This window comes from Dendrobates tinctorius, unplaced genomic scaffold (assembly GCF_039654945.1).
Source record: "Dendrobates tinctorius isolate UK_male_01 unplaced genomic scaffold, ASM3965494v1 ptg000028l, whole genome shotgun sequence".
NCBI lineage: Eukaryota > Metazoa > Chordata > Amphibia > Anura > Dendrobatidae > Dendrobates > Dendrobates tinctorius.
Genome location: NW_027361696.1, coordinates 40,778,635 through 40,922,813, shown reverse-complemented (window position 1 = coordinate 40,922,813; position 144,179 = coordinate 40,778,635). Strand labels below are relative to the sequence as shown.

The window sequence follows — 144,179 nt, the reverse complement described above, 5'->3', positions numbered from 1 at the left end:
CCCACTGAGACACGGGAGCAAGTATCTCTTTCCGTGTGGACGGCACTTCCGAACTACAACTGGCTGAGTTGAAGCCCAGGAAATAGGAGGGTGTAGGCAGAGGCCTACTGTCTTTGTAATGCGGAGACAGCAGGAGAGACTGCCATCTCCACAGCAGGGGATCAGCTGGCAATGATGAACCCCACTAACACTTGAACGAATGTGTTTGGCTCTGTGGAGACGACACTTCTGAACACCAACTGACGCTGTTGGATCCCAGGATTAGGCGAGGAGCAGGCTGGGGCCTACTGGATTTTGGCAGGTGAAGGCAGCAGGAGACTTGCCATCTCCACAGCAGGGGAACAGCTGGCAGTGCTGAACCCCACTAACACTTGAACGAATGTGTTTGGCTCTGTGGAGACGACACTTCTGAACACCAACTGACGCTGTTGGAGCCCAGGATTAGGCGAGGAGCAGGCTGGGGCCTACTGGATTTTGGCAGGTGAAGGCAGCAGGAGACTTGCCATCTCCAAAGCAGGGGAACAGCTGGCAGTGCTGAACCCCACTAACACTTGAACGAATGTGTTTGGCTCTGTGGAGACGACACTTCTGAACACCAACTGACGCTGTTGGAGCCCAGGATTAGGCGAGGAGCAGGCTGGGGCCTACTGGATTTTGGCAGGTGAAGGCAGCAGGAGACTTGCCATCTCCACAGCAGGGGAACAGCTGGCAGTGCTGAACCCCACTAACACTTGAACGAATGTGTTTGGCTCTGTGGAGACGACACTTCTGAACACCAACTGACGCTGTTGGAGCCCAGGATTAGGCGAGGAGCAGGCTGGGGCCTACTGGATTTTGGCAGGTGAAGGCAGCAGGAGACTTGCCATCTCCACAGCAGGGGAACAGCTGGCAGTGCTGAAACCCACTAACACTTGAACGAATGTGTTTGGCTCTGTGGAGATGACACTTCTGAACACCAACTGACGCTGTTGGAGCCCAGGATTAGGCGAGGAGCAGGCTGGGGCCTACTGGATTTTGGCAGGTGAAGGCAGCAGGAGACTTGCCATCTCCACAGCAGGGGAACAGCTGGCAGTGCTGAACCCCACTAACACTTGAACGAATGTGTTTGGCTCTGTGGAGACGACACTTCTGAACACCAACTGACGCTGTTGGAGCCCAGGATTAGGCGAGGAGCAGGCTGGGGCCTACTGGATTTTGGCAGGTGAAGGCAGCAGGAGACTTGCCATCTCCACAGCAGGGGAACAGCTGGCAGTGCTGAAACCCACTAACACTTGAACGAATGTGTTTGGCTCTGTGGAGACGACACTTCTGAACACCAACTGACGCTGTTGGAGCCCAGGATTAGGCGAGGAGCAGGCTGGGGCCTACTGGATTTTGGCAGGTGAAGGCAGCAGGAGACTTGCCATCTCCACAGCAGGGGAACAGCTGGCAGTGCTGAACCCCACTAACACTTGAACGAATGTGTTTGGCTCTGTGGAGACGACACTTCTGAACACCAACTGACGCTGTTGGAGCCCAGGATTAGGCGAGGAGCAGGCTGGGGCCTACTGGATTTTGGCAGGTGAAGGCAGCAGGAGACTTGCCATCTCCACAGCAGGGGAACAGCTGGCAGTGCTGAAACCCACTAACACTTGAACGAATGTGTTTGGCTCTGTGGAGACGACACTTCTGAACACCAACTGACGCTGTTGGAGCCCAGGATTACGCATGCCGCATGCAGAGGCCAATGGGCAGCGGTTTTTATGGAGGTTGTGGACTACTACTGATTCTAACCATGCTCCACTTAGGCCTCTGGCTCCACTGTCTCTACTATTTACCCTGGCCTCCAGCCCCGCCAGCTACATCTCTGAAGTGGCGTCAGCACAATCTACACTTGTTCCTGTGTTACTGGTGCTCAGTCCCGTCAGTTGATCCCCTGATGTTTGTCCGGCAAGTTCGCCAGCTCTGTCCTCATTCCCACTACTGGTTATGGGAATGTGGACAGAGCAGGAGACCTTGCCGGACACACATCAGGGGATAAACTGATGGGACTGAGCCACAGGAACACAGGAACAAGTTTAGATTGTGCTGACGCCACTTCAGAGATGTAGATGGCGGGGTTGGAGGTCAGGGGAAATAGTAGAGACAGTGGAGCCAGAGACCTAAGTTGGGCACGGTTAAAAATCAGTAGTGGTTTGAATGTTGATGGAGCTGGTGACTCTGCCGTCCACACAGCAGGGGATCAGCTGGCATTACTGAACCCCACTAACACAGGAGCTAGTGTGTTTCTCTGTGCAGACGACACATCTGAGCGACAACTGGCTGTGTTGAAGCACAGGGATTATAGTTCAGGTGGTAGAAAAATGAACACACCAGCAGACCTGGATACAGTTGCCAACCACTAATTTAGTCTGTAAGAGGAATGGCAAAGTCTTTGGAGATCCAGGCCTTGTTCATTTTCAGAAAAGTCAGCCGGTCAACATTATCGGAAGATAGTCGCGTGCGACGGTCTGTTAGTACACCACCTGCGGCACTAAAGACACGTTCCGATAATACACTGGCAGCAGGGCAAGCCAGCACCTCCAATGCATACTGGCTAAGCTCTGGCCATGTATCCAGCTTAGAGACCCAAAACTTGAAGGGGGAAGAGCCATCTGGGAGTACAGCGACAGGGCAAGACATGTAGTCTGACACCATCTGACGGAAGCGTTGCCTCCTGCTGACTCGAGGCGTCGCTGATGGTGTAGACAATTGTGGTGGACACACAAAACTTTGCCACATTTGGGCCATAGTGGTCTTGCCTTGTGCTGCGGCACTGCCTCTGCTCCCTCTTTGTGCAGAGTTTCCTCCACTGCCTCGACGCACAGAGCTGCTTTGTAAAGCACTAGCAACAATGCTGTCGGGTGGAATGGAAAACATTATGGACTGCACCAGTGACTCTTCGTACTCCCGCATTTTACGCTCCCGGTTCAACGTTGGTATGAGCCTTTGTACGCTGTCCCGGTAGTGAGGATCTAGGAGGGTGTACACCCAATAATCAGCCGAGACGAGAATGTGGGCGATGCGGCGGTCGTTTCTCAGGCACTGCAGCATGAAATCAACCATGTGCTGCAGACTCCCAACTGCCAAAGAACCGCTGTCCCCTGTTTGAGGCGTGACCTCGGCCTGCTCTGCATCACCCCACCCTCGCTGTACATACTGAGTAGAGGTTTGTGTACCTCCCTCCTCTGGAGAGATGTCTTCCTCCTCCATCGACTCCTCCTCATCCTCCTCACAAAGTGTCCCCTGCCTAGGCCTTTGTGAGGAAACACGTAGCGCAGACTGTCCAGAAGCAGATGGCATTTGGGACTCCTCATCCTCCACCTCTTCTGAAACCTCATCCCTTAGTGCTTGCAGTGTTTGTTGAAGCAGGCAGATAAGGGGGACAGTCATGCTGACTAGTGCATCATCTGCACTCGCCATCCGCGTGGATTCATCGAAGGCACGCAAAACGAGGCAGATGTCCTTCATAGAGGCCCACTCAATGGTGCTGAAGTGTGAACAGCGCACAGTGCGACTTGTTTGCGCCTGATGCAGCTGGTACTCCATGACTGCTGCCTGCTGCTCACACAACCGCTCCAACATATGTAACGTTGAATTCCACCGGGTGGGTAGGTCACATATGATGCGATGTTCCGGAAGGCCAAATCGTCGCTGCAGAGCAGCGAGGCGCGATCTTGCCGTGCTGGAGCGTCGCAAGTGAGCGCACTCTATGCGGACCTTGTGCAACAGTGCAGCAAGATCCGGATAGTCCCTCAGAAAGCTCTGCACGACCAAGTTAAGAACATGTGCCAGACATGGGATGTGTGTGAGGTTGCCTAGGCCAAGAGCTGCCACCAGATTTCGGCCATTGTCACACACTACCAAGCCCGGCTGGAGATTCGCTGGCCCAAACCACACATCGCTCTCCAGCTTGATAGCATTCCAGAGCTCCTGCGCTGTGTGGCTTCGATTCCCCAAAGAAATTAATTTGAGTACAGCCTGTTGACGTTTGGCCACGGCTGTGCTCATATCGGTCGTAACAGGCTCCTGCTCTGCTGTTTCTGAGGAACTTGAGTAGGAGGAGGAGTCTATGTGTACAGACTGGAGTCCTGCAATCCGTGGCGTTGGAAGAACACGTACAGCGCCACTCTCCAGATCCGTACCCGGCTCCACAACATTGACCCAGTGGGCAGTGAGGGAAAGGTATCGTCCCTGTCCATGGTTACTGGTCCACGCATCGGTGGTCAGGTGGACCTTGCTACTAACGGCGTTTAGTAGCGCATGTTTTATTTTGCCCTCAACATGTTTCTGCAGGGCAGGGACGGCTCGCCTGCTGAAATAAAAGCGGCTGGGCACGTTGTATTGGGGGACTGCCAATGCCATTAAGTCCCGGAAGGTGTCAGTGTCCACCAGCCTGAATGACAGCATTTCAACTGCCAGAAGTTTGGCAATGCCAGCATTCAGAGACTGTGCTCGGGGATGGTTTGCCGAGTAAGGGCGCCTTTTATCCCATGCCTGTGCTACCGATGGCTGTGATGGATGGGAACGTGCTGCTATGGGTGTAATCTGACAGGGTCTCCGGACAACAGTGGCAGAGGTTCTTCCTTGGCGATCCTGTGAGGAAGCCGAACCAGCAGTGTGTGAGCTGGAGGAAGAGGGCCCAACACGAACTGAAGAGGTGGTAGGTGGTGCTGTACGTTGGCCTACGTCTTCAGGGTGTCTCTGCAACTCCAACTCGTGCTTGGTGCGCACATGTTTCCACATATTTGTGGTATTGAGGTTGCTGACATTTCTCCCTCTTTTGACTCTCTGATGACACAGCTTGCATTTGACAAAGCAAATGTCATCTGCAACTGTGTCAAAAAAGGACCACGCACTGCAACTCTTGTGAGCGCCCGGTTTGCCTTTGGAAGGAGGAATGCTCCTAACGGGTGCCGAAGTGGAGGGTACAGGCAACCAAGTCTTCCCCCTCCCTCTGCCTCCTGTTTTGGCCGGTAGGGGAATCTCTTCCTCCGAGCTGCTCCCACCACCTTCCTGTTGCTCACGCCATGATGGGTCAAGGACCTCATCATCTTCCCTCCCCTCTTCAAACAGCTGCTTCTCCGGGGTTGTCTCGCCAGCACCGTACGCACCAGAAAGTGGCAACTGAGTCTCGTCATCATCTGATGCGTACTGAGGTGTGCTGACCATAGGCACTGGCCCACTCGCCTCTTCAGATTCAGAGGGACAAAGAAGTTGCGCATCACTGCATACTCCCTCTTCTTCACATTCAGGAATGCTGCTTGGCTGGCCCCCTCTTTCCAAGCCAACAGATTCCGAGAACAGAAGTAGAGACTGTGATGGCTCCTGTCCATGTCTCTCTGACTGCCTGGGCACTTTGGCAGGTGGTGAAGAGACAGATGGTTGCTCTTCGGTGCTCTGACCCTGAGAGGATGCGGAAGTAATTGAAGTCGATGCGTTAGCTGCCATCCATCCGACAACGGCTTCAATTTGTTCCTCCCGCAGCAGTGGGGTACGTTGAGGTCCTACAAAGCTGCGCATAAAGGACTGTTGCCTGCTAAAACTGGGGGATGCTGATCCACTGGTGCCCGCAGCAGGCCCAGAATCCCCACGTCCTCTACCTGTAGAATCCCCACGTCCTCTCCCTGCAGAATCCCCACGTCCTCTCCCTGCTGAAACTCCACGCCCACGTCCCCGCGCCTTACTCCCTGCCTTCTTCATCTTGCAAGACTGCTTAAGATAGGCAAAAAAGTACAAAGGGGGGCCTTAGTGTGCTTATTCCTGAACAGCTGGTTACAGGTACAAGAAACACTAATTTTATGAAGTGTGTGTGTGTGGACTACACTTTAATAGGAGCTGATGTGGCCTACACAAGTTCCAAATGTAGTGTTTGGTGAACTTTTTTTGTGGTTTCTTTGTTGGAAACAAACTCAAAGTATGTGAACAAAGAATTGAAACTGATAGTATCACCAACTTTTTGGAGCTATTACAATGCAGGCAGGTAACCTACAATGCAAAAGATGAGGCTCCAAAAAAATTGGGTAATACTAATCTGGCTGCGCCGGCAGGGCACAAGCCAGAAAAAAAGGCTCCTCTATCTACTCCTATATAGTGTTTGCAACCAACCAATGTTGATGGATACGGATGGATGCACACTAATAGAAGAAAAAATGAGCTGCACTCAAAGACAAATATGTGTGAGGCAGTGACGCACGTTGAGCGTCCTACAACCAGACGTAGCTGCAGGACACTCTACTCAGCGTGAGCTGCACTCACACACAGTCAGAGACCTCTCAGACAGCCGTCAACAGTGCAGCTAAGTGGGCACTGGCACTGACAGGCTGCAGAAAGGCTCCGCTGTGTACTCCTATATAGTGTTTGCAACCACCGTAGATGGAGACGGATGGATGCACACTAATAGAAGAAAAAATGAGCTGCACTCAAATAAAAATATGTGTGAGGCACTGACGCACGCTGAGCGTCCTACAGCCAGACGTAGCTGCAGGACACACTACTCAGCGTGAGCTGCACTCACACACAGTCAGAGACCTCTCAGACAGCCGTGAACAGTGCAGCAAAGTGGACACTAGCACTGAAAGGCTGCAGAAAGGCTCCGCTGTCTACTACTAGTGTTTGCAACCAACGTATATGGATACGGATGGAAGCACACTAGATTGAAATTATGTAAAAAATGCAGCTCAAAAAATAAAAGATGTATGAGGCAGCAGTGATCACACTGGGTGGCCTACAGCCTGACGTGGCTGCAGGACCCACTCCACAGCGTGAGCTGCACTCACACAGCCCTTGCAGACAGCTGTGAACACTGCTGCTAGGGCAAAGAAGGCTACAGTGGTGGTTTATGTAGCCTGGGTAAAGCACTAGATGTTTGGTGGAATCGCTATTTCTAACTGTCCCTCACAGTCTTCTACAGCAGCCTGTCCCTAACTGAATTCACAGCAGAGTGACCAGAAATGGCGGCTGCGGTGGCTTTTATAGTGCATCATGACATCATTTCGGCAGCCAATCACAGCCATGCCAATAGTTAACATGCCTACATGCCTAACAGGATGTGCCCACACTTCGGAGGATTCCCATTGGCTTAATCAAAGCAAGCAGGCTCATAGCATGATGGGAACTTCCGATTCCGATTCCGATTCCGGAATCCGATATGACAAAAGTATCGGAACTAAGTATCGGAATTCCGATACCGCTAATATCGGCCGATACCCGATACTTGCGGTATCGGAATGCTCAACACTAATAACCTTTCATTAATTTATTCCGGTTAATCGAGTATATGCTTTTTAAATCCTGTTTTCTTGTGAATAATTCCACTAATTACACTTTTATTTGCATATTATTCTTTATAATAATACTTTTATCTATTCATGTATACACATTGACGCAATTATTATTATTTTTTTATATATATTGTGCTTTTCCTTTATATATAACGCAATGTGTCATTATTATGGAAACTAAGGTGTTAATTTTCTCTATACATTCCCTTGGTTTTATGATCATTATTTTTTATTTTTTCGTTTCGTACAATTTTTTTCTGTTGGTCTGATTCATCCTTTTTGAGTCTCGGATCCCAAATAGACTTTTGAAATAAAATAAGCATTGCGTTTTTCTGCCCTTAATTGTTGCTTGCATACGGATTTCCTTTTTCTATCTTAACCAATTCATGTTAAAGTGGACCTCGTTATATAGCTTTCCCCTTTTTTTAATATATATATCTAACGAATGTATTTAATCCTTTAAAGTATTGTTGCTTTTTTTTGTTTTTCTTTTTCTCCTTCTGCCTTGGGCGGTGAGCGATCTTGGTTTCTTCTGCACGTGGTTTTTTGCCCATTGACCCACGCCACTGATCTCTCATGGAATTTGAAATAAAATAATGGTGACACATTTTGTAATTTTATTTTTTATTTTTCATTTATTTATTATTTATATACTAAATTCCTTTTAACGTATTTTTAATCATACATATGTATGTATCATTTAATTATCATTCTTACACATATTTATTTTGGAGATTTATTCCGATTGTTGGATTATAATTCCTTTTTTAAATTCAAGCACTCTCCTTGGTGTAGTGGTGTGTTTGCTGGACTTTGATCCTTTTTCTTGCCCTCACGTCGTGGGTTCATTTTCTTCCCCTTTTCTTCATTTTTTTTATTATTTTTTCTTTTTTTCCCCTTCTTTTTCTTCTTTTATCTGCAAAATATAATAAAGATTTATTTGTTTTTTAATTATGGAATGTTTAACCTTTATGAACTCTTCAAGACGCTTGAATTACTTTGATCTTTGACCTTTGCGGCGCACCTCGTGTCTTTGAAGGCGCCAAATTTGAATCTTGTATGTATAAATGCAATGACAGCTCTCTGTATTCATGTGTCAACCCCTGAAGAAGAAGCATTATGCTTCGAAACGCGTAGGGATTAAAGGGTTAACTTTTTTAACCTTGTGTGGTTATGGAATTTGTCTGGCAGCGCACTTAAAGTCCAAGAATTTATTCCTTATTATCTTTGCTAATAAGACACACCTTGGTATTGTCAAAATTTGAGGGCAGAATGGTATAAGGTTCAGCTTCCCATTGATCATCCAGCTTATGCAGTCTTCTTTTCCTCTTGAGGACTTGTTCTCCTGGTGACAAGGGAACTGCAGGTGCATACTGATTGTAGTGCCTTTCTTGCTTTTGTCTTGCCTGATCTAGACTCTTTTCCACACACTCTTATACTCTTCTGTACTGCTGTTGTCTTTCTGTATCCCAGTCAGCATCTGGGGATGTCACCTCAGGCGTAAGGACTCCCATGTCCAAATCAATAGGCAGTTTACCAGGCCTTGCTCTCATTAGGTAGGCTGGGGTACAGTTGGTGGAATTCACAGGAATGTGGTTGTAGAGGTCCACCAGATCTGGCAACTTTTCTGGCCACAGATTCCTCTCCTCCAAAGGCAATGTCTTCAGTAGGTCAATCACTACCTGGTTCATCTTCTCACACATGCCATTGGTCTGTGGGTGATACGGTGTTGTCCGGATCTTCTTACAACCACACAAGTTACAGAATTCCTGGAACACTTCTGCCTCAAAGGCGGGACCTTGATCTGTAAGCACTTGCTCATGATATCCATGTGGTCTACAGAAGTGCTGTTGGAATGCTCTGGCTGCTGTCCTGGCTGTTTGATCTTCGACAGGCACAACTACCAGGAATCTTGAGTAGTGGTCCACAATGGTAAGAGCATAGATGTAGCCTGACCGGCTTGGAACCAGCTTCACATGGTCCAGGGCTACCAACTCAAGTGGCTGTTTGGTGATGATTGGCTGTAGAGGAGCTCTCCGGCTGTTTCGATCCTTTCTGTGCAGGTTACATTGTCCACACTCCCGGCACCACCTCTCAATGGCTTTCCTCATACCAGCCGAGTAGGACCTCTCCCGGAGCAATGCTTCCAACTTCTTCCATTCGAAGTGTCCAGCTCCATTATGGTATGCTTCCAGGACCATTGATGCCTCTCTCTTTGGGACTATCACCTGCCAAACCAGCTCATGAGTGCGGGCATTGATACTCCTCCGACACAGCTTTCCTTCATAAATGAACAGCAGACCTCTTTCCTTCCACAACTGCTGGGTTTCTTCAGGAGCATTCGACTCTGGGCGTGAGTCAGCTTGTGACAGTAGCTCCTTCACCAGGCGGACTGCGGGGTCACTATCCTGAGTTTCTGCCCAGTCATGATGGGGCAATGGATTTCGGGTGACTTCTTTCAAGCCAGACCGTCTGTTTCTCACTCCTTGGGCACGCTGGGCCGCAAGTGGCCGGTGGAAGGGAGGTAACTCTATTTCTTCAAGAGCCTCAGGGTCTTCTCCTGCATCTGGCAGATTAGGCATTCTGGACAGCGCATCAGCATTGGCATTCTTGTGCCCTGCTCGGTACTTGATGGTAAACTCATAGTTAGACAGCCGAGCCATCCACTGCTGCTCCAGTGCACCTAGTTTTGCAGTGTCCAAGTGAGTCAATGGATTGTTGTCCGTGAAGATGGTAAACTTGGCTGAGGCTAGGTAATGCTTGAATCTTTCAGTCACAGCCCAGACTATGGCAAGGAACTCTAGCTTGAAGGAACTGTAGTTGTCTGGGTTCCTTTCAGTGGGAAGCAGCTTCCTGCTGGCGTAGGAGATCACTCTGTCTTCTCCATTCTGTACCTGCAACAGTACTGCTCCAAGTCCCACATTGCTGGCATCAGTATGCAACACAAAGGGTTTGTCATAATCTGGGTAGGCCAGAACTTCATCTCCTGTGAGAGCCATCTTCAGTCTGGTGAAGGACCTCTCCAACTCCTCAGTCCATTCAAATGTGGAACTTCTCTGTTTGCCTTTTTTGGACTGCCCCACCAGGAGATTTTGCATAGGAGTGGCTATTTCAGTGAAGCCTTTGATGAACCTTTGGTAGTAGCCTACCAACCCGAGGAATTGGCGTACTTCATGGAGGTTGCTGGGCTTTGGCCAGTCCTGGATGACTGTAACTTTGTCAGGATCTGGTGCCACACCTTCTGCACTCACTACATGACCGAGGTACTGTACCTTGGGCTTCAGGAGGTGGCATTTGGAAGGCTTCACCTTTAGGCCAAAATTGGACAAGGCTTCAAACACCTCAGCCAGGTGCTCCAGATGGTCTTCATAAGTCTTGGAGAAAACAATGACATCATCAAGGTACAACAGGACTGTCTCAAAGTTCATGTGTCCCAGGCAGCACTCCATCAGCCGTTGAAATGTTCCTGGGGCAGTGAAGAGCCCAAATGGTATATAATTGAACTCACAGAGACCCATTGGAGTGGTAAATGCTGTTTTCTCCTTGTCTGCCTCTGCCACGGGAACCTGCCAATACCCACTGGTGAGATCTAAGGTGGAAAAGTCGTTAGCAGTTTTAAGTGCAGCTAATGACTCTTCAATTCTGGGTAAAGGGTAGGCATCTTTATGTGTAATGCTGTTAATTTTCCTGTAATCAACACACATTCTCATGGTACCATCCTTTTTCTTTACAAAAACTATTGGAGCTGCCCAGGGGCTACAACTGTCTCTGAAACCCCTGCTTCCTTCATCTCTCTCAACATACCTTTAGCACATTGGTATTGTGTTGGGGGTATAGGCCTGTATCTCTCCTTTATGGGTGGATGATCTCCAGTGGGGATATGATGTTGAACCCCTTTTTGCCTGCCCAAAATCTAGTTGGTGTTTACTGAATACCCGCTCATATTCTTGTGTCACTCTGTAAACCCCATTTTTCTGGTATGAAGGTGTAGAGTCAGTCCCCACCTGCAGTTGCTGGCACCACTCCTCCATCTGTTTCACAGAGCCATTGTCCTCCACCTGATCGGATGAGACCAAGGGCTCTGCTGCCTGCAAAGAGTTGTTGTTAACAGTGAGCAGCTTAGCAACTGTGGCGTACCGAGGTATTGTGGCCTCCTCCTCCCCACAATTCAAAAGGCATACAGGTACTCTCCCTTTACGTACATCAACTACCCCTCTGGCTGTCAGGACAGTGGGCCTGCTATCAGAATATACTGGTTCTACCAATGCCTGGTAATCCTTCCCTCTGAGGCCTATGGCTGCCCGACACCAAATCAACATTTCACATCTGGGGGGTAATGCAATGGGGAAGGGATCACTCACTCTGACACTGCCAATTTCTCCACCAGAGAGTTCTACCTGTAGTCTTTGCATCAGGGCCTTGATCTCCTTCTGCAGGACTCGTTGTTCACTGGAACAAGCAGTCTCAGCTACCTGTTGCAACAAAACAATAACCTCGGAAAGACAATTTTCAATTACATTTGTACCAAGAGTCATCATGGGATTACATTCACGTCGATCAATATCCACAACTATCAGACCTTGAGATTTTAACTCCACCCTCCCCACTTTAACAGTAATTTCTTTACATCCTATCTGCGGCAAAGACAGACCATTACTGGCAACTACTGTTAGTTCATCAGTTGGGCCATGGGTGAGTTCAGAATCAGCCCAATACCGCTTGTAGAGGATATAGGGCATAGTGGTCACCTGGGAGCCAGTGTCCAGCAAAACGTTCATGGGGATGCCGTCAATCACCACTGGAAGGATCGGTCTCCCTCCCACGTACTTGGCTCGCCAGTTCCTTGGGCCTTGTGGTCCTACTCCTGGGGGTTGGCCCCCTGCCCCAGGGGTTGCTCGCTTAAAGGACAAAATCTGGCAAGATGACCTGCCTTGTAGCAGTGACGACAGGTGGGACGTCCGTCCTGGTCATAGCGATCATTGTTCCTTCCTCAAACTGGCGGGGTCCTCCTCCTCCGGAGCCACGGGACATCCTCTGGACTGGAAGCAAGCTAGATTTTGTCTTTGGAGGACACCTGCAGGAACTGCACGGATTTAGTAAGCGCAGCCATCCCTTTGGTCAACTCCTGGACCTGAAGACGCAGCTCTTCTGTAGGATCTTTATCCAGAGTCTTTGCATCAGCCTCCACAGGGATGGAAGGGAAAGATGTCGCTTCCTGGTGGTAGGTGATCGCTGGGCACCTAGGGGGCGCTGGACGGCTGTCAGTTGATTCCTGCAGGACCCAAATAGCCCTGTCCTTAAAATCAGCAAAGTCCAGGTCATGGTTTTGCAGGGTTATGATGCGCAACTGTTCTCTGTGGGTACTGGATAGGAGTCATTCAATGAACTGCTCCTTTAACAGTTTATCTTCCTCCTTCACACTGTCAGGATCAACTTGCTTAACTGCTCGCAGTGCCTCCTGCAGGTTAAGAGCACAATCCCTGATACTGTCCTGCGCTCTCTGCTTACATCCAAAGAATCGCATCTTAATTTCAGCTGCAGTGCGGGTGTCAAAGGTGCTTATCAACTTGGCTAGAATCTTTTTAACAGTCTCTTTGTCAGTGTCCTGCCAGGCTTTCACCTCTCTCTGTGCTGCAACCGTTAGCTGTCCAATGAGGATGTTCACTTTCTGGCTTTCAGACAGAGGGTATACTTTAAACAAACTGCACAGTCTCTCTTTAAATTCACGCAGGGTATGTGACTCACCCGAGTATTGCGGTAGCCAAGCCGCTCACGGTATATAGGGCATAGACAGTGGCATTATGGGGACCTCTGCGGCGGGCGCTACTCCTTGCAGCGCTGCAGGGTTGGCGACGGCGTCTGCCGCTGCATTGTTTCTCGGCACAGACATTCTCTTCCCTCCCTAGTTAACGTTAGCCAGGGCCGGGGGTTGTGTGAGCTCACCGGCGGCCGCTTCGCAGGCCTGACGCTCCGGGCTGTAGGCCTCAGCTCCTCATCTTCTCGTGCACTGTCCTCTCTTCCCGCGCGGCACTTCACTTCTTCGTGCTCTGTGGCAGGCTCCGCCCATGAAGGCCCACCCCTCTTTCTTCCTACGCGCGCCAAGCAACGCGGCAATGGTGGCAATTGGCGCCAATTTCACACACAGTCAATTTCACAAACACAGTCTATGGCACACAGGACCCGGGGGGTACCGGGCTCCATAATCCTGTTTGTGACGCCAAGTTGGGTCGCCCTCCCAGGGCTGTGGGGTATTCGGTACCGGGCCGGTGTCAGCGGGATGTGTCACAGCAGCAGTGACCCGGTCTGTGGCCCTGGGCGCCCAAGTAATGGGGGAATTGAAATGGTGGAATGTAATTAATGGAATAGTTCGTGACGCCACCTGCGGTGTTCAGCGAGTGTCACGCCGTTCTGTTTGTATTTAGTTGTCGGCGTGACAATGCATGTTTTCTGCTTTAACCCCTTACTCCTTTCCCCCTAATAGAGCTGGGATACTGCTGGCTTTTACCTGTATAGAGCCTGCTCAATTCCCTGCTCTGCTGCATAGCTGCACATGTGGTGTTAGGTCTTTGCTCTGCTGCTGACCATTCACATGTGCGGTCCCTGGTCGCCGCTGTGGAAGCTGTCCGTGGGTTGTGAGGTCATTTGCAGCTCGTGCATGACTTTCCACATGTGTCTTGGCTGCCAGCCATGGCCAGGTGCTCTAAGCTGCAGTTCCTGCACTGATTGTGCTGCAGTGGTTTCTGTGTGTGCTTAGGGCGTGCGCAGCCACACCTTCCCTGCTTTTATCAGGGTTAGGGTGTGTACTTGAAATGCTGTCCCCAGCCAATTGCTGAGGGGCAGCTCCTTTATAAGCTCACCCTGCCCTATGGGTGGGGCCAGAGCTACTCACATTCACAAAGCTCCTGGACTTTGCCATGTGTGTCTCATGTCTGTGGACCTTGTCTGTCTCGGTTATGGTACCAAATCCCCTGCCTTGATTCCTGCTTTGTCCTGTTCCTTCGCCCTACCCCGGAGGCAGTATATCCGGGCCTGAATCTCTGATCCTGTACCTGTCCTGTACCTGACCCTGTCTAAATTCACCCTGGCCTAGAGGCGGTGTATCCAGGCTTGAATCCTTGATCCTGTACCTATCCTGTACCTGACCATGTCTGAACTGTCTGCTATGTTGTGTTCCTGGAATCCCTCTGTGTTTGGAACCCTGCACCCAGTGACTCTGAGACTCTTGTAACCGGTGTTCCTGCTGAGCATCTACTATGCTGTGCTCTGACTACCATGCGGTGCTAGCTCCATGCAGGCCCAGCAATCCTGCGGTGTTAGCACCATCACGCTTGAGTTCCTTCCTAGGTCCGATGCCCGGAGCCTGACAACCGCAGTCTGGAACCTGATGACCGCTGCCTGGAGCTGGATGACTGCAGTGGTGCCTGAAGGTCGTGTTGGATGTCCGGAACCAAACGACTCCCGTCTGATGTCTGCCGGTGACTCTGATGTCCTGTGGGTGACCCTGATGTCCTGCCTGCATCTGGATCACCTTGTGCATCCTGATGACCTTGTGTCCTGATGTCCTGATGACCTCGTGTGTCCTGATGACCTCGTGTGTCCTGATGACCTCGTGTGTCCTGATGACCTCGTGTGTCCTGATGTCCTGATGACCTCGTGTGTCCTGATGTCCTGATGACCTCGTGTGTCCTGATGTCCTGATGACCTCGTGTGTCCTGATGTCCTGATGACCTCGTGTGTCCTGGTTTTGTCTATGTACTGTGACTTTACATTAAGTAAACTTTACTTTATTTATACCTGAAGTTGTGCGGTGTCATCAAGTCCTACGTCCTCTTTGTCCACATGCTCAGCTGCCACAGTATCCCGGTCGCTACCCTTCCCTATTTCGGGTAGGCCCGGGTCCCCCTCTGTGGTATAGAGGGTCCATATTGCGTCCCCGGGGATGCCCGCCCCTCGCCATCGGCGTGGAGGCACCTGCTGGGCCGCGTCTGCGGCTGCAGTCGTGACAGTGAGATGTTAAGCTGACGCTGCATGCAGATCCACTGGGACTGATGGTATGGTGCAGCACAGATGTAAAAGCTCCCCACAGGTGAAGCTGTAGTCCCAGGGCAGTGTAGATGTGGTAGGCACGGGGATGTAGCAGTGCTGGAAGGGTAGGAAGCAGACAAAGACACAGCGGGGTGCAATTTCTGTACCTTTACTTGATAAACGCAGTCCAGGGTCCTGATTACAGATGGTACTGGAGCAAGCTAGCCTGGAAGCAACTCAGGGATTCTCTCTCAGCAGATGGGCTGTGCAGTCTCCTTCTTAGGCTAGTTTCACACTTGCTTTTTTTTGCAGCGCGTTTTTCCCGCAAAAAAAGCATAGAAAAAACGCATACAAATGCATACAAACGCTGCATTTTTTTCAAGCATTTTTATTCGCATGCAGGAAAAAAACGCAGCGTTTTTGCGCGTTTGTATGCGTTTTTTGTGCGTTTGCGTTTTTTTACAGATTTTGGAAAAACCCCACAAAAAAGAAAAAACAACCATTCAACAACACACAAGACCAATAGGACTTCATTGTGGGTGTGGTATGTTAATATATATAGACCCTGTCTACAGTATTCTTCACATTTGCTTGATTCTTCTCGTGACCATGGATCTGCGCTGGAAGAGTTTTCACTTCAACTTGGATTTGGACATCGCGATGGCTCAGGCGTATGCAGTTGCTTGCCATGAACAAAGGAAGAGAGAGAGGCAGCGAAGACGGCGGCGTATGTGGATACATCCGATTGTTGAACTCCGGGAGAGCCGTGGGGCATACCACACCCTCTACAGCGAGCTCCAGTCAAACCCGGAGAAATTTACAGATTATATCCAGATGTCCCACGAAAGTTTCATGGATTTGCTTGCTCGTGTCCAACAATCCATCCGGAGACAGGACACACAGCTCCGTCATGCGATTCCTCTTGAGGAACGGCTACTGGTGACATTACGGTATGTTTTAAAAACCAAGGGGTGCGGTCTGATGTTTTTTTTTTAAATTTAGCATTCAAAACCTTGGGTAATTAGTTTTCGTGAATGTACTAATATTTTATTTTATAGTTTTTTAAAATAATATACATAAATATTAATTTTACTTCTTTGTCTGTTCACAGATTCCTGGCGACTGGAGAAACCCTATCTTCACTACACTTCCAGTACCGTATTGGAATCTCTACCTTGTCTGGTATTGTTGCTGACACCTGCCGGGCTCTCTGGAATGTTCTTTGTCCAGAATTTATGCCCCTGCCCACCGCTGAAAAGTGGATGGAAATTGCTGACAAATTCTGGACAGTATGCAATTTTCCCAACTGTTTGGGAGCTGTTGATGGTAAACACATACGGATCATCAAACCCCAAAGAACGGGATCTGAGTACTATAATTACAAAAAGTACTTTTCAATAGTACTCATTGCGATTGCGGATGCCGGATGTATGTTTGTAGCAGTGGACATTGGAGCATTTGGCCGTGGTAATGACTCACAGGCTTTTAAAAACTCAGACATGGGCCGGAGGTTGTATGGCAACCAATTTAATTTCCCTATGCCACGGCCTCTTCCTCACACCGAAGCTCCGCCACTGCCCTTTGTAATGGTTGGCGATGAGGCTTTTCAAATGTGCGGAAACTTACTGAAACCCTACTCCAGCCGGGACTTGGACCACACCAAAAAAATATTTAATTACAGGCTGACCAGGGCCAGAAGAACTGTCGAGTGTGCTTTTGGGATTCTTGTCTCCAGATGGCGAATTCTGGGCACGGCCATTAATCTTAAACTTGAAACAGTCGATGAGGTGGTGAAGGCCTGTGTGGTTCTACATAACTTTGTGATGGCTAAAGAGCACCCGACCTTTGAACTGGACGATGATGCTCCTAACCCATTGCCTGAATTCACTCAGCACACTCTCAGGTCATCCGTTGAAGTTGGCCAAATGAGGGACCAATTTGCGGCCTACTTTATTTCTGATGTAGGACGGGTGCACTGGCAAGATGAAATGGTGTAATGTTTTTGTTTGTTTATGGTAATAAAAAACCTTATTTGATACCATTACTGAGTGCACTATATTTTTTAAACTCCAATTAAATAAAAAACTTCCCATGTATAACTGAATTTTTTGATGTTCACACACCTGGGCAGGTAAATACACATATGAGTTAAAATGCAGCATTGCTAGTCTGCGTGAAATATATTGGAACGAGCAAAGCTGCAGGCCATGAATCAGGAAACCATTTTTTTTCAAGAGAAAATTGTGCAACTAGTTGAAAAAAAAGTATGTGATTTTCTCAAAACACAACCCTCAAAACCCAACCCCAATGAAAGTCCATGGGGAATACAAGTCAGCATTGAGTGGATGAATGTAATCTGCTCCATTCCAACTTACAAGTTATTACACTAGGCCTTGGAATGACTATACTAGGCCGTGGTATTTCAAATATGAGTATAGTAGGCCTTGGGCCTACTAGTATAGTCATATGTGAAATACCACGGCCTAGTATAGTCATACCAAGGCCTACTCGATTTTTGACAACTAGGATCTTGTTTCACGAAAAACAAACGGGTGAAACTTGACAAGTTTCAACAGTTTGTTTTTCATGAAACCAGATTCTAGTTGGTAAAACTAGAGTTATTACACTAGGCCTTGTAATGACTACACTAGGCCGTGGTATTTCAAATATGAGTATAGTAGGCCTTGGGGCTAGTAGTATAGTAATATGTGAAATACCACGGCCTAGTATAGTCATACCAAGGCCTACTCGAATTTTACCAACTAGGATCTTGTTTCACGAAAAACAAACTGGTGAAACTAGAAAGAAACTTATTTTTAAGACAAGTTTCAACAGTTTGTTTTTCATGAAACCAGATCCAAGTTGGTAAAACTCGAGTTATTACACTAGGCCTTGGTATGACTATACTAGTCCGTGTTATTTCACATATGACTATACTAGGCCTTGGGTTGGTTTTTAACATGTATTTACCCATCAGTGTGTGTGAGCGGCGCAAACAACATTAATGAAACTTTGTAATGGTGAACCACAAATGTAAATTTATTTTTAATCACAAAAATAAACCAAAAAATTATTTTTTCCGGCGTTTGGGGGCAGATGGTTTCAATTTGGGGGTGTGCAGGGAATATGCAACACTTGCAGTTGAAGACGGTGTTTGAGGGGAAGGGGCAACAAAACTTGTGGGGGAAGGTAGTCCAGTTAAGGGAATTAAACTAGGAACACTTGGAGGAGAGGAAATCTGTTCAGGTACATTAGTTGTAATGGCATGTCGCCGTAGGCTTGTGTGCCTGGACCGACTTTGGCCAAATGCCCGCCTTGATAGATTTCGCCTTGAACTAGGGGCAAATATTGAATGTAGGTCCCCCGTCTGCAGGTGTGGCTGCTGCTGCTGCTGAGGTGGCTGCTGCTGCTGCTGAGGTGGCGGCTGCTGCTGCTGAGGTGGCGGCTGCTGCTGCTGAGGTGGCGGCTGCTGCTGCTGAGGTGGTTGCTGCTGCTGCTGAGGTGGTTGCTGCTGCTGCTGAGGTGGCTGCTGCTGCTGCTGAGGTGGCTGCTGCTGCTGCTGAGGTGGCTGCTGCTGCTGCTGAGGTGGCTGCTGCTGCTGCTGAGGTGGCTGCTGCTGCTGAGGTGGCTGCTGCTGCTGCTCTTCGTTGGCAGTGCTCGTCCTTGCAGGAGGACTGGTGGCGGCAGTGATGGTCCAGGTTTGCAGAGTGGTGGTGGCAGGGCTACTACATGTTGTTGTAGCGGCAGGGCTGTTCCATGTTTGCCTAGTGGTGGCTGAGCTCCACGCATGCATGGGAGTGGCGGTGGTGCTCCAGACAGGAGCAGCGCTTGCCATGGTGGTGTCGGTGAAGTGACCAGCTGCACTCAGACTTGTGGTGGTGTAACGGTGGGTGTCCTGGCTTTGAATAGAGGTGTCCGTGCAGTGGTATGCAGCACAAGTCGGTAGTGAGGTGAAGCGAGTCAATGGTGGCACAGGTGGAAATGACACCACTGACTGCTGACCGTACCGATTATGCTGCATAGCCTGCAAGAAAGCATTGTTGCAGGCCTGCAGCACATTCAGCTGTTGCTCAGGACTAAGGTGTTCCGCCATGCCCTTTTCAATCTTACTAAAAAAATGGTGTGCTGGTCTGTTGAGGTCGGCCTCCAGACGGTCAAGGCGCTGTTCTACAGAATTGAAGCGGTGTTCAAAGTGGTTAAAACCACGTTCCATGAGTGCAAAACCGCTTTCAACTCTGTCGGACAGTGACTTGAGGCTGGAATTAAAGGCCTCGCTTAAATGCATAAACTCGGGCAAGACATTCCTGTCCAAGGCCCTCTGCCGCTGGCGGGTAGTGCCCGCATAACCAGTGGCAGAGACCTGGGACAGGGGAACACCTGATGGCCCAGCTTCCTGGTCACCAGCTGTGTGTGTGGTTGACCTGCAAGGTGCTTCCTGGCTGTCGGATGGCTGGGACGGGTCAGAGGACGTCCGAGGAAGGACCGCTCCAGGGCCAGGTTGCAGGGTGCTGCTCCAGGTGCTGTGGAAGAAAGGAAAATCATTACTACCATGCCTTTACAAGAAGCATCAGCTGTGGATTAGAAAAACACAGATTAATAAAAATAAAAACCCAAAATTTATAATACTTACGATCTCGTGGCAAGGACCGGTCTTAGGAACTGCAACGCGTGATAGTGACGGTATCTAGTTCTGGTCCTTGATGAAGATCCACTGCGAACCTGGCCCTCAGCACGAACATCACTGTTGAAGCGGTCCTTGATCGAACGCCAACGTGTTCGGACTTTGTCCACTGTTGGTAAAAAAAAAACAGTGCCGTCAAGGACAACAGTCACTGCGGCACAATATAGCAATACAATACTCAAAGCAGTCACTGTAGAGCCCGATGACACTGTTGGGTTTCCTGCTAGAATATACCTAGCACGAAACCCAACAGTGCCGTCAAGGACAACAGTCACTGCGGCACAATGTAGCAATACAATACTCAAAGCAGTCACTGTAGACCCCGATGACACTGTTGGGTTTCCTGCTAGAATATACCTAGCACGAAACCCAACAGTGCCGTCAAGGACAACAGTCACTGCGGCACAATGTAGCAATACAATACTCAAAGCAGTCACTGTAGACCCCGATGACACTGTTGGGTTTCCTGATAGAATATACCTAGCACGAAACCCAACAGTGCCGTCAAGGACAACAGTCACTGCGGCACAATGTAGCAATACAATACTCAAAGCAGTCACTGTAGACCCCGATGACACTGTTGGGTTTCCTGCTAGAATACGCCTAGCACGAAACCCAACAGTGCCGTCAAGGACAACAGTCACTGCGGCACAATGTAGCAATACAATACTCAAAGCAGTCACTGTAGACCCCGATGACACTGTTGGGTTTCCTGCTAGAATACGCCTAGCACAAAACCCAACAGTGCCGTCAAGGACAACAGTCACTGCGGCACAATGTAGCAATACAATACTCAAAGCAGTCACTGTAGACCCCGATGACACTGTTGGGTTTCCTGCTAGAATACGCCTAGCACGAAACCCAACAGTGCCGTCAAGGACAACAGTCACTGCGGCACAATGTAGCAATACAATACTCAAAGCAGTCACTGTAGACCCCGATGACACTGTTGGGTTTCCTGCTAGAATATGCCTAGCACGAAACCCAACAGTGCCGTCAAGGACAACAGTCACTGCGGCACAATACAGAGCAGGGAAATACTCACTAAACGCCTTTTTGGAGGATGCTGTGGCGCTGTCCCAGCCATCCATCAACGCTGCGGCCACCTCATTCCATAGCCGCCGGGTCACCACAATGTCCTTGTGCAGCCGGTCATGGCTGTCCCACAACGGCGAACGCTCCTGGACCAGGCTGATGAGCTGCTCATTATCCAGGTAGACGTCTTCATCCCGTTGTGGAACCTAGACAAAACACATTCATTAGAATAATCAAATTTAAATTGAATAAAAAGTTACAAAAAAAGAAACATAAAAAAGAGTAAAAATAGAAGATAAAAAATAAAGAACATTACAAATCATTTGATACATACATTCCGTATCACCACCGGGACTTGGCTTCGCTGCTCCTGCTCTTCGCCCTCACTAGTCCCGTCCGCAGAAGATGATGATGACGATGTCTTAAAAAAGTTGAAAAAAACGTAAGAGATTTGGAGAAGCAGCAGATATACTTACCAGATGCACGAAAATAATCACCTCACGGTCTGCTTGCGCCAATTCCTGCCGCGATGGGGAATACTCGGATTCTGAAGACATACTGCATGTAAAAATAATAAAAATCATTAGTACATACATAATTTAAAAGGACAGGCATATAATGTAATATACTCACATTCTTCGCTGATAGTAGATGGGTTCCTTGTTGACTGTCTGCTCTCCAATCTGTCAGTGTAGTAGTGGCAGAGTTTTGGCAGGCACCTCCTTTATATAGACTTTTTTTTTTTGACTTTAGAAGATTATAACTAGGACAACAAGTGGACACCACCAAAAAAACGCAGCGCTAAAAAAACGCATACATGCGCATGCCAGTGCGCACATATGCGCATCCATAGGCTATAATGGCCATTTTTAGCGCAAAACGTGCGCATGCGCTTTTTTGCAGGGCCAAAAAAATGCAACATGCTGCGTCTGGAAAATACCAACGCACACCCCAAAAAAATGCAGCGCATGAAAATCGCATACGTGCGCATGCCAGCGCGCAGGTATGCGCACCCATGTTAAATATAGGGGAAAAAACGCATGCGCACGTATGCGTTTTTTTCCAGCGCAAAAAAACGCAAATGTGAAACCAGCCTTAACGCTTATTTGAGTGAAGTACTCCTAGTACTGAGTTACACTGAAGTTCCTCTTAATTCTCTTCTACTAGCACTCCTCGTATGGCAGACAGCTGTAGCCGCTATTCCTCTCTTGGCTCACTCCGTGCTGTTGTGCCTCCGAGTCTTAGATGGGGGTAGGGCATTTACAGCCTCCTAATCCTCTGGTGTCTGTTGCAGGACCATTAGTATCCATACAACCGTGGAGACCAGGCTCATGCGGTCGCGCTGTGAGGGAGCTCTCTTTCCTCAGCTCAACCTTCAGCTTCGCACCACACGTCTGCACACGTGGACCTCCTCACACTAACTGACCACTCTTTCCTCTTGGCCCTCAGAGAGCACTCCTCCCTTCCATTCCGGTTCAGAATCCCCCCTGCAGGCCTGGAGTGGAACTGTGTTGCATGTATAGCTTAACTGCGAGAGAGACCCTTCACTGCTTCCAAGCCTGGCATCACCCTCCCTGGAGGAAGGCAAAGTCACTGTGGCAGCCATACTCCTGGGGGCGCAACATTCGCCGCTTGGGGTCCACCCTGCAGTAGGTGATATAACCGCTGCTAAGTGGTGGCAGGAGCAATATGGCGGTAATGCGGACAGGGTTAAACGTCACCCAGGTGCGCAGAGCAATCTTTGTTAAGTCACAGAGATGCCAAATAAACAAAAATACAAAGACTGAGCCTGTTGAGGTCACAGTACTCAGTATAAATACACACACGGTATCCTGTCACAGGAGTAGCTCAAGACGGCGGCACTACGTCCGTCTAGACCTACCATGTGTGTGGTGTCGCAGCTGCGGACGCTAAGGAGAGCTGCTACTGCAGTGCGGCGTGGACACTGCCGCTAAACGACAAAGCTATGACGCAAGCGTAATGTCGGACGCGAGCAGCTGTGGATGTTGTAGCAGAGGAGTGCTGGCGCTGATTCTAACTCAGTCCCTAACCACATATGTAATATCAGAGGGAAGGGGTTTTATAATGAGTCATTCGCCAGAATCATACATCCGTCCTCATACACACAGCAGCAAATAAGTTTATACTAGCGCATGGCGGAACAGCCATGCGCGCCTTTTATAGCAGCCGGGACCTTCTGCAAGCCTCCAGATCTCTGAGATGGACCAATGAGAGCTGGAGCAGGACCTGAGCACATGACTCCCGATCTCCAATGGGAGACCGTCCCATGAGCATGCTCAGTAGGAGGCCAGAAGGACTTAGCCTCAAGAGAGATTTGCTGCAAGGCAATCTCCTCTGCAATCTCCTCTGCAGTAGATAAATAGCAGGAGACTGCAGAATGTGAGGGTCTGGATCCCTGCAGAGTAAACGCAGAAATCCAACGCCTAACAAGGGGAAACCCAGTTTGGTCCAGTGTTCCCCCTGCCTTCCACCTTAACCCCAGAGACCCCAGTTACCCTCTAGCAGAGACTACAGCGTTTACAGAGACTGCAGAGACTACAAGTGTCGCTGCTGTCGGCACCTACGTTGGAGAAGATGACCCTTCAAGCAAGATTTCTTCAGACTGATAAGTTGCACGAATACCCATTAATTACCGTTGTCCTGCTTGACTGTTTGATAACTTTGCCTAGTTTACATAAACTGTTAATTCACCATTATCTTGCCAGTTTAACCCCCACTGTTTTCTCCCTGTGAGGAGGTTTTGACCCTTGTAAATAAACCCTTTAACTTTTGGTCTGTCTCTGTTCCGTGGTGACATCCTCGACACCTGCACATTAATACACTGACACCCCCCTATATGCCATTAAACCCCCCCACAGCCCTTTATATACAGCAGGAGCCTCACACAGCCTACTATATGTGCGGCATGAGCCCCACACAGCCTCCCCCATATGCGGCAAGAGCCTCACACAGCCTACTACATATACGACATGAGCCTCACACTGCCTCCCTATATATGACATGAGCCCCACACAGCCTCCCTATATACAGCATGAGCCCCACACAGCCTCCTTATATACGGCATGTGTGGTGCCCCTGAGGGTTCAGTCACCACAGAGGTACTGCACCTCCTCCTGGGGTGTAGTATCCCACTCCCCAGGTAAGGCCGGTTTCACATTAGCGCATTTTCAGCGCGCGCACGGCCGGGGGTAGCTCCGCCCCCGAGCCGGCTCTCTGCCCGGCGTGCCCGCCCCTTCCTTGTAGCGCCGCCTCCTAGCGGACAGCGGCGCCTGCGATCGGCGCACCCTATCTTTAGCATAGGGTGCGCCGATCGTGCGCAGGCCGTGCGCTAGTTGCGCTTTGACCTGCGCTGCGCACTTTTGACGGTGCGCCGTGCGCGCCAAAATCAAACTTTTTGGTAACACCTGGCCAGACTGCAGCACTTACATCCAGCATAGACACCTTTGAACAGCAGAGCACCCTTTACGGCAGCTGCTTTGGTTCATGAAGGGTGCTGGGTGGTGGGTGGAGCTTAGAAACACTAGAGGGGAAAGCTGACAGGAAGTTAGGTCAGTTCCCCTTCAGGGAATGGAGAGAGAGAGGACGTGTTTGCAGCAGCCTCCTGTGAGCTGGAGCTGTTGGCAAGGAAAGAGGAAAATAGATAAGAACGGAACGTGAGTGTTAGGGTTCTGTAGCAGACGCAAGAGTGGACCCTCTGGGTCGTGGCTCCAGAGCCCCCGAGGGCGAGCTGACCAGGTGGTGCCACCCCCTATACAGGGAGTGTTAGGGGCAGATGAAACCACAAAAGCCGGAGCCAAAGGGGCGACTCAGGGCAGAGCAGGGATGGTATGAAGGAGAATGGGGTGGCTGAACAGTAGGAGATGCACTGGAGGGGAAGGTGCAGGGACAGCGGCGGAACCAGAGAGACCAGGGTTCCTGGGGCTTGAGCTGCAGGAAGAAAGGGAGACGAAGTAAGTGGAGAGGCTAAGGGGCAAGGCCGGAAGTAACTACCCACTACGGAAGACACAGGTACAAAGCGGCACGGGCGAGACACAGGGAAGACAGACAGACAGGCGGCACAGACAGGCAAGACAGAGGCACTGACAGGCAAGGCAGAGTCTGGGCATAGAGCAGACAGGCTAAGCTGAATAGGTAAGGGGCCTGAGGAGAAGGTGGGCGCTAGACACAAGAACGCCAACGCTAACCGACAGGATAATCAGGCGTCTTACCTGTGCAGACGCCGTGTAGAAATACCAGGTGGGCACCGCCATGTTGAAGGCGGAGCCCACCGAGTCAGCGTTCCCAGGGACCCTCGCAGTGGGAGGAATGCCACTGCGCAGGCTCGAAGTACGGACACGCTGAGACCTCAGGAGAGGGGCGGTGGAGGCGCGCTGGCAAGTGGGGACGCGCAGGAGAGCGGGGACGCGGTGGGGAGCGGGTCCGCGCAGGCATGTGGAAACAGTAGATGTAACAGTACCCCTCCCTTACTCCCCCTCTCTTTAAGACTGGTGAGGAATCTCCTCATGAAATGAGGGGCATTGATGGTCTCCCGGGGCTCCCATGATCTCTCCTCGGGACCGAACCCTTTCCAGTCAATCAGGAAAATGGACCTCCCTCTGACAGTTTTCATAGACAGTATATCCTTTATCTCAAAGGTGTCATCGGAACTGCTCAGTTGTGGGAAACGAGGAGGTGATGAATGGAAGCGATTGAACACTGCTGGCTTGAGGAGCGACACATGGAAAGCATTGGGGACCCGCAGCAAGGAAGGCAATTTTAGTTTGTAGGCCACGTCATTGATACGACTCAAAATTTCAAAAGGGCCAATGTAGTGTGGACCTAGCTTGTGGGAGGGAATCTTAAGCCTGATATAGCACGAGGATAGCCAGACCTTATCACCAGGGCGATACGGAGGGGCGTCCAAGCGTTTTTTGTCGACATACCTCTTCATTCTGTCTCTAGCTTTTTCAAAAGCCTCCTTAGTCTCCCCCCAAATTCTAGAAAATTTCAAGAACAGAGAGTCCGTTGCCGGTACACCCAAGGCGGGGGATACGGGAAGAGGAATGCCGGGATGCTGCCCAAAGACCACAAAAAACGGAGATTTGGAAGAAGAATCACTGGGGTGGTTGTTATAGGCGAACTCAACCCAAAGGAGAAGAGAGACCCAATCGTTTTGATGAGCATTGGAGAAATGACGAAGGTAGGACGTGAGGGCTTGTGTTGTGAGTTCATTCTCTGGTCCACCAGTAGTGAGTTCTCCTTCCAGACTCCCTCTGGTGGTAACAGGAGGTAGTGATGCTGATTTAATACCACCTGATAATGAGGATGACGATTGCACCTCAGGAATCTTAGACTGGATTTAAGACAGCCGACGCCCTAAGTCAGTGCTGGTGATTGCTTCTGTCTTCTGAGGTCTTGGTTTTCAGCTCTGTTCCAGCCTTCTCAAAGCTAAGTCTTTTTGCTAATGTTCACTCTTGATTTTGTTGGTTTATTCAGTTTTTTGTGTGTTCAGCCAGTCGCGGCTGGGGCTGTGCTGAAATTCCACTCTTATTTATCTGTACTTGCCAATTTGCTTTTTAGTCCCTTATTAGATTGGCCTCTTTTTGCTCTGTCTCAGAATATTTCAGAGTGCGGATATAGTGGGAGAAGTCTAGTGACTTCAGGGTTAATTTTGTTATCAGACTTGTTGGACATTATTTTTGTAGGGTTTTTGGCAGATTGCAGACAGTGTCTTTCCTTTCCTATCCTTTATAGTTAGTTTGGGCCCCATCGTTTGCTCAGCCTATTTTCCTGCCTGTGTTTGTGTTTTCATCTTGTTTCACCGTCAATACATGTGTGCGGGCTGTCTATTCCTTTGGGGTCTGCTCTGCGGCAGTTAGTTTTCCCCTTTTCTTGCTTTAGGCTTATGTAGCCCTCCGGCAGTGACGAGGCGTCTAGGTCATCGTAGGAACGCTCTACTGCTACTGCTAGTTGTGTGGATAGGATCAGGGATCTGCAATCTGCATAGTTACCAACCTCTCTGGTTTTCTGGGACTTGGCTTTTTGTTGTCCTTCTTGGTGACTCATTCATAACAGAATCACCAGCCATACCGCAGATTCTAGGGTACTCAAAAGCAGGAGAAAATTGTTTAAGAAAGAAAAAAAAAAAAGGGAAAAGTGTCAGATTTTTTTTTATATAATATATATATATATATATATATATATATATATATATATATATATATATATATATATATATATATATATATATATATTTTCCTCTTTTTTTTTCTGGGGCCGTAGGAGGATTTTTTTTTTCCAATGGAGATTAAGCAATTGTCTGAACGTGTGGAGCAGGGAATTACCACTTACCTCATTCAGTCACATGCTGCTGAACCTAAGATCCCCACTCCTGATGTGTTTTCTGGGGATTGGTCTAAATTTTTGAATTTTAAGAATAATTGTAAATTATTTCTTGCCTTGAAGCCTAACTCATCGGGGAGTAGGTTAAAATTGTCATCTCCTTGCTGCGCGGCGATCCCCAGGATGGGGCTTTTTCTCTGACACCTGAAAATCCTATTTTGACTAATGTGGATGCATTTCTTCAAGCCTTAGGGTTGTTGTATGATGAACCTAATGCTGTTGATCAAGCTGAGAGAACCCTGTTGGCATTAAACCAGGGTCAGGATTCTGTCAAAAATTCTGAAAGTGGGCGGTCCTTATTACATGGAATGGTAGTGCATTGGCAGCTCTCTTTCGGAAGGGTTTATCAGAGACCGTAAAAGATGTTATGGTGGGATTTCCTGTTCCCTCTGGTCTGGATAATTCTATGTCATTAGCCATTCAAGTTGATCGGCGTTAACGTGAACATAAAACTACACGGGAGGCGCTGCCACCTTTTGAACAAATGTCTGAACCTATGCAATGTGATGGGGTTTTGTCTAGGGTGCAACGTCAGGAGATTAGAGGGCGTAATAAGCTGTGTTTTTTGTGTGGAGACGCCTCTCATACTATTTCTGTCTGCCCTAAACGAGAGAAACGTTTTGCACACACATTTGCTGTGGGTGGTGTACAATCTAAGTTTCTTTTGGCAATTACGCTGATCTGCTCCTTATTCACGTTTTCCACTAAGGCTTTTGTGGATTCTGGAGCAGCGTTGAATGATGGATTTGGACTTTGCTAAACGTTGTGGTTTTTCCATGACGCCTCTGCGGATGCCTATTCCTTTGAGGGGTATTGATGCTACTCCTTTGGCGGAGAATAAACCTCAGTTTTTGACCCAGGTGATAAAGCGAGTTGCCCCAGACCACCAAGAAAATTGTAAATTTCTGGTGCTGCATAATTTGCATGATACTATTGTTCTGGGTTTTCCCTGGTTGCAAACTCATAATCCTGTTTTGGATTGGAAATTTGGGTCTGTGGTGAGTTGGGGCTGTCAGTGTGTTCTTAGGGACGCTCCTGTTTTCTCCACCTCTCCTCAGTCTCATGATATTCCTGATTATCTAGCCGATTTTTCGGATGTATTTAGTGAGAGCAAGTCTGCGTCTTTGCCTCCGCATAGGAGTTATGACTGTGCAATTGAGTTGATGCCTGGGTGTAAATTTCCCAAGGGTCGGCTTTTCAACTTATCAGTACACGAACATGATGCTATGCGATCCTATATTAAGGAGTCGTTGGAGAAGGGTCATATTAGACCATCCTTGTCACCTTTAGGTGCTGGGTTTTTTTCGTGGCCAAGAAAGATTGTTCATTAAGACCATGTATTGATTATCGTTCCCTTAACAAGATGACGGTTAAATATCAGTACCCGTTACCTCTGATGCCTGATTTATTCTCAAGAGTTAAGAGTGCCTGCTGGTATACTAAGCTTGACCTCAGGGGGGCGTATAATCTTATTCGCATCAAGCACAGGGATGAATGGAAGACGGCGTTTTATACTCCGAAGGGACATTTTGAGTACCTGGTGATGCCTTTTGGGCTCACTAATGCCCCTTCTGTCTTCCAGTCCTTTATGACTGATATTTTCCGTGACTTTGTGGATAAGATTTTGATCATCTATCTGGATGATATTTTGATCTTTTCTAGTGATTTGGATTCTCATGTGGAACACGTCCGGACTGTGTTCCAGATTTTGAGGGAGAATTCCCTGTTTGTTAAGGGATCGAAATGCCTCTTTGGTGTACAGAGGATTTCATTTTTGGGATTTATCTTGTCTCCATCGACTATTAAAATGGACCCGGCCGAGGTACAGGCCATTTTTGATTGGGTTCAGCCTACTTATTTGAAGGCTCTCCAGAAGTTTTTGGTTTTTGCTAATTTCTATCGTAAATTTATAGGTAATTTTTCTGGTATTGTCAAACCACTGACTGATCTGACCAAGAAGGGTGCTGATGTGCTGAATTGGTCTCCTGAAGCTGTCTCAGCATTTCAGGAGCTTAAGCGGAGATTTACTTCAGCTCCAGTTTTACGGCAACCTGATGTCTCACTTCCATTTCAGGTGGAGGTAGATGCTTCTGAGATCGGTGCAGGAGCTGTTTTGTCCCAAAGAGACCCTGTGACTTCTAAGATGAATCCTTGTGCCTTCTTTTCTCGTAAGTTCTCCCCATCTGAACGCAACTATGACGTGGGGAATCGGGAATTGTTGGCCATGAAGTGGGCATTTGAGGAGTGGAGACATTGGTTGGAGGGAGCCAGACATCAGGTTGTGGTCCTCACCGATCACAAGAATTTGATTTATCTGGAGTCGGCAAAATGCTTGAATCCCAGACAGGCTAGATGGACCTTGTTTTTCACGCGTTTTAATTTTGTGGTCTCTTTTCTTCCGGGCACTAAGAATGTTAAGGCAGACGCTCTTTCTAGGAGTTTCTTTGCTGATTCTCTTAATGTGACCGAGACTATTACCATCCTAGGTGAGGGGGTAGTTCTTTCTGCCATTTCGCCCGTTTTGAGACGCACCCTGGAGGAATTTCAGGAGGATAAACCTGAGCGTTGCCCTATGGGAAAATTGGATGTTCCTGACCAGTGGAGAAAGAAAGTGATGTCTGAAGTTCATTGCTCCGCATTGGCTGGTCATCCAGGTATTTTTGGTACCAGAGATTTGGTGAGTCGGTCTTTTTGGTAGCCCACCTTATCTCGTGATGTCAGGAATTTTGTGCAGTCCTGTGGGACTTGTTCTCGGTCTAAACCCTGTTCTCGTTCTAGTGGGTTGCTGATGCCCCTGCCGTTGCTCAAGAGGCCATGGACTCATATCTCAATGGATTTTATTTCTGATCTTCCTGTTTCTCAGAGAATGACTGTTATCTGGGTGATTTGTGATAGATTTTCGAAGATGGTCCATCTTGCAGCACTCCCAAAGTTGCCATCTTCTGCTGAGTTGGTGCCCTTGTTGTAACAACAGGTGGTTCGGTTACATGGGATTCCTGAGAACATTGTGTCAGACAGAGGAGTCCAGTTTGTTTCCAGATTCTGGAAAGCCTTTTGTTCCAATCTGGGAATTCAGTTATCCTTCTCCTCCGCGTTTCATCCCCAGACTAATGGGCAGACTGAGAGAACAAACCAGACCTTGGAGTCTTATTTAATATGTTTTATATCTGCTGATCAGGATGATTGGGTTTCATTTTTGCCCTTGGCCGAATTCGCGCTGAACAATAGAGCTAGTTCTGCCACTTTGATGTCACCCTTTTTCTGTAATTTTGGGTTTCATCCTCGATTCTCTTCAGGGCAAGTAGAATCTTCGTCCTGGCCAGGTGTGGACACTGTGGTTGAGAGAATGCAGCAGATATGGGACCAAGAAGTGGATAAGTTGTCACTCTCTCAGGAAAAGGCCCAGCGATTTTCCAACCAACGTAGGACCATTGGTCCCCTGTTTAAAGTGGGTGATATGGTCTGGTTGTCGTCTAAGAATATTCCTATGAAGGTTGCATCTCCAAAATTTAAGCCAAGATTTATTGGACCTTATAAAATTTTGGAGATTATTAATCCTGTTTCTCTTTGATTGGCTCTTCCAGTTACGTTCAAGATCCATAACGTATTTCATAAATCACTGTTGAAGAGGTTTGTTGAGCCAGTGGTTCCTATGGCAGCACCTCCTGACCCTGTATTGGTTAAAGGCAATATGGAATATGAGGTAGAAAAAATATTGGATTCTCGTTTGGTTAGACGGAGACTCCAGTATTTGGTCAAATGGAAGGGTTATGGCCAGGAGGATAATTCTTGGGTCTCTGCCTCTGATATTCATGCCAATAGTTTGGTTCGTGCTTTTCACTGGGCCCATCCTGATCGGCCTGGTGGCGTGGATGAGGGTTCGGTGACCCCTCCTCAAGGGGGGGGTACTGTTGTGAGTTCATTCTCTGGTCCACCAATAGTGAGTTCTCCTTCCAGACTCCCTCTGGTGGTAACAGGAGGTAGTGAGGCTGATTTAATACCACCTGATGAGGATGACGATTGGACCTCAGGAATCTTAGACTGGATTTAAGACAGCCGACGCCCTAAGTCAGTGCTGGTGATTGCTTCTGGCTTCTGAGGTCTTGGTTTTCAGCTCTGTTCCAGCCTTCTCAAAGCTAAGTGTTTTTGCTAATGTTCACACTTGATTTTGTTGGTCTATTCAGTTTTTTGTGTGTTCAGCCAGTCCCGGCTGGGGCTGTGCTGAAATTCCACTCTTATTTATCTGTATTTGCCAATTTGCTTTTTAGTCCCTTATTAGATTGGCCTCTTTTTGCTCTGTCTCAGAATATTTCAGAGTTCTGATATAGTGGGAGAAGTCTAGTGACTTCAGGGTTAATTTTGTTATCAGACGTGTTGGACATTATTTTTGTAGGGTTTTTGGCAGATTGCAGACAGTGTCTTTCCTTTCCTATCCTTTATAGTTAGTTTGGGCCCCATCATTTGCTCAGCCTATTTTCCTGCCTGTGTTTGTGTTTTCATCTTGTTTCACTGTCAATACATGTGTGGGGGCTGTCTATTCCTTTGGGGTCTGCTCTGGGGCAGTTAGTTTTCCCCTTTTCTTGCTTTAGGCTTATGTAGTCCTCTGGCGGTGACGAGGCATCTAGGTCATCATAGGAATGCTCCACTGCTACTGCTAGTTGTGTGGATAGGATCAGGGATCTGAAATCTGCATAGTTACCAACCTCTCTGGTTTTCTGGGACTTGGCTTTTTGTTGTCCTCCTTGGTGACCCATTCATAACAGGCTTGGTTGACTCGCTCCACTTGACCACTGGACTGCGAATGATAGGCGAAGGAGAAGTCCAGGGTTACCTTCAATAATCTGCAGAGAGGCCTCCCAAAGTGGGATGTAAATTGAACCCCTCAGTCCGAAACGATATGTTGAGGGAATCCGTGCAGTCGGCATATATGGTGCAAGAAAATTTTCGCCAACTTGGGAGCAGAGGGCAGTCCAAGCATAAGAAAGAAGTGGGCCATCTTGGAAAACCGATCTACGACTACCAGAACAGTTCGAGGAACAGGGCAGATCAGTGACGAAGTCCATGGCAATATGGCTCCAGGGGGCAGAAGGCACGGGCAGCGGATGCAAGAGTCTTGAAGGCAACTGCCGGGGAACCTTGTTCCTGGCACAGGATGGGCAGGAGGCAGTGAATTCCAAGACGTCTTGGCAGAGTGATGGCCACCAGTAATAGCGAGAAATGAGAGAGTCTTCTTGGTTCCTGCATGTCTGGCAAATTTGGAAGAATGTCCATAATTCAGGACTCTCACCCTGTCACTGTCCAACACGATGGTTTTGCCAGGTGGTGGGGTGATTATATTTAGGGGTGCCTTGGTGACAATCCTAGCCGGATCGATAATATGGGCATGTCTCTCCTCTATGTCCACAGACAGAAATGACCTTGATAGGGAATCAGCCTTGACGTTCTTACTACCCGGTCGTAAGTGAAGCTCGAAGTCGAAACGCCCAAAGAAAAAGGACCACCTGGCTTGCCGAGGGTTGAGCCTTTGGGCTGACTGAACGTAGGCCAAATTCTTGTGGTCGGTATAGGTGATGAAAGGATGAACGTCCCCTTCAAGGAGATACCGCCACTCCACCAAAGCCAACTTTACGGCTAATAACTCTCTGTCCCCAATAGAGTAATTGCATTCCGGGAGGGGAGAAGGCTTTAGAGAAAGAATCCGCCGGTGACTAACCGCCCAGAGGCGGCTCTCTGCAAAAGCACTGCTCCTGTTCCAACAGATGATGCGTCAACCTCGAGTATAAACGGCTTGTTGGCGTCCGGACGATGAAGCACAGGAGCCGTAGCAAACTTTTGTTTCCGGGTTAGGAAGGCATCTTCAGCCTCAGAAGGCCAAAGATTGGGGTTGACTTCTTTGCGAATGAGGGAAGAGATTGGCCTTGTCAAGGAGGAGAAATGTGGGATGAACTGTCTATAATAGTTGACAAAACCAAGAAAGCGTTGGATTGCCTTTACTCCAAGGGGACGAAGCCAGATAAGGACAGCGGAAACCTTCTCAGGATCCATCTTCAGGCCAGAATCAGAAACGACATACCCGAAGAAAGGCAAAGAGGGCTGTTCAAAGACGCATTTCTCCAACTTGGCGAACAGATGGTTTTCTCTTAGGCGTTGCAGAACCCGACGACCATCTCGTCTATGGGACGATAGATCCGGGGAAAAGACGAGGATGTCGTCCAAGTAAACCACGACACAACTGTAGAGCAGGTCCCGGAAAATGTCATTCATGAGTTCTTGGAACACCGCAGAAGCATTGCAGAGGCTGACCGGCATAATCAAATACTCGTAGTGCCCATCGCGCGTGTTGAACGCGGTCTTCCACTCATCCCCTGCGCGAATTCGGACCAGATTATAAGCACTCCGAAGGTCAAGTTTGGTGAACACGCACGCTCCTCTCAGGCGATCAAAGAGCTCTGGGATAAGAGGCAACAGGTATTTGTTCTTGACCATAATGTTGTTCAAGCCTCTGTAGTCAATACAAGGACGAAGGGAGCCATCCTTCTTTTTTACGAAGAATAAGCCTGCGCCAGCTGGAGAACAAGATTTCCGAATGAAGCCTTTTGCCAGGTTTTCTTGAACGTACTCGGACATGGCTTGAGTCTCCGCAGGCAAAAGAGGATTGATTCTCCCTCTAGGTGGAAAGGCACCAGGGATAAGGTCAATGGGGCAGTCATAGGGTCAGTGTGGAGGAAGGTTCTCGGCCTCCTTCTTGTCAAAAAAACATCCGCGAAGGAGCCATAAATGGAGGGTAAACCGGCAGGAACGGAAAGCGAGCAGGAACCACCTACGGGAAGTACCGGTAGCAGACACCAACCTCGGCAGGAATCCCCCAGCGCAGAATATTACCATTATGCCAATCCAAGGTGGGCGCGTGAAACCGCAACCAAGGAAGGCCAAGAAGAACCGGATGGGAGATGCCTGCTAAAGCATAAAATGTAATCTTCACTCTGTGTAAAGCCCCTACCTGAAACTCCACCTCCTGCGTTACCTGAGTAATGGTCTCCTGTAAGGGTTTACCATCCACAGACGCAAGAATACGAGGACTTTCTAAAGTCTTCACACAGGGACCGAAAATTTAATAACCTCCTCAAGCCTAATAAAGTTCCCCGCTGCACCAGAATCTACATAGGCTGTGACAGAAAAATGTTTACCACCGACATGCAGAAGGGCGGACAGAGTGAGGGAAGGAGAGTTATCACATATGTCTAGGAAGGCCTCTCTTACCTGGCCTAGGCGAAGGAGTTTACTGGGCGATCAGGACAGGCTCGGACCAAATGAGAACCACTGCCACAATAGAAGCACAGCCTCTGGGTGCGTCTCTCCTTGCGGCATTGCTCAGATAGCTTGAGTTCATCCGCTTGCATTGGTTCGGGCGCAAAAGGCAGAAGTGGACATCCCGGACCGAGGACTGGGGGGTCGGTGAGAGGACAAGGAAGGATGCAGAAGTCTTCTCTCACAGGCACGTTCCTGGAAGCGGAGGTCAATACGGGTAGCCAAAGAAATCAGGTCCTCCAAGGCGGTCGGAGTGTCACGACCCGCCAACTTGTCTATTATTCGCCCCAAAAGACCTCGCCAAAAAGCTCCAACCAGTGCCTCGTTGTTCCAGCCCAGGTCCGAAGACAGGGTACGAAACCGAATGGCATACTGGCCAACCGTCAAGTACCCCTGGTGGAGGTTAAAGAGCGACTCCGTCGTGGAAGCAAGGTGACCCGGCTCATCGAATACTCGACAGAAGGTCTCCAGGAAGGTTGACAGCTGGGAGACCCCTGGATCTTCGCACTCCCAGAGATGATTAACCCATGTTAGAGCGTCTCCCTCCAGGTGGGAAACGATTAAGGCCACCTTGGCCCGATCCGTGGGATATTGCTGCGGCAGGAGCTCGAAATGAAGGCGGCACTGGTTTAAGAAACCCCGTCTGTTGTGAGTTCATTCTCCCCTCCGTCACTGAGGCCTGGTGAACTCCCTATTCTAGTGAAGGAAGGTAGTGAGCCTGATTATCAGGCACCTGGGACTAATGAAGACGATTGGCTGAGTGGAGTCACTGACTGGATTTAAGGCAGCCTACGCCCTTTCTGCCCTGCGGGTGATTTCTCTGTGGACTCTTGGTCACCGGTCTGATTCCTGCTCTCCTAAAGCTAAGTTTTCTGTTTTGCCTTTTTGCATTTAAGATTTGTTTTTGTTTTTCTTGCTTTTTGGATTCTGCCACTCCCTGCTGGAGTGTGCAGTGTTCTGTTAGCTCTGTCTTCTGAAAGTACCTGAGTGCTGATTTAGTTTTTGAAGCTTAGTTGCTTCAGGGCCATTTTTATATCAGCTTGTTGGCTTTTGTCTCTGATAGGGTTTTGGCAGATTGCAGACAGCAGCCTTCCTATCCGTTCCTATCTAGGTAGTTTTTGGCCCCGTCTTTGCTCAGCCTGTCTTTCTGTCTGTGTAAGTGTTTTCATCTTGCTTCACCGTCATTATATGTGGGGGGCTGCCTATTGCTTTGGGGTCTGCTCTGGGGCAGTTAGATTTCCCCTTTCCTTCTTTAGGCCTATGTATCTCTCCGGCTGTGATCGAGGGGTCTAGGTCATCGTAGGAACCCCCCACGGCTACTGCTAGTTGTGTTGATTGGTTCAGGGGTCTGCAATCTGATAGTTGCCAACTTCTCTGGTTTTCTGGACTTAGTTTGCATTTCTGTTTTTGCCTTCTACGGTGACTCAATCATAACAGAATCACCCGCCCAACCGCAGATCCTGGGGTACTCAATAGCAGGAAAGAATTGTGTTTAAAAAAAAAAAAAAAAAGAGTTTGTATATTCTTTCCTCTATATCTCTGAGGCCGTAGGGGGAATTTTTTTTTTCTCTCAATGGAGATAAAGCAAGTGTCTGATCGTGTGGAGCAGCTCGCTGCTGAAGTGCGAGGAATTTCCGCCTATCTTGCTCGTTCACATGCTGTTGAACCAAAGATCCCCACACCTGATATATTTTTTGGGGATCGATCTAAATTTTTGAGTTTCAAAAATAATTGTAAATTATTTTTTGCTTTGAAGCCTAACTCGTCAGGGAGTCCAAGGTTAAAATTGTCATCTCTTTGCTGCGCGGCGATCCCCAGGATTGGGCGTTTTCTTTGAAACCAGATGACCCTATTCTGACTAATGTGAACGCATTTTTTCAAGCCTTGGGGTTGCTGTACGATGAACCTAATGCTATTGATCAGGCTTAAAAGACCCTGTTAGCATTGAACCAGGGTCGAGAATCTGCAGAGTTGTACTGTCAAAAGTTCCGAAAGTGGGCGGTCCTTACTACCTGGAATGATAGTGCCTTGGCTGCTCTCTTTTGGAAGGGTTTGTCAGAAGCCGTAAAAGATACTATGGTGGGATTTCCTGTTCCCTCTGGTCTGGACGATTCTATGTCTTCAGCCATTCAGGTTGATCGGCGTTTACGTGAACGCAGGATTACACGAGAGGTGTTGCCACCGGTTGAACAGACATCTGAACCTATGCAATGTGATAGAGTTTTGTCTAATGTAATAAAACTAAAGGAACAAAAAAGCGCAATAGGGTCTTATCCGGGTTATTGCTGGAAAAATAGATTAGAATTTACTCACCCTTTTTAGGAGAGATTAAAGCATGTGGGATCAGTAATCTGCTTGCTGCACATCCAAAGGTCAACTCTGCGACCGCTTCAAACATCAGATTTCGGAATAAATTCTTGGACTTTTGTGCGCTACCAGATAAAATCACTAATCCAGTGTTTAGGAGAAAGATTAATCCATTTATTTCCCAACGCGTTTCGAAATGTATACCATTTCTTCTTCAGGGGATGACATATATGATCAAACAGAACTGTCACAGATTATATAGAACAAAGGTTCAAAAAAAAGATTCAAAAAACGGCGCCAAAAGGTCACATGTCATCTGATACAAATGTCAGAGTTCAAAGTGTCATAGTTAAATTGATGTGTTAGTTAGTCTAAAATCATTAAAAACATATTACTTTTATTATTTCATAGATAAAAGAAAGAGGAAAAGAATAAAGGGATGGGAAGACAAAGAACAAAAAAGGGAGACACGTGGAAAACGAACTCCTGACCTCCGAAAATAAAATTGGCACAGTGGGTGTCTCAAACCACTATACCAGGATCGGGTCATACCTAACAAGAGAGAAGAAGAAAAAGGCTCGAAGAACGAAAAAAAAAATGTCTTTTTGTATATATAAACGAGTTTTTGATTAAAATGATTTATATGACAATAAAAGAAAAAACTCTCTCTTTTTATTAAAAATGTATATAAAGAATGTATATGAAAAATGTAAAAATAGAAAAATGAAAATAAAAATAAAAATAAATATGGATATGTAGCGAGAGCTCTCCATGATCAGTGTCTCTGTTCATTTCCTATCAAACACGCCGAGGACTTATGAATAAAATCAGTTCCTCCCTCCTAGGTGATGTGGGACCTTTTTTAGAATCAATCGTACTGATTGATGATTTTTTCGGCTACATATCCATATTTATTTTTATTTTTATTTTCATTTTTCTACTTTTACCTTTTTCATATACATTCTTTCTATACATTTTTAATAAAAAGAGAGAGTTTTTTCTTTTATTGTCATATAAATCATTTTAATCAAAAACTCGTTTATATATACAAAAAGACATTTTTTTTTTTCGTTCTTCGAGCCTTTCTTCTTCTCTCTTGTTAGGTATGACCCGATCCTGGTATAGTGGTTTGAGACACCCACTGTGCCAATTTTATTTTCGGAGGTCAGGAGTTCGTTTTCCACGTGTCTCCCTTTTTTGTTCTTTTTTTGTTCTTTGTCTTCCCATCCCTTTATTCTTTTCCTCTTTCTTTTATCTATGAAATAATAAAAGTAATATGTTTTTAATGATTTTAGACTAACTAACACATCAATTTAACTATGACACTTTGAACTCTGACATTTGTATCAGATGACATGTGACCTTTTGGCGCCGTTTTTTGAACCTTTGTTCTATATAATCTGTGACAGTTCTGTCTGATCATATATGTCATCCCCTGAAGAAGAAATGGTATACATTTCGAAACGCGTTGGGAAATAAATGGATTAATCTGTCTCCTAAACACTGGATTAGTGATTTTATCTGGTAGCGCACAAAAGTCCAAGAATTTATTCCGAAATCTAGAGTTTTGTCTAAGGCGCAACGTCAGGAAATTCAGAAGGCGCAATAAGCTGTGTTTTTTCTGTGGAGATGCCTCACATATTATTTCTGTTTGTCCTAAACGTGAGAAACGCTTTGCACACACGTTTTCTGTTGGTGGGGTTCAGCCTAAGTTTCTTTTGGCGATTACTCTGATCTGTTCCCTGTCCACATTTTCCGCCAAGGCTTTTGTGGATTCGGGAGCAGCGCTAAACCTAATGGACTTGGATTTTGCTAAACGTTGTGGATTTCCGTTGACACCTCTGCAGACGCCTATCCCTTTGAGGGGGATTGATGCTACACCTCTGGCTAAAAATAAACCTCAGTTTTGGACCCAGTTGGTCGTGCGGGTCGCCCCAGACCATCAAGAAAATTGCAGATTTTTGGTGTTGCATGGTCTGCATGATGCCGTTGTTCTGGGGTTTCCCTGGTTGCAGATTCATAATCCAGTTTTGGATTGGAAGTCTGTGTCTGTGGTGAGTTGGGGTTGCCGGTGTACCTTTAGTGAGGCTCCGGTTTTTTCCACCTCTCCTCAGTCGCATGAGGTTCCTGACTATTTGGCGGACTTCTATGATGTATTTAGTGAGAATGAGTCTGCTTCCTTGCCTCCTCATAGGAGTTATGACTGTGCTATTGAACTAAGCCCGGGGTGTAAATTTCCTAAGGGTCGGCTCTTCAATTTATCTGTACCCGAGCACGAGGCTATGCGGTCCTATATTAAGGAGGCGTTGGAGAAGGGTCATATTAGACCATCCTCTTCACCCTTAGGTGCCGGGTTTTTTTTTGTGGCCAAGAAGGATGGTTCTTTAAGGCCTTGTATTGATTATCATGCCCTCAATAAAATTACTATTAAATATCAGTATCCGTTACCCCTGGTTTCGGATCTATTCTCTAGAGTCAGAGGTGCTTGCTGGTTTACCAAGCTTGACCTCAGGGGGGCGTATAATCTTATCCGCATTAAGCAGGGGGATGAATGGAAGATGGCGTTTAATACTCCGGAGGGACATTTTGAGTACCTGGTGATGCCTTTTGGGCTCACTAATGCCCCTTCTGTCTTCCAGTGCTTCATGAGCGATATTTTCCGAGACTTTGTCGATAAATTTTTGATTATCTATCTGGACGATATTTTGATCTTCTCCAAGGATTGGGATGCTCATGTGGAACATATTCGGACTGCGTTCCGGATCTTGAGAGAGAATTCTCTGTATGTCAAAGGATCAAAATGCCTTTTTGGAGTACAGAGGATTTCTTTTTTGGGATTTATTTTGTCTCCGTCAACTATTGAAATGGACCCGGCCAAGGTACAGGCCATTTATGATTGGGTTCAGCCCACTTCTTTGAAGGCCCTCCAGAAGTTTTTGGGTTTTGCTAATTTTTATCGGAAATTTATAGCAAAATTTTCTAGTATTGCCAAACCATTGACTGACCTGACCAGGAAGGGTGCGGATGTGTTGAATTGGTCTCCGGAGGCGGTTGCTTCCTTTCAGGAGCTGAAGCGTAGATTTACCTCCGCTCCGGTTCTGCGGCAACCTGATGTCTCACTCCCGTTTCAGGTAGAGGTGGATGCTTCTGAGATTGGTGCAGGAGCAGTGTTGTCCCAAAAGGATCCGGTAACATCTAAAATGAATCCCTGTGCTTTCTTTTCCCGAAAGTTCTCTTCATCTGAACGTAACTATGATGTGGGGAATCGGGAACTGTTGGCCATGAAATGGGCATTTGAGGAGTGGAGACATTGGTTGGAGGGAGCCAAACATCAAGTTGTGGTCCTCATTGACCACAAAAATTTGATTTACCTAGAGTCGGCTAAACGCTTGAACCCTAGACAGGCTAGGTGGGCCTTGTTTTTTACACGTTTTGATTTTGTGGTCTCTTTCCTTCCTGGAACTAAGAATGTCAAGGCAGACGCCCTCTCTAGGAGTTTCTTTGCTGATTCTCCTGTGGTGACCAAGCCTGCTACCATCTTAGGCGAAGGGGTAGTTCTTTCTGCTATCTCGCCCGATTTGAGACTTGCTCTGCAAGAGTTCCAGGAGGACAAACCTGAGCGTTGCCCCAGTGGAAAGTTGTATGTTCCTGACCAGTGGAAGAAGAGAGTGATGTCTGAAGTTCATTGCTCTGCTTTGGCTGGTCATCCGGGTATTTTTGGTAGTAGAGATCTAGTGAGTCGCTCTTTTTGGTGGCCCACCTTGTCTCATGATGTCAGGAATTTTGTGCAGTCCTGTGGGACTTGCTACCGGTCTAAATCTTGTTCTCGCTCTAGTGGGTTGTTGATGCCTTTGCCGGTCCCCAGGAGGCCATGGACCCATATTTCAATGGATTTCATCTCTGATATGCCGGTCTCTCAAAGAATGACTGTTATTTGGGTGATTTGTGATAGGTTCTCTAAGATGGTTCATCTTGTACCACTCCCTAAGTTGCCATCTTCCTCTGAGTTGGTGCCCCTGTTTTTGCAACAGGTGGTTCGCTTGCACGGGATTCCTGAGAACATTGTATCTGACAGAGGAGTTCAATTTGTGTCTAAATTTTGGAGGACGTTCTGTTCCAAGTTGGGAATTCAGTTGTCCTTCTCTGCTTTTCACCCTCAGACCAATGGGCAGACAGAGAGAACAAACCAGACCTTGGAGTCGTATTTGAGATGTTTTGTTTCCGCTGATCAGAATGATTGGGTTTCATTTTTGCCCTTGGCCGAATTTGCTTTAAATAATAGAGCTAGTTCTGCCACTTTGATGTCACCTTTTTTTGTAACTTTGGGTTTCATCCTCGATTTTCTTCAGGGCAGATGGAGCCCTCTGCCTGCCCAGGTGTTGACACTGTGGTGGAGAGAATGCACCAGATCTGGGACCAAGTGGTGGATAAGTTATCTCTCTCCCAGGAAAAGGCCCAGCGGTTTTCCAATCGACATAGGACCATTGGTCCCCAGTTTAAGATTGGTGATATGGTGTGGTTATCATCAAAAAATATTGCTATGAAGGTGGCTTCTCCTAAGTTTAAGCCTAGATTTATTGGACCTTACAAGATTTTGGAGATTATTAATCCGGTCTCTTTTCGTTTGGCTCTTCCTGTCACATTTAAAATCCATAATGTGTTCCATAAGTCCTTGTTGAAGAGGTTTGTTGAGCCAGTTGTGCCTGAGGTGGTACCTCCGGACCCTGTATTGGTTGAAGGTAACTTGGAATATGAGGTAGAGAAAATTCTGGATTCCCGTCTGGCTAGACGGAGACTCCAGTATTTGGTTAAGTGGAAGGGTTATGGTCAGGAGGATAATTCCTGGGTCTCTGCCTCTGATATTCATGCCAAAAGATTGGTGCGTGCCTTTCATCGGGCTCACCCTGATCGCCCTGGTAGCATTGTTGAGGGTTCGGTGACCCCTCCTCAAGGGGGGGGGTACTGTTGTGAGTTCATTCTCCCCTCCGTCACTGAGGCCTGGTGAACTCCCTATTCTAGTGAAGGAAGGTAGTGAGCCTGATTATCAGGCACCTGGGACTAATGAAGACGATTGGCTGAGTGGAGTCACTGACTGGATTTAAGGCAGCCTACGCCCTTTCTGCCCTGCGGGTGATTTCTCTGTGGACTCTTGGTCACCAGTCTGATTCCTGCTCTCCTAAAGCTAAGTTTTCTGTTTTGCCTTTTTGCATTTAAGATTTGTTTTTGTTTTTCTTGCTTTTTGGATTCTGCCACTCCCTGCTGGAGTGTGCAGTGTTCTGTTAGCTCTGTCTTCTGAAAGTACCTGAGTGCTGATTTAGTTTTTGAAGCTTAGTTGCTTCAGGGCCATTTTTATATCAGCTTGTTGGCTTTTGTCTCTGATAGGGTTTTGGCAGATTGCAGACAGCAGCCTTCCTATCCATTCCTATCTAGGTAGTTTTTGGCCCCGTCTTTGCTCAGCCTGTCTTTCTGTCTGTGTAAGTGTTTTCATCTTGCTTCACCATCATTATATGTGGGGGGCTGCCTATTGCTTTGGGGTCTGCTCTGGGGCAGTTAGATTTCCCCTTTCTTCTTTAGGCCTATGTATCTCTCCGGCTGTGATCGAGGGGACTAGGTAATCGTAGGAACCCCCCACGGCTACTGCTAGTTGTGTTGATAGGTTCAGGGGTCTGCAATCTGATAGTTGCCAACTTCTCTGGTTTTCTGGACTTAGCTAGCATTTCTGTTTTTGCCTCCTACGGTGACTCAATCATAACACCTGTCATAGCTTAGGGTCACCATTGTACCAGGGAGGTTTTGCCAACCGCGGAGGAGGGTGAGGGGTCATGGCTTGGGCTGAAGTGGAGGCGGCCAACTGCAAGTTGAGCAGACGGTCGTCCACCGAGGCCATATAACTAAGAATATTGGCCTGAGTGTCTCACTGCTGGACCAGCTCCTGTTGCAGGCCGGCAAGCTGAGAGGCGTTCCCCGGATCAGAGGTTTGGAGCACTGAGAGTCGAGTGTCCATGGACTTCATAAAGGCCATGATATGAGCCTGAATCTCCCGCAGAAAAACAAGCTGTTTCTAGGCGGCTGCGGCTCCAGCAGGGTCCATGGCCTGATTATTCTGTTAGGGTTCTGGAGCAGAGACCCAAGAGTGGACCCTCTGAATCGTGGCTACAGAGCCCCTTAGGGCGAGCTGACCAGGTGGTGCCACCCCCTATACAGGGCGTGTTAGGGGCAGGCCCATGGGAGATGAAACCACAACAGCCGGAGCCAAAGGGGCAACTCAGGACAGAGCAGGGATGGTATGAAGGAGAACGGGATGGCTGAACAGTAGGAGATGCACTGGAGGGGAAGGTGCAGGGACAGCGGCGGAACCAGAGAGACCAGGGTTCCTGGGGCTTGAGCTGCAGGAAGAAAGGGAGACGAAGTAAGTGGAGAGGCTAAGGGGCAAGGCCGGAGGTAACTACCCACTACGGAAGACACAGGTACAAAGCGGCACGGGCGAGACACAGGGAAGACAGGCAGACAGACAGGGGGCACAGACAGGCAAGACAGAGGCACTGACAGGCAAGGCAGAGTCACTGTCAGACAAGGCAGAGTCAGGGCACAGAGCAGACAGGGTAGGCTTAATAGGTAAGGGGCCTGAGGAGAGGGTGGGCGCTAGACGTGAGAACACCAGCGCTAACCGTCAGGATAATAAGGCGTCCTACCTGTGCAGACGCCGTGTAGAAATACCCGGTGGGTGCCGACATGTTGGAGGCGGAGCCACTGGGTCAGAGTTCCCAGGGACTCTCGCGGTGGGAGTAATGCCACTGCGCAGGCGCGAAGTATGGATGCGCCGAGACCTCATAAGAGGGGCGGTGGAGGCGTGCTGGCAAGCGGGGATGCGCAGGAGAGCGGGGACTCGCTGGGGAGTGGGGCCACACCGGTATGTGGAAACGGTAGATGTAACAGTGAGGAGGAGAGAGACTGGGGACTAGGGCTAGTGCAGAGCCCTTTCCTAAGTTTAATGCGCCAAGGTCAGGCGCCGGTATCCAAGGCTGTGTGTGATACTAATAATCCTGCAGCAGAAGCCAGAGGAATAGAAGTTGTGACCACTTTATTCCCACCTAAGACTCGAAGACAAAGCAGCACCATGTGTGAGCCGGGACATAATAATAATAAATTTTATTTTTATAGCGCCGACATATTCCGCAGCACTTTACATTTCAGAGGGGATTTGTACAGACAATAGACATTACAGCATAAAAATAATCACATACAGTAGATTATAACAAATACCAAGAGGAAAGAGGGCCCTGCTCGCAACCTTACAGTCTATGAGGAAAAAGGTAGACATGAAAGGTGGGTGGTAACAGTTGCCCTGATTGTATGGACCAGCCATAATGTTAAGTGTGTAACAGTACAAACACAGAGGGCTAATGGATGCATAAAGCATGTGGGAACATGATGCGGGAAATCTGGTTATGGTAAAACTTTTGGCTGTGCCACATAGGGATAGATTAGGTTAATGTGTTGAGGTGATAGGCCAGTCTGAATAAATGCGTTTTCAGGGCACGCTTAAAATTGTGGGGATTGGTGGCTAATCGTATTGACCTGGGAAGTGCATTCCAAAGAATTGGCGCGGCACGTGTAAAGTCTTGGAGACGGGAGTGGGAGGTTCTGACTATTGAAGATACTAACCTCAGGTCATCAGCAGAACGGAGGGCGAGGGTAGGGTGGTATACTGAAACAAGGGAGGAGATGTAGGGTGGTGCTGAGCCATGGAGGGCTTTGTGGGTGAGGGTAATAAGTTTATACTGAATTCTGGAGTGGATGGGTAGCCAGTGTAATGACTGGCACAAGGTAGAGGCATCGGTGTAATGATTGGTGAGGAATATGATCCTGGCTGCAGCATTCAAGACAGATTGGAGAGGGGAGAGTTTGGTAAGAGGGAGACCGATTAGAAGAGAGTTACAATAGTCGAGACGAGAATGAATAAGAGAAACAGTAAGAGTTTTTGCAGAGTCAAAAGTAAGAAAAGGTCGAATTCTAGAAATGTTTTTGAGGTGCAGATGACAAGAGCGAGCCAGTGATCGAATGTGAGGGGCAAAGGAAAGCTCGGAATCAAGTATGACCCCAAGACAGCGGGCCTGTTGCTGGGGAGTAATAGTGGAACCACACACAGAAATAGCAATGTCGGGTATAGGTACATTAGTAGAGGGAGGAAACACCAGGAGTTCAGTCTTTGACAGGTTCAGTTTTAGATATAGTGAGGACATGATATTAGACACAGCGTTTAGACAATCGCCGGTGTTTTCTAGAAAGGCTGGCGTGATGTCAGGAGAAGAAGCGTATAATTGGGTGTCATCAGCATAGAGATGGTACTGGAAACCAAATCTACTGATTGTTTGACCAATAGGGGCAGTGTACAAGGAGAAGAGGAGGGGGCCTAGAACCGATCCTTGGGGGACCCCAACAGTAAGGGGAAGGTGAGAGGAGGAGGAACCGGCAAAAGATACAGTAAAGGAGCGGTCGGAGAGATAGGAGGAGAACCAGGAGAGAACGGTGTCCTTGAGGCCAATGGAATGGAGCATAGTGAGGAGGAGCTGATGATCCACAGTGTCGAATGCTGCAGAGAGATCCAAGAGAATTAGCATGGAGTAATGACCATTTGATTTAGCTGTTAGCAGATCATTAGAGACTTTAGTGAGGGCAGTTTCAGTGGAGTGTAAAGAGCGGAAACCGGATTGGAGAGGGTCGAGAACAGAGTTTTCTGAGAGATAGCGGATAAGACGGGAGTGGACCAGGCATTCCAGGAGTTTAGAGATGAAGGGAAGATTAGAGACAGGTCTATAGTTAGCGGCACAGTTTTGGTTGAGGGATGGTTTTTTAAGTAGTGGATGTATGATGGCATGCTTAAATGAGGAGGGAAAAATACCAGAAGAGAGAGAGGTTAAATATTTTAGTTAGGTGAGGGGTGACAGCAGGGGAAAGGGACTGGAGGAGATGTGATGGAAATGGGTCACTGGTGCAAGTAGTTGGGCGAGAAGATGCAAGGAGCCTGCTTACTTCTTCTTCTGTGACTGGTTCAAAATCAGAGAGTGAGCTAGATGCAGTGGGGAGGGAGGACAGTGCATGGTATGAGGTGATTGGGAGATAATTTCCTGTCGAATCTGGTCAATTTTTTCTTTGAAGTAATTGGCCAGATCGTCAGCTCGGAGCTCCGTGGTTGGGGCCTGTACTCTTGGATTGAGTAGAGAATGAAAAGTGTCAAAGAGACGTTTCGGGTTATTGGACAGTGAGGTGATGAGGGTGTTGAAATAGGTTTGTTTGGAGAGGTGAAGGGCAGTGTTGTATGTTCTAAGCATAAACTTAAAATGGATGAAATCTTCGTGTAGATTGGATTTTCTCCACAGACGTTCGGCACACCTGGAGCACCGCTGCAGGAAACGTGTTTGCACCGTTTGCCAGGGTTGTCGCCGTCTGCGTTGTGGTGTTCTATTTATAGGGGGTGCAAATTCATCCAGGGCACTTTGGAGTGTTTCACTGTAATGCTTCAATACAGAATCAGGACATGAGAGGGAGGAGATAGGGGCCAATGAAGACTGCAAGTTCTTCATAAGTTTCTGGGTGTTAATGGCCTGTATGTTTCTATAAGTCTGGACAGTGGGGGTCACCTGAGCAGCCTGGCAGTTCTTTATAGAGAATGAAAGAAGATTGTGGTCAGAGAGCGGGAGAGGGGAGTTTGCAAAATCATCCACTGCACAAAGCCGAGAGAAGACCAAGTCGAGGGAGTTTCCGTCTTCATGCGTTGGAGAATCAGTAAGCTGCGAAAGGCCAAACGAGGAGGTTAGAGATAAAAGGTGAGTAGCAGATGGTGAGAGGGGAAGAGCAATGGGGATGTTGAAATCTCCCATGATGAGGGTAGGGATGTCACAGGAGAGAAAATGTGGAAGCCAAGTGGCAAAATGATCCAGGAACTGATGGGAGGGGCCGGGAGGACGATACACCACCGCCACTCGCATGGAGAAGGGGGTGTAGAGTCTGACGGCATGGACCTCAAAAGAAGGGAAGACAAGTGAGGGTACTTGAGGGATAACCTGAAAGGTACATTTTGGTGATAGGAGCAGACCAACGCCTCCACCAGCTCTACTGTCTGATCTTGGGGTATGAGAGAAGTGTAGCCCCCCGTATGAAAGAGCAGCAGCAGCGGTACATGATTGTATGGAGTCCCAGAAGCAAGCTACAGCTGCCTGTCATACGAGTGGAGTTATAAGTAACATCAAGAAGGAGGAACTTGAGTGTAATTCAGAACTACAAGTACTTCTGATTAGCGCTAGAAAGGAGACGTTCAAAAAAGGCACATGAGAGGGAGTGCTGGAATGGTTAATTCCATCTGCCTGGGAGTTGGCTGAGCTCCTGATCTGGAGACTGTGGCACTGAAGCGAGCACCTGTCCGTGCCAGAAACGTGAGTAAAAGCATTGGAACAGCACTCAGCTGTGTCATTGCCTTCTTCCTGCGCCAACCTACTCAGCACAGCTACTACTACTTCCCTGGGACTACAGCTCTACCTGTGGAGAGCTATTCCATCTCTGCTGCATTATACGATCTGTCCCAGAGGATCTGCACTGCAGCGCTGGTCATCTTTTGACCAGAAACCACAGGTGGCGTTATGAACTATCTACCTATAAACTTTATTCAGCTTCATTCCACTTATTTTACATGGACACCCAGGGCCACGGACCCGGTCACCGCCACCACGACACTTCCCCTTTAAGACACCAGCCCGATACCGAGCGAGTGATCCCCACGCCTGCCTGGGGTCGCTCCACTTTGGCGTCACGAACAGGATTACGAAGCCCAGTGCCACCGGGTCCTGTGTGCCGAATATTTGATTGATTTGAGAAATGCTAAACCTAAAATGTGCAAAGGAATCGATTTAGTGAACTGTGATTTTGGTGTTCCTTCGCGTCCGCACCCAAGAAAGAGCGCGAAACAACATGAACCTCCCCTGCCTGTACTTCTATGCTACTGCATCATGGCCGACCCAGAGAGGGGTCCGGATCTTAGCTTGGTATGGCGGCAAGGGAAAAAGGCGCTGCCCCTCGGGGGTGGAGAGAAGCCCCACAGCGGGAAACAGAGCGGAAGAGAAGACACAGTACCACAGTACCAGGAGGCCATGATGGAGAGAAGCAGGAGGCCTGTGGAGCACAGCGGAGAAATGTCAGCCTCTCCTGACTCCCAGGAATCAGGCTCTAGTCTCTCAACACATCTCGACCTGTCGCAGCTGGAGGAAGGAGTAGCGGAGCTGTACAGAAAATTGCAGGAAAAGCAGGCTCTGCTGGAACAACAATGCCAGGCTGCCCAGGAGGAGTCTGCCATCTTGGTACCCTCACCATCGGTACCAACAGTCATCCATCAGGCTCCCTCACCATTGATACCCACCTGCACCTCACCAGTACCACCATCACCGGTACCTGTTGCCCCGCCAGTCTCCCCATCACCGGAGGCTGATGAAGATCACCGCGGCCCTGGAGGAGCAGGTATGTCCGCCGCCCCTGGGACATGGGAGGCCCCACTAGGCCCCATCGAAACGCCACCAACCCTGAAATCTGGCCAGGCCATACTCGATGTGGCCTGGGACTGGAGGATGGCACCCAAAGGGGGTGTAGTGGAACCCGCTCCCATCTTGCAGCCCCATACCAACATGTGTAGCAAGCCAGCTGCCCTCAGAAAGGCAGTGCAGGGAGCTGAAGCCCGAGCATTCCCCTTGTCCACGGAGGAGTTCCGCCGTCAGCAGATACTTACGTTTGAGCAGGAAGAGAGGGAGCGTCAGCAGCAGAAGCAGGCCCTGGTGGAGCGGGACTACTTCCACAAAAAGCAAGTCAGGAAGGAGCAGCTTGAACACCGCAACCCAATGGGATGGGGACTGGTCATCCGGTTTGATAATGACTGGGGGTTTGGATTTATTCAGGACTCCAGGAGGGGTCCTGATTTGTTTGTGAACCGGCAGGACCTGGAAGCCCATCTAGTCCACGGACACCCGGAGCGCGATCTGTTTGAGGGGGACTATGTCTCATTTACCCACGATCTTGGTGACAGGGGATGGTATGCCCTCAATGTTTGCAGGATTCCTGCCAAATTAATTGCCCAGCAGGGGGCGCAAGAATCAGCATTGGAACCAACACCGGAATTGACAAAATCACCGATCTTGTCTGCCCACCAGGGGGCCCCAAAACAAAGATTAAGCCTGGAACCATGCAACGTCTCATCTAAGCAGAAGGGGGCAACAGCAGCAACCCCAATACAGGCTGCAACCTCACCACAAATTGTTATTGTGGAACCAAGGTCGGCAACCTTCACTGCGGCCCAATTGACATAGGCACTACAGCAAATATTACCGGATAATGCCAGTCTCCTTTGTTCTGTAAAGAAGCCCACTCAAGTTTTGCCCTGGAAGTGGCCAAAGCCAGATGCCTCTGATCAGTAGGAGCCATGCTAATCAAGAGAACTGAACTGACTTGCACTAATGTACATAAGTTTACACAGGAGGGTTTTTGCTCGTTTTGCACGTTTCCCTATTAAAGTGAACAGTACACTTTTTAAAAATTTTTGTAAATAGTTAACCCCAGGTGGGATTTGGCAAAAATTGTTCATTTTATAATTAGGATAACTAGAACTGTGGAGATCATGGAGGCTGAGTGATCCGGACACTCTATTTGTAAATAAGTTTAAAGCCTCTTAAGGTGCTTCGTCTTGGTTTTACTTATGCCTTTTAGGAACATTAAGTCACTTTCAATTTTCATCAACTCATCATTACAGTAGACCTGAAGAAAAACCTGTTGGGTGTGGCCAAAGACAGGGTCTAAGCGGCAAGACCAGCATGTCCTGCAGCCCAACCAGGACCACCGTTGGAGGTTTTGAGCGGGTCCTCCACAAAAAACATGGACATTTGAAGATACCTTGGCTGGGAGGATATCTGTAATTTCTCTTTGATTGTTGCAGTTTTTGTACAAATAAAAGTGTTATTATGATTGTAATATATGCTAAGTATAGGATGTTTTATAAGTATAGGATTTTGATAACTATTTGATAACAGATACCTTTTTCTGTGTAAGTTAACATGATAGAGAATCTTAAAGCATTTTTGATAGATATAGATAAAAATGGTTAATTAGGGACTAAGTATGTTTATAGTAGTGGCGAACCTCAGTTTGGCAGTTGTCACTAAAGAATTTTTGATACCGTGCACAGGGACAGAGTGTGTCCAGATCTGGTGGCAAACCTGATAGGCAAAAGCCGTTGCCCCAGTAGCACTTTAAGAATAATGACAAGAGTTAGGTAGCGCTTAGGACTGTATAGTCATTAGATAGAATATTAGCATATGTAAGGTAGCACTGTCATTCGGGTAGGGGATTCTCGCTAGGCAGCCAAATAACCAGATCCGGCACGGGTTTTCCATAAAATAATAACAGTCCATGCGGTTTATTCATGCATCAAAACCCTCAAAGCAATAGAAAACAGCATAGCGTCCATGACAGCTTCCCCCTGTTATCCCTGTGGTCACACAAGTTATGCAATGTTCCAGACCTTGCCACGATGCGAGGTGATCTTTGAGCTTGAAGACTTCTTTCTCTAGCTCATCTAGTCTGTGCTCCCTCTCTCTCTCAGAGCCAGAGTCACCCCTAGAGTCAGAGTCACGCCGACCACCCAAGAGAAACCTCCAGTTACCCTCTGACCGTGTGTCCACTCCAGTCGTCTCATCTCCCAGCCCACCATCCGTCATGTCATGAGACCTCAGGTCCATAAGTTGGGCAGATGTACCCCTTCTTCTGGTCACTTCTACCACTGACCTGTCCAGCTTAGCAGGCGTCACCATGTCTGCTAACCCAATAGTAGGAACGTCTCCATCAAACAAGACAAAGTCCTGACCCCTCTCAAAGGTATGCACTAAGTTGGGTGGCATACTACCACCTTGGCACTCATCCTTTGTCATCTCAATCAGGACTCTGTCCACCATATAATTCACAATGACCCCATGGTCGCAGCGAACCCTGACGTTTTTCTCGGTCAGAGATAAAACGAGCGGAGTTCCTGTCAGTCACCTGACTCTTTGAGTCCAGCCTACCAGAGACTCCTTCCCAGTGCAGCATCACGGTACACACCTGTGGCCCGTCGTTATCTGGAAAATACATGCCGCACTCCTCAAAAGACATAAACACACACTGCGGTTCCCCAGACATGTCCACTGAGGTACCCAGTGCTGCCCCTTTTGCAAACTTGGCCCCTTTCGGGACCACCATCCCAATTTGGGCCACCGCCCCCTCTGGAACTCCACCCCCCTTTGGATTACCACCCCGATTTGGGACACTGCCCCCTTCTTGGACTCCACCCCCTTTTGGGCTACCACCCCAATTTGGGCCACCGCCCCCTTTCGGGATCTCCCCATGTCCATTCTACAGGTCTTCTCAGACCACAGTTAGAATCATAGAATCGTAGAGTTGGAAGGGACCTCCTGGGCCATCTGGTCCAACCCCCTGCTCAAAGCAGGATTCGCTAAATCATCCCAGTCAGATGTCTGTCCAGCCTCTGTTTGAAGACTTCCATTGAAGGAGAACTCACCACTTCTCGTGGCAGCCTGTTCCACTCATTGATCACTTTAACTGTCAAAAAGTTTTTTCTAATATCTAATTTGTGTCTCCTCCCATTCAGTTTCATCCCATTGCTTCTAGTCTTTCCTTGTGCAAATGAGAATAAAGTTGATCCTTCTACAATGTGACAGCCCTTTAGATATTTGTAGACAGCTATTAAGTCTCCTCTCAGTCTTCTCTTTTGCAAACTAAACATTCCCAAATCCTGCAACCTTTCCTCATAAGACAGGGTTTGCAGACCGGTCACCATTCTGGTCGCTCTTTTCTGAACTTGCTCCAGTTTGTTGATGTCTTTTTTAAAATGTGGTGCCCAAAACTGGACACAATATTCCAGATGAGGTCTGACCAAAGAGGAGTAGAGGGAAATAATGACTTCACGTGATCTAGACTGTATGCTTCTGTTAATACATCCTAGAATTGCATTTGCCTTTTTTGCTGCTGCATTACACTGTTGACTCATATTCAGTCTGTGATCTATTAGTATACCCAAGTCTTTTTCACATGTGCTGTCACTTAGCCCTATTCCTCCCATTCTATATATGCTTTTTTCATTTTTATTGCCCAGATGTAGTACTTTGCATTTCTCCCTGTTAAAAACCATTCTGTTAGTTGCTGCCCACTTCTCCAGTTTTTTTAAATCTTTTTGAATCCTCTCTCTCTCTTCTCTAGTATTAGCTATCCCTCCTAGCTTTGTGTCATCAGCAAATTTAATCAGTTTACCCTCAATTCCTTCATCTAAATCGTTGATAAAGATGTTGAACAATACAGGGCCCAGGACAGAACCCTGTGGTACCCCACTTGAGACATTGTCAAGGTATGCCTAGGTTACTTTAGGCAAAAACCCCGGGACCCCTGCGATGTCCCTCAGACTAGGGGAACCCTGTCTGTCCCTCTACCCAGAGTTTACACTGAAGGTGTGCCTGCCTGAGCCTCCACCCTGTCCCTGTCTCCTGTCCAGCCCTAAGCTGAACCCACCACCCTCCACCCAGTGAGGGGACCAGACACCAGACCCCACAAATACGTATGGACAGGGGTAAAAGAAACACCACACAGTTAATACACAAGGGAATACAATAATGTGCAAGGGCAACCAAATATATATATAACAGATTGGAGAAAGAACCACTGAGGGATATACTGCACCAGATATCAGACGCTCCAACACCACCACTGCTGACCGGTATTGCTAGCACTAGGCTAAAGCTATAGTCGGCGACGCCCATAGTCAGGACGAACTATTTAAAGACCAAGGGCGTGGCCCAGCCCTCAGCCAGCATGACAACCTGGTTAACCCTATCCCGACTGGAACAGAATACCCAACAGGGTATTACCGCTGTCTGCCGGACACCCTGGTGTGAACAGTGTCCGACATGACAGACATTCTTCCAACTGGATGTGCAGCCATTTACGACCACTCTTTGGGTCCGATCACTAAGCCAGTTATGAATCCACCTAACAGTTGCCTTGTCCATTCCATACTTAGTCATTTTTTCAATAAGGATTGTATGAGAGACTTTGTCAAATGCTTTGCTGAAGTCAAGATATACTATATCTACAGCATTTCCTTGATCCACCCAATCAGTGATACCGTCATAGAAGGAAATTAAGTTAGTCTGACATGACTTATTAGTTACAAACCCATGCTGACTCTGTTTAATCACTTCATTCTTATCCAGGTATGACATACATGTTGTTTAATAATTTGTTCAAAGATCTTTCCTGGTATAGAAGTCAGATTCACCGGCCTATAGTTGCCTGGGTCCACCTTCTTCCCCTTTTATAAGATAGGAACAACATTTGCTCTTCTCCAGTCTTCTGGCACTTCTCCTGTTCTCCAAGAATTTTCAAAGATTATGGAGAGGGGTTCAAAAATTTCTTCTGCTATCTCCTTCAGTACTCTGGGGTGTAATTCATCTGGACCTGGAGACTTGAATTCATTTAGGTTAGCTAAGTGTTTCCTCACTATCTTTCTGTTTACAGATATCCTGGATTCTTCTATTCCCTTAATAGGACAGTGAATAACAGTTGATGTTACATTTCCTTTCTGAGAGAAAACAGATGCAAAATAGGAATTTAAAAGTTCAGCCTTCTCAACATCCTGTCTTACCATTTCATCATTTTCATCCTGTAAAAATCCTATAGCATCTTTGACTTTTCTTTTACTTTTGACATATCCCCAAAATCCTTTATTATTGCTTTTGACATCTCTTGCAAGCCTCAATTCATTTTCAGCTTTAAATAATCTGATTTGTGCCCTGCAGGTTCTGCAGACAGCATTATATTCTTCTTTAGATATGCCTCCCTCTTTCCATTTTATAAACATTTTTTTCTTCCTTTTTAGCATGTGCTTAAGTTCTGTGTTCATCCATCCTGGTTTCCTTAAATGCTTTCTATTCTTCCCTCTTTTCGGAATTGTTAACAACTGTGCTTTGAAAATTTCATTTTTCAAGATTTCCCATCCTTCCTGGACATTTTTGTCTTTAAGGATATCCAGCCATTGGATCCCTCCAATTCTCTTTCTGAATCCCTTAAAATCTGCCTTTCTGAAATCTAACCTTGACGTGTGAGTCTTCACAGGTCTTCCGCCTCTAGTTATCCAAAATTCTAAAATAGCATGGTCGCTACCTCCTAGGGTCCCAGCCACTTTTACCTCCTCAACCATTTCCTCCCTGTTTATAAGGATTAGATCCAAGGTAGCAGGTCCCCTTGTTTTCTCCCTTACCTTTTGGAAGATAAAGTTGTCAGCAAGAGAGGATAAGAATTTCCTTGACCTGTTAGTTTTGCCTGAGAGAGATTCCCAACAAATGTCTGGATAGTTGAAATCTCCCATGACAACTATGTCATATTTTTTGGAGAACTTGGCCATTTGATGCATAAAGAGTTCATCCATATCTTCAGCTTGCACAGGCGGCCTGTAGTAAATGCCTACAATGGTGTCCTTTCCATTGTTCTGTCCTTGTATTCTTACACTAATCAGAAAAAATCCATAAAAAATCATTTGGAAGGTAACTCACCAAACCCTGACTGATGCACTGGCAGGACGCAGCAGAACCCCATTGATAAAGGTTTAGGCAGCACAGGTGCATTCCACTGATAAGGACAGCCAGTAACCATTTGTGGTCCGGCTGCCCTGTGGAAATGCACACAGATGAGGCTTGCATAAGGCATAAGTCACACTGATAAATGTGATGCAAAAGTGTCTGAGCAGCCTATTGATCACGCCCATAGTATTAGCAGGCGGGCTGCTCTGCACTATAGATACATGCATCACACAAAGAACCAAGCCAAATATAAAGGGTTCTAGCTGCATCCTGCTGAAAAGTGCAAAAAATAGATATGGGGTATTGGTTACTATGCACTGGCAGGACGCAGCAGAACCCCATTGATAAAGGTTTAGGCAGCACAGGTGCATTCCACTGATCAGGACAGCCAGTGACCATCTATGGTCCGGCTGCCCAGTGGAAATGCACACAGATGAGGCTTGCACAAGGCATAAGTCACACTGATAAATGTGATGCAAAAGTGTCTGAACAGCCTATTAATCACGCCCATAGTATTAGCAGGCGGACTGCTCTGCAGTATAGATACATGCAACACACAAAGTACCAAGCCAAATATAAAGGGTTCTAGCTGCATCCTGCTGAAAAGTGCAGAAAAGATAAATAGATATGGGGTATTGGTTACTATTTTGGCCAAAGCAGATAAGCTCACAGCCCAACGTCAAGGGTCCCCAGATATTGTGAGTCCCTAACACTAAATATAAGCAAACACTAATCAGAAAAAATCCATAAAAAATCATTTGGAAGGTAACTCACCAAACCCTGACTGATGCACTGGCAGGACGCAGCAGAACCCCATTGATAAAGGTTTAGGCAGCACAGGTGCATTCCACTGATAAGGACAGCCAGTAACCATTTGTGGTCCGGCTGCCCTGTGGAAATGCACACAGATGAGGCTTGCATAAGGCATAAGTCACACTGATAAATGTGATGCAAAAGTGTCTGAGCAGCCTATTGATCACGCCCATAGTATTAGCAGGCAGGCTGCTCTGCACTATAGATACATGCATCACACAAAGAACCAAGCCAAATATAAAGGGTTCTAGCTGCATCCTGCTGAAAAGTGCAAAAAATAGATATTGGGTATTGGTTACTATGCACTGGCAGGACGCAGCAGAACCCCATTGATAAAGGTTTAGGCAGCACAGGTGCATTCCACTGATCAGGACAGCCAGTGACCATCTATGGTCCGGCTGCCCAGTGGAAATGCACACAGATGAGGCTTGCACAAGGCGTAAGTCACACTGATAAATGTGATGCAAAAGTGTCTGAACAGCCTATTAATCACGCCCATAGTATTAGCAGGCGGACTGCTCTGCACTATAGATACATGCAACACACAAAGTACCAAGCCAAATATAAAGGGTTCTAGCTGCATCCTGCTGAAAAGTGCAGAAAAGATAAATAGATATGGGGTATTGGTTACTATTTTGGCCAAAGCAGATAAGCTCACAACCCAACGTCAAGGGTCCCCAGATATTGTGAGTCCCTAACACTAAATATAAGCAAACACTAATCATTCCACTGGGCAGCCGGACCATAGATGGTCACTGGCTGTCCTGATCAGTGGAATGCACCTGTGCTGCCTAAACCTTTATCAATGGGGTTCTGCTGCGTCCTGCCAGTGCATAGTAACCAATACCCCATATCTATTTTTTGCACTTTTCAGCAGGATGCAGCTAGAACCCTTTATATTTGGCTTGGTTCTTTGTGTGATGCATGTATCTATAGTGCAGAGCAGCCCGCCTGCTAATACTATGGGCGTGATCAATAGGCTGCTCAGACACTTTTGCATCACATTTATCAGTGTGACTTATGCCTTATGCAAGCCTCATCTGTGTGCATTTCCACAGGGCAGCCGGACCACAAATGGTTACTGGCTGTCCTTATCAGTGGAATGCACCTGTGCTGCCTAAACCTTTATCAATGGGGTTCTGCTGCGTCCTGCCAGTGCATCAGTCAGGGTTTGGTGAGTTACCTTCCAAATGATTTCCTTGTATTCTTACCCAAACAGTTTCCACAGAACTCCCAGTCTCTGAAGCTTCAATCTCTGTGCAGATATATGCGTTTCTAACATACAATGCAACACCCCCTCCTCGTTTATCAAGTCTGTTTCTTGCAAATAAGTTGTATCCTTCTAGTCTTGTATTCCAATCATGTGTATTTTCCCACCAAGTTTCAGTGATTCCAATGACATCATATTTCTTTTCCTGTGTTAGTAGTTCCAATTCTCCTTGTTTGTTGCCCATGCTTTGTGCATTACTATAGAAACATTTTAGTTTGTGATTGGTTTCTCTTTCTCCAATATTTTTATTATTTAGATTCTTTCGTCTTTGTTCTTCCTTTCCACTTCTAATAGCAGTTTATGTCTCTTTTACGATACCACACAAGTCCTTGCTGGCACCACCACAGCTCCTGCTGTCACCGATCTCTGACACCTCCGGCTGCAGTTCACACACAGCTGCTGGTGTCACCTTTGTAACCCCGCTGAGTTACAGGAAGCCGCTTGTCCCCTTCGTAACCCCGCCTAGTTACAGCAAGCCGCTTGTCACTTTCGTAACTGCGCCGAGTTACAGCAAGCCGCTTATCACCTTCCTGACCCCCACTGAGCCACCGCAGGCTGACTTGAAAGGGAAAAGAAAAAAAAAGGCTCGAAGACAAAGCAGCACCATGTGTGAGCCGGGAAATGATTGTATGGAGTCCCCGAAGCAGGCTACAGCTGCCTGTCATACCGGTAGAGTTATAAGTAACATCAAGAAGGAGGAACTTGAGTGTAATTCAGAACTACAAGTACTTCAGATTAGCGCTAAGAAGGAGACATTCAGAAAAGACACACGAGAGGGAGTGCAGGAAGGGTTATTTCCATCTGCCTGGGAGTTGGCTGAGCCCCTGATCTGGAGACTGTGGCAGTGAAGTAGGACCTGTCCGTGCCAGCAAGGTGAGTAAAAGCATTGGAACTGCACTCAGCTATGTCATTGCCTTCTTCCTGTGCCAACCTACTCAGCACTGCTACATCTCTGTGCCTAACACTACACCATCTACCTCAACACCTACTACTACTTCCCTGGGACTACAGCTCTACCTGTGGAGAACTATTCCATCTCTGCTGCATTATACCATCTGTCCCAGAGGAACTGCATTGCAGCGCTGGTCATCTTTGACCAGATACCACAGGTGGCGTCACAAACTACCTACCTATAAACTTTATTCAGCTTCATTCCACTTATTTTACATGGACACCCAGAGCCACGGACCGGGTCACTGCCACCGCGATGCTTCCCCTTTAAGACACCGGCCCGGGACCGAGCGAGTGATCGCCATGCCTGCCCTGGGGGTGCTCCAAATGAGCCCCACACAGCCTCCCTATATATGGCATGAGTCCCACACAGCCTCCCCATGTACAGCATAAGCCTCACAGAGCTTCATTATATATGGCATGAGCCCCACACAGCCTCCCCATGTACAGCATGAGCCTCACAGAGCTTCATTATATATGGCATGAGCCCCACACAGCCTCCCCATGTACAGCATGAGCCCCACACAGCCTCCCCATGTACAGCATGAGCCCCACACAGCCTCCCCATGTACAGCATGAGCCCCACACAGCCTCCCTATATACATCATGAGGCCCACACAGCCTCCCCATGTACTGCATGAGCCCAACACATTGCATGAGCCCCACACAGCCTTCTTATATACAGTATGAGCCCTACAGTCTCTCCACATACTGAATAAGGCTTCATACAACCTCCCATACACTGCATGAGGCCCCCACAGCCTCCCCATATACTGATTGAGCCCCACACAGCTTCCCCATATATTGCATGAGCCACACACGGCTTCCATATTTACTACATGAGCCCCACACAGCCTTCCCATATACTGCATGACAGTATACAACCTTCCCATAGCCTCCCCATGTGCAGCATGTCACCCCCGTAGCCTTCCCATGTGCAGCAAGTCACCCCCATAGCCTCCCAATGTGATGCATGTCACCCCCATAGAATCCCCATGTGCTGCACGTCACCCCCATAGAATCCCCATGTGTTGTCACACCCATAGAATCCCCATGTGCTGCACATCACCCCCATAGAAGAATCCCCATGTGCTGTACGTCTCCCCCATAGAATCCCCATGTGTTGTCACCCCCATAGATTCCCCATGTGCTGCATGTCACCCCATAGAAGAATCCCCATGTGCTCTACGTCACCCCCATAGAATCCACATGTGCTGTACGTCACCCCCATAGAATCCCCATGTGCTGTCACCCCCATAGAATCCCCATGTGCTGTCACCCCCATAGAATCCCCATGTGCTGTCACCCCCATAGAATCCCCATGTTCACCCCCATTGAATCCCCATGTGTTGTCCCCCCCATAGAATCCCCATGTTCACTTCCATGAAAAGAAAAAATACCACATACTCATCTCGGTTCCATTCCCAGGCGCCCTGCTTCTGCCTCTGCCTCAGGAGTGCTGACTCTCCGGCAGTACACAGCTGACGCGATGACATGACGACATCGCGTCAGCTGTTTCACATGCTGATTGGTGGAGGACATGGCCAGAGGCCCCTCCTCCACCAATGCTGACTGCGGGAGACATGGGGTGGGTGGCAGACAGGGGACGGGCACGGTGCAGTCTGCGGACCTCAGGTTTTCATCCCCACGGCTGTCTCGGTCTTTGCCCAGGTCTGGTTTAGACAAATCTTTCATGCATCTTCTGGTGTGCATCTATAGAGCAGGTTGATACTGGTAGTCTATAGAAAGTGGTAGATCTATTAGCCACTTGATCTATGAGATCAACTATATTGGCTTCCAAAAGTTTCCAGCCTAGATTCCTAGATAAAGGTGTTGTCCCATAAGCAACATATGTTAAATATATCCACAGGATAAATAATAAATGTTTGACTTCTGCAAACCAATAGGACTCCTGCAGCCATGACAAAGGGGATCTCAAGGATTCCTATGCAAATTTTGAAAAGATCTGAGTGTGAGCAGGCTGGCAGATGCAATGACAGACAGGAGGCAGATCAAGGGTTGAAAGGTTTTAATAAAGCAGAGAGATACTCCACGCAGGGAGGTAGGTATAGTGAGGTAAATAATGGGCAGTACATGGAATACAGGGGTTTGGTTGAGGGGAAATCAACGAAGGGATAACAAGTGAAACTGTTCTCAAAGTAGTCACTTATCAATCAGACGTTTTCCTGTCAGAAGAGATCCCGGAGCAGATGATGGCACCAACTGCAGTCGGCACAGCGTAGATCCGGTGGGGTCCTGAAGAAGGCGATGATACGATCCCAGTTGGCAATGTTGAATCTTTGAAACGTCCTGTGGAGTCCTCAGTAAGGAGACTCCGGTGGCTGGCAATGTATAGGCAACAGTCGTGCCAAAATTAAGCAAGGCTAGACGAATATTCCCCCTGGGGATTCAGGAAGCAGTACCCAGCTAACTTCTCAGTCACTGTCAGGCGGCACACGCGCAGCACTGACTGTTACAGAGCGATTGGCACATCGATTTCTGGGAGCCAAACTGTACGGCGGGCTTCTCGTCAGAGTCTCTGCGGTCTGTCTCTCACGGCCGGGCATGCGCCTCTGCTGTTATCGGCCCTGGAGCAGGAGCTCTCACTCTCCTCAGCCGCGCGCTGCACCTTCTCGCCAACTCTGTCTGTTCCTGAGCCCAGCGCTGCCCCTAGTAATGCTTAGCCACCCCCCTTGGACAGGAGGAAGGTCTTGCCAGCTCAAGCTTCCCCCCAGGAACAAGGGACGCAGCCTCAACAGTTCCGGCCCCGGCTCGCAGGTACCTGCGGTGCGGTCGTCCCCCTTACATGAGCATGTGTGATCCCTGCTCCGTTAAATAGGAATGGTGGTTGCAAATTCTAGTAGGGTGATAAACTTTGCTACAGATCTTTTTGCTAAGGTCTTCTTAACAATAACATTGGATGCTTGAACTTTATTAACCAGTACTAAAAGAATTAGTGTCGATTTTGCTCAGTGTCTTCCTGCGAGATTTAACGTTGCAGAAAAATGCAAAAATTAAACTTTGCTTTCCATAACAAACGTCATTTTGCCCATTAATCTTATTTTCAATGTTGACTTTATAACACCAAAAGCATTCTTCCAATGTAAAAAATAACTAAAGTAACTAACCTAAATTCCTTCCATTTCTGTGCTGTGTTAGAGAACTCATTTGTGTGAATATTAAATCATATTTGCATAAAAAAAGTTAAGCTGTATATATTAAAACGCAATGATATGTGTTGGTGTAGTCTGAGTTCCCAGTGCTCAGGGAAAGGCAGCTATTTTCCACATCCTAACCCATAAACCACTCGCTCCATGACTCCCTCTCTCTCCACAAGTTCATTATTGTAACCCTTATCCTCCAAGCACATACATAGTTATATAGTTCAAAGTTATATAGTTTACATCTAGCCATGTTTTACCATATCACCATCATGGAGTTGGTATTTTTAGTAATTTTTTTCAATAAAAGATCTGAATTTTAAACCAGAGCTGGAATCTACTACTGTCACGGGGTTACTGCGACAGAGCAGAGCCAGAAGACCGCAGAGAAGAAGCACTTCTCCAGTGTATTAAATGTGTTTGTTTTCTTTCAGCCATACAGGGGTTAATCGGCCATGTGGAAATTTCTGCATTCAGCTGTGCTCGGTTAGCTACTCCTCTCTCCTATAAAATCTAGGCCTGCTGGCCAGGTCCTTGTCTGAGTTAGCACTTGCTACAAGGATCCAGAGAGGGAGAAGCATGAAACAACTGAAAATATGTCACATTCTAGGTTCTTCAAAGTAGCCAACTTTTGCTTTGATTACTGCTTTGCACACTCTTGGCATTCTCTTGATGAGTTTTTTCCAGCAGGACAATGTGTCATGCCACATAGGTAGGTCAATCAATGTGTGGATGAAGGACCACCACATCAAATCCCTGTCATGGCCAGCCCAATCTCCAGACCTGAACCCCATTGAAAACCTCTGGAATCTAATCAAGAGGAAGAGGATAGTCACATGCCATCAAACAAAGAACTGTTTAAATTTTTGTACCAGGAGTGGCATAAAGTCACCCAAAAGCAGTGTGAAAGACTGATGGAAAGCATGCCAAGACACATGAAAGCTGTGAATAAAAATCATGGTTATTCCACAAAATATTGATTTCTGAACTCTTCCTGAGTTAAAACATTAGTATTATTGTTTCTAAATGATTAATTAATTGTTTTCTTAGCATTATTTGAGGTCTGCAAGCACTGCATTTTTTTGTTATTTTGACCATTTCTCATTTTCTGAAAATAAATGCAAAATTTAGTGCTTGGAAATTCAAAGATATGTTGTCAGTAGTTTATAGATTAAAGAGCAATTTACATGTTACTCAAAAATATAACTCCAAAAAGAAAAATCAGACAAACTGAATTTTTTTTCCCATATTTTATCATTGTCTGAATATTAGGAATTGGCTGCACACACTATTTATGATGCATTAATGGCCATTCATTATTATAAGTGTAATAGTACCAGTATATTACATCTGGATATATTTTGCTCTCTATAATATTTATAATTCCATAATTGTGAGAGGAGACCTTTGTCCATCCTCTAGTATATTATATTATAGCACATTATTTTTTTCAAATAATTATTTTCCTGTTATGTGCATCATGTTTCCTTCAATTGCAAAAAGTCATCCTGTCCCTGCAGCTAAATCACCCCCATAGCATGATGCTGCCACCACCATGTTTCACTGTTGGGATTGTATTGGGCAGGTGATGAGCAGTGCCTGGTTTTCTCTACACATACCACTTAGAATTATCACCCAAAATTCTATCTTCATCTCATTAGACCAGAGAATCTTATTTCTCATAGTCTGGGAGTCCTTCATGTGTTTTTTAGCAAACTCTATGCGGGATTTCATATGTCGTGCAGTGAGGAGAGATTTCCGTTGGGCCACTCTGACTTTGTGGAACTTTCTCCCATCTCTCTTCTGCATCTGTGGAGCTCATCCACAGTGATCTTGGGGTTCTTCTTTATGTCTCTCACCAAGGCTCTTCTCCCACGATTGCTCAGTTTGGCTGGATGGCCAGGTCTAGGAAGACTTCTGGTGGTCCCAAACTTCTTCCATTTAAGGATTATGGAGGCCACTGTGCTCTTAGGAACCTTGAGTACTGCAGAAATTAATTTGTAACCTTGGCCAGATCTGTACCTTGCCAGAATTCTGTCTCTTAGCTCCTTGACCAGTTCCTTTGACCTCATGATTCTCATTTGGTCTGACATGCACCGTGAGCAGTGAGGTCGTATATAGACAGGTGTGTGCCTTTACAAATCAAGTCCTATCAGTTTAACTAAACACAGCTGGACTTCAATGAAAGAGTAGAACCATCTCAAGGAGGATCACAAGAAAATGGACAGCATGTAACTTAAATATGAGTGTCTGAGCAAAGCATTTAAATACTTATGAATATATGATATTTCAGTTTTCCTTTTTAAATAAATTTGCAAACATTTCTGCATTTCTGTTTTTTCAGTAAAGATGGGGTGCAGAGTGTACATTAATGAAAAAAAATGAACTTTTTTTGAATTTACCAAATGGCTGCAATGAAACAAAGAGTGAAAAATTTAAAGGGGCCTGAATACTTGCCGAACCCACTGTATATATAGATATATAGATAAATAGATCTAAATGATGTAGCTCATATCTTAAATAAAGTGCCAGTGCAAAAATAATTTGTGAGCCTACTCATCAGTGAGCTCCTTCCAATACTCTGAAGAGAGAGTTTCTGATTCTTTTTTTCTGTCTTTTTCTAGGTTTCTCTCATCTGATTTACAACCACATCAAAGTTAAATATGTAGAAAAACAAAGAGCCGGTAAGAGCAAAATGGTGAAAAATTTGTAATGAAATCACATAACAAAAAAATGTATATTTATGTAAAGCAAATGCCTCCAAAGATCATCAAACCCAATAAGAGCATGGTTTTCTATTCAGTGGATGTACAGTATATAAAAACTGTATATATTGGCCTGAAAAAAAATTTATTTATGGGGTTGTGGAAGTACGTGTGACTAAAAATCATTTTGGCAATTTTTGCTTTTAAGTAAAAACGTTGCCGCGTTTATAGGCTCTTTTTTTTCCCTGCAAATTCCACTTTGATGCGATCTTTGGTCACTAGAGTTGAGCAACTTTGGTCGGATCGGGTTTCGTGAAACCCGAATGAAACAAAATAAGTTTCAGATGAAACTCGTCCGACTAGAGCAAAACAAAGTCGGAGTTTCGTCCGAAACCCCACCCCAATGCAAGTCAATGGGAAATAAAAGTCGGACGAAACTCCGACTTTTTTTGCTCTAGTCGGACGAGTTTCATCTGAAACTTATTTTGTTTCATTCGGGTTTCACGAAACCCGATCCGACCAAAGTCGCTCAACTCTATTGGTCACTATAAATACAGAGAGAGATATCGTAGATTAATTTTCTAACTAAGTTATAAATGACTACGAGAATATTCCCTCTATAGTGTTCGCGTGTTACATCACCTGATCACATGCTACACGACCTAATCACAAGTTACATGACCTGATCACATGTTACATGATCTGATCACATGGTAACATCCGCCATAAAAAAAATAACTAATACTGTTACAATAAGATTGAATAGAATAGAATGTAAGTCCGCAAGGACAGGGTCACCTCCCCTCTGTACCAGTCTGTCATTGTAAATTTGTTTACTGTTAACTATATCTATAACTTTGTATGTAACCCCCTTCTCATGTACAGCACCATGGAATTTATGGCGCTATATCAACTAATAATAAGATAATGTTGTATTCTACATTAACCAAATAAGAGGACACTTTAGTAAAAAAAAAAAGAGGAAGTGGAAGAAGAGGAAATTACAAAACAGAAACATTAAGCAATGAGTGACAGAAAGTAAGAGGAAGACTTAGGAGAGTGAAGACAGAAGACAGAACAGAAGTAGAGGGATGGAGGTGACTGCACGTTATACTTCTAATATTCTGTACTTTACACGGTGAGTGCAGTTTATTCTTCACCTTTATATCTAAAATGTTCTATTTGTTATAGTTAATGTAAAAGAAAAGCAAAAAACAGCGCAGGATATTACACAACTTACATCAGTAACTTTTATAGATAGCAGCACAGTACGTGAGTGCTGCGAGGAAGAGAGCTATGATATGTCATGGACTTCCACAGCCCCCAGCCTGGAGGTGCCTCATCCATAACTCCTACAGTCCCTATCCCTACCGTACACTTGCATTGGCAAAGCTAATGTGCTTTTAGTCCTACCAATAAAACTTGTTTGAATTTGATAGATAGATAGATAATAGGTAGATAGATAGATAGATAGATAGATAGATATGTGGATGGATAATAGACAGATAGATAATATGATAGTTAGTAGATATATAATAGATAGCTCATATATAGATAAGATGATAAAGATGATAGATAGATAGAGAGATAGATAATTGATATATAATAAATAGGTAATAGATAGATAAATGGATAATAGATAGATGATAGATAGATAAAAATAGATTATAGATAGATAGATAATAGATAGATAATAATATATATAGATAGATCATATATAGATAAGATGAGAGATGATAAATAGAGTTGAGCGACTTTGGTCGGATCGGGTTTCATGAAACAAAATTTGAGTCAGATGAAACTGGTCCGACTAGGGCAAAAAAAGTCTGAGTTTCGTCCAAAACCCGACCCCAATGCAAGTCAATGGGGAATAAAAGTCGGCATTGAGTGGATGAATGTTATCTGCTCAATGCCGACTTTTATTCCCCATTGACTTGCATTGGGGTCGGGATTTGGACGAAACTCAGACTTTTTTTGCCCTAGTCGGACCAGTTTCATCTGACTCAAATTTTGTTTCATGAAACCCGATCCGACCAAAGTCGCTCAACTCTAATAATAAATAGATAGATAATAGATATATCGTAAATAGTTAACAGGTAAAAAATCTAATATATAAAGCTCAAGTGTGTGTATGTATGTATGTGTTTGTGTATGTCTGGGATTGGCATCCGCACCATCGCAGCTACAGCCTCAAAATTTGGCACAGTCACACGTCTGGACCCCGAGAGTGTCCTAGGCTATGTTGTGAGGCGAAATTTTAACCCCGCGCGTTCCAATTCACCAAACAATTTTGCCCCTATCTACATAATGGGGAAAAAGTGTGTGTGTATCAAGCCCCGCCCCTCATTATGATGTCATAATGGTTGCCATGGCGACGCTGATGTCATCATAGGTTGCAAGCCCCGCCGCTCACTATAATGTCATAATGGTTGACTATGGGATGGAGGATGTGTGATGGGTATATGGGCACTGGACTATGGGATGGAGGATATGTATGATGGGTATATGGGCACGGGCCTATGGGATGGAGGATGTGTGATGGGTATATGGGCACTGGACTATGGGATCGTGGATATGTATGACGGGTATATGGGCACGGGACTATGGGATGGTGGATATGTATGATGGGTATATGGGCACGGGACTATGGGATGGAGGATATGTATGATGGGTATATGGGCATGGGACTATGAGATGAAGGATGTGTGATGGGTATATGGGCACTCGACTATGGGATGGAGAATATGTATGATGGGTATATGGGCATTGGACTATGGGATGGAGGATGTGTGATGGTATATGGGCACTCGACTATGGGATGGAGGATATGTATGATGGGTATATGGGCACGGGCTTATGGGATCGTGGATATGTTTGATGGGTATATGGGCATGGGACTATGGGATGGAGGATAATTATAATTTGCTATAACTAACCACAGTTAGTTACTATGCCCGGGCAGCGCTGGGCTCTTCAGCTAGCAGATAGATAAAAGATGGATCAATAGATAAAAAATAGATTATAGATAGATAATAAATAGATGATAGATAGATAGATAGATAGATAGATCATAGGTAGATAAAAATAGTTTATAGCTAGATAAATAAATAGAAAATAGATAGATAATATGATTGATAGATAGATAGATCGTAGATAGATAAGATGATATAGATAATAGATAAATAATAAATAGATGGATAGATATATAATAAATAGATAATAGATAGATAATAAATAGATAATAGATAGATAGTTAATAGATAGACAGATAATCTCTCTCTCTCTCTCTCTCTATATATATATATAAAGCTGAGTGTATGTGTGGGCGTATGTGTATATCGACGATGATGTCATAATGGTTGCCATGACGACGACGATGTCATAATAGGTTGCAATTGTGACGGTTATGTCATAATGGTTGCCATGGTGACGATGATGTCATAATAGGTTGCCATGGCAATGATGATGTCAGAATGGTTGCAATGGCGAAGATGTCATAATGGGTATATGGGCACTGAACTATGGGATAGAGGATGTGTGATGGGTATATAGGCACGGAACTATGGGATGGAAGATGTGTATGATGGGAATATGAAGAGGAAAAAAGACGCGCACTCTTGCTATAAAGAGAGGTGCTGACTGAGCATGGATAGACCACAGACAGTAGTAAATGGATGGCCAGTCGCACTCAGAAAATAAATAATCTTTGCAAAAAAGTCTTTGAAGAAAATTTTTTGATGATTTTTAATTCATGTGAGATTTTTCCAATAGATCAAATAATAAAACACCACAAACAAAAAATGAAATATTCCAAAGGTGAGTATTATATGGTTACATTTCAACCTAATCCTAGGTCTTTCTCAAACCATACTGCAAGAGAAAATGTAGAAAATAATTACAACACTGAACTAGGTGAACAAAGTATCAGAAACAACTGGAGATATAATTATATACAAAATATTAATATACAAAAAATAGTAGAAAAAAGGGTTAAAAGAAGGGGGGGAGGGGAAGGGGGGATGGGGTTTGTTGAAGAGACCCAATATATACAGCACATGTTCGGGTATACAGAAAAAATGACAACATAGGGATCTATAAAATACCCAAGAAAATGCCCAGTTGATCAGGGGGACCGAAACTGGAGGGTGTCACAGGCTGTTGGCAAAAGTTAATATATATATAAGACATTATGCTTCATGAATAATATGACAGGGGGGTGGTGGAGGCAGGCGGCAAACACAGAAAAGTATGGCAGGTATAGTCTGTACTGACCTCAACAGAAGATACAAGGTAAACAGCAGGAAGATTAATTGCAAAGGCCCAGTTAGGGGCTGTGGAGGAAAATAAAGGTGATGAGGTAAAGGGAATGGAGGGAGATAAGGCCGCCAAGAAGTGCTGTTGTACTGACCTGGAAGCGTGTGGGAGGCAGGAGTCTGCCATGATGTGAGTGAAGGGCTCAAAGAGCCCGGTTTATAAATGTTCACAGTCAGTGAGAGGCTGGGGGTGAGGCTTGGAAAGCATAGGGGAGGAGTGGCCAAGTGGAACAAGAGCTATGCAGGGTCAGAGCAGGAGAGGGCCTGGGCGCCTGTATGGCTTGCAAATATAAACAAAGAGCACGTTGGCTCTGGGCGGCGCCTGCTCAATGGGGACATGAGTTGTGACTAGTAAGAGCAGAGGAGAAACAGGGCGCATGTGTGGCTGTAGCTAGTGAGCGCGATGGCTACAGGGAGCACTTATGTAATGAAGGAGAGACTTAGTAAATGGGAAGAAAGTAGAGGGAGAATGGAGAGGGAATATGAAGAGAGTGATGGGGGAAAGGAAAGAACTCAGGGAAGGAGGAGGAATGAAGGAAGAAAAAAGACAGAAAAGAAGGAAAGAGAAAATAAAGAGAAAAAAGATAGGGGGTAGGAAAGTGAGGATGAATGAACTCATGGAGATCAACATCCAACACTGCGGAGACACCATCACATGTTTCTCAACGCAGTGATTCTAGAGCACTGCCCCCATCCCTTATGGGAAATATGCAAAACATGCAAAACAGAAGCCGCGGAGACACCATCACATGTTTCTCAACGCAAGCAATGACTAGCCAGGTCTTTCACCGGGAAGGAACAACCACAGGAAGGGCAGTCTCCAATGAAGGAAACCACCTATGCCAAAACATGGTATCCATCCACAGACAGCTGTTTCTTTTTTTTTTTTTTTTTAAACCATTCAGGTTAGTTATAAACAACTAAATATAAGCTCATCAACTTAAACGTCGTTGTTTCAACTCTCATCATCATGGTTCATATTTATTTTAGTATAACAAACCAAGAGTATACACAAAAGACATCCTGAACATCAATAAACATCACTAAAGTTCACTGATATTTGATCAGTTGCTGCCATTTTTTAAATTTCCAGACACCCTCTGCATCAGAACCACCACCGCCTTCGCTGTCTAATTTATAAATCAAGTATAATCTAGAAAGGATCAGCCCGACACACTTATTCACAGATACATGCTTCTCTTTGAAAATTCCTAAATTCCTCACATCCCACAAACTCTGCATCACACAAGTCATAATTAACCATAGGATTCTATTTTTCACACGACCACATGCACCAATTCCAAACATCGCAACACGCCAGTCAATAAAACTCACACCTGCTAACTCCTTACACAACCCACCTACACACTTCCCCACACTGCACGCGTAATCACAGTCCCACATAGCATGCCACACAGTCTCACACCACCACATCCTTCCCTCGGGCACACATCAGTTCTGGTCAGACCTCGTCTCTTCTGAACCTGTCGCGCAGGCAAAATATTGTGCAAGGACATCCATACAATATCCCTTTGTCTATTAGACATCCCGTGCGTTTCCAAACTCTTCCATGCATTCTTAGGCTACTTTCACACATCAGTTTTTTGCCGTCAGGCACGATCCGGCTATTTTTAGAAAAAACGGATCCGGCATAAATTTTGGAGAACTGTAGAAACGGATCCGTTTTTTTGCTGGATCCGTCTAGCAGGTTATATCTGTTTCCTGGGGGCTGGCCAATTGGATCTGAGCATGCGCAGACTTAAAAAAACGGATCCGGTGGCTGGATCCGTCTTTTTCTGGATCCGGCGCATTCCGGCGCCCATAGACTTTCATTGTAGCAAAAAGCTGGAAGCGCCGGATCCGGCGCTTCCGGCTTTTTCGCCGGAGGCAAAAAACGTTACAGTAGCCTTTTTTCCAGACGCCGGAATGAGACAAGTAGCCGGATCCGGCAAAAAACGGATGAAACGCAATGCCATCCGGCGCGATCCGGCGCTAATGCAAGTCAATGGGGAAAAACAGGATCCGGCATTGCATTTTGCCGGATCCGGTTTTACAAAAAAAAGCCGGATCGCGCCTGACGGCAAAAAACTGATGTGTGAAAGAGGCCTTAGCCATTCTAAAATCATTCATCGGTACACTCAGCAAATCATGCTTCCTCACAAACTTCTTAATCACCTCATACCAGACCGGACACTTGAAAGCAACAGGCACTCTAGCATCCCTCTTTCTCCAACATAAGCCATATAACATCCAACCAGCAGAATAACTTGCCATATACGCTCCCTTATTTCCTTTATTCAGCAAAATAACAACAGTTTTGATATACTGAAGCCCCAGAAAAATCTCAATGTTTGGAAAGGCCATGCCACCATGGTGACACGCCTTGAAAAGACTCTCTCTCTTAAGTTTCTCTATTTTACTGCTCCAGAAAAAAGTAAAAACTAACTTTTCCACTCTTTTTATTTTCCTACATGATGGTGGAAAAACTGTTGCAATAAAAAGCAAAATCGGAAGAATCACCGCTTTTATGACCAAAATCTTACCACTCAAGGTCAAGTCTCTCAGTCGCCAAAAATTTAACTTACGCTCTATGCGCAATCCACACTCCTCCCAGCTCTCCTTACCTTCCAAGTCCTTATTAAATAATACTCCCAGCACTGTGATAGCACCCTCCTCACACTTTACCCCCTCCATTTTAACCCTGTCATCCCCAAAACATTTAAAACTACATTTATTCCAATTCACTCTAAAGCCAGATGCACCACAGAAAAACTCCAGAAGCAACTTAACCCTACTCATAGATGCAACACTTTCACTCACAGCCACAACATCATCCATATATCCAAGAACTTTCACATGCTTCCCACCACTCCCAGGTACCAACAAACCTCGCATCATTTTATCACGTCTCACCAAGCACAACAGAGGTTCAATCACACATACAAACAAGGCAGGGGACATGGGACACCCCTGCCTTACACCAGACTTAATATTCACTTTCTCACTCAACCACCCATTAACAAGAAACTCACTTGACACACAATCATACAAAGACATTATCCCATTCACAAATTTTTTAGGAAATCCCATTTTATCCAGAACTTTAAACAAAAACACATGCGAGACCCTATCAAACGCTTTCTCAAAATCAATTGACAAAACCATACACTTCCGTTTCCTTCCCATGCAGTCTCCAATCAAATCCCTTAATAACAATAAGTTATCACTCATACTTCTTCCAGGCACAGCACACACTTGATCCTCATCCACAACACTACCAATCACCTCACGCATACGATTCGCCAACAATTTGCTATAGATTTTGTAATCTGCGTTCAGCAATGTTATAGGTCTCCAATTCTCTAAACACTTTCTCTCACCTTTGTTATGCACAAGCACAACCACCCCCTCTTTCATTGATTCACACAACTTACCACTCTCTCACATATACTTAAATATCTCAGTCAAATCAGCACCCAGAAAACCCCACGCCTTCACATAGAATTCTACCGGCAATCCGTCTTTACCTGGAGTCTTATTCTTTTTAGCACTCTTCATCACATTTTCTACTTCTTCCATAATTACGTCCTCATTCAAAATATCACATTCTCCACTATCCAACTTCTTCTCTAACCCATTCAGCACTTCTGAAACAAGACCAGAATCAATCCATTTTTTATCATATAACTTGCTATAGAACCTATTCACCTCCTTTATCACATTGTCACCTGACACACACAAACCATTCCTATCCAGGATTTTGTCCAATTCAGCCTTTCTCCCATTCATTTTCTTAAAAAAGAACCTCGTGCACTTTTCATCTTTCTCAAGATGCTCTATTTTGGTGCAATAGATGATTTCTTTCCCTTTTTCATCCATAACATTCTTTAATTCACTCTTTGTCTCAGCCAGCAGATCAGACACATCCATGCCACTTTCTCCACACTTCCTTAACCAGTCTAAGCGCCTGTTTAAATCATTAAATCTACTCCGATAAATAGCAGCTTTTTTATAGCCCCACTTTTTGAAGAATTTTTTGCAACACACCTTAACCCAGTCCCACCATTCCAGTATACACGCAAAATCCCTCTTACATACTCTCCACTCTTTATACTTTATTTTTAATTCATTCATCACATCCTCATTTCTAACAATCTTACATTCAGCTTCCAAACCCCGCCACCATACACACGGTCATCAATTGCACTAAACACATCTCTCAAACACTCATGATCAGAAAAAGGTACAGCATTTTGTTCAAAATTCATACACAACATATTTTTGGAAAACAACATTTTATCTATCCTGGATGCAATACCACCCCTATTAGCATGGTACATTGGCGGTGGTGGGATGCCAAATTTCAGAGCAGCAGCATCTAGAAGGGAAAAATCAGAAATAAGACTGGATAACTTTTTACCAGTTATGTCACAATTCCCTTCTGTGGTGCAAATAAAGTCTCCAACTAAAACTGTAGGCATTTTGCCCGGAAGAAATAAACTTAATTTTTCCAAAAGAGCCAGACACTCCTTTTTCCTGTCGTGTCCTGATGGACAGTACACATTAATAATTCTAGCCCACCACCCCCTATAGCTAACATGTGCAATTATACATCTACCCACCTCTACCACCGTGTAGCTATCTAAACTAATCTCCCTGTTACCCATTAATATCCCTACACCATCATTCCTATTAACACATGAGCCAGACCATACATGCTGTCCGTAAGGCCAGTCCTTATCGCTTGGAGCGTCCACAATCCCACATTCCTGAAGACAAAAGATGTGAGCATTCATCTGTTTAATATAATCTAGAACGATTGCCCTCCTGAATTTGGATCTAATTTGCCTGACATTCAGGGACACAATGCCCCAACCAGCTTGGGGAGCCATAACATGACTGTGTTATTTACATGACGACAAACACGCCACTTCCTCTTCAGCAGTTTTCATCTTCCATCTGGAACTGCAACTCCTTGAATCTGTTTACGTCTGTGGGAATGCCTAAAAAAGCATTGGTGTCAGGAGAGAGGACATTATGAGGGTAACTACGTTCACTCACCGGACTTAAACCAACTTCATCGGGGTCTGCCCAATCCGTTCTGGGCTTCTTACAGGAATTTCCAGGCTCCTCATCCTCAGAGGACCTCGCAAGAGTGAAGTCACCTTGATCTCCACAACTGGCCAACTCCTCCTCAGTAGCAAACCAAGATAAACTGGGGGTATTGCCAAGAGTACTCTCCAACTCCCCCTCCCCACAGACATCAGACTGAAGAGGGAGCTCACATTCAACATCAGTAGCTTCCAAAACTGCCACCTCTGGGCTGGGAGACTCCGTTTGGGGCAGGGCCTCCTCATGTGCATCCATGATTTCAGGTTCCTCAATAAGTTCCGGGTCTAAAACCTGTGGAATGTCAACAACAGCAGCAGGGGGTGCAGCTGCCCCACCTGAGACCTCAGCGTAAGACCTAGGACTGATCCTGGCCTTACAGTCCCGATACTTATGGCCCTCCTCACCACAAGCATTACACATAATAGGATTTGTGCAGTCTTTTGCCATATGGCCAGAAGCATTGCAATTCCTGCAAGTTGGCATCTCCTTGCAACTATCCTGGGTATGCCCGAAATTTTTACACCTCCTGCAATACATCGGGGCATCTGGAAAGAACAAAAAAACAGTATTTTTCCCAATTGAAAAATTAAGGGGGGGGGGGTAATGGATGCCTCCCGGGCCTTGGGGATCCATCCCAAATCTCACAAAAAATTTGTACTTCCCAGTCCAGAGCCCTTCTCCATTCAGGGCCCTGTGGGAGTACTGAACATAAATGCAATGTCTTTTAAAAAATAAAGCAATGTCCTCCAGGGAAACAAAAGGGTTGTGCATGAAAACTACAAGTGGGATATCTCCCTTAGAGTACAGCACAGTAAAGGTAAGACCTTCCAGCAAAGGATTTGACACTCCATTTTTCAGTGCAGTAAACAAATTCTGGCAAGCCGCCATAGAAGATAGCACCAGTACATACCTGCCTTCTCTCCTAAACTCCTGCAGGCATATTATATCGGACTTCTGAATCTTCAGGATGTCATAAAACACCATGTTGACCAAATATCCCAGGGAAAAATGCAACTTCTTATCTTCAGCGATGTCAATCCTGAATCCATTTTTTACCCGGCTATCACCGGTCCCAGAGAATTGAAGTCGGACTCCCATCATCCACAACTCCAAGGGTCTCCTCCCCGAAACCTCCTGGCTATCTCCCAAAAGCAGCGACCGGCTTAAGCCACCAAAGTGGCGATGCTGGAAGGCCAAGAGACAACACTCAAGATATTCAGGAAACTCCGCACCTCATCAGTGTGGAGTAAGAAACTGGCTAGTAGGAGCAATGCCTAGTAAAAGACTGTGAAAAATGAGGATGAATGAACTCATGGAGATCAACATCCAACACTGCGGAGACACCATCACATGTTTCTCAACGCAGTGATTCTAGAGCAATGCCCCCATCCCTTATGGGAAATATGCAAAAACATGCAAAACACAAGCCACGGAGACACCATCACATGTTTCTCAACGCAAGCAATGACTAGCCAGGTCTTTCCCTGGGAAGGAACAACCACGGGAAGGGCAGTCTCCAATGAAGGAAACCACCTATGCCAAAACATGGTATCCATCCACAGACAACTGTTTCGGGGTATTGCCCCTCATCAGTGTGGAGTAGGAAACTGGCTAGTAGGAGCAATGCCTAGTAAAAGACTGTGAAAAATGAGGATGAATGAACTCATGGAGATCAACATCCAACACTGCGGAGACACCATCACATGTTTCTCAACGCAGTGATTCTAGAGCAATGCCCCCATCCCAAACATGTGATGGTGTCTCCGTAGTGTTGGATGTTGATCTCCATGAGTTCATTCATCCTCATTTTTCACAGTCTTTTACTAGGCATTGCTCCTACTAGCCAGTTTCCTACTCCACACTGATGAGGGGCAAATACCCCGAAACAGCTGTCTGTGGATGGATACCATGTTTTGGCATAGGTGGTTTCCTTCATTGGAGACTGCCCTTCCCATGGTTGTTCCTTCCCGGGGAAAGACCTGGCTAGTCATTGCTTGCGTTGAGAAACATGTGATGGTGTCTCCGCGGCTTGTGTTTTGCATGACCCTCCAGTTTCTGTCCCCCGATCAACTGGGCATTTTCGTGGGTATTTTATAGATCCCTATGTTGTCATTTTTTCTGTATACCCGAACATGTGCTGTATATATTGGGTCTCTTCAACAAACATCATCCCCCTTCCCCTCCCCCCCTTCTTTTAACCTTTTTCTACTATTTTTTTATATAATTATTTTGTATATAATTATATCTCCAGTTGTTTCTGATACTTTGTTCACCTAGTTCAGTGTTGTAATTATTTTCTACATTTTCTCTTGCAGTATGGTTTGAGAAAGACCTAGGATTAGGTCGAAGCGTAACCATACAATACTCACCTTTGGAATATTTCATTTTTGTTTGTGGTGTTTTATTATTTGATCTATTGGAAAAATCTCACATGAATTAAAAATCATTAAAAAAAATTTTCAAAGACTTTTTTGCAAAGATTATTTATTTTCTGAGTGCAACTGGCCATGCATTTACTATGATGAGAATATGGGCATGGGACTATGGGATGGAGGATATGTATGATGGGCATATGGGCACTGGACTATGGGATGGAGGATGTGTGATTGGTATATGGGCACGGAACTATGGGATGGAGGATGTGTATGATGGGAATATGAGCACGGGACTATGGGATGGAGGATATGTTTGATGGGTTTATGGGCACTGGACTATGGGATGGAGGAAATGTATGATGGGTATATGGACACGGGACTATGGGATGGCGGATATGTATGATGGGTTTATGGGCACGGGGCTAGGGGATGGCAGACATGTATGATGGGTATATGGGCACAGGACTATGGGATTGCGGATATGTATGATGGGTATATGGACATGGGACTATGGGATGGCGGATATGTATGATGGGTATATGAGCTGTGGACTATGGGATGGAGGATAATCACTATAATTTGTTATAACTAACCACAGTTAGTTACTATGCCCGGGCAATGCCGGGCTCTTCAGCTAGTAAATAGATAATTGATGGATAGTATGATAGCTGATAAATAGATAGATAATAGATATATAATAGATAGATAGATAATAAATAGATAATACATACATAATAGATCTATAATAGATAGATAATAAATAGATAATGGTTAGATAGATAAATAGATAGATATATACATGATAATAGATAGATATAGGATAGATAGATTGATAGATAGATAATAGATACTAGATAGGTATAGGATAGATAGAAAAAGTAGTTTTTTGCTTTACTTTACTCCTAAAAATCAGCAGAAGAGACAGAAAGTGAAATATAATTTGTTCCGTAGAATCTACAATCCATTCAGCATTTCAACCAAAAGATAGTCTTGGAATCAAGAAGATTCACATAAAGCCCCACATCATGGGGATCAGTATTTTGGTTATCCTCCCTCTTTTCTGGAAAGGTGAGTCCTGCATACTGATATCTTGGATATGGTGTAATGTATGGTTTATTTTGATGGATTTTGGCCTCTGTCGCAGACTTTACTGTTCCACTGATTTTCTGATACTTTTTAGTTTTTGGCAATTGTACAAATAGATAAAACAGAGTTTTTTTTACATAAGAATAAAATACAGTCATAACCCAAGATCCAGGAAGGCACTGAACATTTTTTTTTTAAAAAAGCAACTTGTTCTCAGGCTCAGCCATCAGGGTCTCCCTGGTGTTTTTTTATATTGTTTAAAAAAAGTTTTCTGTTCTCACTATTCCAGTGAGTGCTGGAGACTGGAGACCTGTCCATATAATTTGCCATCTATGTGGCTATATATTGAGTCTGTGTTATACTGAGGATATATAGGAGGACATGGGTGGAAAGATGCGCTGCTTCAACCCCATCATAATCTGTGATGGGTACATACATCATAAATCGGGTGCGGGAAGCACAGATTCTAACCCCGCTCCACGTAGCATGGGCGCCAGCTGCCCTGCAGCCACTAAAAGCAGCAACCAGAGCTATCTCCAATGGCTGCTGTTGACCCTTTAAATGCCACTGACAATCACTAACAAACCATAAGATGATGCCTGCGCATCTGTTCATGCACTCAATGTCGCCCCATTCAGACTCTGCTTCATAGGAAACGCTTATTTTCACTACATACTGCAATGGCTGAAAAAAATTGAAATATATAAAACAAATGATCAACTGATGCAGATTCTAATTCTCTGTAATGACCCCAAAAAATTGCAAGGTGAAAAAAAATGTAAAAAACCACAATAAAATTTCTATTCCACAATTAAAATAATGAAATTTAAAAAGTAAAAAAGAGCATATTTGGTGAAAATGTAAAGCTTTTCAACGCCTATATTAAACATTGTAAATAAAAAACAAAACCTCACAAAGGGTCCAATTCATGAAGGTGTTTTTGCCAGTATTCTAGCGTCGGCCAAAATGGGTGGAGATGGAGAGGGAATGACTGACCACTTTACAGCATGAAGGAGAGTAGGGGGTCCGCTTGTACACTGTGCAGATCCGACTGCCTCTGATAACAGCTGATTGATGGGGGGCCGTACCGAACTGACATCCTAAAATAGAAGTGGGCAGCCCTTTCTGTAGTTTTAAAGAATTGAGCATCAGATAGATAATAGCTAGAAAAACTCATCATATTTGTGAATTATTTGAAAAATAAAATTTCTGACATGTAACGTTGACAATTTTTCATCGTTCTACAGGTGTCATGTGCCAGGTGCCGGTCTTTGATATCAGAGTGAATCCTAGTGTCAGTGTACAGGAGGGTCTCTGTGTGACGGTTCCTTGCACCTTCACTGCTGAGAGTAGTAATACATTCAGTAATTCCTTCGGATACTGGATACAGGTGAAGGAACGTTATTCTCCTTATTATATCGTAGCCACAAATGTTAAATCCAGTGATGTGAAAAAACCAAACTTCCATCTGATGGGAAATCCGGATATTGGAGACTGCACCCTAACAATCACTGACGCCAGGAAAGAAGATAATGGGACATATTATTTCAGATTTGAAAAAAGTTTATACAGTACAGTGAAATATAATTATAGAAACGCAGCAACCACCATAACTGTTACCGGTAAGTGTGAGTGTATCCGGCAGTGACGGTGAGCTATAGCGATGATGTGTATGTGCTCTACGTCACCGTGCTACATGTTATAAAACATCAATAAGTAGAAGGTGCAGCTCCTCATGAAGTATTTGCTGGCTGCATTATCCACATTACAAGCATATTACTCCATCACATTTTTAAACGAATAGTCATGATTAGTGTTGAGCGATACCACCCGATATTGAAAAATATCTGATCGGATAGGATCGGCCGATATCAAAATAGTATCAGGTATCGCCGATTCCAATCCCGGAAGTCCCATTCAAGTCAATGGAACAGAAATATCGGAATTAAAAAAAAAACTTTCTTTCCTTGTAGGTTAATTCTACATGAAGAAAAACAACTAAGAATAATGTAGAATGTATTGGGGGAGGTGGAGGAGACATTAAAGGCATAGAGGTTTAGCCCAATCAAATGGAATAGCAGGAATTAAATTTTTTTTTTTAAAGACGTTCGGAGTTACAAAGATATTGACTATGTTAACCTCTTTTATATTTTGTCAGATATGTATGTTTCACTACTTCCATGCTCTTCATCTTCTTTTTTACTTCTCCCACACTTTCTCCTTCATGATCCTCAGCAGCAGCAGCAGTAGCATCTTTTTCATCAACTTCTTCACCTTATTCATCTTCTTCTTCTTCACCTTCTTCCTATTATTCTTTTTTGTACATTATTCATATTCTTCTTATTCAACTATTATTCTTCTTCATATTCTACTTCATCTTCTTCCTATTCTTCTTCTTCATCATATTCTTATTTGTGACAGGCATTCCTGTAGTTGTTATCTATAAAAGTTTGAAGATTACACCTTCCGTTCTGCCTGTCACAAAAGATTTACAACAGGATTTGTCCACGTTCAGTTTGACCTGCAGCAGCAGGCATTTTCCAGGGGCACCACGAGGAGGAACGGACTCACCTCCATACACTGCTTAGTCTTCTTCTGCTTATAATTTAGATAATATTTTTTGCTCTGATTTTTAATCTTATGCTTAATGTTCTTCTGCTTTTGGTTCTTCTGCTTTTTGTACTTCTACTTCTTCGTCTTCTGTCTCTTGTTGTTCTGCATCTTGGTGGTTGTCTTCATGTTCTTTGTCCTTTTGGTCATCTTCTTCAGGGTCATCTTTTTGGTCTTCTTCGGTGTGGTCTTCAGGGTCGTCGTCTTCAGGGTCATCGTCAGGGAGATCCAGAGTGAGAACCAAAAACCATTTCCACAAGCTTGAACTTGGAAAAGTAGCAGAAGGTACAAGAAGGCTGAGGAACTGCCGAGAACCAGCTGACGGTACTGGAACCCAGATGGGTAGCAGAAGGAACAAGAGCAAATGGAACTAGCGAGGACCAGTTGACAGTGCTGGAACCCGGAGGGGCAGGAGAAGGAACAAGAGCCAATGGCACAACCGTGGATCAGCTGACGGTGCTGGAACACGGTTACTAAGCAGGAGGTACCTGTGCTACAAAGCACTACCAAGGACCAGCTGACGCTGCTGGAACTCGGATACCGAGAAGGAGGCACCTAGGTCAAAGGCACTGCCGAGAACCAGCTGACGGTGCTGGAACCCAGAGGGATAGTAGAAGCTGCAAGAGCAAATGAAATTAGCGAGGACCAGCTGACGGTGCTGGAACCCAGATGGGTAGCAGAAGGAACAAGAGCAAATGGAACTAGCAAGGACCAGCTGACGGTGCTGGAACCCAGAGGGGCAGCAGAAGGAACAAGAGCCAATGGCACAACCGTGGACCAGCTGACAGTGCTGGAACACGGTTACTAAGCAGGAGGTACCTGTACTACAAAGCATTACCAAGGACAAGCTGACGTTGCTGGAACTCGGATACCGAGAAGGAGGCACCTAGGTCAAAGGCACTGCCGAGAACCAGCTGATGGTGCTGGAACCCGGAGGGATAGTAGAAGCTGCAAGAGCAAATGAAATTAGCGAGGACCAGCTGACGGTGCTGGAACCTGGAGGGGCAGCAGAAGGAACAAGAGCCAATGGCACAACCGTGGACCAGCTGACGGTGCTGGAAAATGGTTACTAAGCAGGAGATACCTGTGCTACAAAGCACCACCAAGGACCAGCTGACGTTGCTGGAACTCGGATACCGAGAAGGAGACACCTAGGCCAAAGGCACTGCTGAGAACCAGCTGATGGTGCTGGAGCCCGGATGGGTAGCAGAAGCTGCAAGAGCAAATGAAACTAGCGAGGACCAGCTGACGGTGCTGGAACCCGGATGGGTAGCATAAGGTACCCATAATAAACAAAGTTGCAAGGCCGTGAGCAGGACGCAGTTACCGAAACCCACAGTCCAACAGGGGGTGCTTGTCCTATTGGCACTACAGAACCAGCCTTTATTACCAGAACCCACAGCCCACATAGGAAGCACCGAAACTGCAGGCACCATAGACTCGGCTAACCCGACCGCAACACGACAGGACAACGTATTGGTGGCAAAGTGACGTTGACACTACCCGGAAACAGCAGGCGTGCTGGAACCTGGCTGGGCAGAAGGGAGTAGTCGTGCCAAAGACACTGCCGAGAACCAGCTGACGGTGCTGGAACCCAGATGGGTAGCAGAAGCTACAAGAGTCAATTGAACTAGCGAGAACCAGCTGACGGTGCTGGAACCTAGAGTGGCAGCTGAAGGAACAAGAGCCAATGGCACAACCGTGGACCAGCTGACAGTGCTGGAACACGGTTACTAAGCAGGAGGTACCTGTGCTACAAAGCACTACCAAGGACCAGCTGACGTTGCTGGAACTCGGATACCGAGAAGGAGGCACCTAGGCCAAAGGCACTGCCGAGAACCAGCTGACGGTGCTTGAACCCGGATGGGTAGCACAAGGTACCCATAATAAACAAAGTTGCAAGGCCGCGAGCAGGACGCAGTTACCGAAACCCACAGTCCAACAGGGGGTGCTTGTCCTATTGGCACTACGGAACCAGCCTTTATTACCAGAACCCGCAGCCCACATAGGAAGCACCGAAACTGCAGGCACCATAGACTCGGCTAACCCAACTGCAACACGACAGGACAACGTATTGGTGGCAAAGTGACGTTGACACTACCTGGAAACAGCAGGCGTGCTGGAACCAGGCTGGGCAGGAGGGAGTACCCGTGCCAAAGACACTGCCGAGAACCAGCTGACGGTGCTGGAACCCGGATGGGTAGCAGAAGGAACAAGAGCAAATGGAACTAGCGAGGACCAGCTGACGGTGCTGGAACCCAGAGTGGCAGCAGAAGGAACAAGAGCCAATGGCACAACTGTGGACCAGCTGATGGTGCTGGAAGACGGTTAATAAGCAGGAGGTACCTGTGCTACAAAGCACTACCAAGGACCAGCAGACGTTGCTGGAACTCGGATACTGAGAAGGAGGCACCTAGGCCAAAGGCACTGCCGAGAACCAGCTGTCGGTGCTGGAACCCGGATGGGTAGCAGAAGCTGCAAGAGCAAATGAAACTAGCAAGGACCAGCTGACGGTGCTGGAACCCGGAGGGGCAGCAGAAGGAACAAGAGCCAATGGCACAACCGTGGACCAGCTGACAGTGCTGGAACACGGTTACTAAGTAGGAGGTACCTGTGCTACAAAGCACTACCAAGGACCAGCTGACGTTGCTGGAACTCGGATACCGAGAAGGAGGTACCTAGGCCAAAGGCACTGCCGAGAACCAGCTGGAACCCGGATGGGTAGCACAAGGTACCCATAATAAACAAAGTTGCAAGGCCGCGAGCAGGACGCAGTTACCGAAACCCACAGTCCAACAGGGGGTGCTTGTCCTATTGGCACTACGGAACCAGCCTTTATTACCAGAACCTGCAGCCCACATAGGAAGCACTGAAACTGCAGGCACCATAGACTCGGCTTACCCGACCGCAACACTACAGGACAACGTATTGGTGGCAAAGTGACATCGACAATCCCCGGAAACAGCAGGCGTGCTGGAACCTGGCTGGGCAGGAGGGAGTACCCGTGCCAAAGACACTTCTGAGCAGCATCTGCCGATTTTGGAGCCCAGGGTCAATCATGCAGCAGGCTGAGGCCTACTTGGAGCGAGTAGTAAATAAGATGTAGTGTGATTTTGGAGGCAGCAGGAGACTTTGTCGTCCACACAGCAGGGGAGCAACTGGCGTTACTTAACAGCAAAAACACTGGAGTATGTGTTTTTCTCTGTGCAGACGGCACTTCCGAGCAACAACTGGCTGTGTTGAAGCCCAGGATCAATCATGGAGCAGGCAGAGGCCTACTTGAAGCAAGTTTTATATCGGTTGTACACTACTACTGATTGTAACCGTGCTCCACTTAGGCCTCTGGCTCTACTGTCTCTATTATTTCCCCTGGCCTCCAACCCCTCCAGTTGATGCTCTGAAGTGGCGTCTGCACAATCCACACTTGTTCCTGGATTACAGGGGCTCAATCACGTCAGTTGATCCCCTGATGTGTGTCCGGCAAGGTCTCCTGCTCTGTCCACATTCCCACTACTAGTAATGGGAATGTTATCAGAGCAGGAGACATTGCCGGACACACATCAGGGGATTAACTGACGTGACTGAGCCCCAGTAACACAGGAACAAGTGTGGATTGTGCAGACGCCACTTCAGAGCAGCAACTGGTGGGGTTGGAGGCCAGGGGAAATACTAGAGACAGTGGAGCCAGAGGTGTAAGTGGAGCACGGTTAAAAATCAGTAGTAGTGTGACTGTGTAGGCAGCAGGAGACTTTGCCATCCACACAGCAGGGGAGCAGCTGGCGTTACTGAACCCCACTGACACAGGAGCTAGTGTTTCTCTCTGTGCGGACGGCACTTCCAAGCAACAACTGGCTGTGTTGAAGCCCAGGATCAATCATGGAGCAGGCTGAGGCCTACTTGGAGTGAGTAGAAAATAAGATGTAGTGTGATTTTGGAGGCAGCAGGAGACTTTGTCGCCCACACAGCAGGGGAGCAGCTGGCGTTACTGAACCCCACTAACACAGGAGCTAGTGTGTTTTTCTCTGTGAAGACGGCACTTCTGAACACCAACTGGCGTTGTTGGAGCCCAGGATCAAGCATGGAGCAGGCTGAGGCCTACTTGGAGCCAGTAGAAAATAACATGTAGTGTGATTTTGGAGGCAGCAGGAGACTTTGTCGTCCACACAGCAGGGGAACAGCTGATGATACTGAACCCCACTAACACAGGAGCTAGTGTTTTTCTCTGTGAAGACGGCACTTCTGAACACCAACTGGCGTTGTTGGAGCCAAGGATCAGGCATGGAGCAGGCTGAAGCCTACTTGGAGCGAGTAGAAAATAACATGTAGTGTGATTTTGGAGGCAGCAGGAGACATTGCCGTCCACACAGCAGGGGAACAGCTGACGTTACTGAACCCCACTAATACAGGAGCTAGTGTTTTTCTCTGTGCGGACAGCACTTCCAAGTGACAACTGGCTGTGTAGAAGCCCAGGATCAATCATGCAGCAGGCAGAGGCCAACTTGCAGCAAGTTTTATATAGGTTGTAGACTACTACTGATTGTAACCGTGCTCCACTATGGCCTCTGGCTCCACTGTCTCTAATATTTCCCCTGGCCTCCAACCCCACCAGTTACTGCTCTGATGCGGCGTCTGCACAATCCACACTTGTTCCTGAGTTACTGGGGCTCAGTCACGTCAGTTGATCCCCTGATGTGTGTACGGCAAGGTTTCCTGCTCTGTCCACATTCCCACTACTATGCGGACCTTGTGCAGCAGTGCATCAAGATCCGGATAGTCCCTCAGAAAGCTCTGCACGACCAAGTTCAGCACATGTGCCAGACATGGGATGTAAGTGAGGTTGCCTAGGCCCAGAGCTGCCACCAGACTTCGGCCATCGTCACACACTACCAAGCCCAGCTGGAGATTCGCTGGCACAGACCACACGTCGCTCTCCTGCTTGATGGCATTCCAGAGCTCCTGCGCTGTGTGGTTTTGATGCCCCAAAGAAATTAATTTGAGTACGGCCTGTTGACGTTTGGCCACGGCTGTGCTCATATCGGTCGTAACAGGCTCCTGCAGCGCTGTTTCTGAGGAACTTGAGTAGGAGGAGTCAATGTGTACAGACTGGATTCCTGCAATCCGTGGAGTTGGCAGAAAACGTACAGCGCTACTCTCCAGATCTGTACCCGGCTCCACAACATTGACCCAATGGGCAGTGAGGGAAAGGTATCGTCCCCGTCCATGGTTACTGGTCCACGCATCGATGGTCAGGTGGACCTTGCTACTGATGGCTTTTAGTAGCGCATGTTTTATTTTTCCCTCCACATGTTTTTGCAGGGCAGGGACGGCTTGCCTGCTGAAATAAAAGCAGCTGGGCACGGGGTATTGTGGGACTGCCAATGCCATGAAGTTCCGGAAGATGTCAGTCTCCACCAGCCTGAATGAGAGCATTTCAAGGGCCAGTAGTTTGGCAATGCCAGCATTCAGAGCCTGTGCTCGGGGATGGTTTGCCGAGTATGGCCACCTTTTATCCCATGCCTGTGCTACCGATGGCTGTAGAGTGGCCTGGGAGTGTGAGGATGACTGGGAACGTGCTGCTGTGGTTGGAATGTCACTGGGTCTCCGGACAACAGTGCCAGAGGTTCTTCCTTGGCGATCCTGTGAGGAAGCCGAACCAGCTGTGTGTGAGCTGGAGGAAGAGGCCCCAACACGAGCTGAAGAGGGGGTAGGTGGTGCTGTACGTTGGCCTACGTCTTCAGTGTGTCTGTGTAACTCCACCTCGTGCTTGGTCCGCACATGTTTCCACATATTTGTGGTATTGAGGTTGCTGAAATTTTTCCCTCTTTTGACTTTCTGATGACACAGCTTGCATTTGACAAAGCAAATGTCATCTGCAACTGTGTCAAAAAAGGACCACGCACAGCAAGTCTTGGGAACACCCATTTTGGCTTTTGAAAGACCAAGTCTTGGGAGCACCCATTTTGGCTCCTAATGGGTGCCGAAGTGGAGGCTACAGGCAACCAAGTCTGCCCCCTCCCTCTCCCTCCTGTTTTGGCCGATCAGGAAATCTCTTCCTCAGAGCTGCTCCCACCACCTTCCTGTTCCTCACACCATGATGGGTCAAGGACCTCATCATCTACTCTCCCCTCTTCAAACACCTGCTTCTCCTGGGTTGTCTCGCCAGCACCGTACGCACCAGAAAGTGGTACCTGAGTCTCGTCATCATCTGATGCGTACTGAGGTGTGCTGACCATAGGCACTGTGCATCCATCCGTATCCATCTACATTGGTTGGTTGCAAACACTATATAGGAGTAGATAGAGGAACCTTTTTTCTGGCTTTCTGGCCCACCTGTCTCTTCAGATTCAGAGGGAAAAAGAAGTTGCGCATCACTGCATACTCCCTCTTCTTCACATTCTTGAATGCTGCTTGGCTGGCCCCCTCTTTCCACCCGCCTCTTGAGATTCAGAGGGACAAAGACGTTGCGCATCACTGCATACTCCCTCTTCTTCACATTCTTGAATGCTGCTTGGCTGGCCCCCTCTTTCCACCCGCCCACCCGCCTCTTCAGATTCAGAGGGACAAAGAAGTTGCGCATCACTGCATACTCCCTCTTCTTCACATTCTTGAATGCTGCTTGGCTGGCCCCCTCTTTCCAAGCCAACAGATTCAGAAAACAGAAGTAGAGACTGTGATGGCTCCTGTCCAGGGCTGTCGGACTGCCTGGGCACTTTGGCAGGTGGTGAAGAGACAGATGGTTGCTCTTCAGTGCTCTGGCCCTGAGAGGATGTGGAAGTCATTGAAATCGATGCGTTAGCTGCCATCCATCCGACAAAGGCTTCAATTTGTTCCTCCCGCAGCAGTGGGGTACGGTGAGGTCCTACAAAGCTGCGCATAAAGGACTGTTGCCTGCTAAAACTGGGGGATGCTGACTCACTGGTGCCCACAGCAGGCACAGAATCCCCACATCCTCTACCTGCAGAATCCCTACGTCCTCTCCCTGCTGAATCCCCATGTCCTCTCCCTGCTGAAACTCCATGCCCACGCCCATGTGCCTTACTCCCTGCCTTCTTCATCTTGGTAGACTGATAAAGATAGGCAGAAAAGTACAAAGGGGGGGCTTAGTGTGCTTATTCCTGAACAGCTGGTAACAGGTATAAGAAACACTAATTTTATGAAGTGTGTGTGTGGACTACACTTTAATAGGAGCTAATGTGGCCTACACAACTGTCAAATGGAGTGTTTGGTGAACTTTATTTTGTTTTGTTTTTTTGAAAAAAAACTAAAAGGATGTGACCAAAGATTTGAAAGCAATAGTATCACAAACTTTTTGGAGCTATTACAATGCAGGAAGGTAACCTACAATGCAAAAGTTGAGGCTCCAAAAAATAGGGTAATACTAATCTGGCTGCAGCTGAAGGGCACAAGCCAGAAAAAAGGCTCCTCTGTCTACTCCTATATAGTGTTTGCAACCAACCAATGTAGATGGATATGGATGAATGCACACTAATAGGAGAATAAAACATGAGCTGCAATAAAAGAAAAATATGTGTGAGGCAGTGACGCACGCTGAGTGTCCTACAACCAGACGTAGCTGCAGGACACACTACTCAGCGTGAGCTGCATCCACACACAGTCAGAGACCTCTCAGACAGCCGTGAACAGTGCAGATAAGTGGGCACTAGCACTGAAAGGCTGCAGAGAGGCTCCGCTGTCTACTCCTATAGTGTTTGCAACCACCGTATATGGATACGGATGGATGCACACTAATAGGAGAATAAAAAATGAGCTGCAATAAAAGAAAAATATGTGTGAGGCAGTGACACACGCTGAGCGGCCTACAACCAGACGTAGCTGAAGGACACACTACTCATCGTGAGCTGCACTCACACACAGAGACCTCTCAGACAGCCGTGAACAGTGCAGCAAACTGGGCACTAGCACTGAAAGGCTGCAGAGAGGCTCCGCTGTCTACTCCTATAGTGTTTGCAACCAATGTTTATGGATAAGGATGGATGCACAGTGTACACTAATAGGAGAATGAAAAATGAGCAGCAAAAAAAGAAAAATATGTATGAGGCAGTGACACACGCTGAGCGGCCTACAACCAGACTTGGCTGCAGGACACACTACTCAGCGTGAGCTGCACTCACACAGACCTTGAAGACAACTGTGAACACTGCTGCAAGGCAAGAAAGCTACAGTGGTGGATTATGTAGCCTGGGTAAAGCACACTATGATTGTGAAAATCGCTATCTCTAACTGTCCCTCAGAGTCTTGAACAGCAGCCTGTCCCTAACTGAATTCACTGCAGAGTGAACCAGAAATGGCGGTGGCGGCTTTTATAGTGCATCATGACATCATTTCAGCAGCCAATCTCAGCCATGCCCTTAGTTAACATGCCTACATGCCTAACAGGATGTGCCCACACTTCTGAGGATTGTCATTGGCTGAATCAAATCAAACTGGCTCATAGCATTATGGGAACTTCCGATTCCGGTATTCGATATGCAAAAAGTATCGGAACTCAGTATGGGAATTCCGATACAGTGAATATCGGCCGATACCCGATACTTGCGGTATCGGAATGCTCAACACTAGTCATGATTAAAATACAGGGTGGGACATTTATATGGATACACCTAAATAAAATGGGAATGGCTGGTGATATAAACTTCCTGTTTGTGGTGCATTGTGGCACATTAGTATATGGGAAGGTGGTGACCATGGAGGCCAATTTGATGTCGGCCATTTTGGATTCAACTATTTTTCCAATGGGAAGAGGGTCATGTGACACATCAAACTTATTGAGAATTTCACAAGAAAAACAGTGGTGTGCTTGGTTTCAACGTAACTTTATTCTTTCATGAGTTATTTACAAGTTTATGACCACTTATAAAATGTGTTCAAAGTGCTGCCCATTGTGTTCAATTGTCAATGCAACCCTCTTCTCCCTCTCTTGATACACTGATAGCAACACTGCAGAAGAAATGCTAGTCTAAGGGGGTCAGATTCCTTGTAGGAATGCTTGGACCTGACACCCATAATGTGGTGGTGTACCATCTTGCTGGAAAATCTCAGGGAACGTGCCATCTTCAGTGCATAAAGAAGACAACACATCATTATGTAGCAATTTCAGATATCCAGTGGCATTGAGGTTTCCATTGATGAAGAATGGCCCCACTATCTTTGTACCCCATATACCACACCATACCATCAATTATGGGTGTCAGGTCTGAGCATTCGCACATAAACAGTTTCCTGGAAAGTGGATTGGTCGTCGTGGGCCAGTTGAATGGCCATCAAGGTCTCCCGATCTGACCCCCTTAGACTTTTATCTTTGGGGTCATCTGAAGGCAATTGTCTATTCTGTGAAGATACGAGATGTGCATCATCTGAAAGAACAGATACTGGAAGTCTGTGCTAGCATTTCTTCTGCGGTGTTGCTACCAGTGAGTCAAGAGTGGGAGAAGAGGGTTGCATTGAAAATCCAACACAATGGGCAGCACTTTGAACATATTTTATAAGTGGTCATAAACTTGTAAATAACTCATGAAAGAATAAAGTTACGTTAAAACAAGCACACCATTGTTTTTCTTGTGAAATTCACAATAAGTTTGATGTGTCACATGACCCTCTTCCAATTGAAAAAATAAAGTTGGATCCAAAACTGCTGACTTCAAAAAGGCTGCCATGGTCACCACCCATCTTGAAAAGTTCCCCCCTCCCATATACTAATGTGCCACAAACAGGACATTGATATCACCAACCATTCACATTTTATTTAGGTGTATCCAGCCAATATATCCAGCATTAGCATTAATGAGTATATCCCCTTTGCAAAGTAAAATTTTAATCAATATCTCACTGAACACAAGATTTCCAAAATTTTGATTAGACCAAGTTTAATATACTATTTTAACCCGCAACATGAAATTGAAGTTAATAATACTATAACTTTCATTACAAAATTATTTGATACATAGTGAATACATATATTCATTGTGCATCGACTAATTTTAATAAAACTGAAGATTTTGTAATGTATTCACAAATATATTGCTCTTTGTCTAGAGCTTTCGTTCAGGCTAAAACAGTATGCCTCTGTGGATAGGAGACTAATAGAGAAGTGCAGATCTTTTGAGATTTGAATTTCCCAGCTTTACCAAATTTTCCAGAAGAATTTTATTCACATGAATCTCAACATTGAAATGATTTTAAATGCTTGGAAATGAAGTATTTGGGAAATGAGAGAGAGAAGACTCCACTGACCGTAAGAGCTTACACTCTAAAGGAGAGAGGACCCCACTGATCATAAGAGCTTACACTCTACAGGAGACAGAGAGGACCTCACTGACCATAAGAGCTTACACTCTACAGGAGAAAGAAAAGACCCACTGACCATAAGAGCTTACACTCTACAGGACAGAAAGAGGACCTCGCTGACCATAAAGCTTACACTATACAGGAGAGAGAGGACCCACTGACCATAAGAGCTTACACTGTACAGGAGAGAGAGAGGAACCTACTGACCATAAGAGTTTACACTCTACAGGATAGAGATGACCCCACTGACCATAAGAGATTACACTCTACAGGAGAAAGAAAGGACCCCACTGACCATAAGAGCTTACACTCAACAGGAAAGGGAAGACGTAGATGACTATAAAAACTTACACTCTACAGGATAGAGAGGACCCTGCTGACCATAAGAGCTTACACTCTACAGGATAGAGAGGACCCCGCTGACTATAAGAGCTTGCACTTTACAAGAGTACAGAGCGGACCCCACTGACCATAAGAGCTTACACTCTACAGGAGAGAGAGGACACAATTGACCATAAGGGCTTACACTCAACAGGAGAGAGAGATTGTCAGGAACACCGCACTGCACTTGCTCACTGAGCCAGTGGGTGTGTCCTGAGTAAGACAAACTGTGCTCTAAGATACCAGAGGAGCAGGCAGCAGCAGTGAAGATGCGTGCTTCAGACCAACAGGACCTGAAACACGTGACTGCTATGGGCGTGGCCTAAACTCCAGAGAGCTAGGAGCTGCAGGAAAACTCCTTGAAGGGTAACTACGGGACAAAGTTACCAAGGGGCATAGACAGAGACATAAACCAGATCAGGCCGGGGTCAAAGCACGAGATAGCATGACAATACCAAAGGGCTAGACAGAACGGATAGTCAGGATGTAGCCAAGAAGTCAGAAAACAGAAAATCAGATATACAGTACAGAATCAACAGGCAAACTCACAACGGGGGATAGAACCAGGTCAGAACCATAGAAGCAAGCTAGAAGGCAGGTGAACGGCACAGGCACACAGGGGTCACCACACTCGGCCAATGGCAAAAGTATAACTGACGGGGATTGGAGTTTTCCAGAGCTATAAGAAGCTCTCCCCAAACCAAAGAGAGGCCACAATAATTAACCCCAGGTGTGCAGGTCAGAACCTGCCCTGGGATCAAGACATTAGCTCCTGGCGTGCAGGCAAAACCCTGCACTGGGATCATGACCTTACGCCCCTCTCAACGGAGGGCCTCTGGACCCCCAGGCTTCCCCGGGTAATTGGCTTGGAACCAGGCGATCCGCATGTACCAAGTGAGCAGGGACCCATGAGCGATCATTCGGTCCATATCTCTTCCAGTGGACCAGGTACTCTAAAGGGCGGCGCACCCGCCGAGAGTCCACAATATGTCCGACCTCATACTCCAAGTGACCCTCCATCAACACTGGAGTAACAACAGACTCGGAGTCCTCCTTGACAGACCCCACGAGTTTCAACAGAGATTTATGGAACACACTGGATATTTTCAAGGAGGCGGGGAGATGCAACCTATATTGAAAAAATGTCTAAGTATGGAATGGACAAGGCAACTGTTAGGTGGATTCATAACTGGCTTAGTGATCGGACCCAAAGAGTGGTCGTAAATGGCTGCACATCCAGTTGGAAGAATGTCTCAAGTGGGGTACCACAGGGCTCTGTCCTGGGCCCTATATTGTTCAACATCTTTATCAACGATTTAGATGAAGGAATTGAGGGTAAACTGATTAAATTTGCTGATGACACAAAGCTAGGAGGGATAGCTAATACTAGAGAAGAGAGAGAGAGGATTCAAAAGATATAAATAAACTGGAGAAGTGGGCAGCAACAAACAGAATGGTTTTTAACAGGGAAAAATGCAAAGTACTACATCTGGGCAATAAAAATGAAAAAAGCATATACAGAATGGGAGGAATAGGGCTAAGCAACAGCACATGTGAAAAAGACTTGGGCATACTAATAGATCACAGACTGAATATGAGTCAACAGTGTGATGCAGCAGCAAAAAGGGCAAATGCAATTCTAGGATGTATTAACAGAAGCATACAGTCTAGATCACGTGAAGTCATTATTTCCCTCTACTCCTCTTTGGTCAGACCTCATCTGGAATATTGTGTCCAGTTTTGGGCACCACATTTTAAAAAAGACATCAACAAACTGGAGCAAGTTCAGAAAAGAGAGATCAGAATGGTGACCGATCTACAAACCCTGTCTTATGAGGAAAGGTTGCAGGATTTGGGAATGTTTAGTTTGCAAAAGAGAAGACTGAGAGGAGACTTAATAGCTGTCTACAAATATCTAAAGGGCTGTCACATTGTAGAAGGATCAACTTTATTCTCATTTGCACAAGGAAAGACTAGAAGCAATGGGATGAAACTGAATGGGAGGAGACACAGATTAGATATTAGAAAAAACTTTTTGACAGTTAGAGTGATCAATGAGTGGAACAGGCTGCCACGAGAAGTGGTGAGTTCTCCTTCAATGGAAGTCTTCAAGCAGAGGCTGGACAGACATCTGACTGGGATGATTTAGCGAATCCTGCTTTGAGCAGGGGGTTGGACCAGATGGCCCAGGAGGTCCCTTCCAACTCTACGATTCTATGATTCTATGATTCTATGATATGCCACTGGGTTGACTATCTCCATAATCTCGTATGGACCAATGAACTTTGGTCCCAATTTAACTGATGGTACCTTCAAGTTGATGTTACATGTGGAAAGCCAAACCTTCTCCCCCACCTTAAACATTGTCATGGGGCTCTCTTTTTGTCAGCAAAATATTTGTACCTCCCCTGGGCCCTAGAGATATTACGCTGGACTTCAGCCCAGAGGTTTCTTAACCGTTGAACGGACCCCTCTGCCCCTGGACAACCGGAATCCACCTGTGAAAACTACCCAAAATGAGGATTAAACCCATAATTGATCAGGAATGTTGGTGGACTGACTCACCCGGTTGTTAAAAGCGAATTCCGCCAACGGTAATGCATCACACCAATTCTCCTGTCTGGTGGAAGTCAGACACCTGAGAATTTGTTCCAGGGATTGATTGTTGCGTTCCGTCTGACCATTACTCTCCGGGTGATATGCCAGCGAGAAGGAGAGTGAGATGCCCAATTTCATACAGAATGCCCTCCAAAATTTGGCCACAAACTGCAGACCTCTGTCAAACACGACATTCAGGGGTACCCCATGCAATCGGATCACATGCTGCACAAACAACCTAGACAATGTTTATGCTGAGGGTAGTGCTGCCAAGGGAATGAAATGGGCCTGTTTTGAAAACCTATCCACCACCACCCAGATCACGGTATTGCCCCTGGAAGGAAATAAAGTCCATGGAGAGATGAGTCCATGGCCTATCAGGAACCGGTAAAGGTATGAGTTCCCCAGCCGGCCGGTTATGCGAGCTTTTGGAACGGGCACACACACCACAAGCAGAAATGAATTTCTTGACATCGGACCCCAGTGAAGGCCACCAAAAAACCCTGGCCACTGCCTCTCTAGTGGACGTGATACCGGGATGAGCACTCAGCCTAGATTCATGAAACTCCTGCAGAAGTCTAGGCCGCAATAAATCTGGAACAAACAATTTATCCCCCGGCCTGGTCGCTGGAGCTAGGAACTGAGCGCTCAAAATTTCTTGTTCCAACACAGATGAGACCCCCGCCACTACCACCCCTGGGGGAAGAATGGAAGACGGCGGCTCAGGGGGAGACACCGGGTCAAAACTTCTGGACAGGGCATCCGCTTTAACATTTTTGGACCTTGGCCGAAAATTAATGGAGAATTGAAATCGTGAAAAAAAGTGACCAACAGGCTTGTCTAGGAGTAAGCCTCTTAGCAGATTCAAGGTAAGCCAAATTTTTGTGATCCATGGTAATAGTGATAGGGTGAGCCACCCCTTTCAAAAAGTGCCTCCATTCTTCGAATGCCAGCTTGACCGCAAGAAGTTCTCTATTGCCTACATCATAGTTTCTCTCGGCGGAAGAGAACTTCTTGGAGAAGAAGGCACAGGGTTTGAGATTAGTAAGGGTGGCCGGAACCTGGGACAGCACAGCCCCCACCCCCACTTCAGAAGCATCCACCTCCACAATGAATGGTTTGGACAGTCTGGCTGGACCAACACCGGGGCGGATATGAAACATTTCTTAAGAGCTGAGAAGGACTCCTTAGCAAGTCCCGACCAATTTTTCATATCAGCCCCCTTCTGGGTAAGATCCATGAGTGGTTTAACCACTTGTGAGAAGCCTTTAATGAATCTCCAGTAATAGTTCGCAAGTCCTAAGAAGCATTGGAGCCCCTTGAGATCTCGAGGCTGAACCCAGTCAACGATCACCAGCACCTTCTTAGGATCCATACGAAACCCCTCACAGGACACAATCAGCCCCAAAAAAGACAGTTCCTATGCGAAAAATGAACATTTTTCCAATTTAACAAGCAATTGGTTCTCCCTGAGTCTCTGGAGAACTGTCCGTAGGTGTTGCAAATGAGACTGACTATCCAGGGAATACACCAAAATGTTGTCCAAATAAATTATAACAAAACAGCCTATCAGGTCAGAAAACACAACATTGATAAAGGGCATTAGTTAACCAAAACGGCATAACTAGGTTTTCAAAGAGTCCCTCCGATGTGAGGAATGCAGTTTTCTACTCGTCCCCTTCCCGAACCCTTATCATGTTGTAGGCCCCCCGGAGATCTAATTTGGAGAACCATTGGGCCCCAGATAACTGGTTACACAAGTCTGGGATGAGGGGAAGCGGGTAAGTGTTCCTAACCGTTATCTTGTTAAGTTCCCAAAAGTCGAGGCACGGCCGCAAACCACCATCTTTCTTCTTCACAAAGAAGAATCCTGCTGCCACGGGTGACACAGAAGGCCTGATATGCCCTTTGCGGAGAATCCCAGCTATGTACTCCTTCATGGCTTGGCGCTCAAGCCCGGACAAACTGAACAACTGAGCATTAGGTAACTTGGCCCCGGGTACTAACTCAATGGCACAATCGTAGAGTCTATGTGGTGGCAGCGCCTCAGCCTCACTTTCAGAAAAAATACGTCTTTGAAATCCTTCAGGTACTCCGGAATACCTTCCAGACGGCACAGATACGGATTTAACAGAGTTAACAAGAGTTCCCCAGTTACTACATTTATCTTTGCATCCCCATTGAGTGATCTCCCCTGTCACTCAATCGATGGTAGGATTATGGCGTTGAAGCCAAGGCATTCCCAGTACCAGTCCTGCAGGCAAGTTATTTAACACAAGACAGCTTAGTTTTTCCACATGAGTAGGACCCATTTTTAGAGAAAAAAATTCAGACCTGAAACAGATATTGTCCTGGGTAAGAGGGGACGAGTCAATTGCCACAAGTTTAACAGGATCCTGAAGCCTGACTGTCCCTATCTTATTAAGAGTCATAATCCGGGTATCAATCAAGTTCACAGCAGAGCCACAGTCAACAAAAGCAGTAGTCTGAACAGGACCATTACCAAGTTCCAGTTGCACCTGAAGCACAATTTTTGCAAGTGAGGAAAACTGTACCTGAAGGTCTGGGTAGCCTCCTCGACTACTATCCAGACCTAGTCGTTTCCCGCCATCTTGGAGGATGACGGACAGGAGGGGCAATCCTTCTTCCAATGTCCAGATTCCCCCCAATAGAAGCACAACTGCTTCACCCGGCGGCGTCTTCTTTCCTTCTCCTGACAGGTGACAGCGCTCACCTCCATAGCCCCAGGAGGAGTCCGGGTCTCACCTCCACTGGAGAATAATGATGTTTCAAGTTGCATAACACCTCTAGCCCGCAGTCTGCGATCCATGCGAACCGCTTGGGTCATGGCATCCTCCAGGGAGTCAGGTGGAGAATGGAGTGCCAGGGCATCCTTCAGATGTTCACACAGGCCTCTATGGAACAACCCCCGAAGGGCGGCATCACTACAAGAAATCTCGGCTGCCCAACATCTAAATTCAGAGCAGAACCACTCGGCCGAGTGCTTCCCCTGACAGACACTCATCACCTTGTCCTCAGCCAAACACACTCTATCCAACTCATCATAAATATGCCCTAAGGCCTCAAAAAATGCATCCACAGTCATTCTCTCCGGGGCAGAAGAGGAAAGAGAAAATGCCCAGGCTTGTCGGGCCTCCCTAAGCAGGGACATAACTACCCCCACCCTTTGTTTCTCACCCCCAGATGAACGGGGTCTCAAGGAGAAAAAGATCTTACAGCCCTCCTTAAATGCTCTAAATTCATTTTCGTTACCAGCAAATGTATCAGGTAACTTAACCGGGGATTCGGGTGGGACTAAAATTACATCTCTATTCCCCACCTGCTGAAACCCTGAAGAAAGTGCCCCCTGAACCGAGTCCGCAACCTGCCGTTGGGACTGGGCCAGAGTTTAGTGTTCCAAACTTAGCTTCTGCAGCGACTGAGTCAAGCATTTCACCTGCTCAGATAAAGCATGCATTGGGTCCATGCTGCAGAAGTGGGAGAAAAAGAAAAAAAAAGTTCACGGTCAGTTACAATGTCAGGAACACCACACTGCACTTGCTCACTGAGCCAGTGCACGTGTCCTGAGTAAGACAAACTGTGCTCTAAGATACCTGAGGAGCGGGCAGCAGCAGTAAAGATGCGTGCTTCAGACCAACAGGACCTGAAGCACGTGACTGCTATGGGCGTGGCCTAAACTCCAGAGAGCTAGGAGCTGCAGGAAAACTCCTATAAGGGTAACTACGGGACAAAGATATCAAGGGGCATAGACAGAGACATAAACCAGATCAGTCTGGGGTCAAAGCACGAGATTGCACGACAATATCAAAGGGCTAGACAGAACGGATAGTCAGGACGTAGCCAAGGTGTCAGAAAACAGAGAAACAGATATACAGTACAGAATCGACAGGCAAACTCACAATGGGAGACAGAACCGGGTCAGAACCATACAAGCAAGCTAGAAGGCAGGCAAATGGTACAGGCACACAGGGGTCACCACACTCGGCCAATGGCAAAAGTATAACTGACGGGGATTGGAGTTTTCCAGAGCTATAAGAAGCTTTCCCCAAACCAAAGAGAGGCCACAATAATTAACCCCAGGTGTGCAGGTCAGAACCTGCCCTGGGATCAAGACATTAACTCCTGGTGTGCAGGCAAAACCCTGCACTGGGATCATGACAGAGAGGACCCCAATGACCATAAGAGCTTACACTATACAGGAGATAGAGAGGACCCACTGACCATAAGAGTTTACACTGTACATGAGAGAGAAAGGACCCCACTGACCATAAGAGCTTACACTGTACATGAGAGAGAAAGGACCCCAATGACCATAAGAGCTTACACTGTACATGAGAGAGAAAGGACCCCACTGACCATAAGAGCTTACACTCTTCATGAGAGAGAGGACCCCACTGACAATAAGAGCTTACACGCTACAGGAGAGAGAAAGGATCCCACTGATCATAAGAGCTTACACTCTACAGGAGAGAAAAGACCTTGCTGCCCAAAAGAGCTTACACTCTACCTGAGCGAGAATGGACCCCGGCGATGACCACAAGAGCTTACACTCTACATGACAGAGTGCACCACACTGACCATAACAGCTTACACTCTACAGGAGAGAGAGAGGACCCCACTGACCATAAGAGCTTACACTCTACAAGAGAGAGAGAGGACCCCAATGACCATAAGAGCTTACACGCTACAGGAGAGAAAGAAAAAGGACCCAACTGACCATAAGAGCTTACACTCTACAGGAGAGAGAAAGGACCCCACTGATCATAAGAGCTAACACTCTACAGGAGAGAAAAGACCTTGCTGCCCATAAGATCTTACACTCTATCTGAGCGAAAATAGACCCCGATGACCATAAGAGCTTACACTCTACAAGAGAGAAAGCGGACCCCTCTGACCATAAGAACTTGCACTCTACTGAAGAGAGGACCGCGCTGACCATAAGAGCTTACATTGTACATGAGAGAGAGGACCCCACTGACCATAAGAGATAACACTCTACAGGAGAGAGAGAGAGGACCCCTCTCATAAGAACTTACACTATACAGAAGAGAGAAAGGATCCCACTGATCATAATAGCTTACACTTTATAGGAGAGAGAGAGGACCTCACTGACCATAAGAGCTTACACTCTACAGAAGAGAGGACGCCACTAAACATAAGGGCTTACACTCTGTAGGAGAGAGAAGACCCCATCAGCCATAAGAACTTAAATGCTACAGGAGAGAGAGGACTCCATTGGCCACAAGAGCTTACAATCTACAGGAGAGAGAGGATCCTGCTGACCATAAGAGCTAACACTCTACAGGAGAGAGATGACCCCGCTGACCATAAGAGCTTACACTTTACAAGAAAGATTGAGGACCCCACTGACCATAAGAGCATACACTCTACAGGAGAGAGAGAGGACCCACTTACCATAAGAGTTTACACTCTACATGAGAGAGGACCCCAGTTACCATAAGAGCTTACACTGTACATGAGAGAGAAAGAGGACCCCACTGACCATAAGAGCTTACACTCTACATGAGAGTGAGGACCCCAATGACAATAAGAGCTTACACGCTACAGGAGAGAGAAAGGATCCCACTGATCATAAGAGCTTACACTCTACAGGAGAGAGAAAGGACCCCACTGATTATAAGAGCTAACACTCTACAGGAGAGAAAAGACCTTGCTGCCCATAAGAGCTTACACTATACAGGAGAGAGAGCGGACCCCTCTGACCATAAGAACTTACACTCTACAGAAGAGAGAACCCCACTGACCTTAAGAGCTGACACTCTACATGAGAGAGTGGACCCCACTGACCATAAGAGATAACACTCTACAGGAGAGCAAGAGGACCCCTCTGGCCATAAGAGCTAACACTATACAGGAGAGAGAAAGGATCCCCTAATATCCAACATTGTCTCATCAGCCAGAGCCACTGGACAACTACCCCTAATATCCCACATCATCCCATCAGCCAGAGCCACCGGAGTACTACCACTAATATCCCACATCATCCTGTCAGAGCCACCGGGCTACTACCCCTAATATACCACATCATCCCATCAGCCAGAGCCACTGGACAACTACCACTAATATCCCACATCATCCCGTCACAGCCGCCGGACTACTACCACTAATATCCCACATCATCCCGTCAGAGCCACCAGACTACTACTCCTAATATCCAAAATCATTCCGTCAGAGCCACTGGACTACTACCCCTAATATCCCACATCATCCCGTCAGAGCCACCAGACTACTACTCCTAATATCCAAAATCATTCCGTCAGAGCCACTGGACTACTACCCCTAATATCCCACATCATTCCGTCAGCCAGAGCCACCGGACTACTACTCCACATCATCCCATCAGCCAGAGTCACTGGACTACTACTCTTAGTATCCCACATCATCCCGTCAGCCTGGGGTCACAACCAGAGCGCTGAGTGGAATGGTCCTAGCTTCCATACCGGGGATCCCTTTAAGAGAGGCCTGGCGTCAGAACCAGAGTGCTGAGTGGATTCGCCCTGACTTCCATACCAATGATCCCTTTAATAGAAGACTGGGGTGAGAATCAGAGCACTGAGGGATTTACCTTAACTTCCATACCAAAGATCACTTTAAGTGAACCTGGGGTCATTACCAGTGCATTTGAAGGCACTTGCCCTGACTTCCATACCGGGGATCCTTTTAAGAGAGCCTGGGGTCAGAACCATAACACTGAGTGGAATTGCCCTAACTTCCATACCGGGGATCCCTTTAAGAGAGGCCTGGGGTCAGAACCAAAGCGCTGGATGGATATGCCCTGACTTTCATACCAATGATCCCTTTACTAGAAGCCTGGGGTCAGAATCAGAGCGCTGAGATTTGCCCTAACCTCCATACCGGAGATCCCTTTAAGAGGGAAGATGTGCCTATGGGATGGAGGATGTGCGATGGGTATATAGGCAGGGAGGGGGGGATTCATTTCTGTCATGTGCTCTCTGCTCCTTTCTGGGGGGCAGACAATCGCTGGGAGCTTACGTTCCAGGGGATGCTAGATTTCTCCCACCCGGTCAGTGTCTGCTGAGGTACTGTGAAGTGGGAAAAATATTGCTCATAGCAACCAATCACAGCTCAGCTTCTTTTAAACAGCTCTGGTGACATGAAAGATGCTTCGTAATTGGTTGGTGATACACACACACACACACACACATTCAATTTTTTATATATAGATTTGCAATTGGAATCTTAAAGTATTGAAATATGTGTGAAATATTAAATTTCTGGAATTGCGACTCAAACTCTATCCTTCGCAGATCAATTTACTCATCTTTATTTAGTAATTAATTTACTTCAATTGACATAATTAGAGTTGAGCGAAACGGGTCGAAAAAATTCAAAAGTCGCCGACTTTTGGCAAAGTCGGGTTTCATGAAACGAAACCCGACCCTAGGATAAGGTCGGCCACGAGGTCGGCGACTTACGCGCCAAAGTCGCGTTTCAAAAGTTTGTTTTGCGCTCTTTTTCAGCCAATCAGGATCCACGGACACTGTGGGCAACGTGATGACCTAGGCACGGGTCACCACCATCTTTCAGAAGGGCATGCAAGTGATTGGCTTGCTTTGGTGGGCGTCACAGGGGGTATAAAAGGGCGTGCACGCCGACCGCCATCTTACTTCTGCCGATCTTAGTATAGGGAGAGGTTGCTGCTGATTCTGTAGGGAGAGCGTTAGGCAGGGAAGAAGACAAAAAAACTGCTTTTGCTGCTAGCGATTTGGCCTGCACAACACACAAGTCACTGTGTGTTCAGTGCAAGGGGAGGCTATATTGTGGTGTATCAGTGGTGTTGGTTGTTGGGCTGCCTTTTAAGGCTTCCTGACACGCTGGCATTGCTGTTTACCCACTGCTCCGCAAACTGCTTTTTTAAAAGCAATCCAATCTCCCTTATCCTCTAGTCACTTTTGTCACAGCTGTGCCATCGAGCCTGTCACATAGCGCTCAGATATCAGTGGGCCTCACACAATCCACAAGTGTCCAGTGTCCAAAAGTGTACGCAGAGATTCAAAATCTCCATTATCCTCTCGTCACTTTGGTCACAGGCAGCTGTGCCATCGAGCGTGTCACATAGCGCTCAGATATCAGTGGGCCTCACACAATCCACAAGTGTCCAGTGTCCAAAAGTGTACGCAGAGATTCAAAATCTCCATTATCCTCTCGTCACTTTGGTCACAGGCAGCTGTGCCATCGAGCGTGTCACATAGCGCTCAGATATCAGTGGGCCTCACACAATCCACAAGTGTCCAGTGTCCAAAAGTGTACGCAGAGATTCAAAATCTCCATTATCCTCTCGTCACTTTGGTCACAGGCAGCTGTGCCATCGAGCGTGTCACATAGCGCTCAGATATCAGTGGGCCTCACACAATCCACAAGTGTCCAGTGTCCAAAAGTGTACGCAGAGATTCAAAATCTCCATTATCCTCTCGTCACTTTGGTCACAGGCAGCTGTGCCATCGAGCGTGTCACATAGCGCTCAGATATCAGTGGGCCTCACACAATCCACAAGTGTCCAGTGTCCAAAAGTGTACGCAGAGATTCAAAATCTCCATTATCCTCTCGTCACTTTGGTCACAGGCAGCTGTGCCATCGAGCGTGTCACATAGCGCTCAGATATCAGTGGGCCTCACACAATCCACAAGTGTCCAGTGTCCAAAAGTGTACGCAGAGATTCAAAATCTCCATTATCCTCTCGTCACTTTGGTCACAGGCAGCTGTGCCATCGAGCGTGTCACATAGCGCTCAGATATCAGTGGGCCTCACACAATCCAAAAGTGTCCACTGTCCACAAGTGTGTGCAGAAATTCTAAATCTCCCCTGTCCTATAGACACCTTGTACCTTGTTTTACATTACTATATAGTTTGTTGGATTTTGTCTACATTTCTACCAAAAATGAGGAAGGCTGGTGGAAGAGGCCGTGGAATTGGGCGGGGGTTGGCAGCTGGTAATGATGGTGTTGGTGGTGGATCTGATGGTAGTGGCAAGAGCAAAATAGGACCGAATGCAGGAGGTGCTGACCCTGCGTCATCGTCTGGCTACATAAGGCCTCGAACGCTTAGTTTTCTAGGAGTTGGCAAACCGCTTTTAAAGGCAGAGCATCAGGAAAAAGTTTTGTCTTACATTGCTGACTCAGCCTCCAGCTCTATCGCCTCCTCTTCTTCAGTTGTAAAAAGTAAAAGCACTGAGTTGTCATTGGAGGCTCATGTTCATGAACCACACCTTTCCTTGTGTCCTTCACCCCAACCAAGATTGAAGGATGATGCAGGCCATACTACTGATTACTCCATGGAGCTGTTTTCACATACCATGCCTGGATTATCAAGTCAAATGGTGAATTACCCAGGCCAAGATGAATCTGACATGGAGTGCACTGATGCACAGCCGCTGATGGATGATTCTGCTGGTACATTCACTCAGAGCACTACATTGTCCTCGCAGTGTACAGAGCCAGATTTTGAACCTGATGAGACTCAGGTGCCCCTTCCCGCACACTATACCACCATACACGGTGACACAGAGAAAGGTGCACATGACATAGAAGAGGAGGTGATGGATGACCCAGTTGTTGACCCAGATTGGCATCCATTGGGGGAAGAGGGTGCTGCTTCCAATAGCTCAGATGAGGAGCATCCACAGCAGACATCGACATCGCAACAGCTGTTATCTGGCATGCCCGGAGCACTCCAAAGACAGGTTCCAAACATCAAAAGAGTTGCTGGACAGCTTGTCCAGGGGGTCAAAAGATCACAGCGTGCTAGGCTGCAAAATGTCTGCCAAAGTAGGAAGAGTGCAGTGTGGCACTTTTTTGAACAAAATCCTCATGATCAGGCCAAGGTTATCTGTAAGAAGTGCGCAAAGACCTTTAGCCGAGGGAAAAATCTGAAAAATTTGAATACCAGTTGCATGCTTAGACATTTAACCAGCATGCACTTGCAAGCGTGGACACAACACCAAACCTCAAGTGCCACATGTGCAACTGATCACAACGAAGGTAGTCAGCAACGCTACATTGTTTCCCCCACTGTAAGCCCACCGGTTAGCACAGCAGCAAATGTTGAGGTGTCGTTGCAAGGCCACAGCAGTCAGGGAATCCCACTGTTATATCAACGAAAGACTGATTCTAGGCCATCAGAAAGAACACCAACTCCATCACCATCATCAACCCTCTCTCAGTCCGCCCTGTCCACCGCTACTTCCACCATATGCAGCTCTCAAGTCCAGCTCACCCTCCCAGACACTATGAGTAGGTCAAGAAAGTACTCAGTCTCTCATCCGCGTACACTGGGCTTGAACGCCCACATTGCCAAACTAATCTCGTTTGAGATGATGCCCTTTCGGTTGGTGGAAAGCACAGCTTTCCGCGAACTCATGGCCTATGCAGTACCACGCTATGACCTACCCAGTCGCCACTTCTTCTCTCGCAAAGCCATCCCAGCCCTCCACCATCATGTGAAAGACCGCATTGTCCATGCACTCAAGCAGTCAGTGAGAGGAAAGGTGCACCTCACAACTGATGCATGGTCCAGTCGGCATGGCCAGGGCCGTTACGTGTCCATCACTGCGCACTGGGTTAATGTGGTGGATGCAGGGTCCACAGGGGACAGCGGTGGTGGGACAGTGCTGCCAAGCCCACGGTATAGGAAACAGTTGGCTGTAGGCGTTCGACCCTCCTCCTCCTCCTCCAGAAGCGAAAGCTCGTCCACAGAGCGCAGTCGTACGAGCACTCCATCTGCAGCTGCCACTGTTGCACACGATGTGTCCCCCTATCGAGCAGCTAGTGGAAAGCGTCAGCAGGCTGTGTTGCAGATGATGTGTTTGGGCGACAGACACACCGCCGAGGTGCTGGCCGAGTACTTGAAGCGACAAACTGAGTCATGGCTGGGCAGTGTACATCTTGAGGCAGGCAAGGTAGTTAGTGATAACGGCCGTAATTTTGTGGCAGCCATAGCCCTTTCAAAACTCAGCCACATACCTTGCTTGGCTCACACCTTGAACCTGGTGGTGCAGTGCTTCCTCAAAAATTATCCGGAGTTAACAGCCCTGCTCCAGAAGGTGCGAAGACTGTGCGCGCACATCCGCCGGTCGCCTGTACACTCCGTTCGTATGCAGAAGCTGCAGCGATTGCTCCACCTTCCCAACCACCGCCTCATTATCGACATTGCAACAAGGTGGAACTCCACCCTGCACATGGTGGAGCGGCTGTGCGAGCAGAGGCAGGCCATAATGCATTTGTGGGAGGATACACGGCCAGGCACTTTGAAAGCAGACATGGAATTGACAGGCGTGCAGTGGTCGAAGCTGAAAGACCTTTGTAAAGTCCTTCAGTGTTTTGAGGAATGCACACGGCTGGTAAGCGCAGACGACGCCATCCTAAGCATGAGCATCCCACTTATGCGTCTGCTCATGCAAACTTTGACGCACCTTAAGGAGCAGGCGTCTGCAGCCAATGTTGATGAGGAGGAAGAGGAGGAGGGAATCCTTGATGACATTCAGCCATTGTCTGCTCAGGGACCTCTACTGGACAAGGTGGAGGAAGAAGAGGAGGAGGAGGAGGAGGATGATGGGGATGATTACTTAGGGGAGGAGGATGCATCTCGTGGGGCAAGTGAAAATGTTGGCGTGGCAAGGTCTGGTACAGGGTTTGTGCGTGACTGGAAGGATGTGGATTTGCCAGAAAGTGCTCCTCCACCCAGCACTCGCAGTGCATCATTGACACCGGGAACATTGGCCCACATGTCAGATTATGCCTTGCGGATCCTAAAAAGGGACCCCCGCATTGCCAAAATGATGAACGATGACGACTACTGGTTGGCCAGCATCCTGGATCCACGCTATAAAGGCAAATTACAAAACATCATGCCACAGGAGAACCTTGACCTAATATTGAATAATAAACAAGCAACTCTGGTAAATCGGTTGCTTGAGGCATTCCCAGCACACAGCAGCGGTGATGGTTCTCACACGAGCCGTACGGGCCGGGGGCAGCTTGGCAGAGGTGTTCGTGGTGCACACAGCAGAAGTGGCGTTGGAGACAGGGGTTTCATGACAATGTTGTGGACTGATTTTTCAAATACCGCTCACACAACTGGTAATACTGCATCGATGGAAAGTGACAGGAGACAACAGTTGTCAACTATGGTTACAAACTACTTTTCCTCCCATATCGATGTTCTCCCACACAGGTCATTCCCCTTTGACTATTGGGCCGCTAAACTGGACACCTGGCCTGAATTGGCCCAATATGCCTTACAGGAGCTCGCTTGCCCAGCTGCAAGTGTGCTATCGGAAAGAGTCTTCAGTGCAGCTGGATCAATCCTGACAGAAAAAAGGACCCGTCTGTCAACCCAAAATGTGGATGATCTAACCTTCATTAAAATGAACCACGCATGGGTTTCCAAGGATTTTGTCCCACCTTCCCCTGATGATACATAGGGTGACAGAAAAATGGCTTGCTTTGGTCCACCTCTTCCTGGTACTTCACCTATTTCGCCTTTTGCATCAGCTGAATGTCCAACATCAACATATGCCACTTTCTAAAACTCCCTAACTGTGCTGCCTCCCCCCCATGGCCGGGGTAACCACCTAGCGCACGACACCGTGCGAGTGCCATTGCCCTGGACAGGTGGGTAGGCCGACTCTTGGGCGCGGGCACTGGCACAGGGTCCCTCATAGTGCAATCAAGTGTCTCTGATGGTGGTGGTGCACACCCGCCGTCAGACACACCGCTGTACTATGAGGGGCCCAGTGCCAGTACCGACGCCCACGAGTGGGCCCCCCTTGCTTGGGCAGGGCCCCAGCATTTGCAATCTTTACCTCTCCCTGCTCCTTCGCTGTGTAATCTGGGCCGTCAAATCCATACTGTGCCTGACACCGTCTGAGCCTGCCTCCTGAGACATATATTTTGAATGTGTACGCTATCCATACATGTTATCCAGGGATACGGTACCCTTTCTAACCTTTGTGCAATGACGTGCAATCCATACTGGGCCTAACACCGTCTGAGCCTGCCTCATGCTGTATAGACATATATTTTGAATGTGTACGCTATCCATACATTTTATCCAGGGATACGGTACCCTTTCTAACCTTTGTGCAATGATGTGCAATCCATACTGGGCCTAACACCGTCTGAGCCTGCCTCATGCTGTATAGACATATATTTTGAATGTGTACGCTATCCATACATGTTATCCAGGGATACGGTACCCTTTCTAACCTTTGTGCAATGACGTGCAATCCATACTGGGCCTAACACCGTCTGAGCCTGCCTCATGCTGTATAGACATATATTTTGAATGTGTACGCTATCCATACATGTTATCCAGGGATACGGTACCCTTTCTAACCTTTGTGCAATCACGTGCAATCCATACTGGGCCTAACACCGTCTGAGCCTGCCTCATGCTGTATAGACATATATTTTGAATGTGTACGCTATCCATACATGTTATCCAGGGATACGGTACCCTTTCTAACCTTTGTGCAATCACGTGCAATCCATACTGGGCCTAACACCGTCTGAGCCTGCCTCATGCTGTATAGACATATATTTTGAATGTGTACGCTATCCATACATGTTATCCGGGGATACGGTACCCTTTCTAACCTTTGTGCAATCACGTGCAATCCATACTGGGCCTAACACTGTCTGAGCCTGCCTCATGCTGTATAGACATATATTTTGAATGTGTACGCTATCCATACATGTTATCCAGGGATACGGTACCCTTTCTAACCTTTGTGCAATGACGTGCAATCCATACTGGGCCTAACACCGTCTGAGCCTGCCTCATGCTGTATAGACATATATTTTGAATGTGTACGCTATCCATACATGTTATCCAGGGATACGGTACCCTTTCTAACCTTTGTGCAATCACGTGCAATCCATACTGGGCCTAACACCGTCTGAGCCTGCCTCATGCTGTATAGACATATATTTTGAATGTGTACGCTATCCATACATGTTATCCAGGGATACAGTACCCTTTCTAACCTTTGTGCAATGACGTGCAATCCATACTGGGCCTAACACCGTCTGAGCCTGCCTCATGCTGTATAGACATATATTTTGAATGTGTACACTATCCATACATGTTATCCAGGGATACGGTACCCTTTCTAACCTTTGTGCAATCACGTGCAATCCATACTGGGCCTAACACCGTCTGAGCCTGCCTCATGCTGTATAGACATATATTTTGAATGTGTACGCTATCCATACATGTTATCCAGGGATACGGTACCCTTTCTAACCTTTGTGCAATCACGTGCAATCCATACTGGGCCTAATACCGTCTGAGCCTGCCTCATGCTGTATAGACATATATTTTGAATGTGTACGCTATCCATACATGTTATCCAGGGATACGGTACCCTTTCTAACCTTTGTGCAATGACGTGCAATCCATACTGGGCCTAACACCGTCTGAGCCTGCCTCATGCTGTATAGACATATATTTTGAATGTGTACGCTATCCATACATGTTATCCAGGGATACGGTACCCTTTCTAACCTTTGTGCAATCACGTGCAATCCATACTGGGCCTAACACCGTCTGAGCCTGCCTCATGCTGTATAGACATATATTTTGAATGTGTACGCTATCCATACATGTTATCCAGGGATACGGTACCCTTTCTAACCTTTGTGCAATGACGTGCAATCCATACTGGGCCTAACACCGTCTGAGCCTGCCTCATGCTGTATAGACATATATTTTGAATGTGTACGCTATCCATACATGTTATCCAGGGATACGGTACCCTTTCTAACCTTTGTGCAATCACGTGCAATCCATACTGGGCCTAACACCGTCTGAGCCTGCCTCATGCTGTATAGACATATATTTTGAATGTGTACGCTATCCATACATGTTATCCGGGGATACGGTACCCTTTCTAACCTTTGTGCAATGACGTGCAATCCATACTGGGCCTAACACCGTCTGAGCCTGCCTCATGCTGTATAGACATATATTTTGAATGTGTACGCTATCCATACATGTTATCCAGGGATACGGTACCCTTTCTAACCTTTGTGCAATCACATGCAATCCATACTGGGCGTGAGAACGGCTGGCGAACTGTTAAGCAAGCTACAGCACCTGTCCAGACAAGTACAGGGATTCCCTAGCGAGGAGACTTATTTGATTGTTTTCAATGTTGGGACAGCAATTTTTGGGGAGCACTATACTCTGGAAAATGATAGATGGGGCCCACCATACACTGGAACATTCCAAAGGTGGACATCAGACACTGGAGCAGCATTTACAGGGCCCATTATACACTAGAGCATTAGAAATGGGGCCCATTATGTTTGGAGCATTATTTGGGCCCATAAGACAGTGGAGCTTCATCCATGGGGACCAACATATACTGTAGCATTATGTGGAGCTCATCATATACTGTTTCAAACATTATATGGGACCAATGATTCTGTATGGAGAAATAGATGGGCCTCGTCATGAGATGTAAAAAGTGAGGTATTTTTCATTGTACTATACCGCTATTTATCTGCCGTATCGGAGAATGATGAGTTGTGGTATGTGTTAAAGGGGCGCTCTTTTGCCCAGGGCACATGAAAACCTGCAGCCAGCCCTCCCCCCCCACAACTTTAGCCAAATAACCCCCATTTTTCAGTGCGTAACTTATATTATGAAGTTAATTAAGGTTGACAAGCTTAAGTAAGAAGAATTGATGCTTTTGGCATTCAAATGGGCACTGTAGGTGTGTTTCCTGTCCTCCTCTCACTGCCGACTTTTATTCCCCATTGACTTACATTGGGTTTCGTGTTTCGGGACGACCCCGACTTTTCCCTATAATCGGACGATCTTGCTCGACCCGACTTTTGGAAAAGTCGGGTTTCACGAAACGAAACGCGACCCTAAAAAACCAAAAGTCGCTCAACTCTAGACATAATGCAAAATGGATGAACAAAGGAAAAATTTACATCAAGTTGGCGACTGCTGTATGCCGTCTGAACAGCATCAAAGCCTGTGTCTACTGATCCAGCCAGAGGCCCATCCATCTGGTCAATCAAGAATCACTTTCATGTCATCAGTCCATAAAACGTGTGGCCGATCTGACTTTAGATATTTCTTGGCCAAATGTTAATGTTTCCACTATTGTGTCTTGCTGAGTGGTGTACTTCTGGCCTCCATGGAGGTTGCAGCTCTGGGATATGGCTTCCTGGTCTCTTCAACTCTCATATCTTTGAAAAAAAAATTGTGTCTTTTTTTCTCAATATGTTTTTTTGTGAATGTTGACTATTTGCAGCAAAACTTTTGCTGGATCTGTGATTACCGCAATATCTGCATCCTCTGTAAGACCTGTAACAATCTGTGACTTTTCAGAGTCTGTTAAATCTTTTTGCCTCATTTTGACGGAGTAAAACCAGCTGTCCAATAATTCTGCTTCTTCTGATGAAGGGCATTGCATCCCCACACCCTCGTCATTTCACAAATACACCTCGCCTGATCTGCTCCACCAATCAGCAACATTTATAAAGCTCGTATGTGGAAAACCTGCAACAAAATGATGATTTGATCACAATTTTCCCAGTCTGATTATTCTGCATAGTGTATGGATTTGATTGAGATTTTTTTCCTATGTTAATTTACTTTGCATGTTAATTAGTTAAAAAAAAATTGACACTTCTACTTTTTGAAGCATTCCTACTTTGCAGCATCTTTTCCACATCTAAATAAAACTTTTGCACATTTTTAAAAATTTTCTGAACTCTTTTGATAAACATTTGTGACCAAAAGTTTTGAGATTGTCAAAAACATTAGTTTTCACATTTTGCTGCTTGAGAGTTTTAAGATATTTTAGTTGGATGCTTCTTTAGTTACTGAAGTACAGTTCTCAGCATTTCATACGCTTTTTAAACTTTTTTTGACAAATACTCCAATTTGATAAAAATATTCAATATTTACAGAGTTGATCCCTATTTTTCAAGATTTCTCCTTCCAAAATACATCAAAGTCACATCCGCAACAGAAATCCAATAGCTTTCAAATTCTCCAGTATTTGCAGAAAATATGTGATGAATTTGTCATAGGACAAACAGTCCCTAATGCCCCAATATTTTATAGTATTAGCTGAATTTTAAGAAGGAACCTCAAGTATCATTTTAGAACAAATAAAATGTAGTATTTTTAATTGTTTTGTTCATTGTTCATGTGATTGGTTAATCCCAATGCTCAGTTATTTCTGTTAAACAAATTCTTGTAAATATTTAATTGACAAAGATCATGATAAAAATATATTTTATCGTTTAGATCTCACAGAAAAACCGATCATCTCAGATTTCGGGACACTGATTGCTGGTGTCAGTAAGACCCTGACCTGCTCTCCTCCAAGAAATTGTTCTGCAGCATTATTAAACTTCCAATGGAAGATGAGTAACGTGGCCGATGTCTGGGACATGAGTTCATCTACTGTAACATTTACCCCATCTCCAAATGATCAGAACGAAAGCATCACATGTGAAATGACAAACAAAAATTTGATGACAACTAGAAAAACTCTTCTTCTTGATATCGACTGTAAGTATATATTAGTTTTACAAATTTCCTTTATCATGGTTGAAGAGACCCACCAGAAAAAAATATTATTTTTATTATTATTATTATTCATTTTTATAGCGCTATTTATTCCATGGCGCTTTACATGTGAAAAAGGAGCATACATAGACAAGTACACTAAACATGAGCCATACAAGGAACACACAAGTACAGAAGGAGAGAGGACCCTGCCCACAAGGGCTCACAGTCTAGCGTGGATGGGTGAGGATACACAAGAGGGTAGAAAAATCAAAAGATACATTGATGGACCCAGACTCTGACTTAATAATAGACCTTTAAGACTCAGTAGAAGACAACCCCAAATTGAGGCAATTTTGGAAACAACTGCTTGCCACGCAGGTTTACTTCTATTTGGATGATTCACTAATAAAAATAGATCTGATTGATGGTCTGTCCTTTGTGATACAATTTCTGATGAAAATACCAATAGGCTCAAGGAGCCTTAATTTGATACTTTTCTTTTACCTCCTAATATTTATTCTTAAATGGGATGTCAACTACCCACCTCCCATGACAACTGCTTGAACCACTTACTCGAAAAACAAAAATTGTCAGCAGGGTCATGGCGCATAGGCGCAGTCATAGAATGGGATATCTCTCAACTTTTAAAGACAGAGAGAGGGACATATATTATAAATGAATATATATATTTCTGTACAGAAAAGGTTGCATGGAAAAGGTACAATCCTATTTAAAAACACCAATTTTCAGATGGGCAGCTTTGCTTTATGAGCCAGTCCAGCACCGCCTTCATGACATATGACATACATATACGTCATATGTCATGCTCCTGACTTTGATGGTGGCTAAGCCTGCATCTTTCCCCACACTTGATGGCTGATTTAATCATCTGTCATGTGCCTTTAACAGCCGTGGGTGGATCGGTGCTCTGCTTGCTGCTGTTAACAAAAGAAATCACACTGTCAATCTTTGACAACGCCATTTAACACACACCAACCGGAATCTTGTCACAAATCTCACCTATCGATGCCCCTGTTATGTGATCGAAGGGTGCCAATGGGTTGTCATAACATCTGGGGGTTCCTGTAAATGCCATCTTGTGGCCAGCATTAATAGGAGATTGTGATTTTTGCTATATATCACAGGGCTGAAGCCCTGCTATGTGTAGCACAGGTGGTCGGATGATCGCAGCTTCAAGTCTCCTAAAGGGAGTATTATATAAAGTAAAAAGAAAAGTTTTTAAAAATATTGAAAAAATAAAAAAATATAAAAGTTAAAATCGCACTCCTTTTGCTCCATTGACATTAAAACAATAACAACAATACACATATTTGGTATCGGTGCATTTAGAAATGTCTGATCTATCAAAATATAAAGTAAATTAATCCAACTGGTAAATGGCGTAACGAGAAAAAAATCAAAATGTCAGATAGGAAGAGGACTAGAACTCTAGTGCCACCTATTGGAGGTAGCAATCCTACCTCCACCTCGACACAGTGTCTGCAAATGGAGATTCTGGCTTGGCTTTTATCCTAAGTCATGTAACTAGGCTCGTTAAAGGGTCAACATTGACTTTTAGGATTGCTACCTCCAATAGGTGGCACTAGAGTTCTAGTCCTCTTCCTCTCTGAAGAGACAATTTGCATAATTAGCATATTTCCCAGAGGAGCATTGCGGCTTTAAGTCTCCTCACCTCGACATGCTTAGCATGTCATTCTCCGCAAGGAGAAATGATACTTCTTGGATATCGGTCAGACGCCTCTCTCACAGCCAAATCAGATCTCCCACTTTGCACTGATGAGGGGCAGTACCCCGAAACACAGTGTCTGCAAATGGAGATTCTGGCTTGGCTTTTATCCTAAGTCATGTAACTAGGCTCGTTAAAGGGTCAACATTGACTTTTAGGATTGCTACCTCCAATAGGTGGCACTAGAGTTCTAGACCTCTTCCTCTCTGAAGAGACAATTTGCATAATTAGCATATTGTTATGCTGTAATGTCTATTGTCTGCACAAATCCCCTCTGAAATGTAAAGTGCTGCGGAATATGTCGGCGCTATAGAAATAAAATTTACTATTATTATTATTATCTTGCCACTACCTCTCTGTGGGTGCCTGCCTAAAGCGAGGTGCTGCTGGTTGGGGTAGTTGGCTCTGGATGCCCTGAAGTCATGGAGGTTCTAATCCCGGTGAGCCAATGGAAGGATGTCGCTTGCATTTTGTTGTGTCCTTGCTGGCAATGTGATATATGCTGGTAACTTTTGGTGACCCAATAAAATCTTAACAGCGTGTGTGTCAGCTCCGCCCTCCGTTCCGCTGTCCCCGCTCCCGCTGCCATACTCACCACCTCCGCTTCTGGGCCCCCGCTCTCCTCGCTTTCCGGCGGCCGGCGTCCCAACGCACTCCTCCACTTCCCTCGGCCGCGCGCACTATGCCTCTGCGCACGCGCCGGGGGTTAAGCACCCTGACAGGTTCATGCCGTTAGCCGCCCGCCTGGCGTGACCTGACCCGGACCAGCCTCCTGACCTATCGGAGGCCACCACCAGGTATTTCAGGCCGCCCTCCCTCTCTGGAGGCGCCTGACTATTGAGTTACCACTCTTCTGTCTAGGTCACGCTCTCTGCTGCTAGTTGCTTGTAAACTCGCGTGCTGGTTAACCCCTTGTGTTCTGTACCTCTCCGTTGTGGTAATCCCTGTTCCTCCCGCCTCTGTCTCCTTGTAACCCTTGTGTCTCCTTCCCTTTTAGTTTGCCTCCTCCGGGTTCCCGCCATCCACTTCCGTCCTTCTCCACCTTCCTCAGCCTCTGGACCCTGCTCTTCCTGGTTCCTCTCCGGATCTTCCTCTGCTCCTCATCCTCTGCTCACCCTCCTGAGCCGACCCCTGGTCCTGGCTGCCGTGGCGCTTGAACTTCCCGAGTCTGTTCCCTAACGCTCCCTGTATAGGGGTCGGTCCACTTGGTGCGCTCGCTCGGGGAGTGCTCGGCGTCACGGCCCAGAGGGTCCACTCTCGCCACCGCCATCCGCAGCGTAACAGTATAGTCAGGCCATGGACCCCGCCGGGGCCGCTGCCCAAAAGGAGTTGGTTTTCCTAAGGGAGAACCAGACCCGTATTATGTCTTTTATGAAGACCATGGATTCCCGCTTGTCGGCCTTGCAGGCCGCTGACCCTGGTAACGCCTCCCAACTGGCCAGCCTCCAGCAGGAGCTGGTTCAACAACGGGACACCCAGTCCCATATTCTTTCATATATGGCTTCGGTCGACGATCGGCTGCTTTCCCTTCAGTCGGCTGCCGGGCGCGATTCGTCCCGCAGTTCAGATCCCGGACCCTCCCCGTCTCCCAGGCTCGGTAGACCGCCTCGGTATGGCGGCGACCCAAAGTTGTGCAGAGGCTTCTTAAATCAGTGCAGGTTGCACTTCGAACTCCTGCCCCAACAGTACCCCACTGACCGGGCCAAGGTTGCCTTCATTGTCTCCCATTTGGAGGGAGAGGCGCTCTCCTGGGTAAACCCCCTGTGGGAGCGGGACGATCCCATAGTCTCTAGCCTCCAGACTTTTGCTGACACTTTCCGTAAGGTCTTTGACGAGCCCGGACGGTTGGCTTCCGCCACGGAGTTTCTTTTTTGCCTCACCCAGGGCACTCTTACGGTCGGACAATACGCCATCCAGTTCCGTACCCTGGCCTCTGAGGTGGGGTGGAATAACGAGGCTTTGGTGGGGGCCTTCTGGCGTGGTCGCTCTGGCAAAATTAAAGATGAGCTGGCAGGGCGAGATACCCCGACCTCCTTGGAGGATCTAATTTCTTTGGCCACGCGAATCGACCTCCGGTTCTAGGAACGCGCTAGGGAGACTGCTAGGGATAGGAGACCGCTTAGGCCATCTGCTTCCTTTCACAGGCCGTCCAGCCCACGTCCTCCTGGGGCATCCACCAGTCCGGCGCCAGAGCCGATGCAGGTGGACCGGGTCAAGTTGGCAGAACAGCGCCGTAAGGAGAGGCTGATGGAGGGTCTGTGCCTGTATTGTGGCAGCGCGTCTCACTTCCTACGCTCCTGTCCTGAGAGACCGGGAAACTCCTCCACCTAGGGCAGGTAAGAGAGGCCGATCTAGGTGTGTCTCACTCCTCTCATCCCCTTACCCTTTCGGTTCAGCTGGTTTTGGGCCAGAGACGTGGTTCGGAGGTGGCCTATGTGGACTCGGGCGCGGCAGGGAATTTCATTAGGTTGAAGGAGGTGAAGAAATACCACATTCCCGTGATTTCCCTGAAGACTCCACGTGTCATCGCCTCAGTAGATGGAAGACCTCTGCGTGAATCGGTGTCCCTGGTTACGGAGGAGGTGTGCCTGCAAATCGGGGCCTTGCACCAGGAGAGGATCGCTTTCTACGTTCTTCCCAACCTTTCCCATGCTGTGCTGCTAGGTCTTCCATGGCTTAGGACACATGAACCCGTCTTGGACTGGCGTTCCGGTGAGGTCCTCCGCTGGGGGCACCCTTGCCAAGAGAGGTGCCTGGGGCCTGTCCGCCTGGCCAATCCCCCTCCAGTCTCTTTGGGTCCTGAGGCTCTACCAGCCGCATACTGGGCATTCTCCGACGTGTTCGATAAGAAGGAGGCAGAGGTTTTTTCCCCCGCATCGCCCGTATGACTGCCCTATTGACCTGCGGCCTGGGACCACCCCACCTCGAGGGCGAATTTATCCCTTGTCTCCAGCAGAGACTACGGCCATGTCCGAGTATATTCGTGAGAATTTAGCTCGAGGTTTCATACGGAAGTCTTCCTCCCCGGCCGGAGCCGGGTTTTTCTTTGTAAAGAAGAAAGACGGTTCTCTCCGCCCTTGTATTGATTTCCGGGGCCTGAACGACATTACTGTGAAGAATAAGTATCCTTTGCCTCTCATCCCAGAACTCTTTGACCGGTTGCGGGGAGCCCGCATCTTCTCGAAGTTGGATCTACGCGGAGCTTACAACCTCATCCGCATTCGCCCTGGTGATGAATGGAAGACCGCCTTTAACAAGCGGGACGGGCATTACGAATACCTGGTTATGCCCTTCGGTCTCTGCAACGCTCCCACGGTCTTTCAGGAGTTCGTCAATGATATCTTTCGAGATTTGTTATACTCCTGCGTGGTGGTGTACCTGGAGGACATCCTTATTTTTTCCCCGGATCTGGCGTCCCATAGGAGGAGTGTTCGTCTGGTCCTACAACGTCTGCGGGAGAATCGCCTCTACGCAAAGCTTGAGAAGTGTCTCTTTGAGCAGTCTTCCTTGCCCTTCTTGGGCTACATTGTTTCAGACTCTGGGCTGGAGATGGATCCGGAGAAACTGTCGGCCATTCTCCAATGGCCCCGCCCAGTGGGGGTCAAGGCGATTCAAAGATTCCTCGGCTTCGCCAACTATTATCGTCAATTTGTGCCACATTTTTCGTCCATCATCAAACCCATCTCCAGTCTCACTCGCAAGAGCGTCACCTCCTCGTCCTGGCCCCCGGAGGCTGAAGAGGCCTTTTCCTGTTTGAAGCAAGCCTTCGCGACTGCACCTGTCCTACACCGGCCTGAGGCTAATAAGCCATTCGTCCTGGAGGTAGATGCATCTTCCACCGGAGCAGGTGCAGTGCTCTCACAGAGGTCCCCGTCCGGCCGTCTGATTACCTGCGGGTTCTTTTCAAAGGCCTTCTCGCCGGCAGAGTGTAACTACGCCATCGGGGATCGCGAGCTGTTGGCCATAAAATTGGCACTGGAGGAGTGGCGTTACCTTCTTGAAGGGTCGGTCCATCCGTTTACCATCTTTACCGACCACAAAAACCTTGCATATCTTCAGTCTGCCCAGAGACTTAACCCTCGGCAAGCCCGATGGTCTCTCTTCTTTGGACGGTTCGATTTTGAATTGCGTTTCCGTCCCGGGCCAAAGAACATCAAGGCGGATGCATTATCCCGGTCTCTGCAGTCTCCTGATCTGGTGGAGGAACCCACTCACATTATCGATCCCGCCAGGATCATCACTGTGGCTCCTGTGAGGTTGATTACTCCTCCTCCCGGCAAGACCTACGTTCCAGACTCTGAAAGAGAGAGGGTACTGCATTGGGGACATTCCTCTAAAATTTCTGGACATGTCGGAGTCAAGAAGACGTTGGAGCTCATCGCTCGTTTTTATTGGTGGCCCTCACTCCGCCAGGATGTGACTGACTTCACGGCCTCCTGTCCCTTTTGCGCCAAGGTCAAGATTCCTAGGCGGCCACCCGCCGGTCTCCTGCTTCCTCTCCCGATTCCTTCAGCTCCATGGCAACATATAGCTTTGGATTTCATCACGGATCTGCCTAACTCTTCCGGATCTACGACTATCCTGGTGGCGGTCGACCGCTTCTCGAAGATGGCCCATTTTGTTCCGCTTCCAGTGCTACCCTACGCTCCAGAGTTGGCGAAGATTTTTATCCAGCACATCTTCCGCCTCCACGGCTTTCCACGGCATATTGTTTCTGATCGAGGTGTACAGTTCACCTCTCGATTTTGGAGAGCCCTGTGTAAACTTCTGGAGGTAAAACTGGACTTCTCATCCGCGTACCATCCCCAGTCCAATGGTCAAGTTGAACGCGTTAATCAGGTGCTTGCGTCCTACTTACGACAGTTCTCTAACGCTCATCAAGACAACTGGGTCCATCTACTCCCCTGGGCAGAATTCTCCTACAGTAACCATCCCAGCGAGTCATCAGCCAAGTCTCCATTCTTCGTGGTCTTTGGCACGCACCCTGGTGTCCCTCTGCCTATTTCCGGTTCCTCCGGTGTGCCTGCAGCCGATTCCCTGACCCAAGAGTTCTCTAGGATCTGGACCTAGACTAAGGAGGCTCTCAAGAAGTCTGGGGAGCGCATGAAGAGGCACACTGACAAAAGACGTTTAGATGCTCCAACCTTCCACCCAGGTCAACAAGTTTGGCTTTCGGCCAAGTACATTAGGCTTAAGCTCCCTTCTTACAAGCTGGGACCGCGCTACATTGGGCCTTTCAAGATTCTCAAACGTCTTAACAACGTGTCTTACAAACTGGAGTTGCCTGCGTCGCTTCGGGTCCCCAACTCCTTCCACGTCTCTCTCCTTAAACCAGTTGTCTTGAATCGGTTTCACCCGGCCCCCTACCCTTCCCCTCTTCCTGTCACGTCTGATGATGTCTTTGAAGTAAAAGACATTCTCGCCTCGAAAAAGGTTAGGGGTAAAACCTTTTTTTTGATCGATTGGAAGGGTTTTGGTCCCGAGGAGAGATCTTGGGAGCCGCAGGAGAACATCAATGCCCCATGCATCCTTAAGAGGTTTTTAGCCAGACGCTGTGGAGGGGAGTGTAAGAGAGGGGGTACTGTCAACTCCGCCCTCCGTTCCGCTGTCCCCGCTCCCGCTGCCATACTCACCACCTCCGCTTCTGGGCCCAGTCGCTCCTCTGACGCGTCCTGGATGCGCGCCCCCGCTCTCCTCGCTTTCCGGTGGCCGGCGTCCCGACGCACTCCTCCACTTCCCTCGGCCGCGCGCACTATGCCTCTGTGCACGCGCTGGGGGTTAAGCACCCTGACAGGTTCCTGCCGTTAGCCGCCTGCCTGGCGTGACCTGACCCGGACCAGCCTCCTGACCTATCGGAGGCCGCCACCAGGTATTTCAGGCCGCCCTCCCTCTCTGGAGGCGCCTGACTATTGAGTTACCACTCTTCTGTCTAGGTCACGCTCTCTCCTGCTAGTTGCTTGTAAATTCGCGTGCTGGTTAACCCCTTGTGTTCTGTACCTCTCCATTGTGGTAATCCCTGTTCCTCCCGCCTGTGTCTCCTGGTAACCCTTGTGTCTCCTTCCCTTTTAGTTTGCCTCCTCCGGGTTCCCGCCATCCACTTCCGTCCTTCTCCACCTTCCTCAGCCTCTGGACCCTGCTCTTCCTGTTTCCTCTCCGGATCTTCCTCTGCTCCTCATCCTCTGCTCACCCTCCTAAGCCGACCCCTGGTCCTGGCTGCCGTGGCGCTTGAACTTCCCGAGTCTGTTCCCTAACGCTCCCTGTATAGGGGTCGGTCCACTTGGTGCGCTCGCTCGGGGAGGGCTCGGCGTCACGGCCCAGAGGGTCCACTCTCGCCCCGCCATCCACAGCGTAACAGTGTGGTACTCTAACCCTGTGTTTTCTGACTAATGTTCTACACATGGGGAAGGAGTACAGGCATTCAGTGGTATGAGCCCTGGTCCATGCAGTCTATCTAAAGACAGCCAGGCCTGTGAACGATAGCACCCACTGACCCTCTTTGATCCAAGCCCATTAGTTCCCATAAATACTATATCCTTAAAGTGCTTAGTTAATAGTTTTCATATTTTGGAATTTTCGAATGACTATTGGAGCCACAGCGCAGATATTTATCATGTCAGGGATTAGTTTCTTATTTGTCCTCTTTATTGTATTGCAGGTCCTACAATTATTACAATCACATGGGATACAGGTAAGGCCATATTTATTATATAATAACTTTAACTGAATTGCCATGGAACTTTTCATATGTATACTGAAATAACTTGGTGCATAAATATGATGGAGATGTGTCCAAACTAGTTATACACTAATTTCCTTGATAATGCGTTGATCCATGGAGCTAGTCTGATTGCCGTATGTGGAGTCAGGAAGGAATTTTTTTCCCCAATGTGAAGCTTACTGTTTGCCATATGGTTTTTTTTGCCTTCCTCTGGATCAATATGTTAAGGAAGGTTAGGATAGGATATGGGTTGAACCAGATGGACTTAAAGTCTTCCTCCAACCTTAATGAGAATAACTCTTTAAAGACCTGTTTAGATGTTGTCTAAAAGGTTCTGACAATGATCTTTTATTGAGGAGCAAATTTTTCAATATTCGGTTCTGATTACTATCTCCGGCAAATATTGTATTTGCAACATTCGCCGAACTCAGCAAATTGTCATTAGAGCTAGTGGGAGTAGAAATGTTCGAATATGTTCGGAACCAATGATCAAACATAAATTGAGCACAAATAGGGTACCAATATGGCACGAATATGGCAAATTCGGATTCGCCGATTGTTCCGAACACATTCGCTCATCTCTATTCAGGACGTCCTACTTGAAGCTCACCAAACTTTCTGATAGTACAGTATATAAATATTCCCCAAGTTCATAGAGAAATTATGTACTGAAATTTTCAAAAAATCCACATCATTGAATATACCGTTGCTGTTAACTAGTTAAATGCCGTTGTCAATTTGCAAACCGGATTCATGTCTTAGCTGCGCCTATCAGCACCCATGTCACATGACCGCGCATCACTGATGGGTGAGCATTTAAACCCAGGGTCTTCAGGAGACTCCTGTGGTTGTCATTGCTGGATAGCTATAAGCCCTGCCCGGTGGTCGAAGCTCATAGCAGATGAACATTTTTGTTACAGATAGGGCTGAAGCCCTGCTGTGTGTAGCACAAGCAATTGGATGATCGTAGTTTCTATTGAAGCCAAAGAAAAGTAAAAAAAAAAAAGTTTTTTTAAAAATAAAAAAATAAAAAGTTCAAATCATCCCCTTTTGGCGCATAATAAAACAAATAAAAAATACACATATTTGGTATTGCCATGTTCAGAAGCACCCGATATATCAAAATATAAAAAGAATTAATCTAATTTTTTAAACAGCATAACGAGAAAAAAAATCAAAATGCCACAATTGCATTTTTTTGGCCCCTGCAAACATTGCAATAAAATGCAATAACGGGCAACCAAAACATTGTATTTATCCTAAAATAGTATAAATAAAAATGTCAGCTTGGCACGCACAAAATAAGCCCTCACCCAGCCCCAGATCTTTAAAAATGGAGACACTATGGGTCTCGGATGGGAAATGGTGCCATTTTTTTTACAAACTTGGGATTTTTTTTTCACCACTTAAATAAAAAAGAACCTATTCATGTTTGGTATCAAACACTTTGAATTTTTTTTTACCATTTTACAGTACGCGATATGGTAAAAGCAATAGTGTCAATCAAAAGTAACACTTGTCCTGCAAAAAAACAAGCTCTCACATGGCCATATTGATGGAAATATATCAAAGTTATGGCTCTGGGAAGAAGGGGAGCAAGAAATGTTAACACAAAAGCGGAAATACCCCTGGTCCTTAAGGGGTTAAGATAACATTGGAGAAGATCCTGGTTGATCTATGTAGGCTTGCATAAGATCAATTTTCTAACAGGGCATTCATCCATGAAGTCACGATTAACAATAAAAATAATATAAATATAGCATCTCAAACCCTAGAATGCATGACCATAAAAATCTACACTTTCACATACCTGGGGCCTTTTAGGCCCGTGTGCAAATAACATGGAATAACTCAAACAAAAATAATTTTCAAAGTTTATTTGAAAATTGCAAAGTAAGGATGCATTCCCACTAGCGCTGGTGTCTGCCAGGAGGAGATCTGTAATGGATCTGACCTCCTGGTGACCCCAGCTAAGGCTGGCGGAATCACGGCATTCCAGCAGCCTTAACTGGAGTTACCAAGAGATCAGATCCATTACGGATCACCTCCTGGCAGACCCCAGCACCAGTGGGAACACAGCCTAAGATGTGAATAATTTAAAACATTAATATGTGCAAATAAAACCAAAAGAGTAACTGAATGGGCTTAAAACGCCCAATATACTCATTCGATATAACTCTTTATAATAATGTTTTTTTGTCTAAAAGTTTTTTATATAAAAGTTGCAGTAAACATGCTGCAGGAATATCTCTTTTCAAAGGTTCCTTTTCTACTTTACTAATGACCGCAACAACTTTCACACGTTATCTGTTCGGAAGAATGCTCCTTGCAGACATTTTGTCCACAAGTAGTACAGACACGCTCGGATTTCCTGTCCTTCTTTGCTGGACAAATATAACATCGCTTTCTTTTTTTATCTCTTGGCTCTGGATGTTCCTGAAAACGTATACCGCATCAGATCATAGCTTCTGTTGTTTGACTTTGTAAGCATTTTGTTCTGCTTCTCTCCATCATGTTAGGCATTAAAAGTTCACAGCAAAGTTCTGTCAAGTATAGACGTCTCTTGTCCTTTCTGTTGGCATGGAATTCTGGATGAGTCTCACTATAAACAATATAGGTATTGAGGGCTGACACATCTAGCATATTATAAAAAAGAACTACAGGCCAACGTTTTGTCTGCCTCTAGCACGTATACTCTCCAATCATTTTCTCCATTTTGTCCACTCCTCCTTTGGTTTTATTATAATGCAAGATGATTTCGGGTTTCTGTTTCCTGTTATTGGTGTCTATAATTCCATCACGGTGCATTGTACTCAGTAATATCACAGATTTTTCTTTCTTAGCTTTATAAGACACCATTGTCGCTTGATTGCAGAAACCAAATACACTATCATAAAGTTGTCGATGTTGATTGTGCTTCATGATTGGAGGAATTTCTCTGCAGTTTTGCTTCATTGTACCAAGAAGTGTAAGTTGTTTCTGAAGCAAAAAATTGCCCAGTTCAAGATTGGTGAAGTAATTGTCCATTGTTATATTTTTTCCAGAATAGAAAATTGGTTTCGCAAGTGTTTTTACTACATCAGAACATAGGTCTCTCTGGACTGGAGCGTCAACATCTTTGCCACAGTAAATCAGACCATTCATTCCATAATAGCTTGTAGAATCAGACATCCAGAAAATTTTAATACCATATTTAGCAGGTTTACTGGGCATATACTGAATGAAATTGCAACGTCCCCTAAATGCAAGAAGTTGCTCATCCACTGTCACATTGTCACTAGAATGTTAATGCTTAGTACAGTTCTTGATAAAAAGATTCCAGATGTAGCTAATGGGGGCTAATTTATCTGTTTCCAACCTGACAGGACGAGTTCTCTTGTCAGCAAAACGAAGGCTTCTCCGAATATCCTCAAATCTATTGACTGACATTGTAGCTTTGTAATGTGGATCTGAAAAAGGGTTCATAAAGAGTTCTCTGATAGGAATATCGTATGATTTTGTACTCCCTGCCAGAAGAGTAAGGGCAATATAAGCATACAGTTCCTCTTTTGTTATATTTTTCCATGTTTTTTTCTTCCTGAAGCGATACGTTTTCCTTCTAAGTTAGTACACAAAACTACCTCATCTACAATATCATCTGAAAAAAATTTACAGAACATATCTCTTTTGGACAAGAATTGTGGAATTCCTACAGTTCCTTGAGCAACTCTTACAATATTATGTGATGGGGTTCGTCCAAGAACCTCAGCAGTACTGTTCCAAAAAACATTAGTTTTGGATGTTCTATTTGTACGTTCTGCTGGATCCATTACTTCTTCATCATCTGAAGAATCACTGGACGATGAAGTAGAGACATTAGCTGGTGGCATGTACTCTTCATCAGACAAAGAAAGTTCACTGTCTCCATCACTATCAAAAATGATTGCTTCGATTTCTTGGTCAGTCAAACCCCTTGGATGTAGACTGTGCCATTGTAACCTTAGAAGTCAGTAAACTAAAATGAAAAAAAAAAAAAGATTACAATCAGGGTTGTACACTCTTTGTTAGTGTGTGCTAAGGGTAAAGTGCAGACCCCTCCTCACACCTTCAGCAGGTCACCACTTTCTTTTAGGTGCAGTAGAAGCTTTTGGATTTTTGGAACTCAGAAAGTTTCTTTTTCAAGAAACAAGAAAGCTGACTCCTTCCTCCAAAGTCTCTTCAGCAAGTAGCACACAATGAACAGTGTTCAGGACCTATGATGATGTCAGAGACGCATGACGTTGTGAGGGAGCCTCCTTCCCAAGATCACATGACCATGTAGTCAGGCAGAATTCACACTCTTCATAGCAACAGCAGAGTCATAAAGACTGGAGTCAAAGTCTTCCCCAGCAACAGTGAAGACAAAATGACTTAGGATCACATGTAAACCTAGTACGGGCCTAAAAGGCCCCAGGTATGTGAATATGGGGTATTCACAAAAAAGAGTTGTTATACCGAAATGCCTGTAACATAATAATAAATGAACAATTGGAAATGACAAACAACTATATACCTGAGGAATACCTAGAGTTTCAAAATTCTAACTAAAGTAATCTTGCAGAAAATAGAAAACAATTAACAGGGTGGGCCTGCGAGGCCCCAGGTATGCGTTCTAGGGTTTAATGTCTCTACATCATACTTCATGCATTTCCACTCTCACATCAGAGGAGTAATTAGATAAAAAGTACTTAGCTAAAGTAGATGCAACAATAATGACACTTTCGGATGTCTAAGTTTTCAAAGTATTTAATCTCATAGGTCCACTCTCCTAACCATAATTCTTGGATATGCTTGTTTAGTAAAGTAATTGGTAAATTAGAGAGTGCTACCAGGCAGCCTGGACTTGGCCTTCACTCTACTCACTTGCTGGTTAATATGTTCCATAACTTCCATAGCATCTCTAAATTAAAACATTTTCCTATTTATTCTAGGAAAGAAAAAGCAGAAGTCAGACAATGCCCTTAAAGTGGATGAAGGCTCATCAGTGTATTTGAGATGCTTAGTAGAAAGTAACCTAACTTATTTAAGATATCATGTATCTTGGACTGACCAGAAGAATCATGTTCTCCAAAATGGGACTGGAAAAAAGCTAGAACTCGGACTAGAAAACATGACGATGGAAGATACTGGTGTCTACACATGTTCAGTGATGACTGAATGTGCAATAAATAGTGCAAATATCTCCATATCTGTACAATGTAAGAATCATTTTTAAATAATTATGATATAATTCTTCTATATAGTAATTTTCATAAATGTTTCAGTGAATCATTTTTGCCACAATATTATGTCACTAATTGCTATCAATTTGCGTGATTTTTTTTTTTGCAGGAAATGAACACAGTATGTTTTGTGATACTCTTTGTACTGTCTGCACTTGGCATCATCAGAAAAATGTTCTATGCTGTCTTTAATAGCATTCTTTCAATTGGTCTGTTCTTGTACAGCTGTTATTATTATTATTATTATTATTATTATTATTATGTGTTTTTATATTACATATCTTAACCCCTCCACGACATACGTCATACGGTTTTCTAACGTCCTATATCATGTCCCTGCCTTTTATTCAGGCTCCGGCGCTGAGCCCGCAACTTTCCCCACACATGACAGCAGGTTTAATCAGACATCATCTGCCTTTAACAGCTGCGGGTGGATCGGTGCTCTGACCGCAGTATTAAACTGTTAAATCCTGCTGTTGATCTCTAACAGAAGGATTTAACTCATCAGGGAAGGAGCGGGTAATTCCACATATCCATCGGCGCATGGGGGTTGTACTAAAGGCCTCCCAAGCTGCCATTACAGTCCTCCAATAAACACACGCTCATTGCCGGCATTCAAAGGAGATCTGGATTTCTGCTATCCATAGCAGTGCAGAAGCCTTGCTATGTATAGCACAAGCGATCGGACGATCGTAGTTTCAAGTCCCCTAAAGGGACTATAAAATACAGTTAAAAGTTAAAAAAAATGTTTTCAAAAGTATGAAAAAATAAAAAAAAGTTCAAATCACCCCCCCCTTTTGCCCCATTCAAAATAAAATAATAATAAAAAAAATATACATATTTGGTATCACTGCATTCAGAAATGTCTGATCTAACAAAATATAAAATAAATTGAAGATTGGTAAACGATGTAAAAAAAAGGAGAAAATATCAAAACACTAGAATTACTTTTTTTGCCACCTCAACATTGCAATAAGAAGTGATCAAAACGAGAGATGAGTGAATTTGTTCGGATTCGGTTCCGAATACAATCAGCATCAAATATTGTTTTTGCAATAGTCGTCGAACACAGCCGAATGTCATTAGAGTCAATGGGAGTACGAATTACCGAATAAGGTCGGAACCGATAATCAAACTTAAATTTGGCACGAATAGTGTTCGAATATGGAACGAATATGTCCAAATAAGATTTGGGGACAAAAATCGAATAAATTCGCTCATCTCTGATGAAAGCATTGTATATAACACAAAATGGTATGTGCAAAAACGTCACCTTAGGGTGCAAAAAATAAAACCTTACCCAGCCCCAGATCGCTAAACTTTTATTCATACAAATTTTCTATTATTTTTCAATGTTTATATAAAAAAGAACGTATACATGTTTCGTATCTGCGAACTCGTAATGACCTGGAGAATTATAGTGACAGCTCAGTTTTACCATGAAGTGAACATGCTAAATAAAAAAAACATGGATTCTTGTGATAAACTCACCGTAAAATCCTTTTCTCCGAGACGCTCATTCTGGGACACAGGACTGTGGGCGTATGCTACTGCTGCCGGGAGGCTGACACTAAGTGATTGAAAAAAAGGTTAGCTACTCCTCCGCAGTATACACCCTCGCCTCGTTTGAAGGCGGAATCAGTTCGGTGCAAAAACAGTAGGAGATCTACAAGACAAAATCAGCCTCAATGCAGGTAACAATATGTCTAGAAAAAACCCACCTGGTATCATAAATACCTGTTAATAAAAAAAAGGAGCCAATTGGCTATCAGGGTGGGTGCTGTGTCCCCCAATGAGCATCTCAGAGAAAAGGATTTTATGGTGAGTTTATCACAAAAATCCATGTTTCTCCTTCGCCTCATTGGGGGACACAGGACTGTGGGACGTCCTAAAGCAGTCCCTGGGTGGTAAATCGACTCATCGGTCCAAGCTATACGCACCTCCTGTGTAAAGGTGCACCACTGCTGCTTGGAGAATCCTTCTACCCAGGCTCACGTATGCTGAAGCCTGAGTATGGATATTGTCGTGCTTCCAGAATGTGTGCAGATTGGAGCAGGCTGCTGTTTTGCCTACTTGCTTCACCAAAGCCTGGTGCCGAAGAGCCCAAGAGGCGACCACCACCCGAGGGGAGTGTGCCCTGATCCCGCTGGAACAGGTGCGCCTTTGATGCAGTAAGACTCCTGCACAGCCACACGAGTCCACCTGGTTACGGTCGATCCTGAGGCCGCGAGTCCATTCCTGCGACCCTCGGGGAGCACGAATGGCGTGCCTGTCCAACGAAAGGGAGCCGTCCGTGACATGTACCTCCTGAGATCTCTTACCAGGTCCAACGTATGAAGAGCCTCTTCTACCCGGTGTACCAGTGCTGGTTAGAAAGTGCAAGATAACATCCTCAATAAAGAGAGATGAAGAAAACGACCCTTGGCAGAAAAAAAGGAGGAGTCGGGCCGAAAACCACTCTATCCTTGAGGAAACAGGTACAGTTCTTCGACAGGATAGAGCCGCCAGCTCCAAGACTCGCCTAATTGACCTTATAGCCACGAGTAACCTACCATCCAGGAAAGGTATGACAAAGAGACACCTTTTAGTGGTTCGAACGGAGCCCCCTGCAGACCGATTAGGACCTGGTTAAGGCCCCCAAGCGTCCAGAAGGACCCTATAGGGGGGTATCAGGCGGGAGACCCCCTGGCTGAGGATCTTTAGGTGCAGATTGGTAGCAATCCTCTGCTGGAAAAAAGGGGTGGATAAAGAAAAAAAAACCTGTCTCCTGAGGGATCCTGGAGCTAAACCTGAGTCTAGTCTAGACTGGAAAAGAGCTACAAATGTTAAGAATGGAGAGTCCCAGTGGAGGATGACCGGGGTCCCACACAGTGAGAAGAAAACTTCCCAGTCGTGGTGGTAAACATGTGCTGAGGCGGGCTCCTAGGCCCTAACCATCGCAGCCACCCTCCTCCAGCTGAGCCCGGCCTGGGCCAGGATCCAAGATTCCATGGCTAAGCCACCAAACACAGGGCCTCCGGTAGATCGGGTCCTGGGAAGGTAGGACTGGGGCTCTGGCAGTCGCCAGGGGATGTCGACGACTAGTTACACTAAATCTGCGTAACCTGCCCGACGGGGCCAATCTGGGGCTATCAATATTACTGGACCCCGCTATGCCCTGAACTTCCTGAAACCCTTGGACGCAGCGGAAGCGGAGGACACAGGTACGAGAGATGAAAACAGGTTCTGCGTAAGGGCCAATGCGTCCACCGCAAATGTCTGTGGGTCCCAGGACCGAGCGACAATCCTAGGTACCTTGGCCTTTAGCCTTGAAGTCATCAGGTCCTCCTCTGGGGTTCCACAATGTTGGAATAACTGGCGAACAACTCGGGATGGAGTGGCCATACCCCGGACGCGAGACCCTGACGGCTGTGAAAAGATCGCCATCCAGTTCTCCACGCCCAGACTGTGAACTGCTGATCACAGAGTGGCCTTTCTCAGCTCTGCAAAGGATATGCTTTGCCTCGAGCATGGTCATCCTGCCGGGGCTGCCTCCCTTTATGATCCATGTAAGCCCCTGCCGTGGCATTGTCTGATTGATTTCGGACAGGGCGTCCTCCAGGAGATGATGAAAATTGCTAGCCAAAACATCTGAATCTCTAAAAGGTTGATCGAGAGGCACGATTCCCGAGGTGACAACATCCTTGGGCTGTGTGGTGACGAATTACTGCTCCCCATCTGAGGAGACTGGCGTCAGTCGTGACCATCAACCAGTGGTTTGAAGAAGAAGACTAACCCTGCAGAAGTGAGGGACTCATCATCCACCATCTGGGGGCCTGTCTGACCGGTGCAGACAACCGGCACTGGTGGTAAGAGAAAAAAATGGGATTCTTGTCCCAGGCTTCCAAGAGGGCGTGCTGCAAGGGACGACGGTGGGGCTGGGCAAATGGAACAGCCTCTAATGCTGCCACCTTTTTCCCTAAGACCTTCATGCCAACCCGGATGGTACGGGAGACCGGTTGGAGAAGTGCCCAGGCTACCCACTGGAGTGCTAGGGCCTTATCCCAAGGGAGATCTTTCTGACCCTCGGGAAGTGTCGAAGATCATCCCTAGAAGGGAAATTGTGCGAGCTGGAATAGGGACAACCTCAGAACTTCAAATTCACCAGCCACTCCAGGTGGAGACGTGTATCCAGCGTGAAGTTGATGCTCTCCTCGTAAGACTGAAAGGATGGGCTACTGACCAGGAGGTCGTCCAGATAATGCCAAATGGTTATGCCCTGGGCATGCCGGATGGATATGATGGCCTCCATGACCCCTGTGAATACCCTTGGGACGATAGCTAGCCTGAAGGGTAAGGGTGTGATGCAGGTTGCTGATGGCAACTGTAAGAGCCCTTAATGCCAGGAAAAAATGGGAATGTACCGGTAGATGCCCTGGGCGCCGATAGCTGCCGAATTTTCCCTTCCTTCATGGCAGATATGACCTGATTCTCTCCGGAACTGTCTTGCTCAGAAACTTCAGGCCCAGAATGAGTCTCATGGTTCCGTTCCTTTCCACCATTAAATTTTTCCTTTTTATAATCTTTCCTGTCCTTGGGGACCACAAGCAGGTTGGAGTAGAAACCCTGAAATCTCTCCTTTTGGGGGTGGCTGATAAATAGTATCTTGTACCCTGAAGGCACCAGCTCTCCTACCCACGCGTCATATACGAGGGAGAGCCAGATGTCACGCAACCAGAGCAGGCCCCGGCCTACCCTGCGGGTGTGGACCGGAAGTTTCTCCAGTCATTCAGCCGTGAACCTGTGGGGCTTTGATCCCCCTGATCTTGGCTGGATAGAGTGCATCCTTCCCAATGGGTTGGTCCTATATGGGATTTGACGATCTCTGCCCTGATTGGGCTGCCCTAAACTGGCAGTCGAAACCAAGTTTGAAACTGGTGACGAAATGGCTGCTTAGCCCCCTGTTGTGGGAGAAAGTTGCTTTTCCCCCCTGTGGTGCTGGAGATAAGCTGATCTAGCTTCTCACTGAACTCTCTGCTGCCTTGATAGGGCAAAGAAGTTAGGGATTTGTTAGGAGTTGGGTAGGCTCGCCATGTTCTCAGCCATCGGGCTCCCCTGATGTAAATCGCGTTCCAGCAGCCAGTGCTGCGTGTTAGCTGCATCCAAGGATGCATTAATTGAACTAGCCTCCCGGGGCTTTTCTGATTCACGATCCCAGCTACATCTGACGGTAGGCACAGGCTCTGCAAAGCTGCATTTGATGACTGACCAGGAATCATGGCCTTGGCTACCCAAGTTACCGTGCAAGCGGGAGAGAGGGCTAATCCTGAGGCCTCAAACACCAAGCAAGCCCGGCTCTCTATTGAGACGGCCAGTGGGATCCTTATGAGAAGACCCGTTAGGTAGGGATAATCGGGTTCTTAATACCAACCGCAATACGGGTGGGTCTACTGATGGGTGCTCTTCCCACCCTTCACGGAGTTCAGAGGCAGATGGTTATCTTGCATCCAGTGCCCTCTGTCATTGCCTCTGTCCTCAAACTCTGGGTGAATCTACCGACTGGCCCATTTGCTTGACACAATATGACCTGAGGTCAAGGTGGACTCCTCGCCAATACTTAGTGCTTGGTTGATGTCCTCACTAAGCCTGTCAACTGATTCCTGGTATCTAGGTGCATCCAAATTGAGGGGCCCCTCGGAATTGTAATTCGTGTTTTGCTCGCTGTCACCCCCTAGAACAGGGGAGCGAGAAGCAGAGCTCATGGACGCTGAGGCACCAGTCGGCCTGGGCTACGCTGTGTGGGTTCATTTCTCCCCTCGCGTCTGCCTAGAGTGAGGGCGGCCCCTGCAGGCCGGAGGCTCCTGTAAGGTCGAGGATTTCTCCAAGAAAGGTGAGCCACTGTCCCTGCCCCTATCTGGGGCCTGAAGGGAATTGATTGTGCCATAAACTGTGACAAAGATAGAGCCCATTCCAGGGCTGGTCACAGGGGAGGGCTCCTGGGCATGTTAGGGATCTCAGGCCTCGCATACTGATAGCTCTGTGCCTGCAGAAAAGAGTGAACAAATCCGAGGTGCATACGGCAATAGCACTGTATGAGCTTGAACCTCAGTTTCCTGGCCAGTGACCTTTTAACGGCCGCCACCACACAAGGGCAGTCATACGCAGCCTAGAGTGGCCTGTGGCTACATGCTGGGCCTGCTGACTGACATAGCCTGCCACAGTGACGCCATTAGTATAGGTGCCTGACTGGAGGGGGGGTAGCACTTACCCACAGTCCTGCACCCCTGAGCATCCTGAAGTGCAGCAGGAGGGTCTGGGCTGCTCCTAACTTCAAAAATTGCACCTCGCGACTGGGCGGGCCAGCCGGAAGTAGGCGTGCCTGGGGCATGACGTCTGACTGTGGCCTAGCACAGGCCAAAGCCGGGGGCTAAATTTACAGCACCGGCCCAACTGTCGGATATGGACGCTACAGTGAGCCGGACTCCTGCCCACAGCCTAGGGAAAACTAGGAGCCGGGGAGAAAAGTTCTGGCCTTGGCAGCGATGAAGAAGCGGCGCTGCGCTGCACACGCCAGGGAACCGCTGCTGGCGCAAACAGTGCAATAAAAAACTGCGCCGTACCAGGAAAGTGGCAGGCCATCCACAGGAGCCCTCCCAGCCCACCCTCAATCCGTGCCCCCTGTCCTGATCGCATGGAGCGCTTCAGCTGCCAGCCTGTCAGGTGTGTGGGGGGAGAGGGGGGCTGTGTACAGGACGGTGCATGCCACCTAGCTCCATCGTTCCTTACCCGGGATGAGGAGAGGGACCGTGCGCTGCCTTGCAGCACCGCAGTCTAGCATTGATGATGCAGTGGGGGCCACATGGACTGTGCTTGTGCCTCTGTACAGCCTAGGGTTTCAATACCTTAGAGTGGTCAGGGCTGAGTCCGGCATCATGTCCCACGTTGCGGGTAAGGATACGTGGAGGCGACACTCGCACGTGCTCGCCCGTTGTTGGTTTGGGGAAATTGGACCATTTCTATAGGGTCCGTTGCCCCTGTCTCATCTTCATGGAAAGTAAAAAGACAAAAAAGCTGGGAAAAAGACCAGACGTGTCCCACGTAGTGGGAGAGGATACGTGGAGGCGACACTCTCATGTGCTCGCCCGTTGTTGGTTTGGGGAAATCGGACCCTTTTAATAGAGTCCGTTGCCCCTGTCTCATCTTCATGGAAAGTAAAAAAAAAAAAAGAGAGTCTGGAAAAACACCAGACGTGTGTCCCTCCTAGGACACTAAACATGAACTGATTCCGCCTGCAATCGAGAGGAGGGTGTATACTGCGGAGAAGCTAACTTTTTTTTCATTCACTTAGTGTCAGCCTCCTAGCGGCAGTAGCATACACCCACAGTCCTGTGTCCCCCAATGAGGCGAAGGAGAAAAAACAATTGTGGTATTTCACTTTTTTTGCAATTTTATAGCACTTGGAATTTTTTTCTTGTTTTCCAGTACACTGTATGGTAAAATCAATGGTGTCATTGAAAAGTCCAACTCGTCCTGCAAAAAACAAGCCCTCGTACAGCCATATTGGCAGAAAAATAAAAAAGTTCTCTTGGAAGAAGTGGAGGAAAAAATTGAAAATAACCCGGGGTTGAAGGGCTTAAGTCTAATCTTTCCCAGGCTACATCACCCCTGTGAAACATCTGTCTGCCTTTAGCTCCTCCCTCCTCTTTATAGAATCTCATTAGCACCAACTGCCATTTCTTATTATGTTAATGTGAACATTCTTCTGATTATTGCTTTATGAAAAAAATGCAAATGACGGTTGCTCTTTAATTAGTTTAGTTATAGGGTCACTATTAGGGACAATTATTATTGTCTCTCCCATGTGAACACTATGATTGTCACTTTTATCATCACACTATAATGGTAGCATAGCGATTAACATCTGGTTACTCCACCATGTGCAGAATTATAAGACAGGTGCATGCATCATAGGCATCAAAGTACTTTACTTGCTGGCTAACCATTTCTTTGTCCAGCCTTTATGTTTCCCCTTCTGTGTCTTGATCAGCAGTGGTTGTGTTCAGCCTCCTTACCTCGGCCATGTCTCTGAGCCCTGAACACCTTGTACTTCTGTGTCTTGGTCAGTGGTGGTCGGGTTCGACCTTTTCACCTCGGCCATGTCTCTGAGCACAGAACACCTTATACTTCTGTGTCTTGCTTAGTGGTGGTCAGGTTCGACTTCCTTACCTTGGCTGGGTCTCTGAGCACTGAACACCTTGTACTTCTGTGTCTTGGTCAGTGATAGTTGTGTTTGAGCTCCTCACCTCGACCATGTATCTGAGCACTGAACACCTTGTAGTTCTGTGTCTTGGTCAGTGATAGTTGTGTTTGAGCTCCTCACCTCGACCATGTATCTGAGCACTGAACACCTTGTAGTTCTGTGTCTTACTCAGTGGTGGTCAGGTTTGACCTCGTTACCTTGGCTGGGTCTCTGAGCACTGAACATCTTGTACTTCTGTGTCTTTGTCAGTGGTAGTCGAGTTCGACCTCCTCACCTCAGCCATGTCTCTGAGCACTGAACACCTTGTACTTCTGTGTCTTGCTCAGTAGTGGTCGGGTTCGACCTCCTTACCTCGGCCATGTCTCTGAGCACTGACCATCTTGTACTTCTGTGAGTTGCTCAGTGGTGGTCGGGTTCGACCTCCTTACCTCGGCTGGGTCTCTGAGCACTGAACATCTTGTACTTCTTTGTCTTGGTCAGTGGTAGTCGGGTTCGACCTCCTCTCCTCAGCCATGTCTTTGACAACGGAACACCTTGTACTTCTGTGTCTTGCTCAGTAGTGGTCAGGCTTGACCTCCTCAACTCAGCCATGTCTCTGACCACTGAACACCTTGTGCTTCTGGTCTCCAGGGAGGCTGCAGCTCTGGAATTTGACAGCACAGGAGGATAATGGCTCCCTTGTCGTTTCAGTTTTGATTCTTCCAAAACCTTTGGGAATTAATGGGCATCTCTTTATATCAACACGTTTTTATGACCCTATTGACTATTTGCTACAAAAGTTTTCATGGTTCTGTGATCACATAAAACCAGCTTCCAATTAATTCTGCACACCCTGACAAAGGGCGTTGTATCCTAAGGTCACACCCCCTAATTACACAAATACACATCACATGATCTGCTACACCGAATCAGCATTCAAGTTTACACAGCTCAGAGGTGGAAAATCTGCATAAAATTATGATCTAGTAAAATCTTCACTGCCTGGTAAATGTGCACACAGTGTGTATTTGTCCAATGCTAAAATTTGACTCTGTAGTTGCCACAGCTATGGCAGGGGCTTTGTCTGCAGTTATTGATGCAACAATGTATTATTTCTCCCTTATGACTCATAAATGGGATCTAAAGTGCTTATTGGAATACCCATAACTCTTCATAAGACTACCCATTATTTTTTTTTGTTATGTTGACTTATGAAAACGTTATGCCAACTAATGATACATTTTGCTCACATAAAAAAATTATTTTCAAAAAAACCTTTTTATTACAGACCCACCTAGAAATATGGAAATCACTGTTCAATCATCCAAAGGTATTGTATATGCTTTTAGTACATATTTTAGGTGCAAACTGAGAAAATATATATGAGTAGAAAATGCATCTGGTGTATCCACCTACTCCTCTGTGAATCAGCCAATGCTGCTAAGCCCTTCCCATCTGCCTCTTTTCTCCGGACTCGTCCTTTTTAATTCTCTGCTCCCACTATTATTTTTTTCTCTTTAACTTCTTTGTCCATATCTATATGTTGTGGATTTAAACTTGTCCTTTGGGTTTGCATTTCCCTTACTTTCACCATTACTTTCCTTACTGATCACTATAAATCCCTTGATCGATGTCCTGTGAATTGGTCATAATAATATGCTATGGCAGAGAGTTCCATAATCTCATTGATTGCACAGTAAACAATGTTAGGACTGAGCCCTAACACTCACACAGGGATGTCAAACCAGGGGAGCTGTTAAAACTTCACATCACATGTTCCTGTACAGACAAGGCAAATCCCTAACTTCACCCTGATTTGTCCCTGCCTGATCGGAGGTTGGCACCCTAAAATTATGCAATAGTGCCCCCCACTAAACGTCAGCTGACTGAGTGTCCTTAACTGTGCCTTCTTCTATACACAAAGTGTAACCCAAAACAACAACAACAACATAACGTAGTATACACTGAGTGTGACACACAGGGCTAAAGATTTGTGAACACAGTCATACATGAAAGACGTAAGAAACTAAAGAAACAAAAAAAAACCTTCAGCAAACATGGGAACCCCCACATCCTAAATGTAACAAAATGGGAAAAGTGATGGGAAGGGAACATGCAAACAAACCGCAGGAGAAGCCATAGATATAACCTCAGGAAGAAAATCCTTGACTGGGGAGCTTGGACTCCAAACATCTATCAAACTTGGAATATAGCCAGCAAAAACTGCATGTGTCAGGAGAGTACAAATGACTTCACCCAAGATGTGATAAGACAAACCAAGATGAGGAAGTGAAAACCCCTACACAAAAGCAAAACAGCAAAGCAAAAGAAAGACAAATGAGTATTATCAGCAGTTGGACAGAGACAATAGAGGCTGTGGTCCAACAGAGAGGGAAACCAACCCACAGCCAGAGATCACTGTATTGAGTCCCGAAATACAGCCAAGACAAAATTATCAACAGTGGTGATGTTTAAGCCTTCTTTCCACTAGACATAGAAATGCCCACTTGCTTTTGCTGCAAATATAAGTGTAAAAGCTCATTATAAAGATGTCTGTACTCTTCCTTCATATATTTATACATTGAAATTAGATCTCCCCTAAGCCTTCATTTTTACAAATTGAATAACCCCAAGTCTGATAACCTGACTAGTGTTGTTCACCTAGTCCCTTAATTACCTTGGTCGCTCTTCTCTGCAACTGCTCTAGTTCAGCTTTGTCCTTTTTATACACGGGAGACCAAAATTGTACACAGTAATCTAAGTGTGGCCTCACTTCTGAATTGTATAAAGGAAGACTATCCTGTCTTTTATTGCATCCTATGACTTTATTTGCCTTGGCGGCAGCTGCCTGGTACTGTTTACTAAACTAAAATTTATTTTTCTGTTCATCAACCCGACCAAGCTTTTCTTAGTGAAAATGTATCCGGTTTTACCATTAAGCACATCATTGTACATTTTGTTTCCTCAGCCCCAGTGCTTGACCTTACATTTAATTACAATGTACAATAAGCTGCCATTTCTCTGCCCAAATGTCTACCTTCCCTAAATCTCTAAGTAATTTTAACATATCCTCTATGACAAAATCACTGGCAAAGTGCTGGAGGGGAGATACAGTTTACTGAGGTCATTAGCTTCAGTGATTTGAAACCCAAATGTTTCCTCCAGCACACTGTGTTTAGAGGGGTTAATTTGACATTTTAAGAGCTGGGTTTTTGTGGACAATCAGAGAGGGTGAGAGGTTGTCCACCTAATCTCCACCAAAGGTTGTGGTCTGGGGCTTAAATAGTCAACCTCGAGAGGTATTCAGTGTTGAGTAGGACTGGAGAGAGAAGCTCTAGTGCTTTGCGTCCTGAGAACAAAAAGCTGAACCAGTGTGTGGTTGCTCTCCTGAGTGGGCGGACCCCCGCAACACCACTGACTGTGCTGTTTTGTTATGTTTGTTTTTCCTTAGGCATGAAAGGCTATGTTTACATTTGCTAACTCTGCACTGGCTTAGGCCTCTTTCACACTTCAGTCTTTTGACGTCAGTCGAAATCCGCCCTTTTTTGAAAAAAAACGGATCCGTCTTTTTTTTAGCAGAATCCGTTTTTTTCTCACTGGCGATAAAACAGATCTTCACTGGATCTGTTTTTTCACACTTTAATGGATTTTGACTAACGCCAAAAGAATGAAGTGTGAAAGAAGCCTTACATGTTCCAGTGTCTACCTCTGTGTAGCACTGAATGAGCCGATCTACTACACCTCCTATGTGTTTATTTCCTTCCAGAGTCTAGTATCATCTGCAAATATTGAAATTCAATTCTGCATGCTGTCTACAAGGTCTCTAATAAACATATTTAAAAGAAGAGGGCCCAATACTAACCTCAGTGGAAACTGTGTTTTTCCATAATTTATTTCTTTCTGTTTAAATGTTCACAGGTGAAGAACTTCCAGCAAATCAATCAGTTATTATCAACCAAACTGAATCGGTGACTCTTGCATGTAAAGTGGATGGTATCCCTCCCCCTTCAGTAGTTTGGGTAAAAGGGGAAGCTGAAGTGGAAACAAATAAAAGTGCATCATCAGCAATAATAAATGTGACCTCCTCAATAGTCGATGTATACAGATGCTTGGCATGGAATGCTTTTGGACTCAAAGAACAACGCATTCAAGTTGGCATAAAACCTATCATAACAACAATTAAACCAGGTTGTGTTATAACTTTTATTACAGCTATATAAGTATGAAGACAGAAAAAAATGCCCAAACTAAGTTTATGTATGTTATAAATTGGTGATTTTCTTGAGTGAATGGCTAAATTTACTTAAAGGGAATCTGTCACCAGATTTTTGCTATGTAATCTGTCAGCAGAATGATTTAGGGGAGAGACCCTTATTCCTGCATTGTATATTCTCAGTTTACTGGGTGCAGCTGCTTTTGATTCTATCACTGTATTCATAGCTGCAGATCTAGCATTGCTCAGAATGCTGAGCTGTACATAATCCCACCCACAGCACTGATTGGCCGCTTTCTGTGTAGACATTATATTGACAAATGGCTGCAAATCAGTGTAAGGGTGGAGTTTCACAGAGCAAGTGATAACATCCTATCGATAAAACACTGATTTTGTTGAAACAGCAACACACAGCCTAGTAAGTGATACATCGTTGGAATCAGGGTCACAGGCCCTACATCATGCTGCTGTCAGATTGCATAACAAAAATGTGCTGAGCGATTCTCTTTAAATAGTTGAGTAAAGCTATAAATTCAAATAAATGTCAGTATTGACAATTGGAAAATTGGATCAAAGAATCTTTATAAATCTCTGCTTGCTGTAATTACATGGAAACCTCCATTGTCTACAATGTTAGGATAATTAGGTTTTTGGCTTCTTACCATAAGCAGAGTTTACCCTTATGATGAGCCACTCTTGCCAGACAAAAGAAGGAGAGGTAAACTTAAATGGGTCTACTGTTTCCCATTTCCTGACAACACCCACCTCAACCCAGTATGTAATGGATGGAGGAGCAGAGGATCCTACTGATGGATACCTTTGGTAATTAATTATCTATTTTGCCTTGAGGACCGCAGAACAGCTAGTTCCATACATCCCACATTCACCTTGTCCATCATGTCCAGGTACGCTGCTGGTCTCCTGACCAGAACTCTGCTTATGAGGCTGTTGAGTTGAGGTCAAGTGACCTTCAACCGATCCGATATCGTTGTCCATACTCAGACTGTGAATGTCAATCGTGAGAAACTGACCTATGACACTCATGTTTTTACCTTGAGAAAGGCACAAGTTTAGTGCCGAAATGTGTCGGTTGAATAAAAAACCTAACCTATACTCTGTGGATCTCATCTTTTCCGTAAGCACAGCCAACATATTTTGGTAAACTCCGGTTTGCCAAATCAACCTATGTTGGCATCTCATGACCAAATTTCATTGTATCCACAGGATGTGAAAATTAAGGGCTGCGGTTTAATGCCTGTAAAGCAGAGATTTTGGAAATTGACAACCACTTTATATTAAAAAATTTTCGTACACAACTGTTCATTGTTATAGTGACACAATTTTGGTAAATTTGGAATAACCCTATAACCTGTCACATACAGAATGATTATTTGGGATTAAGTATGTTTCAAAAGAAGAATCTAAAAATAGGAATCTTATATACAAGATGAAATAAATTATATAACTGGGTCAAATATATGATCTATTAGAGGAAGAACAACTCAAGAAAGGAAGTTCAACACTGAGATGTGGAAGAGCAGTCATAGACCTTTGCAGGGTAGTCTACTTTTTTTGGAAATTTGGCCCAAAAGGTGAAGGTCATAGAAAGGATAAGCTGAGGATGAAGTAATTTTTATTAGAAAAGTTGTTTTATTTTTTAACAATGTCTCTTGTCTACAGGCTTTACTGGTTCTAGAGATTAATCTTGTATCTTACTGTAGACAATTAAGTTGAGTTGTTGAAAGACCCAGGTCAAGAACTAAACCTCATTCGTCTCCACCTCTTTTCTGGTTCCTCCTTCTCATTCTACTTCTTTTCCTAATCCTGCTTTCCCTATATCCTACTTTTTTCTCACACTCTTCTTTTTCTTACTCCTGTTTCCTCTTCTCATCTCTTTTCTCCATCTTCTTTATCTTCCTTCTTCTCCTACTTTTTCTCCTTTTTCTCTTTCTTGTGTAAGGAGATGGACATGTTTCCCACATTGTCCCTTGAAGGAAAAAGTTTAATATTAAGTGGTGTAATGCGAAGTTTCATGTAATGTGACTTGTGATATTCATTCAAGGTATTAGTAGGATTGATAAAGTGTGTAATTTGACAATAGGGATAGTAAAAGTTGATGTTTTTTGACTAGTCCAGAGTGTGAGAGGCTAAGTTGAAGGGAAAGTGAAATTTCCTAGTAGTAATGCAGATAGGGCATGGAGAGCATAGACAAAGGTCCCATGTTGGCAGTGCCGCATTCTTGGACGTTCCTAAGTGAGAAGAGAGCGAAAGGAAAGAGATAGTGATATCTGGAGTAGAAGTTATTAGAAACAGAGTGATCTACTTGAGACAGGTCCTGGGAGAGGACGCCTAACTGAAAGGCCCAGAGTTTATAACTCTTGAAGATAACTGGCCTAGACAGGACTGAGTACATGAGACAAGTAAAATGTCATGGGCGGGAGATTCAGCGCATCAAAGGAGAGAAAAGTACCTGCCATATTGGCACCCTAAGGGGAAAGAAGTCGTCGAGCCGAGGGTTAAATAAAGGGCTCTTGCCAAACAGAACTGTAGAGTCAAACTGGGTTGTGGTGAAGTAATGAGAAACAGAGGAGTGAGAGGATAAGTAGAGAGAATAAATATGAAAGGAAAACAAAAATGGAAAGAAGGAAGGAAACTGTGGAAAATGCTAACAGTTGTAAAGGAAACTTTAGTAAGACGTTATACCCGCTGTCTCTTGTATATATTCCCTACCAAGTTCCTGTTCAGTAAATAGTTAAGTTTCAAATGGTGATCTCCCTCATTGAACATCTAGTCCTGGCAAACCAGCAACATCGGTTACATGGGCAGCACAAATCCACACACCCAGTCTGGACCCGAACTTTCATGTAACGTGCCGGGCGTAATAGACAAATAACACTAACGCCCCGCACCACGTTACACGTGTTTCCATGCTGGCTACTTTCTTCATCTTTTGACTATCTGACTTTCCTTTACTTGCCTTTCTAACATTCTGTCTCCTTCCCCTTTATTATCTTTTCCTCCTCCTTGACTCCATTTCCTCCTTTTTTCTTCACTTTTTCCTTTTTCTCACCTTTTCTTTCTGTTTTCCTTTTATCTCCTCTCTTCTTTACTGTCCTTCTTTATGCTTGTCTCTTTTTATTTTCCTTTTTCCTTCTCATTCACTTCACTCTCTCCACTTGCCCTCCTTTTTACCACTTAATCCCTTCATTTCTCTTAGGCTGGCTTCACATTTGCGTTTTTTGCGCTGTTTTTTAGCGCAAAAAAGCATGCGTTTTTTCCCTATGCTTTAACATGGGTGCACATAGGTGCGCATACATATGCGTTTGTACGCGTTTGTATGCACATGCGTTTTTTTGCAGTGTGCGCTCGGGTGCACAAAATGCATCCTGTTGCATTTTTTGTGCGTCCGACTTGCCCCCAAAAAACACATGCGCACGCAATGCGTTTTTTTTACAGCAAAACACCCATTATAGTCTATGGGTGCGCATTACAATGCGCACGTATGCGCAAAAAAAAGCATGCTTTTTTAAAAAAAAAACGCACCAAAACTCGCAAAAAAAGGCACACAAATGCATGATGTGTTTTTTCATGCGTTTGTGTACAAAAAAAACGAGCAGCAAAAAAACGCAAGTGTGAAAGTAGCCTTACTACTCTCTCTTTTTTGTTTCTCTTTCCACTTACAGCCTCTTTCACCTCATCTTCCTCTCCCTATATTTTTCCTTTTCTCCTCTCTTTTCTTTCTTTTCCACTTCAAGTTATTCTCCAATCTCATTGTTATTTTTCCTACTCTTCCTTTTCTTTCTGCTTTTTCATCTTTATTTTGCTCTTCCTTTTTTCCTAAGCCTCTTTCTCCCACAGTTTTGCATTATTTTCCTCCATCTCCTCCTCTTCCTTTTTCTTGCTCTTCCTCATCCTCTTTTTCTTAACTATTTTTTTTCCTTTTTCACCTTTTGTTTCTCCTCATTTTTACACTTTCTCTCTCTGTTTTCTTTATCTGAGTGATCCCTCTAACTATGTAAAATATTTTATGTAATAAATGATCCACAACACCTTAAAGTATCAGTTAAGGATTGTATCACCTGATTGTTTCCAGATATGATGGTTGGTTTAGGAGTAAAAAAAAAAGTGTCCTTTTGGTGACTTGTTAAGTGGATGTAACTGTGACATTTTCGTGATATTAGTTTTATCATGGTGTTAGACTCTTTTTAAGTGTCGCAACAGTTTTTAACAAAAATAATAAAACCAAATTTTTAATTTTTTGTCTTATTTTCTTTGACAGAAAATCTTTCACACAATTCTTACCAAGATTTAGCATTTGCATTCCTTTGTGGATTGAGCATTTCCATTTTAATTATTCTGATGTACAAGTTATTTACATGGTAAGAATCTTTCTGTACCCTAATATCTGGCTAAAATAATACTAAGAATTGATGGAGAAAGGTTAAACGTGATGGACCCAGGTCATTTTTCATCTATGTAACTATGTATAGGCAATCAAAAGTGCATTCACTTGCAATACTACACCTGACCACATGGTGTCCTGTTAACAAACAAAAACTCTCATTGGTCAAAATATAGTTGTGTCAATTGTTACCTTTTTTTGAATAAAGACTTTAACTTCTCACAATTAAAATGTAATACTTTGTTACTACATGCTCGAAAAACCTCGACAGGCTACGGTTCACATAATAGCCACTTCTTAGCCACAATTCTCTTGACAGATTTCTCATAAAATCCATGGAGAAGTGGAGCAGCTGGGTCAAGAGGTGAAGAGGGGGTGGATTTGGGCTGTCAAGAACTTTGCAGTGATGTAGAATTGTAGTTCTAATGATGACTCATGCAGAGAAAGCGGCTTCTGTTTCTTCACAGAGCTTAGAATGATTGAGTTAGTCTGTTTTTAATCTTATAATGTCATAAGACATTATGGAAAAGAGCTAATGGAAAAGAGAAGAATTAAGTGGGTAGAAAGGCAAAATGAGCAATTGTGAGTACACAGTGCCATATAATATGATGACTGCAAAATATTGAGAGGATAAAAAGTTTGATGGGAGTGCTTCTTTCATGTAATATATATTGTATATTATTCTCTGATCTTCTATTTAACTTGTTTCCAGGAAAAAATGGCGGAAAGACAAGAACTCTATGAGAGCAAAAGAACCATCGGCAAGTGCGGAACTGCCAGAAAATGAAATATACATGAATGTCAGCCAGGCTGAACACAAAGATGAGGTACAGGGCGTAATGAGAATCTATAGATGACATAGTAGAAAAGTAGGAAAATATGTTTCTGCATGACTAGGAAATTTGTCCATGAAGCAATAAAAAATAAATATTGGAATTCATCCCATCAGAGTGTCAATGTAAGTGTACATTTTATTCACAATGCAACATTACGCACAGTGTGCTACTTTTTTGCAAGTAAGACATTGATATCTCCACTGTGAATATTTATAGGGTCCATGGAGTATTAAGGCTGTACACATAGGTGGCATCAAGTCACGACCATTCTTCCCGCTAATCCAACCCTCTAATTGTTGCAAAAATTAATGTAGAAAAAAGTATCAACTCTTTGCCTACAGTATATGCTTTACAATGCTACTAGTGATTGTGATTAGTTTATGCCCTTTACCTAAGATGAGCTATTTCCTCCTCGAGTCCCCTCTTACCACCCATTTATACATTCTTTTTGTCCTTCCCGCTTACTGCTAAGTCCTCTCCCTTCCATATTGCTTATCGGGCTTCCCACTTGTTCCACCATTTCTCCTTCACTTCCTGCTGGGCCAATATAGCCGAAAAAACAAACAAAAAGAGGAGCGCCAGCCGAAGAACACAGTGAGCCAACAGAGGGAGATGGGGAGTTGAAGGATTGTAGCTTCACTTACTTCCCACTTGTTCCCCCACTTCGCTCTCTCACTTTCTGCTGGGCCAAGATAGCTGGAAAAAAAAGGCAGCGTCAACCGAAGAAACCAGTGAGTCCACACAGGTAGATAAATAGTTGAAGGATTGTAGCTTCACTTACTTCATAGAGAGGAGAAAAATTTCAATCCCCCTTCATCCAGGTCAGTCTCTCTTCCTTGGATGTGCAAGGTGGAGAGGCTGACGTGAAAGGAATCTTTCTCCTACCTATGAGGTACTGTAAGTGGAGCTTCAACCCTTCAACTCCCCATCTCCCTGTGTGTACTCACTGTGCTCTCTTCGGCTGGCGCTCCTTTTTTTGTTTGTTTTTTCCACTGTCTCACAATACGGCACCTGATTAGGATGTCTGGACCTGGTAGCAGCAGGTTGATTGAGCTGTAACAAAGTTATACAAATTCAAGATATCTATTTAGTGTGTACTGTTGGTTTTTCATCCCCTACACCCTACTCAGAAGTGCTCCTTTTCAGCCTTTTTTTCTTGCACCTTTCTTGCTGGGCAAATACTTAAGTAGACTTCATCAGCTGGAAACTCTTCTCTTCACTCATCTTGATCCTTACTACAATGCTCCTGATGCATGATGCAAGTAATGACATGCTGCAGACAGGATTTGGCAAAATCGAATTTGCTTTTTTACAATTGTATTCTGCCACGATTGTCCCTCTAAACATTAGGATACAAATTTGCAGCACTCTCATTGGATGTGCACATAATTTTGGGCTGAAAAAAGTTTGATATTTTATAGTTACATTTTGCATTTTTGCATAGGAGTCAGCAGACGCCAGCGCTCAACTGAATCCCAGTAATGTCACTTCAGAAGAAGGCCTGCACTATTCCACCATCGCTTTCACTGCTAAACCCTCCAAAGTGCCTCCAAGTCAACCAGAAACAGAATATGCAGAAATTATCGTGAAATAAGGGTGTCATGTGAGCCTATGATGAGTTGGTTTGCTTAATTTTGATGTTCCTAATGGACTGGTTTACAAATTATGAGATCTATATGTAATATTTTTGATTGTTTGGTGACCAAACATTCATATATGTGGAGCTGGATTTACCTATAAGGACAATAAGCTCACAACATGCAGTAGATGACCCTGATAAAGAGAACTGGTATATGGACATTTGAATGATCATTGTTCATTGATATGTAAAGTATGTATTTTTTATCTAATTCCCTTTGGCTTGATCTTAAGCTATACAGTAACGACTTGTAGGAAGATCGATCTTGTGCAACACTAGGTAGATCCACCAGGGTCCTCTCCACTGTTATCTTGTTTGTATCAAGGAATCGAGTTGCTGGTATTCCTCTTCGCCTTGTTTCTTCTGTTCTTCTGACAATAAAGTCCTTCTCCAGTGACTAAGTTCTGTATATTGATGTGTAAATTAGATCACAGTGAGCTTTAGGAGTGAAAGTAGGAGTATAAATAGGAACATGCATACTTTCCGACTGTCCCAGGATGTCCTACAAATGTGTCCTTTAGAAAGATATGGTCAATATACTTTTGTCTTGAAGGTGCAATGTCAGTCTTGAGGTGTTCCTATGCAAAAAAAAGTGTATTGCTTAAGGGGATTTTGTCATAAAATTTTTTCGATAAAGGCCATTGCCACCACGTTCTTCCACCTTTTAATCTATACCTAATAGGCAGAGAGGAGTGAATTTTTAAAAATTTGGTTCCGATTAGCAGCGGATATTGTTTTTACAATATTCGCCAAACATCATTGGAGTCAGTGGGAGTAGAAATGAATGAACTGACCATCAAACATAAATTTGGCATGAAAAGGGTACGAATATGGCAAATTCAGATTCGGCGAACGATTCCGAACATATTCGCTCAACTCCACTAATAAGCCTTCTATATCACTGTAGAAGTGACACATAACTTATAAAATAAGTCTTGACTCTGTTATACACTGTATACTAATGTGCATTGAAGGGTCTGACAAACGTCTCTTGTTCACGTTGGGCGCTCCTTCTCTCTCCAGCTGTGATTGACACAGGTGATGTCTTTTACTTAGCTGAATGAGCATGTGCTGGCTCTCTGCTCAAGTGAGACTTGACCAGCTGAGTTTAGCATTCACCTGTGAAGGGTCAGGGCTACAGAGCAGAGATGGGGCACACATTAAAATATACT

The 144,179-nt window shown here is 46.0% G+C and overlaps 1 protein-coding gene across 1 annotated transcript; it reads left to right on the top strand.

The window, feature by feature from the left end:
• The first annotated feature begins 64,648 nt into the window (after positions 1-64,648).
• On the top strand, positions 64,649-143,404 carry LOC141085318 (sialic acid-binding Ig-like lectin 13). Its single transcript, XM_073570598.1, has 11 exons — positions 64,649-64,754; positions 76,368-76,484; positions 77,750-78,124; positions 109,728-109,994; positions 118,397-118,429; positions 123,409-123,675; positions 133,206-133,247; positions 135,836-136,105; positions 140,410-140,509; positions 141,245-141,359; positions 142,813-143,404. The coding sequence occupies exons 2-11, from the start codon at positions 76,442-76,444 to the stop codon at positions 142,960-142,962; spliced, it is 1,662 nt and encodes a 553-aa protein (XP_073426699.1). The 5' UTR covers positions 64,649-64,754; positions 76,368-76,441; the 3' UTR covers positions 142,963-143,404.
• The last annotated feature ends 775 nt before the right edge of the window (positions 143,405-144,179 follow it).

What these genes read in the sequence shown, in the direction of transcription:
- LOC141085318 (XM_073570598.1), top strand. Translation starts at nt 76,442, where the DNA reads ATGGGGATCAGTATTTTGGTTATCCTCCCTCTTTTCTGGAAAG. An exon ending in TACAATCACATGGGATACAG is followed by an intron (nt 118,430 to 123,408) that starts GTAAGGCCATAT and finishes TATTTATTCTAG; the next exon opens with GAAAGAAAAAGCAGAAGTCA. An exon ending in AGGCTGAACACAAAGATGAG is followed by an intron (nt 141,360 to 142,812) that starts GTACAGGGCGTA and finishes ATTTTTGCATAG; the next exon opens with GAGTCAGCAGACGCCAGCGC.